This window comes from Schistocerca cancellata, chromosome 2 (genome assembly GCF_023864275.1).
Source record: "Schistocerca cancellata isolate TAMUIC-IGC-003103 chromosome 2, iqSchCanc2.1, whole genome shotgun sequence".
Classification (NCBI taxonomy): domain Eukaryota; kingdom Metazoa; phylum Arthropoda; class Insecta; order Orthoptera; family Acrididae; genus Schistocerca; species Schistocerca cancellata.
This window is the reverse complement of record NC_064627.1, coordinates 1,108,357,332-1,108,501,510: the sequence shown is the minus strand read 5'-3', so window position 1 is coordinate 1,108,501,510 and position 144,179 is coordinate 1,108,357,332. Positions and strand designations below refer to the sequence as shown.

Sequence of the window (144,179 nt, the reverse complement as noted above, 5' to 3'; positions counted from 1 at the left end):
ACAGTGCTGACTCTTGACATGCAGACATGTAATGGGCCACAACAGAGCAAACCCACAACAGAGTCAGTCGAAGTTTTGAAGAATATTGGTAGGTAGGTCATCACAGAGTAGACCCACTGTAGTCCTGGTAGAGATTACGGTATTGGTGGGCCACCAGAGGCGCAGACGCACTGCAGTCCTTGTAGAAATAATGGTATTGGTGGGTCATCAAAGATGCAGACCCACTGTAGTCCATGTAGAGACGGCCAGCAGCCATCTGTTGCGACTGTGCATGTGCACATTCACCATTGAAGAGTTTTGCGGATAATAGAGCAAGTCCATAACCACCACTTGTGCACTCACAATTTTTTTTTTTTTAAATTTCCTTAGAACCAGCAATGCTGTTATCCAGTCCCTTGCTGAATTATCAACACATGTCCAAACCTTAACAGTCCCGACTTCTCACATATTGTCCATATCACTGAAGTTAAGCGCTGTCCGGCTGGGCTAGCCCTTGGATGGGTGGCCATCCGGTCTGCCGAGCGCTGTTCGCAAGCGGGGTGCACTCAGCCTTTGTGAGGCGAACTGAGGAGCTGCTTGATTGAGAAATAGCGGCTCCGGTCTCGGAAACTGATATACGGCCGGGAGAGCGGTGTGCCGACCACATGCCCCTCCATATCCGCATCCTGTGACGCCTGTGGGCTGAGGACAACATCTCGGCCAGTCGGTACCTTTGGGCCTTCCTGACCTGTGCGGGAAGAGTTTTAGTTTAGGTCATATCGTTCTGGCTGATCAGTGTATACACTGGTATACAACAATGAAGGACAGAAGTGTCTTTCACAGTGATTTGTCACTGCCTAGTAATGAAAACTTGGATCGTACACAGAAAGACCAGCTACACTATAGTACCGAAGGTAGCGGAAAGAATTGGGTAATGAAGTGAATAGAAATTACACTCCTAAAAGACGGGAATTACACTGAAGTCTCCACGATTTACTGAGATCACAAAAGGCGGCACAAGGTTCTTAATAGGATGATCACTAAGGACGATGATGCGTGCTCTGCAATGCGCTGCCATGCTGGCCGCAAAGTTGGTAAGAAGTTCTTGTTGTAGAGTTTTCCGTTCCATCACGAGGACCGTTGACAAGCGCTGGATGGTCGTTGGTGCATGCGGCCGTTTTGCGACACGTCTCCCCAATGCATCCCACACTTGCTCGATGGGATTTATTTATTTATTTATTTATTTATGCATTTATTTTACCTGGCAAGATTAGGGCCTTCAGGCCCTCTCTTACACCTAACCAGGCATACTCAGATTCAACAAATTTCAGTTTCTACAGAACATTAAGGACATATAACATGTTATACAGTATTAATGCTACAGAAAAAAATTAGAGATTATAAAATTAGTACAATGATAATTATAACAATCAAAAAATAATTATAACAATGAAGAATAATAATAATAGTAATGACTATGTATAAGTAAGTAAACATATTTTTTCTTTTATGAATGTCAGTCCTATTGCTAGTTGGGAATTTTCTCGTTAAATTCTTGCAGCTTGTGAGTTATTCTCATCAAGCAGAGACATAAGACGATAGAATGGGGTGAAAGAGATATAGAAGAGGTAGATAGGTTAGAGGAAGAGAAATAGAATGGTAAAATTTGAAGCTATGATGGAGAGGAGAAAGAAAAAGATGAGAGGGGCACGACAATGGTGGCTATACCGTCCCTAATATGTAAGTCTTGAGTTCCCTCTTGAATGTTAAGCGGTTCTGGATAAGACGCAGATCACAGGGGAGCGCGTTCCATAGTCGTATGGCTGAGATGGAGAATGACACAGAGAAAGATTTTGTGTTATGTAAAGGTACAGCCAAGATGCTAGACGTATCCGATCTGGTATTGCGGTTGTGGAATGATGATAGGTGTTTAATGTGAGAAGATAAGTATTGGGGGCACCAGTGGCTAAGAAATCGATGAAGTAAGCACATCGTGTGGAGATCGCGTGCCTTATGTGGGCGTATCCAACCTAGCTGGGAGTATGAAGGACTGATATGATCATACAACCGTATATTGCATACGTATCTAACGCAAGCATTCATCACTAGCTCGAGGCATCTCGAATTTTCACTATTTGTGCCATGTTGAACTACATCACAGTAGTAAAGATTAGGCAAGACTAGTGTTTGAACTAATTTAAGTCGGAGGAATTGGCAGATGAGTCCATTCGCCGAATACCGTCTCGTTCCGAGTGCTCTTCCACCTGCGCTGTTCGATGCTGCCGCGTGTTAACATAAAAAAACAGTCAGGGCTCAACACGTCCCGAAAAGACGCCCGTGGGGAAAAGGTACGGTGTCACAATAACGTCGACTAGTGAGCGTGCCGTGTTCAAAGATTTGGATGTCTGTATTTACGTACAACGCTATAACTTTTCGACCATCAAAACGATCACGTCGAAAAGTGATTGATCGTTTTGGTGGTCCAGGTGAAACAGAGTCGGAGAGGCTTTTTGTTGCATGCACACATTGATCTCCAAATCTTTGAAAAAGGTCCTGTCACTGGTCTACTCCCCATTTCTGTCTTTTCAGGGATGCACTGACTTCATCTTTGTGGTTGAAAATACGTGGCCGCATGGAACTGCGCAGGTGGAGGAACTCAGGGAACAAGAGGGTATTCAGCGAATGGACCGTCCTGAACCCGTTACCCCTACTTAAAACTCATCGAGGACGTTTAGGATACGTTGGGGATACGTACTGCAGCACTTCCACACGCACCAGCAGTTATCAACAGCGCTGGTGGAGGAATGGAAGATCTAGCACAAGAATGTCTTACCCACAGCAGGTTGCAGAACATGCGCTGCCGTACCGTGATGATCAAAAACCTTATTAAGAACCACGTCCCGCCCTTTGTGATGTCCAAGAACCACAATAAATGACTCTGACTTCAGTATGAAGATAGTCTCTGAATAGAAATGTCTTTTATGTTCGTCTCATTGCGTATTTCTTTCAGTTACATTCTCTATTATACTGCAGCAGTTCTTTCTATGTAGAGTTCAAATGTTGTAAGCAGGCTGTTTATGTTTTCTTATTGGCAACGCCACGTAGCGCTCTGTATGAAAATCACTGGCTGTGCTGTGTGCAGTCTGTGGTTAGTTTGCATTGTTGTCTGCCATTGTAGTGTTGGGCAGCTGGATGTGAACAGCGCGTAGCGTTGCGCAGTTGGAGGTGAGCCGCCAGCAGTGGGGAGAGAAACGGCGGAGTTTTGAAATTTGTAACACTGGATGTCATGAACTACTATATATATTATGACTATTAAGGTAAATACATTGTTTGTTCTCTATTAAAATCTTTCATTTGCTAACTATGTCTATCAGTAGTTAGTGCCTTCCGTAGTTTGAATCTTTTATTTAGCTGGCAGTAGTGGCGCTCGCTGTATTGCAGTAGTTCGAGTAACCAAGATTTTTGTGAGGTAAGCGATTTGTGATAGGTTAATGTCAGTCAGGGCCATTTATTTGTAGGGATTTTTGAAAGTCAGATTCCGTTGCTCTAAAAAAATATTGTGTGTCAGTTTAAGCACTGTCATGTATAATTTTTCTAAGCGGACGTTTCAATTTTATCGAGCTATGTTACTTGGCAGCCACACATCATGCGGAAGATAGTTTCTTCCTTAAGTTTTGCAATCCAGTGTGCATGAATAAATAAAATAAGGAGCTGGAAGAATATGTTGAAGCGGAACTTCATATTTACATTTCATTCACCTCGTTTCCACCTGTGATATCCGGTATACGGTGGATTTGGACAGAGTTCGCCTCAGCAAAGTATCTGTCCGCAGGCGCACATCTACTGCGTATGACGTGAGGAGAGATGACGAGCTGGCAGTTCTTATTTGGACAGCTGAGTAAACAGGTGGCTAACGATCCCTGCACCTCCTCGGGCGAGCACTGATTGGACAGCCGTCTGCCACAGGTGCTGCCCGGCTGCGGATAACGACGGCGGGCGGGAAGAGAACTGTCGCCGCCCCGTTATGTGCCGTGGGCGGCGCTAATGGCCGACACCGCTCGGCCGCGTCTGCCACACCTGCCGAACCAAAGGGAGCAGGCGGGTGCTGGAGCTCGCGAGAGGCGAAAAAAAGTGGAACAACTTTTGCCGCAAGACACCTCCCACGTGGTGTAGAGTCCTAGCTGAAGTCCTATAACATGCGAATAGTGTCAAGACTTGACACTTGACTTACACTTCTGAGGCCTCCACATTCATTGTGCTTATCACCAGTCTTCCGCCTTCTCAGTTTACATTACGCACTCTTTGTATACTGGTGAACGACGTCACGACCTCTACCAACAACGACACTAAACACCATCTTATGACACTGCAGACACTTGACACAATAAGGAAACAGAACAGGGCGTTGTAGGAGGAAGAATGAGTTGCTGTGAACAGTTCGGTAACAGGGTTGCTCTCATCAGAATCTACAGCAAACCAACACCGACAACGGTAGTTCGGGCATACATGCTGTTGTGGCGTATCAAGACAGCCACGCCACTCGGAAGTAGCCGAAATGCTCGCGTTACACACGCCGGCTGGCGTAAGGTCTGAAACAGGATACGTTATGAATGCTATAAAGAAAAGTACGTAGCTGCGGTAATACTTAACTTTAATCCATCATTGTGGTACATCGCTCTTGACGATACAAATGAGACTTTTTAAATACAAGCACTGTAAGGCTAATGGCGCCTTGCTAGGTCGTAGCCATGGACTTAGCTGAAGGCTATTCTAACTGTCTCTCGGCAAATGAGAGAAAGGCTTCGTACGTGTAGTCGCTAGCAAAGTCGTCCGTACAACTGAGACGAGTCCTAGTACGTCTCTCAAGACCTGCCGTGTGGTGGCGCTCGGTCTGCAATTACTGACAGTGGCGACACGCGGGTCCGACATGTACTAATGGACCGCGGCCGATTTAAAGCTACCACCTAGCAACTGTGGTGTCTGTCGGTGACACCACACATGCCGATGCCACTAGGCGAAGATGAAGAGATACAGAAAGTATATAAGGATACTGAACGGGTAATTTGGCACTTAAAGGGAGATGAAAATCTAATAACCATGGGGGACTGGAATGCGGCTATAGTGGAAGGAGCAGATGCAAAGGTTACGGGAGAATATGGGCTTGGTAATAGGAATGAGAGAGGGGAAAGATTGATTGAGTACTGCAACAAATTTCAGCTAGTAATAGCAAATACTCTATTCAAGGATCACAAGAGGAGGAAGTGTACTTGGAGAAGGCCTGGAGATACGGCAAGATTTCATTTAGCTTACCTCATAGTCAGGCAGAGATCTCGAAATCAGATACTGGATTGTAAGGCATACCCAGGAGCAGGTACAGACTCATATCACAATTTAGTAATGATGAAGAGTAGTCTGAAGTTTAAGAGATTAGTCACATAAAATCATTGCCCAAATAAGTGGGTTACGGAAGTACTAAGGAATGAGGAGATACGATTGAAGTTCTCTGAGGCTATAATACTGCGAACAAGAATATCTCAGTAGGCAATTCAGTTATAGAGGAATGGACATCTCTAAGAAAGGCAGTAAGAGAAGTTGGAGAGAAAAACGTAGGTACACGGAAGGTAACTTGGAAACAGCATGAGTAACAGAAGAAATACTTCAGTTATTGATGAAAGAAGGAAGAGCAAAAACGTACAGGGAATTTCATGAATACTGAAAGTCACTTAGGAATGAAATAAGTAGGGAGTGCAGGGTGCTAAGGCAAAAAGGCTGCTGGGAAAGTGAAGAAACCGGAAAGAAAATGATTGCCGGAAGAACTGACTCAGCGTATACAAAAAGAACCTTCGGTGATATTAAAAGGAATGGTGTCAACATTAAGAGTGCAATGGGAATGCCACTGTTAAATGCAGACGAGAGAGCGGGTATGTGGAAGGAGTACATTGACTGCCACTATGAGAGGAAAGGCTTCCCTGCTTACGACGTAGGATAAGAAAAAGGAGTCGATATAAATGGGATAGGGGATCCAGGATTATAATCTAAGAGAGCTTTGGAAGTCTTACGATCAAATAAGATAGAATGGATAGATAAAACTCCATCAAAATTTCTAAAATTATCGGAGGAAGTGGCAACAAATGACTATTCACGTTGGTGTGTAGAATGAATGGGTCTGGCGATATACCATCTGACTTTCGGAAAAAATCATCTTCAAAATTACGATGTCTGCAAGAGCTGACAAGTGCGAGAAATATCGCACTATCAGCTTAACAGTTCATGCGTCAAAGCTGCTAACAAGAATAAATGGCTCTGAGCACTATGGGACTTAACATCCGAGGTCATCAGTCCCCTAGAACTAAGAACTACTTAAACCTAACTAACCTAAGGACATCACACACATCCATGCCCGAGGCAGGATTCGAACCTGCGACCGAAGCGGTCGCGCGGCTCCAGGCTGAAGCGCTTAGAACCACTCGGCCACTCCGGCCGGCAACAAGAATAATAAACAGATGAATGGAAAAGAAAACTGAGGATGTATTAGTTGAGGATCAGTTTGGCCACAGGAAAGGCAAAGGGACCAGAGAAGTAATTCTGACGTTCCGGTTGATAATGGAAGTAAGTCTGAAGAACAATCAAGACACATTCATAGGATTTGTCGACCTGTAAAAAGCGTTCGAGAATGTAAAATGGTGCAAGATGTTCGAAATTCTGAGAAAAATATGGCTATGCTATAGGGAGAGACGGATAATGTACAACACGTACAAGAGCCAGGAGGGAATAATAAGAGTGGACGACCAAGAACGGAGTGCTCGCATTGAAAAGGGTGTAACGCAGGGATGTAGTCTTTCCCCATTACTGTTCACTCTGTACACCGAAGAAGCAATGATGGAAATAAAAGAAAGGTTCAGGAGTGGAATTAAATGATATCAATGATTCGATTCGCTGATGATATTTCTATTCTGAGTGAAACTGAAGAAGACTTACATGATCGGCTGAATGGAATGAGCAATGTAATGAGTACAGAATATGGATTGAGAGTAAGTCTAAGAAAGACGAAAGTAATGAGAAGTAGCAGAAATGAGGACAGCGAGAGACTTGACATCGGGTTTGTTGGTCAAGAAGCAGATAAAGTTAAAGAATTTTGCTACCTAGGCAGAAAAATACCCCTAACCTTCGGAGCAAGGAGGATATCGAAAGCAGACTAGCACTGGCAAAAAGTGCATTCCTGGCCAAGAGACGCCTAGTAATATCGAAGATCGGCGTTAATTTGAGGAAGAAATCACTGAGAATGCACTTTCGGAGAACAGCATTGTATGGTAGTGAAACATGGACAGCGGGAAAAACAGGAAAGAAGAGAAGCGTAGCATTTGAGAAGTTACTGAAGAAAATAGAAAAATTTGGTGTATTGATAACGAATGAGGAGGTTCTCCCGAGAATCGCTGATGAAAGGAATAAGGTTGAGAAGGAGAGGAATTCGTAATGAGCTGCATCAAATCATTTAGGAGACTGAAGACTCGAAGAAAAAAATGGTGAATACACTAGCTGATCAAAAATGTCCATCCACCTGTTAATGGACATCAATTTGTGGTAAGTTCGCCGTTAACATTCATGACGGCTTGAATTCTGCTGGGGGCACTTTGAGTAAGGTGACTGAGTGTCCGTGCAGGAATGGCTGCCTGTTCTTCCTCAAGAGCCGAAACCCTAGAAGGTAGTGATGTCGGATGCTGGGGTCTGGAGCGTTGTCGACTCGCTAACTCAGCCGTAAGGTGTTCCATTGCGTTCATTTTGGGACTCTGGGTGAGCCATTCCATTTCGGGAATGTTGTCCCCGAACCATAAATTGTAAGACATTTCCAGGGGCAGATGTGGACTCTGACCACAATCTATTGGTTATGAACTGTAGATTAAAACTGTAGATTAAAACTGAAGAAACTGCAAAAAGGTTGGAATTTAAGGAGATGTGACCTGGATAAACTGACTAAACCAGAGGTTGTACAGAGTTTTAAGAAGAGCATAAGGGAACAATTGACAGAAATGGGGGAAAGAAATACAGTAGAAGAAGAGTGGGTAGCTCTGAGGGATGAAGTAGTGAAGGCAGCAGTGGATCAAGTAGGTAAAAAGACGAGCGCTAGTAGAAATCCTTGGGTAACAGAAGAAAAGATTAGGAAATGAGACACTTAAAGTAGTAAAGGATTTTTGCTATTTGGGGAGCAAAATAACTGATGATGGTCGAAGTAGAGAGGATATAAAATGTAGACTGGCAATGGCAAGGAAAGCGTTTCTGAAGAAGAGAAATTTGCTAACAGCGAGTATAGATTTAAGTATCAGGAAGTCGTTTCTGAAAGTATTTGTATAAAGTGTAGCCATGTATAGGAGTGAAACATGGACGATAAATAGTTTGGACAAGAAGAGAATAGAAGCTTTCGAAATCTGGTGCTACAGAAGAATGCTGAAGATTAGATGGGTAGATCACATAACTAATGAGGAGGTATTGAATAGAATTGGGGAGAAGAGGAGTTTGTGGCACAACTTGACAAGAAGAAGGGACCGGTTGTTGGGGCATGTTCTGAGGCATCAAGGGATCACAAATTTAGCATTAGAGGGCAGCGTGGAGGGTAAAAATCGTAGAGCGAGACCAAGAGATGAATACACTAAGCAGATTCAGAAGGATGTAGGTTATAGTAGGTACTTGGAGATGAAGAAGCTTGCACAGGGTAGGGTAGCATGGAGAGCTGCATCAAACCAGTCTCAGGACTGAAGACCACAACAACAACAACAGTCCCCGAACCAGTGTCTCACAGGTGCAGGGTGTACAGTCATGTTGATACAGTCATCGTCTCCGAATTCCTCTACTGTACGCAGTACACAATGCTGTAAAATTTATTCATATCCCTCAGTTAGTGTTTTCTTGAGCACTGTAAAGGGACCACGAAACACACTCACATACCGTAACACCAGCTCCTCCATATTCAACTGTTGGCAGGCACGTTTCTTCACGCATTCGCCAAACTCAAAAATCCTTCCATCGGTTGCCTCAGGGTGTAACGTCGTTCATCACTACGAATCACTCGATTCCACTCGTGCATTGTTCAGTGGCGTCGCTCTTACACCATCTCAAACGTCGCTTACAGCTAACTACAGAAATGTGTGGTTTATGAGGAGCAGCTGGACCTCTGTACCCCATTGCTTTTAGCTCCATACACACAGCCACTACGTTAACTCGACTGCTGATAGCGCACTGGAGCTCAGAAATGCTTCCTTCCGCAGGCTTCATGTAATTTTTTAACAACCACACTCCACAACGCTCAACGGTCCCTGTCCACCATTACAGTACGAAGTAAATATTCCTGAATTCCAATCAAGAACAACTGCCAAGATGAGAAACATAGAAGCAGATATCCTCGGAGTAACGAAGCAGCTTAAATCACTTAATAAAGGCAAGGCCTCCGGTCGATATTCTATACCAGTGAGGTTCCTCTCAGAGTATGCTGATAAAATAGCTCGATATTTAGCAATTACATACAACCACTCCCTCACAGAAAGATACGTACCTAAAGACTGGAAAATGGCTCAAGTCACACCAATACCAAAAAAGGGAAGTATGAGTAATCCGCTGAATTACAGGCCTATGTCACTAACGTCGATTTGCAGTAGGGTTTTAGAACATATACCGTATTCGAACATTATGAAGTACCTCGAAGAAAACGATTTATTGACACATAGTCAGCACGGATTCAGAAAATATCGTTCTTGTGAAACACAACTAGCTCTTCATACTCATGAAGTAATAAGTGCTATCGACAGGGGATGTCAGATTAATTCCGTATTTTTAGATTTCCAGAAGGCTTTCGACACCGTTCCTCACAAGCGTCTTCTAACTAAACTGCGTGCCTACGGAGTATCGCCTCAGTTCTGCGACAGATTCATGATTTCCTGTCAGAAAGGTCACAGTTCGTAGTAATAGACGGAAAGTCATCGAGTAAAACACAGGTAATACACGGCGTTCCCGAAGGAAGTGAATACGCCCTCTATTATTCCCGATCTGTATTAACGACATAGGAGACAATCTGCGTAGCCGTCTTAGAATGTTTGCAGGTGACGCTCTCATTTACTGTCTTGTAAAGTCATCAGATGATCAAAACGACTTGCAAATTAATTTAGATAAGAAATCTGTATGGTGCGAAAAGTGGCAATTGACCCTGAATAAGGAAAAGTGTGAAGTTATTCACATGAGTACTAAAAGAAACCTGCTAAATTTTTATTACGCGACAAGTCTCACAAATCTGAGGGCTGTAAATTCAACTAAATACAATTACAAATAACCTAAATTGGAACGATCACATAGATAATATTGCGGGTAGAGCAAACCAAAGACTGCGATTCATTGGCAGAACACTTAGAAGGTGGAACAGGTCTACTTAAAGAGACTGCTTACACCACGCTTGTCCGCCCTATTCTGGAGTACTGCTGTGCAGTGTGGGATCCGCATCAGGTGGGTCTGACGGATGAAATCGAAAAAAAAAAGAAGGGCAGCTTGTTTTGTATTATCGCGAAATAGGGGAGAGAGTGTCACAGACATGATACGTCAATTGGAGTGGCAATCATTAAAACAAAGGCGTTTTTCGTTGTGACGGGACCTTCACATAAAATTAAAATCGCCAGTTTTCTTCTCCGATTGCGAAAATATTCTGTTGGCACCAACCTACATAGGGAGGAATGATCATCACGATAAAATAAGAGAAATCAGGGGTCGCACAGAAAAATTTAAGTGCTCGTTTTTCCCGCGCGCCGTTGGAGAGTGGAACGGTAGAGAGACAGCTTGAAGGTGGTTCATTGAACCCTCTGCCAGGCACTTTATTGTGAATAGCAGAGAAATCAAGTAGATGTAGATTTATACGTGAGATCTGCCGAATCGTGGCTTGGCTGTGGCTGATCCGGTTTCCACTTCGTAATCACATCACCAAGAGCTTTTTTAAAAAGTTGAAGTGCTCCTGTTGGACCTGTTATTCAGGTGACTCCCAGTGAGTAGCCCATGTCCGAATTCACTTAGCGCTCCTGACCGATCCATTCCGCTGGTACTGCTTCTCTACTGACATCACAATACTACCCGCCTTTTTTATGGCTCTCGTGACATCTAGTGGTTATTTCCAAATGAGGTAGGGATGTCTGGATACTTTTACGTGGAGGTAACCGGTTACTTTTGCTCGGAGACTGTATGTTCGAAGTTGCCAGAACTGACTAATACGAACAAATTCTTCCACATGACATGTATCCAATTTTCAATGGCTTCAGAGATTGTAACACCTCGGTTCAGTTTACAGTGATAAAAGCTATAAAAGAATAATGTGAAATTAAGACTAGAATTTTTAGATGGGAAAACAGTGTATGATCAGAGTTCGGTAATTGCAGATCAAAATTATAGTATGTCAGCAAGTAGTTTAACGTCTAAGTACAGCAAAGCCGCGGAAGCTCCGTCATGGAGAAGGCAGTGTCGTTAAACTCTTGTGATGAAAAACTTATAAAAAGGCCTGATGGTCATTATTGCCGCCTTTTTTCCTTGATTCTTTCGTTAAAGGGCGGGGAACCCGTGTCAGTCAGCGAGACAATAATTAGATTCGACTTTATCGTGTTAAGATTCACGATAAACTGTTAGAATATTACGGAGATTAAAAGTGATGTAGTGTACGATTCCTAACTGATGGTAGCAACGGAGTATTAAGGGGATTTTAGGACTTTAGTGCTAGATTGGAACTTTACGGACATACAGACGACAGAAACTCAAATTATCTGCTGATACGAGTGAATTCAGTGGTACTGGTATTCAGATATTAACGTGTGGACTTCTGAAAGTGTCGTGTGCCGTTAGTTTCGAATCTGGACGTAGAGCGCGTGCATATCGGCATTTGCAGTCTATTTACAGGGTGTTTCAAAAATGACCGGTATAGTTGAAACGGCAATAAAAACTAAACGAGCAGCGATAGAAATACACCGTTTGTTGCAATATGCTTGGGACAACAGTACATTTTCAGGCGGACAAACTTTCGAAATTACAGTAGTTACAATTTTCAACAACAGATGGCGCTGCAGTGATGTGAAAGACATAGAAGACAACGCAGTCTGTGGGTGCGCCATTCTGTACGTCGTCTTCCTGCTGTAAGCGTGTGCTGTTCACAACGTGCAAATGTGCTGTAGACAACATGGTTTATTCCTTAGAACAGAGGATTTTTCTGGTGTTGGAATTCCACCGCCTAGAACACAGTGTTGTTGCAACAAGACGAAGTTTTCAACGGAGGTTTAATGTAACCAAAGGACTGAAAAGCGATACAATAAAGGATCTGTTTGAAAAATTTCAACGGACTGGGAACGTGACGGATGAACGTGCCGGAAAGGTAGGGCGACAGCGTACGGCAACCACAGAGGGCAGCGCGCAGCTTGTGCAGCAGGTGATCCGACAGCGGCCTCGGGTTTCCGTTCGCCGTGTTGCAGCTGCGGTCCAAATGACGCCAACGTCCACGTATCGTCTCATGCGCCAGAGTTTACACCTCTATCCACACAAAATTCAAACGCGGCAACCCCTCAGCGCCGCTACCATTGCTGCACGAGAGACATTCGCTAACGATATAGTGCACAGGATTGATGACGGCGATATGCATGTGGACAGCATTTGGTTTACTGACGAAGCTTATTTTTACCTGGACGGCTTCGTCAATAAACAGAACTGGCGCATTTGGGGAACCGAAAAGCCCCATGTTGCAGTCCCATCGTCCCTACATCCTCAAAAAGTACTGGTCTGGGCCGCCATTTCTTCCAAAGGAATCATTGGCCCATTTTTCAGATCCTAAACGATTACTGCATCACGCTATCTGGACATTCTTTGGGAATTTGTGCCGGTACAAACTGCCTTAGACGACACTGCGAACACCTCGTGGTTTATGCAACATGGTGCCCGGCCACATCGCACGGCCGACGTCTTTAATTTCCTGAATGAATATTTCGATGATCGTGTGATTGCTTTGGGCTATCCAAAACATACAGGAGGCGGCGTGGATTGGCCTCCCTATTCGCCAGACATGAACCCCTGTGACTTCTTTCTGTGGGGACACTTGAAAGACCAGGTGTACCGCCAGAATCCAGAAACAGTTGAACAGCTGAAGCAGTCAGTACATCTCATCTGCATGTGAAGCCATTCCGCCAGACACGTTGTCAAAGGTTTCGGGTAATTTCATTCATAGACTACGCCATATTATTGCTACGCATGGTGGATATGTGGAAAATATCGTACTATAGAGTTTCCCAGACCGCAGCGCCATCTGTTATTGACAATTGTAACTACTGTAATGTCGAAAGTTTGTCTGCCTGAAAATGTACTGTTGTCCCAAGCATATTGCAACAAACGGTGTATTTCTATCGCTGCTCGTTTAGTTTTTATTACCGTTTCAAATACACCGGTCATTTTCGAAACACCCTGTAGGTTCCTCCAGGCTAGGAACCTTTTAAATAGACCATCATCCGTCACCATTTTAATCCTTGAATATAGAGTGAAAGTGAAATACAAGAGTATTGTACTTATTTCATTTACCTAGTACTAATCAGTGAATGTTTTACGGAACCAAAGCTATTCAGCAGTAAGTCAGCACCATGTAGCGGAAAGCGTAAGCATTAACTAACACGCTAACTGAAGTGAACGCTTACTTGTTTTACGGACTGCTTAATATGAACTTTTGTGACTCTTTGACATCCCCACTCCCTCCGAAAGGTGGCGCAGGCTGTCTTAATCATAAAAGGGGAGAGTCTTAGCCGGGCAAATTATTGATAAATAAAAGCGATATTTGCGAGACCAGCAGTAATAGCAAAACACAAGGCCCGCACCTCATCGGAGAGTCGTCGCTGTCACGTCGGGAAGTAAAGCCGGAAAACCTACCGACGATACGTATCTACGAGCAGAGCCGACACGGTAGCTAAGCGTATTCGGTCAGAGAGAGGGTTGGCCTCTGTAATAAAAAAACTGAGGAAAGGATCAACAATGAACTTGAACGGATGCTACGTGACGTCCGCAACGACCAATCATAACGATCAACAACGAACAAAATGAAAAAAAAAAAGCAGAAGTCGACGTGGAGTACCTAAAAAGGGAACCAAAAGAGAGTTGGGTATGCTTCAAGATACAGCTGTCACAGGGTTACCAACTTCCAAATAAAAAAGCCGGGAGGGGGGAGGATGGCGATAATACAGCCGATCATTTTATGTGAACCACAACGGCTTACTTTTTTACAAAAGCATGTCTCTCGCTTCGTCGGACCTTCTTATATAACTCATTCTTGGAGTCGATGTTATCATAGAACTGAGAAAAAAGTGAGATCTTTGTAGTTATAACTGACGATCGACAACTGCTTTATGCATTGCGCAGTCTATTTTCTTTATCAGTACATTGCATATATGATAGCAAAACTATCGTTTCCGCCGTTGTATTGCGGGCAGGGATAGCAAAGAAGTATTGGATAATTTTAAAAAGTTCTGAATACTCATCGACAGAACGATTTTTCATGAAAGCACACATAGAAAAAGTACAAAGAAGGGCAGCTCATTTTGTATTATCACGAAATAGCGGAGATAGTGCCACAGGCACGATATATGAATTGGAGTGGCAATCATTAAAACAAAGGCGTTTTTCGTTGAGACAGGATCTTCTCATGAAATTTCAATCACCAGTTTTCTCCTCCGATTGCGAAAACATTCTGTTAGCACCCACCTACATACGGAGAAATGATCATCACGATAAAATAAAAGTGTGCTCGCTTTTCTCGCGTGCTGTTCGAGAGTGGAACGGTAGAGAGACAGCTTGGAGGTGGTTCATTGAACCTCCTGCCAGGCACTTTATTGTGAATAGCAGAGTAATCACGTAGATGTAGATGTAGATGCAGAAGTGACAGTGAAGGGAAACAAGCGCTGAGACACAGATGCGAGCGACTGTGCCGGGACTTAACTCCAGTTCACTGCTAGTAGCGCCACGTCACCTTAACGCGTCTGCGCGTAGCGCACAAGTATTGCACCATAATTAAGTATAAAATTAAAAGTCAAAATTTCTTATTCAAACTTTGTCAACATATAATTTAATGTAATAACGTTTTAATTGTCAAGTCTTACAGCAATTAAATCAATAGTTTTCATAAAAATACCGTTTTAAGAAAAAAATAAGTGGCGCTAAATAATAAAGATAGAAAGCCAGAATTTGGTCATAATGTGCCAATGCACGTCAAAAACAAATCGTGCAAGTTTCAGAAGGGTAGAATAGAAATTATAGTCAGAATCCACATTTTTAAGAAAAATTGAGGGCGCTAAATATTAGACATAGAAATGTAAAAATTTGTATGATGCATCATTTCCACCTAAAAATAATAACTAATAGACCACGTTGAGCTACCTCTAATAGTTTTCGAGTAATTTAATGAAAACCAAATTTGTAATCAAAACACCCATTTGTGGTAGATTAAGTACCTGTAATTTTAATGCTAGAAAAATTTGGTTCCAGCACAAGAGAAAACGTATTAAGTTATAGAGCTATAACAAATTTTAGGACTGAAATATTTATAACAACCAGTACAACATCTATTAAAGTGACAGTTCAGAGGTAACGATCCACCATCAGTTCCACTGTACAAATTCTAGAAGGCAAATATTTTATTCAAGCGAGCTGAAACTTTTTCTGTGATTTCAACCAATTTACCTGATTGCAGGTAAAACTTAAGAATAATTTAAATTAACTCATAACTTTATTATTAAAAATAATGTGTCCGAGAAAGCAGTCGTGCAGGGACTGCCGCCGTGTGCATAACGCAGGTGACAGCCGGTGTTCCCTTGGCCGTCCGATGCAGCACATATACAGGGTGATTCAAAAAGAATACCACAACTTTAGGAATTTAAAACTCTGCAACGACAAAAGGCAGAGCTAAGCACTATCTGTCGGCGAATTAAGGGAGCTATAAAGTTTCATTTAGTTGTACATTTGTTCGCTTGAGGCGCTGTTGACTAGGCGTCTGCGTCAGTTGATGCTAAGATGGCGACCGCTCAACAGAAAGCTTTTTGTGTTATTCAGTACGGCAGAAGTGAATCGACGACAGTTGTTCAGCGTGCATTTCGAACGAAGTATGGTGTTAAACCTCCTGATACGTGGTGTATTAAATGTTGGTATAAACAGTTTACAGAGAATGGGTGTTTGTGCAAAGGGAAAAGTTCTGGACGGCCGAGAACGAGTGATGAAAATGTAGCACGCATCCAGCAAGTATTTGTTCGCAGCCCAGGAAAATCGACTCGCAGAGCTAGCAGAGAGCTGCAAATTCCACAATCAACTGTACGGAGAGTCCTACGAAAAAGGTTAGTTATGAAACCTTATCGTCTGAAATTGGTTCAAGCACTGTCTGCAGCTGATAAGATTAAAAGAATCGATTTCTGTGATTTTATCCTTGCTCAAATGGAAACAGACGAATCCTTCGTTTCAAAGGTTGTGTTTAGTGATGAAGCAACTTTCCACACTAACGGGAAAGTCAACCGTCACAACACACGTGACAGAGCACTTCATCACTGGCCTCCAAGAAGCCCTGATCTTACCCCCTGCGATTTTTTCTTATGGGGGTACGTTAAGGACATGGTGTTTCGGCCACCTCTCCCAGCCACCATTGATGATTTGAACGAGAAATAACAGCAGCTATCCAAACTGTTACGCCTGATATGCAACAGAGTGTGTGGAACGAGTTAGAGTATCGGGTTGATATTGCTCGAGTGTCTGGAGGGGGCCATATTGAACATCTCTGAACTTGTTTTTGAGTGAAAAAAACCTTTTTAAATACTCTTTGTAATGATGTATAACAGAAGGTTATATTATGTTTCTTTCATTAAATACACATTTATAAAGTTGTGGTATTCTTTTTGAATCACCCTGTATAAATACTGACCGAGAGGCAAGAGAAAAGTTTCACTTCACACTGAGCCACTGTAAGATCCGCGTCTGTCAAAAGCCGGATTGGGCTCTACCTCGGATGACGTCAGTGACAGACTGTGACGAAACGCGTATTTTCTGTGATAAATGATAGTGAACTCGCGAGGAGTGTACACCGTCCAGGATCGCTTGGATTTTCGCTAAAGGAACTGTTAGTTTGCGGTCCGTGATAATTATAAATCCGCGTGATAAGTTGTGACTACTATTTCCACTTTTGTGGCGAGCATTTATTTCGAACATTTATTTGAGTATTAGTAGTCAGGGCGAAAGACAATTTGGTAGGAACGTACTATAGAGGTCGCCTCTGAACTGATAACAGTGCTGTTTAGAATAGAGATATTTACTGTCAATTGAACATAGTGACTTTCAAAGTGCTGTGCGTCAGATACTTTACTAAATATGAGTATGAACTATAACTTTATACCTTCATTTATAATCACAGTCCTGATCCCGCTAAGTAGAAAGTGAATAGAAACATTCCTTTCAGTGAGCTTGACCAGAATGTGGACGTGCAGAGTGGAAATTATGGTCAGTATGTTATCCATCACTTTCTGGCTGACCGCAAAAATAATTGCCAGGCTCGCGAGAGAAAGACGGCGAACTACAAACACTAACTAGCTACATAAACTGACAACTAAAAGTTATAAACAATAAATTACACCCACCACCCCACAAAAGGTATCCTTTTGCCAGTGGATTTTCTAGGAAAAGCCTAATTGTAAAGGGGTCGTTGTTTTCAGACATCAGTAAACTTTAAAAGCCTTGTACATTTTCAAAAATTTTTTTCAATTGCTGGCATAAGTGGCAGCAACCTTGTCTTACTACGAGGATCATTCCATAAGTCGTGACAACATCGGTATACCCTGCGATAATGTGACAATATGTGAATTCCTCGATCTGCATTGAACCGGTAAGGCAGAGCCTGAATGCCAACATAAAATAGGGTCAATTGAAGGATTGGAATGAAACACAGACATTGAAACTCTGTGTAAATTTACTGTGCATAAGTACAAATAGAATAAAAATGAGTCCAAATTAACTACTGTCTTTCAAAGTAATCGTCCCCAGCGCATCCACACAGCGTTGCAAACGATGGGGAAGGCGCTGAATGGCCAACGTTACCGACCGATCGCCGTGTTTTCATCAGCCTACAGGCGTCACCGGATGCCGATCTGGAGGGGCATGTGGTCAGCACACTCTGTCGTCAGTTTTCTTGACCAGAGCCACTACATCTCAATCAAATAGCTCCTCAGTTGGCCTCACAAGATGAAGCTCACCCGACCTGGCAACAGCACTTGGCAAATCCGGACGGTGACCCAACCAAGTGCTAACCAAGCCCGTCAGCACTTAACTTCGGTGATATGACGCGAACCGGTGCTAATACCGTGGCAAGGACATTGACTGCCCCCGAACTCCGTGAGGATGTCCGCCCTGTTAGCAAAACGCCTCCCGCACTATGATTCCTTCAGTTGTGGAATGAATTCAAAGTCGCATGGACTGAAGCATGAGGAGTGGACACAATTCTTGATGACATCTGCAGTGTGGACTGAAGCCTTGTCATGGAATATGATTGCATTATTCAGCAGTGTCGGACTTTCTCGCCTTAGAGTACGTCGCAGATGATACAGCAGGAAGTTGCGGTATTATTGGGCATTGACGACGTGACCGTCCCCAACAGATCGACATCCAGACTACCAGGGCTGTTACACGCCAGAATGAGCATGACCTTTGTGGGTGATGGATTCTGTTCCAATTTGTGTCGTCGTGGTGAACCCGAATAACGCTGTTCTGGTGACTGGATCTTCAAATGTGGTTCATAGGCTCGTTCTCAGGTTTCATAAATCTCAATAATGCGATCGACCAATGCATTTTCTTCCCCTATAAAATCTTTTCAGGTAGATGCGGCCGGTCTCATATCGCGTCCACTCGAGAACTTACACTGGTGGCCAAAATTAAAGCTACAAACGGAAAGTTTGGAAGGTTACCTTTATTTGCTGTGAATGATGTAGTCAATCTCATATTGAGGCAATAATGCCCATTATTGCCGCGGAGCTGCTCGCGAGTCTTGGAAAGTGGTGGGTGGGTGGTGCCGTGGAGCAACCCGTCTCCCAAGTGCGCCCCAGATGTGATCTGTGGGATAAAAAATTCGAGCATACTTCCTTGATAAAAAATTTTACGGTGTGAAGTCAAGCGCCGGAACGCCAGTCGGAAACGAGAGAGCAGAGAGGGCTGTGAAGAAGACGTCAGCCAATCGCACGCTGACCGACCACTCTCCAGGACGACAACGCGACAGAAGCAGCCTCTATGTGAAGAGGACATAAGCGCCGCGCTGACTGGTCGCGGCCCACTTCTACAGCAGCATCAAGATTAGGCACTTCAAGACGAGAGACTTAGGAATTGTATATGCTGAAGAGATTTCTTATTTGTATGTCGCTCTTTGCTTGCGACACTTCCGTATTACTGTTAAAGTTAAGTACTGTAATCATTTCCTTTTCTAATAAAATTCATTAATATGATTTGTTTGAATGTTGTCTAGCGGTTTCCTAGACAACCCATATTTGATGAGTAGGCAGCATTCAACAAAAATTTCCACATCCGTCTTCAGATTGGTTGAAGCAATTCTACCATCATTATGTATTATATGGCATGAATAGCCTCTTCCTAAAATGTTTTCCCCCAGTTACTTCTTCAGTTTCTGAACACGTTGTGGGAAGCGGATCGTTCTAGTCCACCTGACATTGGCGTATTCATCGCTAAATGCAACAAAACTTCAGTGACAGATTATTTATAAGGCTCTGCACGCATTGTTCTTGTGCAAATAATTATATTTATTTATATTCCTTCGCGTAGGAATGGAAATTCATTCAGATAATTTGTCTAAATTTGTGTCTGCAGTTGTATTAAGGCATATTCGAAACGTTCTCTACAATCACGAGAGTCAGGATCAATGACGATGCCACAACCGAGGCCGTCTAGATATGTCGTACGCGGCTGTAGAGGAGCGAAGCTGATATTCAAGTTGCCTTGCCACTTTCATTTCTCCCACTTTATGCCCGGTTTCAATTTCAGTCCGGCAAACAACACGTGACATCACGGAACAACAACTTGGCGTAAATTCCGTCCGGACAGGCCTCGGAGGGCCTAAAGGTACTGACCGACAGTCGTGTCATCCTCAGCCGAAGGTGTCACTGGATGTCAACATGGGGTGACATGTGGTCAGCACATCACTTTCCCGGTCGTAACGACGTAGAATCCAAAAATCGGAAGTTTTACTCTGTTATGTAAATTGTGATCGTGGATTGAACTAGAGCATTCAGGACTGTGTTTAATCCGCATAAACCGGTTGATTTGGTATTCATAAGGCTCTTATAACAAAAAAAAAATACTCATCAAAAGTGTTAGGCAGCGGCAGGTGATTCACGTAATAGTTGAATTTCACAAATTTTACCTACTTCAATGAGCTTACGATTTATGTTTATAATATGACGTTTATCTTCTATGGGGTCGATTTGACTTTCTTTTGCGAGAGTTGAAACCCAGGTAACAGGTTCAGGATAGGAATGGATCAAACACTAACACGTGAATTATGTGAATTATCCTTTTAGCTCCTCTTCAAATAACAGAAGGAGGGCCCCGACACCAGAGCTCCAGAACACGCCCTTCGTCACCTTCTTCAGCGGCTGCCCAACACTCGACAAGTCGCTCGGTGATCCGGCTGGGTACACGCGTTGTCCATCCCAAATCTGGCCAACCAAACCCCGCCGTCGGGCACTGTTGCTCCAGCCCTTCTTTTTCCGTCACGTGCCGTTCACAACTCACTTCCCTCGCCGAGCCTCCACACCACAACCAGGAAAACCACGAGGAAGGTGACTGTGGACACCGGTGTCAGAGTTAGTTACACCAGCAAACCGAGCTGCCACGGCTCAACCATAGCTCTATTCATAATCCGATCAATTCGGCTCTTTTGTTTACTTTTTATTTTCTTGTAAACTACCATCCACAGACAATAATTTAAAGGAGTGGTCGCAAAACTTGTTTGCTCAAAGGAAATTCTGACATTTGGGAGACGCACTGAGGCGGATATGTACCGATCTTATTAGTTATTAGTGACCTACATAAATTAGTATGTTACGAGCCCCCAGTAGATAAGCTATAGAAAGGCTGAAATATGATGGCCGGATACCTGCAACTACTGATCGTAAAATTCGACGCCATTCGATACACTTTGTGTCAAGTGTTCTCTGTTTCATGTTACTGCCAAACAAAGCGATGCAAGTTTTGACAATGTAATTGCCTGGTGAAATGTTGTTGCGTTGCCCGTGTGGTTAGATGATTAATTAATTAATAACAGTAATTGTACTTATACTTAACACTTTCACGTCTTCGTTGATAAATGTTTTTCTCCCCGTGGTGTGGCGCGCGTTTTCCCCAATTACTTCATCTGCTTTTTCTCCTTTCCATCGTGGGTAACGGTCGAATTCAAACTCCCGAGGCTACTATTTTAGTACAATTACGTTTAGTAAATTAACGACAAATTGTGTGACATCTCATTTACTTAGAAATCTCTCCCGCCGAAGGGTCACACAAAATAATTGTATTCACAGCTTCTCGTTGCCCCTAGCTAGTAGGTAATACATTATACAGTAGTGCTTCCCTGGTAGCATAATAGAAAGGCAATTAAAGCTGAACGACCTGCCGCTCAATCTCGTATGCCGTTCACAGAGAATCATGTTGGGGACTGCACCACTATAGACTAAAAGTGGACATACACCATGTGGGCTTTCAACCTAAAAAATGACGAAATGAAGTGATACTGTTGCTCTCAACTATGTACCCACATACTCAGATTTGAAATATTAAAAATTTTGGCTGGTTTCGTTGTCTAGAGGCTGGAATACGTAGTTGCCGCATTACAAGCCAAATAGTGCTGAGTCTATAGTATACAATATGAATATACACATCAATCGAATTGGTCAAAGGTTCCTATCACTCGGCAATTGCGAATTTTGAACGTAATATAGACATTTATAAATGAACGATTACAGTTAAATAAAATCTGCAGGTTCTATCTTAACGAATTTAAATGATGAGTACAATAGTAGAAGTACTTTTGAGAATGCGGTATATTTCTGCAAAACACTTATTGGTGTTGATGATCCAGCAATTCAATAAAATATAAGCTGAATAACAGGGAAACAATAGATTCCTAGCAGATTAAAACTGTGTGCCGGACCGAGACTCGAACTCGGGACCTTTGCCTTTCGCGGGCAAGTGCTTGGGTGGCTCAGTTGGTAGAGCACTTGCCCGCGAAAGGCAAAGGTCCCGAGTTCGAGTCTAGGTCCGGCACACCGTTTTAATCTGCCAGGAAGTTTCATATCAGCGCACACTCCGCTACAGAGTGAAAATCTCATTCTGGAATAGATTCCTACTTCACGTAATTAGTTATGAACAACAAAACAGCTCGCGAGATATTCACTTCTAAACGCACACTACGTCTTCGCTTTAGAAGCCACGGAAATCTCACAAGTGCACAAGTCGGCACTCCAAAGCATTTCTATCTGCCGCGACCACGCGCAAACCGCTCCACACTCTCCAAGTCTCTCCTGCGACCGTGCGTCCGTCGCGCCGTCGCGTCCAGCATTTCCCGTGTCCTGTGCCATACTGTCGCTCGCGCCGCAGGATTCTGAACTTCCTCATGTCCTCTCCGGAAACGATGCTCCTCTCCACTTCCATACAGTCTCTCCACGTGTCCTTATTGCAACGATCGCTGTGATAGGCTAGAGCGATCCCTCCATGATTAGATTAGATTAGATTACATTAATACTAGTTCCATGGATCATGAATACGATATTTCGTAATGATGTGGAACGAGTCAAATTTTCCAATACATGACATAATTAAGTTAATTTAACAACATAGTTAAGTTAATATATCAACTTTTTATTTTTTTGTGTTTTTTTATTTTTTATTTTATGTTTTTATTTATATCTAAAAATTCCTCTATGGAGTGGAAGGAGTTGACATTCAGAAATTCTTTTAATTTCTTCTTAAATACTTGTTGGTTATCTGTCAGACTTTTGATACTATTTGGTAAGTGACCAAAGACTTTAGTGCCAGTATAATTCACTCCTTTCTGTGCCAAAGTTAGATTTAATCTTGAATAGTGAAGATCATCCTTTCTCCTAGTATTGTAGTTATGCACACTGCTATTACTTTTGAATTGGGTTTGGTTGTTAATAACAAATTTCATAAGAGAGTATATATACTGAGAAGCTACTATGAATATCCCTAGATCCTTAAATAAATGTCTGCAGGATGATCTTGGTTGGACTCCAGCTATTATTCTGATTACACGCTTTTGTGCAATAAATACTTTATTCCTCAGTGATGAATTACCCCAAAATATGATGCCATATGAAAGCAACGAGTGAAAATAGGCGTAGTAAGCTAATTTACTAAGATGTTTATCACCAAAATTTGCAATGACCCTTATTGCATAAGTAGCTGAACTCAAACGTTTCAGCAGATCATCAATGTGTTTCTTCCAATTTAATCTCTCATCAATGGACACACCTAAAAATTTTGAATATTCTACCTTAGCTATCTGCTTCTGATTAAGGTCTATATTTATTAATGGCGTCATACCATTCACTGTATGGAACTGTATGTACTGTGTCTTATCAAAATTCAGTGAGAGTCCGTTTACAAGGAACCACGTAGTAATTTTCTGAAAGACAGTATTGACAATTTCATCAGTTACTTCTTGTTTGTCAGGTGTGATTACTATACTTGTATCATCAGCAAAGAGAACTAACTTTGCCTCTTCATGAATATAGAATGGCAAGTCATTAATATATATTAAGAACAACAAAGGACCCAAGACTGACCCTTGTGGAACCCCATTCTTGATAGTTCCCCAGTTTGAGGAATGTGCTGATCTTTGCATGTTATGAGAACTACTTATTTCAACTTTCTGCACTCTTCCAGTTAGGTATGAATCAAACCATTTGTGCACTGTCCCACTCATGCCACATTACTTGAGCTTGTCTAGCAGAATTTCATGATTTACACAATCAAAAGCCTTTGAGAGATCACAAAAAATCCCAATGGGTGGTGTTCGGTTATTCAGATCATTCAAAATTTGATTGGTGAAAGCATATATGGCATTTTCTGTTGAAAAACCTTTCTGGAAACCAAACTGACATTTTGTTAGTACTTCATTTTTACAGATATGTGAAGCTACTCTTAAATACATTACTTTCTCAAAAATTTTGGATAAAGCTGTTAGAAGGGAGATTGGACGGTAATTGTTGACATCAGATCTATCCCCCTTTTTATGCAAAGGTATAACAATAGCATATTTCAGTCTATCAGGGAAAATGCCCTGTTCCAGAGAGCTATTACACAGATGGCTGAGAATCTTACTTATCTGTTGAGAACAAGCTTTTAGTATTTTGCTGGAAATGCCATCAATTCCATGTGAGTTTTTGCTTTTAAGCAAGTTTATTATTTTCCTTATTTCAGAGGGAGAAGTGGGTGAGATTTCAATTGTATCAAATTGCATAGGTATGTCTCCAAGTCAGTGCACACTCACAAAAATATTGAAACACATTCGAAATGCTGGATTTACATTTAAATAACTTGAAATTAAATAAATATTCGTATGACTAGACCATAAACACGCTCTAACACACATTATTAAATACATAAACAAATTAAATAAACATACATCGGAGGAATAGAACAGAAGTATGCCAGTAGCTTAATGTCTCTGTGCTTTCTAAAACACAGTAAATATTTACCGATTTCTTCATGAATAGTGTATTTCGGATATAAACAAAAACATAGATGAATAAATATATTTATAAGCATGCTGGTACTGTTTTTTCGTGTAACTGTTCAGTACCTATGGCCTGACGCGATTAATAGTAAACGGCCACTTTGACCTTCAGTAACACATGTACTATTCAAGTTACATGCCTGTAATTCATACCAATTTAGGTTTTCACTAATAGCTTTCTAAAGACACGTCGATCGACAAAATCGGATGAACCGTTTAGATTTAGGAAATTCGTTGGTGGGCGTTACTTGTATAACTTAATGTCAGATATTAAACTTTAATAAAGATATTGAAAATCTGATTACAACATCAGAATCGTCGTGCAAATAATGATAATGTACGTGTTTCTTTTTGAGGTACTGGCTACTATTAATTTCTATAGAAACTGTGAAATGTCTGCCATGATGGTTTCACAAAGTCCGCCATCTTTGGCACTCACGGAATGTCTCCTTCGTCGACACAGCATCACCAAGGAATTCCCAGCCACGCGCTCCCTGGACCCTGGCTGACGTTCAGCACCACGTGGCCGCCGACGAGCCGCGGCCCGCCGAGGGGTCCCAGTGCAGCCACGCCAACTCCGAACTTACAATATCTCCAGGGCGCCACAACTCGCCCGTTACCTCACAACCATTTTCAAAACAAACTGTCCAATATTAGTCTGTACTTCATTGTGTGATGTCCCAAACCATTAACGCGAAGAGTTGCCAGAGATAATTAATGGACATCGTGATGGAATGTAAAAAACAAAAGTGAATTTGCTGTATTTGCGGTTACGTGTTGAATTATATGCGTACCGAAACATCAAGTGAGTTTCTCTGATCATCACCAGGTTCTTCTTCAATAATCTGTTCGCTGTTACAACTTTGTGTTAGAAGCAATGCAAAGCTCAAGAAGTATTTTCATCCTGACGGTTACTTGGGTCAATTAAACAAAAAGAAAAATACCCACGAATCCATAAGTACTGCAGTATGTAGGACGACTACGTTCGTAACGGTAGTGTTGACTGTTTATATAATATGACTGAGTGCACTATTTGGTGCATTTTTGTGTTTGACTATGGAATTTATAATAATATTTGACAAAAGTGACAAATTCATCATTTTTATTACTTCACACCATTGATTTTATATCATTTAATACGGTAAATGTTTTCTGAACCTGATTGTAGTCCTTCGACTGAAACTGGTTGTTCAGTGAAGAACGATTATCAGTAGCTCTTGGCGGTAAAACATTATGTTTTTCAAACTGTGGAGAGTGCTGGATTTATGTCTTTTTTGATTACGATAATACATTAACTATGATGTTCATTGTAGCGTAGCTGTAATCATACTTTATTTTTCATTGTTAGACCCATTGCTGCTTATACTATTTTGGTGAACATTATAGCTGAGGTGTTCGCGCACTTGGCAACTGAAACAGCTGTTTATTGTTTGAGACGACAAGTGAAGCAAGTCCGCACCACATGCTGTGTTTCAAAGTTTTGTGATTACATTATACCAAATAACAGTTACTATCGACAGAGACAACTGTTCAGAAGAAAATAATGATAAATCATTGTGGTTCAAAACGTACTGTGAAATATAGGTCACATTTCTATCACTTATACCATTTGCATTCATGGATTGACAACAACATATTGTGTTTTGAAACGCTGGAAGAATGTGATCGTACCGTATATTCCAACAGCTGCACTGGACAAAACTGGAACATAAAAATGGCACTTGCTTTGAAGGAAATAACACAAGAACCTTGTGTGAAAACGAAATTCATAGACCATAAATTTCTTGTGTCAGGGCGTTCGTACCTACCAAATGATGTCGTCTTTAGCTTGATAGAAGCTAAGAGTAGAAGAGGAACCCGTATTTACTCGCCAGTTGACTGGATCACCATTGTGAAAGAATGCAAGAAGAAAAATCCGTTTGAAATATTTCAAATGGTGCCTACAGACCTTTTATCCATAAAGCAATTGGAAGCAGCATTGTAAACTGGAAGAAAACAGTTTATGGTCAAAAAGTGAAATGACTGGACGTTCAGTATGAAAAGGGATGGGCATATTCGCTAAAATACAGAAACAACATCGATCCTTGCATACAGTTCCATCAAATCAATTTGGTCAAGAAAGGTAAACGAAGAGCAGCACGCCAGCTACCAGAACGAGACAGTCTCTACAAGCAGCGACGTGCAGTTATGGACGCAAAGAAGAAGAAGGATATGTTGGATCTGCTGGGATCTGCTGCCTTTTATTCCTCCCATTCAGGCTTTGTAAAAGAGGACGGGCGGTGATCTGCGGCAGACCTGACAAACACAAAAATTAGAAGAAAACTGTTGCATACCTGTAGTGCCCCCCCTATGAACCATAGACCTTGCCGTTGGTGGGGAGGCTTGCGTGCCTCAGCGATACAGATAGCCGTACCGTAGGTACAACCACAACGGAGGGGTATCTGTTGAGAGGCCAGACAAACGTGTGGTTCCTGATGAGGAGCAGCAGCCTTTTCAGTAGTTGCAAGGGCAACAGTCTGGATGATTGACTGATCTGGCCTTGTAACAATAACCAAAACGGCCTTGCTGTGCTGGTACTGCGAACGGCTGAAAGCAAGGGGAAACTACGGCCGTTATTTTTCCTGAGGGCATGCAGCTTTACTGTATGATTAAATGATGATGGCGTCCTCTTGGGTAAAATATTCCGGAGGTAAAATAGTCCCCCATTCGGATCTCCGGGCGGGGACTACTCAAGAGGATGTAGTTATCAGGAGAAAGAAAACTGGCGTTCTACGGATCGGAGCGTGGAATGTCAGATCCCTTAATCGGGCAGGTAGGTTAGAAAATTTAAAAAGGGAAATGGATAGGTTAAAGTTAGATATAGTGGGAATTAGTGAAGTTCGGTGGCAGGAGGAACAAGACTTCTGGTCAGGTGACTACAGGGTTGTAAACACAAAATCAAATAGGGGTAATGCAGGAGTAGGTTTAATAATGAATAGGAAAATAGGAATGCGGGTAAGCTACTACAAACAGCATAGTGAACGCATTATTGTGGCCAAGATAGATACGAAGCCCACACCTACTACAGTAGTACAAGTTTATATGCCAACTAGCTCTTCAGATGACGAAGAAATTGAAGAAATGTATGATGAAATAAAAGAAATTATTCAGATAGTGAAGGGAGACGAAAATTTGATAGTCATGGGTGACTGGAATTCGAGTGTAGGAAAAGGGAGAGAAGGAAACGTAGTAGGTGATTATGGATTGGGGGTAAGAAATGAAAGAGGAAGCCGGCTGGTAGAATTTTGCACAGAGCACAACTTAATCATAGCCAACACTTGGTTTAAGAATCTTGATAGAAGGTTGTATACATGGAAGAACCCTGGAGATACTAAAAGGTATCAGATAGATTATATAATGGTAAGACAGAGATTTAGGAACCAGGTTTTAAATTGTAAGACATTTCCAGGGGCAGATGTGGACTCTGACCACAATCTATTGGTTGTGACCTGTAGATTAAAACTGAAGAAACTGCAAAAAGGTGGGAATTTAAGGAGATGGGACCTGGATAAACTGAAAGAACCAGAGGTTGTACACAGTTTCAAGGAGAGCATAAGGGAACAATTGACAGGAATGGGGGAAAGAAATACAGTAGAAGAAGAATGGTTAACTCTGAGGGATGAAGTAGTGAAGGCAGCAGAGGATCAAGTAGGTAAAAAGACGAGGGCTAGTAGAAATCCTTGGGTAACAGAAGAAATATTGAATTTAATTGATGAAAGGAGAAAATATAAAAATGCAGTAAATGAAGCAGGCAAAAAGGAATACAAACGTCTCAAAAATGATATCGACAGGAAGTGCAGAATGGCTAAGCAGGGATGGCTAGAGGACAAATGTAAGGATGTAGAGCCTTGTCTCACTAGGGGTAAGATAGATACTGCCTACAGGAAAATTAAAGAGACCTTTGGAGAGAAGAGAACCACTTGTATGAATATCAAGAGCTCAGATGGAAACCCAGTTCTAAGCAAAGAAGGGAAGGCAGAAAGGTGGAAGGAGTATATAGAGGGTCTATACAAGGGCGATGTACTTGAGGACAATATTATGGAAATGGAAGAGGATGTAGATGAAGATGAAAGGGGAGATACGATACTGCGTGAAGAGTTTGACAGAGCACTGAAAGACCTGAGTCGAAACAAGGCCCCCGGAGTAGACAACATTCCATTGGAACTACTGACGGCCTTGGGAGAGCCAGTCCTGACAAAACTCTACCATCTGGTGAGCAAGATGTATGAAACAGGCGAAATACCCTCAGACTTCAAGAAGAATATAATAATTCCAATCCCAAAGAAAGCAGGTGTTGACAGATGTGAAAATTACCGAACAATCCGTTTAATAAGCCACAGCTGCAAAATACTAACACGAATACTTTGCAGACGAATGGAAAAACTAGTAGAAGCCGACCTCGGGGAAGATCAGTCTGGATTCCGTAGAAATTTTGGAACACGTGAGGCAATACTGACCTTACGACTTATCTTAGAAGAAAGATTAAGGAGAGGCAAACCTACGTTTCTAGCATTTGTAGACTTAGAAACAGCTTTTGACAATGTTGACTGGAATACTCTCTTTCAAATTCTAAAGGTGGCAGGGGTAAAATACAGGGAGCGAAAGGCTATTTACAATTTGTACAGAAACCAGATGGCAGTTATAAGAGTCGAGGGACATAAAAGGGAAGCAGTGGTTGGGAAGGGAGTAAGACAGGGTTGTAGCCTCTCCCCGATGTTATTCAATCTGTATATTGAGCAAGCAGTAAAGGAAACAAAAGAAAAATTCGGAGTAGGCATTAAAATCCATGGAGAAGAAATAAAAACTTTGAGGTTCGCTGATGACATTGTAATTCTGTCAGAGACAGCAAAGGACTTGGAAGAGCAGTTGAACGGAATGGATGGTGTCTTGAAGGGAGGATATAAGATGAACATCAACAAAAGCAAAACGAGGATAATGGAATGTAGTCAAATTAAGTCGGGTGATGTTGAGGGTATTAGATAAGGAAATGAGACACTTAAAGTAGTAAAGGAGTTTTGCTATTTGGGGAGCAAAATAACTGATGATGGTCGAAGTAGAGAGGATATAAAATGTAGACTGGCAATGGCAAGGAAAGCGTTTCTGAAGAACAGAAATTTGTTAACATCGAGTATAGATTTAAGTGTTAGGAAGTCATTTGTGAAAGTATTTGTATGGAGTGTAGCCATGTATGGAAGTGAAACCTGGACAGTAAATAGTTTGGACAAGAAGAGAATAGAAGCTTTCGAAATGTGGTGCTACAGAAGAATGCTGAAGATTAGATGGGTAGATCACATAACTAATGAGGAAGAATTGAATAGGATTGGGGAGAAGAGAAGTTTGTGGCACAACTTGACTAGAAGAAGGGATCGGTTGATAGGACATGTTCTGAGGCATCAAGGGATCACCAATTTAGTATTGGAGGGCAGTGTGGAGGGTAAAAATCGTAGGGGGAGACCAAGAGATGAATACACTAAGCAGATTCAGAAGGATGTAGGTTGCAGTAGGTACTGGGAGATGAAGAAGCTTGCACAGGATAGAGTAGCATGGAGAGCTGCATCAAACCAGTCTCAGGACTGAAGACCACAACAACAACAACCTGTAGTGCCCAGTTCTCGTTATACTCATGAATGGGTAATCGCTGACGCTACAAATCAGTAACCACCTAACACTATAATCATCAAAAATCACCATCAACGATATTAATATTAAGTCAGAAAAGTTAAAGCCTGTAGCTGAGATTATGTCACGAAAGTTAAAGTTTCCGCCATAAGACCAACGGTAGAACTTATAAGTTGGTCACGTAATCTCCAGATTTCAAAAATACGACAAAAATAGTAAATGAGATCCCAATCAAAATGTGTATATATGTTAGTAATCAGTGTGATAAACACTAAGACACAGCGTATTCAGAATATTTAATTCCCAAAAATTCATGGGACGCTTAGTCATCGAGCGCACTTCAAGGGCCTGCCAGCTAGATCCATCCTCTGGCACGCGTATGCGAATAAGTTCAAACTTAGAAAATGTTTCACTTCCGGTGATTTAGGAGATCTATCGCGTCATTCATTACCCGTCCGTCACTACAACGAGAACTGGGGACTATAGGGACGCAACAGTTTCTTTTTTATTTTTGTGTGCGCCCATAATTTTGTTGCACATTGCAATATAGGTAATGAATCTGTTAAGATTGCAGTCGTTGACATACTGATGGCGCCCTACCATCTACAACACTCTCTTAGATGTTGACACGGAGTAAAATACGAGTGCTGATGTTGGTAAGCTAACTGATGTTTTGTATAGTCAGTTTTTCGTGTTGGACGTTTCGACTTTGCTTTGACAGGCGTCCAAGTTGTTCCTGAACAAGTATTGTTAACTACATGTACTTTTCATGTTGATCTAACGACATAGTCAAGTATGACTACAGCGGGCACGGGATTATGGAGACTGACCTTGGACCAATAAAACACATCGTGTCGTCCGATGAATCATGTTTCCTGTTACTCTAGGTTGATGGTAGTGTCGGTATACGCCGTCATCAAGGTGAATGTGTGCTCGAAACAAGCTCCGATTCGAAGACGAAGGTGAATGGGTCAGTGTATGCTATGGTGGCCATTCACCCGAGGTTCCGTGGGTAGTAAACGAAGGCATTGTGATAGCTAAGACCTATGTGAACATTATTGCACACCAAATGCACCTCAGCAGGCTTGGCATATTCACCGAAAGCGCTGACATGTTCCATAAGAATAGCTGTCCACGTCACGAGGCGAGAATCGTGCTCCAACGGTTTTAGGAGCACGATAGTCAATTCACGTTGATGTATTGGCAACCGAAATTTGTCTGATCTGAACCAATGGAACCCGCCTGGGACGCTGTCGGGCGCTAGTTGCACGTCCACACACCACCAAACCGTAATTTACGGAGTTGTGCGACTTTTGAATGGACATGTGGAGCCCCGCATTTCCGGAAACCTGGCAACGACTTGCCAAATCTACGCAACGCAAAATCGCTGCTACACTGCGTTCCAGAGGTAGACCAACTCACCGTTGGCATATGGTCCTAAGTTTTGGTTCATCGGCGTATTTTCTCCTGTACGGTGGCACTCAGCCGGAAGTTAGTTTGTTCTAATCTTAATGGTGGAGGAAATCTGGCACCTCGGTGTCGTGCAAGCAGTTCAGAATCACTACACTTCGAACCAATAGCCTGAACAACATTCTCACAGTGTCTCATGGAATGACACCATGTGATACTGTTGATGGTGGTCCTTCAATCTGATGGGGACGTTGTGCTCGGTAGACTCTTGTTGCTATTCAGGAGGAGTAGGCTACGAGCTGGAACCGGTTTTCATCTGTCCACACTTTACTTCATCGCAGTTTTAAAGTTCAAAACCAAGGGGATAATGCAACACATTTTTTCTTAAAGCAGGATTACAACACACCATAGTATTTCCCATTCTTTTGGCTACGAAACCCTATTTTTCAACATAATAATCATTCAGTTCGACGCCCTGGCGCCACCTTACTGAAAGGGTCTGTAAATCTCCATGGTACCATTTTGCTGGTCGAAGTCAGATCCAACGTCTTTATGCATAAATAACCTCCACCTCATCCATCCACACGTACTGCTTCCCGCGAAGTGTATTCTAACTGGGCCAGACAGATAGAGGGTGTTTCAAAAATGACCGGTATATTTGAAACAGCCATAAAAACTAAACGAGCAGCGATAGAAATACACCGTTTGTCGCAATGTGTTTGGGACAATAGTACATTTTCAGGCGGACAAACTTTCGAAATTACAGTAGTTACAATTTTCAACAACAGATGGCGCTGCAAGTGATGTGAAAGATATAGAAGACAACGCAGTCTGTGGGTGCGCCATTCTGTACGTCGTCTTTCTGCTGTAAGCGTGTGCTGTTCACAACATGCAAGTGTGCTGTAGACAACAGGGTTTATTCCTTAGAACAGAGGATTTTTCTGGTGTTGGAATTCCACTGCCTAGAACACAGTGTTGTTGCAACAAGACGAAGTTTTCAACGGAGGTTTAATGTAACCAAAGGACCGAAAAGCGATACAATAAAGGATCTGTTTGAAAAATTTCAATGGACTGGGAACGTGACGGATGAACGTGCTGGAAAGGTAGGGCGACCGCGTACGGCAACCACAGATGGCAACGCGCAGCTAGTGCAGCAGGTGATCCGACAGCGGCCTCGGGTTTCCGTTCGCCGTGTTGCAGCTGCGGTCCAAATGACGCCAACGTCCACGTATCGTCTCATGCGCCAGAGTTTACACCTCTATCCGTACAAAATTCAAACGCGGCAACCCCTCAGCGCCGCTACCATTGCTGCACGAGAGACATTCGCTAACGATATAGTGCACAGGATTGATGACGGCGATATGCATGTGGGCAGCATTTGGTTTACTTACGAAGCTTATTTTTACTTGGATGGCCTCGTCAATAAATAGAACTGGCGCATACGGGGAACTGAAAAGTACTGGTCTGGGCCGCCATTTCTTCCAAAGGAATCATTGGCCCATTTTTCAGATCCGAAACGATTACTGCATCACGCTATCTGGACATTCTTCGTGAATTTGTGGCGCTACAAACTGCCTTAGACGACACTGCGAATACCTCGTGGTTTATGCAAGATGGTGCCCGGCCACATCGCACGGCCGACGTTTTTAATTTCCTGAATGAATATTTCGATGATCGTGTGATTGCTTTGGGCTATCCGAAACATACAGGAGGCGGCGTGGATTGGCCTCCCTATTCGCCAGACATGAACCCCTGTAACTTCTTTCTGTGGGGACACTTGAAAGGCCAGGTGTACCGCCAGAATCCAGAAACAATTGAACAGCTGAAGCAGTACATCTCATCTGCATGTGAAGCCATTCCGCCAGACACGTTGTCAAAGGTTTCGGGTAATTTCATTCAGAGACTACGCCATATTATTGCTACGCATGGTGGATATGTGGAAAATATCGTACTATAGAGTTTGCCAGACCGCAGCGCCATCTGTTGTTGACAATTGTAACTACTGTAATTTCGAAAGTTTGTCTGCCTGAAAATGTACTGTTGTCCCAAGCATATTGCAACAAACGGTGTATTTCTATCGTTGCTCGTTTAGTTTTTATTGCCGTTTCAAATATCCTGGTCATTTTTGAAACACCCTGTAGAAGGTGTGTAGGGTGGATAAGCAAGAACAATCCAACGAAGTTTTGTGAGCTTCTCTCGGGTGAGCAGACTTATGTGAGGCCTTGCGTTGTCGTGGAGGAGGAGAAGTTCATTTGCATCAGCCTATCAGCTCGAATGAGAGTGTCTGCTTGTTCCAACACTGTAGGGTCCACAGATGTGTGCAGGCAGCCGGCACGTGAGAGATCAGATAGGTTCGTGCGACGATGATGAGAGACGTCTCTCCCAGCGAATTACATTGCTCTTCTTCGCTGCCAGGTATCTGTCGATATTCTGTAAGCGTTTATGTACATCTGCGATGCTCTGGGTTTCCTCCAAAAGAAACTCAGTGACAGCTTGCGGCTGGGCGGGGCCGGCCGTCCGTGTTGTTGTTAACGCGACCGTTCAGTCCACCTACCTGGATAGGCGTCTTACCGATGTCCCTTCACTCTGTGGTAGCAGATACGTGCTAGGCAGCGTTGATGAAACTGTAAGTAGGCTGTTTATGTTTTCTTATTGGCAACGTTACCGAGCGCTCTGTACGAAAATCACTGGCTGTCCTGTGTGCAGTCTGTGGCTAGTTTGCATTGTTGTCTACCATTGTAGTGTTGGGCAGCTGGATGTGAACAGCGCGTAGCTGAAAGTCAGTTCTTGAAAGTTCATGATTAAAAAATCAGGCCTTCGGATATTCAGTCTGCTTGCAGAAAAGCGTTTAAAACTGATTAACTGTTTTTTATTTATATTGAAACATATGAAAGGGTATGAACATCAAGAGCTCAGATGGAAACCCAGTTCTAAGCAAAGAAGGGAAAGCAGAAAGGTGGAAGGAGTATATAGAGGGTCTATACAAGGGCGATGCACTTGAGGACAATATTATGGAAATGGAAATGGAAGAGGATGTAGATGAAGATGAAATGGGAGATACGATACTGCGTGAAGAGTTTGACAGAGCACTGAAAGACCTGAGTCGAAACAAGGCCCCCGGAGTAGACAACATTCCATTGGAACTACTGACGGCCTTTGGAGAGCCAGTCCTGACAAAACCCTACCATCTGGTGAGCAAGATGTATGAAACAGGCGAAGTACCCTCAGACTTCAAGAAGAATATAATAATTCCAATCCCAAAGAATGCAGGTGTTGACAGATGTGAAAATTACCGAACAATCAGTTTAATAAGCCACAGCTGCAAAGTACTAACACGAATTCTTTACAGACGAATGGAAATACTGGTAGAAGCCGACCTCGGGGAAGATCAGTTTGGATTCCGTAGAAATACTGGAACACGTGAGGCAATACTGACCTTACGAGTTATCTTAGAAGAAAGATTAAGGAAAGGCAAACCTACGTTTCTTGCATTTGTAGACTTAGAGAAAGCTTTTGACAATGTTGACTGGAATACTCTCTTTCAAATTCTAAAGGTGGCGGGGGTAAAATACAGGGAGCGAATGGCTATTTATAATTTGTACAGAAACCAGATGGCAGTTATAAGAGTCGAGGGACATGAAAGGGAAGCAGTGGTTGGGAAGGGAGTAAGACAGGGTTGTAGCCTCTCCCCGATGTTATTCAATCTCTATATTGAGCAAGCAGTAAATGAAACAAAAGAAAAATTTGGAGTAGGTATTAAAATCCATGGAGAAGAAATAAAAACCTTGATTTTTGCCGATGACATTGTAATTCTGTCAGAGACAGCAAAGGACTTGGAAGAGCAGTTGAACGGAATGGATGGTGTCTTGAAGGGAGGATATAAGATGAACATCAACAAAAGCAAAACGAGGATAATGGAATGTAGTCGAATTAAGTCGGGTGATGTTGAGGGTATTAGATTAGGAAATGAGACACTTAAAGTAGTAAAGGAGTTTTGCTATTTGGGGAGCAAAATAACTGATGATGGTCGAAGTAGAAAGGATATAAAATGTTGACTGGCAATGGCAAGGAAAGCGTTTCTGAACAAGAGAAATTTGTTAACATCGAGTATAGATTTAAGTGTCAGGAAGTCATTTCTGAAAGTATTTGTATGGAGTGTAGCCATGTATGGAAGTGAAACATGGACGGTAAATAGTGTGGACAAGAAGAGAATAGGAACTTTTGAAATGTGGTGCTACAGAAGAATGCTGAAGATTAGATGGGTAGATCACATAACTAATGAGGAAGTATTGAATAGGATTGGGGAGAAGAGAAGTTTGTGGCACAACTTGACCAGAAGAAGGGATCGGTTGGTAGGACATGTTCTGAGGCATCAAGGGATCACCAATTTAGTATTGGAGGGCAGCGTGGAGGGTAAAAATCATAGGGGGAGACCAAGAGATGAATACACTAAGCAGATTCAGGATGTAGGTTGCAGTAGGTACTGGGAGATGAAGAAGCTTGCACAGGATAGAGTAGCATGGAGAGCTGCATCAAACCAGTCTCAGGACTGAAGACCACAACAACAACAACACATGAAAGGGTTATTAAGTCCGTATTTAATATGATGAAAGTTATCATTGAAAGTTCACTGTCTGTATAATAAAAATTCACTCGAAAAAGCAGCCAGAATTTGAGCAGGTCCGACCCGACTAATTTTCACGATCCACCACTCACAGACCAATAACTATTCGAGTTAAACATTCAGTCGTTTCAGTGGTCTTCTTCGTAAGAAGTGCTCTCCAACATACTCCGTACAGAGCACGAAACACGCCACCAGAGTTGTTAGCACGACCAGAAAGTTCACACGCTCATATCTCTCAAACTACTTTACTTAGAAAGATCAAGCTTTCATTAAAATGTTCGTAACTCCAGTCGCTTCATTCTCGATATGTTCGAACCGAAATTAGCTCACTATTTCCACCTCTTCCAGAGTATTTTTAAGGAGCGATCTAACATCGTGTTATCCGTAGACCGGCTAGCAAGCGACTCCCTCGAGGTACTCTCCTCTCTGCCCACTCCTCCATTAGTACGGGAACTGCTTAATTCTGATTGGCTGTTGGTCTAAACGACCAATCAGAACGTTCCTTCCTGATCATTTTCGCGGCAAATCTTGGCTTATCCAATCACTAATTTGATAGTAATTAATGTCAGCAAAGGCGGCCGGTGTGGCCGAGCGGTTATAGCCGCTTCAGTCTGGAACCGCGCGACAGCTACGGTCGCAGTTTCGAATCGGACCTCGGGCATGGGTGTGTGTGATGTCCTTAGGTTGGTTAGGTTTAAGTAGTTCTAAGTTCTTGGGGGCTGATGACCTCAGATTTTATGTCCCATAGTGCTCAGAGCCATTTGAACCAATGTCAGCTAAACTTCAATTTCTTGTACTATGTTTAATCAAAATAAGCAAAGTGCGAAATATTCCTCAAATTCATAAATAAACTTATTCCGGCCCTAACTTCCATTCTGGCTCGTTTTATACAAAAGCATGCTCACACAGACATACGTCACCTGAATCGTGGTTGCAACATAACTTTCCCACGGTTCGTTTGTACAAAGTTTTACGTAAAATGAAATATTAAATTTTAACGTATGTCCCACATACACTCTCTCAATCATTCTCACTCACTCACACAACAAAATGTAATCAAATAATAATTTTGACCGATTTTTGTAGTACATAACGCAAAGTGACGAAAGTTTTAAAAAGAAAATTCAAATTAATTGATTTTTCTGCACTGACAACTTTGTAATGGCTTCAAATGATAATGAAAGTCAATCTGTTATTGTTCATAACTTGGTTTGAAAAAAAAAGCGTAGGTTTTAGGACTTTTAGGTAATTCTCTTTATCTCCGGAACCATAATAAATAAAAATCTGAAATTTTGAGATCATTCCATTAATAACAAAAGGCTGTGTACCAAATCTGAACAAAGTCGGACAATAACTAAAATGGATTATTTAGATTCGTAGAGGGTATGAATCTTCGTATTGACTGAATGTTACGCTATGCAGTTCTCACGGCAGGCAGCGTCAGCTGTGCTGCGTACAGAGCGAGAAAAAAACGTAGTCATCCTGCTGCTACTGTACTAGACGGATGCGAGCCGTACTGCAGCGAATGTTACCTCGTAATAACTTACTGCGTTACAAGTTCTCTGCTTGGTACGCATCTCTGTTACAGACGACATTTTGAGGGCAACATACAGCGCCTCCACCAATTGGAACTTCACGAATCTGTAGGGGCTGAAGAGGGAATATTCCACAGTGTCCCGCAACAAAGTCTGCATTTCAATCGAAACTGGTTGAGAAATGTAAAATGTGTCCATCTATTTATTGAACACCTCTGCAATATCCTTGGTAAATTTCGAGAAATACGATAGTTAGTGATGTTTCAGTTGGTATGCATTTCGAAAGACTGTATATGAGCGGTGGAAAAAGGGGTGTTGAAACACCTCACGTACAATTAATAACAAATAACATGGAAAGTGAATTTTACAATGTAATTATGGTATTAAAAATGAAATATTTTACGTCATCACAGCTCCAAATACTCGCGCTATATTCCTCTGATAGATATTATTTTCTGTTTCAGATCGTAGTTGCAGATTAAAGGATATCGGTTCGATAATGTCCTTTCTCGCTGCACGGTGCAAAGTATTTCGAGCAACATGGAGGCAAGTGTAGCCTTCATCGGTCGCGAGGTGTTCATCGGCCGCTTCTTCTTCTGAAGTCTACGAGAAACGGTGCAGATGCGTATCAAGCTGGGCGACGACTGCCCGCCCGTGGGCGAGGGAGGGGAGAAGGTGGATGACACCAGGGTGGCCAACGCTGTAGGCACCAACGCTGCTAGCGACACCGTAGCGCCCAAAGGGCGTCGTGCGGGATCCTGCAAAAGGTAAGTTGGCAGCACTGCTCCTTGTGCCTATTAGACAGATGCGCGAGCGACGAACGGCCAGGGTTACAAACATCGGCTGCTTGAGACACTGGCACCTCAAACAGTTTGCTTTGAAACAGCTGTGGTGAGGAGGTCTCAAAGTACAGCAATTAATATTACCCATTTTACGACTCTAAGGAGAGGCAAAGTTATCTCCTAATGAATCCACCTGTTAGGACACCAGAGATGTTGGCAGCTGTCTCAGAAAGCAGAAAAACTGTGCTCAGATTAATACCAGAGGCTCTCACTCATTATGCTTTGCAATATGGTAATAAAAGAAAGAATGGTGTCATGAATCTACGATCTGAACAACTATCAACGATGTTTCTTTACAATATCAAACAGACAAATCTTCTTTTTCTTCTAATGTGTATCCTCTAATGGATGTTTAAGATTAAATGCTCCACAGGCACTCTATTTCTCTGAGACAGATATCATCTACTGAATATCATGCAGTCTCGTCCACTGCGTAATGTTTCACAGCCAAGACTACTTGTTACTAAACCTTCTGTCTTTCACAGTCAGCGGCAAGAATCGGTTCTTTGTTTCGCGTGATGTATAAGATATTGTTTATAACGACCAAACAAACTAAAATGTTTAAATAAGAAGAATGACAATGCATTACATTCATATTGTTACATTTTCTTCATCAGCCCTCTCTATTGACCACACATAAGCTCATTTATGGTACGGAGTCTTTCATTTGATCGACTGTAGAAAGTTATTTATTTATGTTATTGTTGCTTAAAGTTTGTTAAGACAAAAAATAACTTTATGAGCCACCTAAATTTAAAACTCTAAATGAAGAAGATAAATCAAATTAAGATAAAATAATCTAATAATGAAATTAGCATTACATAATTACCTAAAGGTGCTGTTTTGTTTAACTTCTTTAGGCATTTTTTTATTTTATTGATTATAAGAATGAGAGGTGCGCCAAGCAGTTTAGACTCAACGCAAATTACACAGGAAATGAAATTTAAGGACTGAAATAAGAAAAAGATGCGTTTTTACTTCTACTCTTCACTTATAATGAAATCGTTTCAGCACTGGCCAGGTAATATTGGACTAACATTTATGTAGAGGCAAAATATTTAAACTTGAAAACAAAACACAAATATTACTAATACTGTCGAAAGGTCTAAGCTATTGCTATAGCTCAAACTTGTTTGCAATTGGCACTCATTTATGGAATAACGACTAACATTAATTTATGTGACTCAAATCAGTGAGGTTAGAATAGTTATTAATGAACGTGAACGTCTTTTTTTTTAAGGAAACATGGACAGAAAGCGAGTACAGACCTTTCATCGACTTTTAATTTCTAACGAAAAGTGCAACGGTGTAATGGGACGGACCACATATCTAAGGACATGGCAAATTTAATGCCACGTGCTATGATTGCAGTCAAAAATGATGAAAGGGTGGACACAGGAGTGGAAACTCGGCTGGTCGAAGGTTTAAAAAGACAAACTAAGCCTTTGTGAATAAGTAGGCAGTTTGTGGCCCGACAGACTTCGCTGACGGTTTGGCAACAGCCAAAAGCGCAGATCTTCCTGAGGTGGAAGTCAGCGGTCCAGCCAGCCTTTCACACCTAAGAAGTACTCAGAGCCCAGCAAAAAACTGAAACACTGAATCAAAGCCCCACACCATTACAGAGCCTCCACCAGCTTGAACAGTCCCCTGCTGACACGCAGGGTTCACGGAATCACGATGTTGTCTCCATACCCATACACGTCCATCAGCTCGATACAATTTGAAATGAGACTCGTCCGTCCAGGCAACATGTTTCCAGTCTCCAACAGTCGAATGTCAGTGTTGACGGGCCCAGGCGAAGCGTAAAGCTTTGTGTTAAGCTGTCATCAAGGGTACACGAGACGGCCTTTCGTTGAATGGTTCCAACGCTGACACTTGTTGAGGGCCCAGCATTGAAATCTGCAGCCGTTTGCGGAAGGGTTGCACTTCTGTCACGTTCAACGATTCTGTTCAGTCGTCGTTCTTGCAGGATCTTTTTCCGGCCGTCGCGATGTTGGAGATTTTTATGTTTTAACGGATTCCTGATATTCACTGCACGCTGGTGAAATTGTCGTACGGGAAAATCGTCACTTCATCGCTACCTCGGAGATGCTGTATCCCGTCGCTCGTGCACCACGTTCAGACTCACTTAAATCTTGATAACCTGTGAGGTAGGAGCGGCAATCCATCTAACAACTGCGCGAGACACTTGGATTGAGGAGACACTTGGATTGAGGAGTTCCTAGATAACAGGGCGCAGCATGTCATTCTAAATGGAGAGAACTCTTCCGAAGTAAGAGTGGTTTCAGGTGTGCCGCAGGGGAGTGTCATAGGACCGTTGCTATTCACAATATACATAAATGACCTGGTGGATGACATCGGAAGTTCACTGAGGCTTTTTGCAGATGATGCTGTGGTGTATCGAGAGGTTGTAACAATGCAAAATTGTACTGAAATGCAGGAGGATCTGCAGCGAATTGACGCATGGTGCAGGGAATGGCAATTGAATCTCAATGTAGATAAGTGTAATGTGCTGCGAATACACAGAAAGATAGATCCTTTATCATTTAGCTACAAAATAGCAGGTCAGCAACTGGAAGCAGTTAATACCATAAATTATCTGGGAGTACGCATTAGGAGTGATTTAAAATGGAATGATCATATAATGTTGATCGTCGGTAAAGCAGATGCCAGACTGAGATTCATTGGAAGAATCCTAAGGAAATGCAATCCGAAAACAAAGGAAGTAGGTTACAGTACGCTTGTTCGCCCACTGCTTGAATACTGCTCAGCAGTGTGGGATCCGTACCAGATAGGGTTGATAGAAGATATAGAGAAGATCCAACGGAGAGCAGCGCGCTTCGTTACAGGATCATTTAGTAATCGCGAAAGCGTTACGGAGATGATAGATAAACTCCAGTGGAAGACTCTGCAGGAGAGACGCTCAGTAGCTCGGTACGGGCTTTTGTCAAAGTTTCGAGAACATACCTTCACCGAAGAGTCAAGCAGTATATTGCTCCCTCCTACGTATATCTCGCGAAGAGACCATGAGGATAAAATCAGAGAGATTAGAGCCCACACAGAGGCATACCGACAATCCTTCTTTCCACGAACAATACGAAACTGGAATAGAAGGGAGAACCGATAGAGGTACTCAAGGTACCCTCCGCCACACACCGTCAGGTGGCTTGCGGAGTATGGATGTAGATGTAGATGTAGATGTAGATGTTATGTTATATAGAAGTTGTCGGCCGCAGCGCCGTATTGTGCCTATTTACATATCTCTTTATTTGAATAAGCAAGCCTATACCAGTTTTTTAGGCGCTTCAGTGTAGTAACAAAGTAGTTGAATAATAAATGTGGAAGCATCCAAAAAATAATGCACTCGTTCATTCGAAATATACTGACGTTCCAAAACCATACGACTACCATAATATGGTAAAGGAACTATGCCTATATTTCAGAATTGAATGCAGTGTCTATCGCTCCTCTCGACCAGTCACAACAAAGGATCTTATCTACCATAAGATCCTTTGTTGTGACTGGTCGAGAAGCGCCATATAATTTCGATTTGCAAAACTGTCCACTTGATAATTTAATTATTTATTGTCTGTGAAATTAGAGTCTCTTCTACATTCAAATATACTGAGTGAAGAAGAGAATCTGTGACTGCTATTTTAGAGATTAACAGAAAAATTGTAGGGAAGGATGTGAAGGAAATAATGCATTATATGTTAGTATTGCTATGGCACTTCTTGAAAATAGTGCCAGCAAGTGCGAGAAATACCGCAGAATCAGCTTAACATCTCATGCATCCAAGTAGCTGACAAGAATAATAGGCAGAAGAATGAAAAGAAAACTGAGGATCTATTAGATGACGGATCAGTTTGGTTTTAGGAAAGGTAAAGGCACCAGGGTATTCTCTCGTCCCTGCTGTTCAACCAACACATCGAAGAGGCGATGACAGAAATAAAAGAAAGAATCAAGAGTTAAAATTCAAGGTAAAAGCGCATTAATGTTAAGAATTGCTGACGAGATTCCTACCCTTCGTCATAGCGAAGAAAAATTACGGGATCTGCTGAATGGAATTAACAGTCCAATGAGTACAGAATACGGATTGAGAATAAATCGGGAAGACGGGAGTAATGAGAAGTAGCAGAAATGAGAACAGCGACAAACTAAACATCATCACCAGTGATCACGAAGTAGATGGTGTTAAGGAATTCCGCTTCCTAGTCAGCAAAATAACCCATTACGGAGGGAGCAAGGAAGACTAGCACTGACAAAGAGGGCCTTACTGGCGACAGGAAGTCAGCTAGTATCAAACACAGGTCTTAACTTACGGAATAAGTTTCTGAGCATTTACATCCGGAGCACAGAATTATATGCTAGGTTGCAAGTGCTATTCCGAGTTTGAATGGTTGGCACAGTAGACGACTTCGTGTCGGGTCGTATCAAACCAGTCAGAAGACTGATGACAGATACAAAAAAAACCTTCTCGATAAATATAGTTAAATATTATTCGTGGGATGGTTCTGCCTCATGGGCTGCAACTGGGAGTAGCGGGTGTTCATACAGGATAAATAGCAGCTAACTGCAGCTGCTGGCTGGCTTTCGCCGCTGGTTACCACGCTGCTGCAGCAGACAGCAGCAGGCGGCAGACAGCAGATGTATTGGTTTCCGGCGGCGCCGCGGCGTGCAAATTGTCACCCGAGATGGGCGGGTCTGCTAGCCGTGTGTCAACAGGTGCGTCACACGTGGCCAGACGTTCAGCAGGCCGCTGACCGTGGCTTCCACTCAGCCGGCACACACAACGACTTCTGATGTAGCTGGGTCTACGGTAGGCTATGCACGAAGGTATCTCAAAAAGTAATTTCCACGTTATTGCGGCAGGTCAAGTAATTTTCGTTGTATCTTCCTTCGCTGGCGCCATTGTCCCGCATCTTTGCGCAGGGTCGACACGGTTAAATCGTATTTGGCATGGTTAATTTTTAAGGAGTGGCCGGATGCACTTTCCGCCGTCACCCCATATCCCCCAGGACAGAATTAGTGTACCCCAACTGTCAGTGTCTAGTGTAAACCATGAAATAGTGCGAACGTGTTTCAAATGACTGCAAGGCGTGTAACTGAAGTGGGACGTGGGGACCAGTCCGATATTCACCTAGTGGGATGTGGAAAACCGCCTAAAAACCACATTAAGGCTGGCCGGCACACCGGTCCTCGTCGTTAATCCGCCGGGCGGATTTGACCCCGGGGCCAGCGCCCCTTCCCGAGTCCAGGAAGCGTGCATTAGCGCTCTCGACTATGCTGGCGGGTTAAGTAATTTTCGTTGTATGCTGGACAACATTTGAAAGTGACACAGGCACATTACACTGCTTTTCAATCTAGTCGTCAAGTCCCTGTAAAAGACGATCGCAGCGTTATACCGGCAGTTCAATTCCTCGACGTTAGAAGTCTGCTTCGTGGCCACGAAGTCATCGAGAACCGCTGTGTAAACGTCCTTACCGTCGGAAAATCTGCGACTGCTGCGAATCAGTTCCTCTACGACCTGGACATTGTCATCTATTAGAACTATATATTAATACCTTCAGCTGTTGACGGGCGTTGATATATATCAACGTGGATAGGTAAAAATGTGTCCCCCGACCGGTACCCGAACCTGGGATCTCCAGCTTACATGGCAGACGCTCTATCCATCTGAGCGGCACAGAGGGCACAGAGGATAGTGCGACTGCAGGAACTATCTCGCTCACGCCTTCTGCGAGACCCATATTCTCACCTTATTTGTCCACACACTACGTTCGTAGTGTCCCTACCCAACACACTCATTACTCGTGGAAGACATTCTTACCAAGTCCCTTAAGAGTCCAGGTAACATGTGTGCATCCGCACAGAAGAAGAAAGTCATGGCCGGTATTACCAGAACTATATATTTATATGGATATGGTGTCTGTTCTTTCAGATGTGTCCGAAAGAACAGACATCATATCCATGTAAATACATTGTCATCTACGGTCGATGCAAATGGCCTTCCTTCCCGATCAGCACCGCCCACGTCTGTGCGGCCTTGGTCGCGTTATTGGCGCAACTGGAAGTGACAATGCATTTGGTCCACATACTGGCGGAATTTCAGGATGAATCTCTGTGCAATTTAGATGTTTCGTCCGCAAGAATCGTACTGTCCTGCGTACTTCAACTTTGGCGTTCGTTTCCACCTGCCGCGTCGTTCCCCATGTGTAGCTCATCGACCATCTTCTGATAAGATGTCAACAACAATATAACCTTGCAGCAGCTGAAAAGAAAACTGTTAATCCCTAGCAACAAGAACTGACAGAAACGTATGATAAATACATGAATAAATATCCTCAGAAGAATAGAAACACACTGTATCGTAAAAAAAGGAAAGTCACTCTTATTCCAGCAACGGCCTTGTCTGTGAGGACGGAGGAGCGGACAGACCTTCAGGTGACTCTCTTGCCCATAAGGAGGGAATCTGTCCCCTAAAAGGCGAAAGAATCTGGAATGAGCATCAGTATGAGAATGCAGAAGGTAATGGAAACCACTACATCAAAGACACTTAGTGTGTATCCACAGCACATGTGGCCTGTAATGGAGGAAGTGTCGTGATAGTCTCTCAATTGGCAAAAAGTTTCCGGACTAATCTCTCATTCGGATCTCCGGGAGGGGTTGGTGACCATTAAAAAAACACTGAGTGACCAACGAAAGGATAAAGTTCTACGAATTGGGCGTGGTATGTCTGAAGCTTGAACTTAGAAAATTTGAAAAGGGAAATGCTAAGGCTCAGTCTAGGTATAGTGGGGGTCGATGATGTGAAACGGGAAGAAGACTAGGGTTCCTGGTCAGATGAGTATAGGGTAATATCAACATCCACTGAAAATAGTGCAACGGAGTAGGCTTCGTTTGAATAAGAAGGTAAGATAGAGAGGGTGTACTGTGAACAGTTCAGTGATAGTGTTGTACTCTTCAGAGTGGACTGAAAACCAACACCGACAACGATAGTTTGGGCATACATGCGACGTCTCTAGCAGAATATGAAGAAACAGAAGATATGGGAGGATATTCAGAGCGTAATTCATGACGTAAAGGGAGATGAAAATCTAACAATCATGAAGGATTATAATGCGGTTGTACGGGAAGGAATAGAAGGAAGGGATGCGTGAGTGTGGAGGGTGAAAACTGTAGTGGAAGACAGAGATTGGAATAAATCCGACAAATAAGGACGTAGGGTGCACGTGCTACGATGGGAAGATGCCCAGAGGAGAGGAATGCGTTGTGGACCGCACCAAACCAGTCAGAGGGCTGTGGCTCTAAAAACAAAGAAAGGAAAAACGACGCCCAAGACATGACTGATCCACATCACTGCTGAACCCGTGCTTGAGACGTGCATTGGTACCTGGCATCTCTTTGCGACGGTTGTCAGGAGTCAGACAAATCCGGCTCTCGTCGGTATCATCGACCCATGTTCCATTCCAAAAAATGCCGTTTCTTCGCGCGGATTCTGCTTTCATCCGTAATGGACGCCGAGAGGCAAATTGATTGCGTGCAGACGGTTCTGTACTGTTTGTGCCTTTGTAGCTATGAAGGGGATACAGGAAGTAAGTTATACAAGTCATCAAACGTCAAGATCATTCCGCAAAAAGAGCAGAATACACTCCTGGAAATTGAAATAAGAACACCGTGAATTCATTGTCCCAGGAAGGGGAAACTTCATTGACACATTCCTGGGGTCAGATACATCACATGATCACACTGACAGAACCACAGGCACATAAACACAGGTAACAGAGCATGCACAATGTCGGCACTAGTAAAGTGTATATCCACCTTTCGCAGCAATGCAGGCTGCTATTCTCCCATGGAGACGAACGTAGAGATGCTGGATGTAGTCCTGTGGAACGGCTTTCCATGCCATTTCCACCTGGCGCCTCAGTTGGACCAGCGTTCGTGCTGGACGTGCAGACCGCGTGAGACGACGCTTCATCCAGTCCCAAACATGCGCAATGGGGGACAGATCCGGAGATCTTGCTGGCCAGGGTAGTTGACTTACACCTTCTAGAGCACGTTGGGTGGCACGGGATACATGCGGACGTGCATTGTCCTGTTGGAACAGCAAGTTCCCTTGCCGGTCTAGGAATGGTAGAACGATGGGTTCGATGACGGTTTGGATGTACCGTGCACTATTCAGTGTCCCCTCGACGATCACCAGTGGTGTACGGCCAGTGTAGGAGATCGCTCCCCACACCATGATGCCGGGTGTTGGCCCTGTGTGCCTCGGTCGTATGCAGTCCTGATTGTGGCGCTCACCTGCACGGCGCCAAACACGCATACGACCATCATTGGCACCAAGGCAGAAGCGACTCTCATCGCTGAAGACGACACGTCTCCATTCGTCCCTCCATTCACGCCTGTCGCGACACCACTGGAGGCGGGCTGCACGATGTTGGGGCGTGAGCGGAAGACGGCCTAACGGTGTGCGGGACCGTAGCCCAGCTTCATGGAGACGGTTGCGAATGGTCCTCGCCGATACCCCAGGAGCAACAGTGTCCCTAATTTGCTGGGAAGTGGCGGTGGGGTCCCCTACGGCACTGCGTAGGATCCTACGGTCTTGGCGTGCATCCGTGCGTCGCTGCGGTCCGGTCCCAGGTCGACGGGCACGTGCACCTTCCGCCGACCACTGGCGACAACATCGATGTACTGTGGAGACCTCACGCCCTACGTGTTGAGCAATTCGGCGGTACGTCCACCCGCCCTCCCGCATGCCCACTATACGCCCTCGCTCAAAGTCCGTCAACTGCACATACGGTTCACGTCCACGCTGTCGCGGCATGCTACCAGTGTTAAAGACTGCGATGGAGCTCCGTATGCCACGGCAAACTGGCTGACACTGACGGCGGCGGTGCACAAATGCTGCGCAGCTAGCGCCATTCGACGGACAACACCGCGGTTCCTGGTGTGTCCGCTGTGCCGTGCGTGTGATCATTGCTTGTACAGCCCTCTCGCAGTGTCCGGAGCAAGTATGGTGGGTCTGACACACCGGTGTCAATGTGTTCTTTTTTCCATTTCCAGGAGTGTATAATGCGGTTGTACGGGAAGGAATAGAAGGAAGGGAGACGTGAGGGTGGAGGGTAAAACCTGTAGTGGAAGACAGAGATTGGAATATATGCAACAAATAAGGACGTAGGGTGCACGTGCTACGATGAGAAGATGCCCAGAGGAGAGGAATGCGTTGTGGACCGCACCAAACCAGTCAGAAGGCTGATGGCTCTAAAAACAAAGAAAGGAAAAACGACGCCCAAGACATGACTGATCCACATCACTGCTGAACCCGTGCTTGAGACGTGCATTGGTACCTGGCATCTCTTTGCGACGGTTGTCAGGAGTGAGACAAATCCGGCTCTCGTCGGTATCATCGACCCATGTTCCATTCCAAAAAATGCAATTTCTTCGCGCGGATTCTGCTTTCATCGGTAATGGACGCCGAGAGGCAAATTGATTGCGTGCAGACGGTTCTGTACTGTTTGTGCCTTTGTAGCTATGATGGGGATACATGAAGTAAGTTATACAAGTCATCAAACGTCAAGATCATTCCGCAAAAAGAGCAGAATATTATCAGTATAGAGTTTCTTGCAACACTATTCTGCTGCGGTACCGATAACGGATGCATATCACAAGGGAACATCCCCATCGCGCCCCCCTCAGATTTAGTTATAAGTTGGCACGATGGATAGGCCTTGAAAAACTGAACACAGATCAATCGAGAAAACAGGAAGAAGTTGTGTGGAACTATGAAAAAATAAGCAAAATATACAAACTGGGTCGTCCATGCGTAAGATACGCAATATTAAGGGCAGTGTGAGGTGAGGAGCAGTGTGGTCCGGTGGTTAGCGTGAACAGCTGCGGAACGAGAGGTCCTTGGTTCAAATCTCCCCTCCACTGAAAATTTTGCTTTCTTTATTTTCGCAAAGTTATGATCTGTTCGTTCGTTCATTGACGTCTCTGTTCACTGTAATAAGTTTAGTGTCTGTGTTTTGCGACCGCACCGCATAACCATGTGATTAGTTGACGAAAGGACGTGCCTCTCCAGTGGGAACCGAAAACATTTGATCGCAAGGTCATAGGTCAACCGATTCCTCCACAGGAAAACACGTCTGATATTTTGTATACGACACTGGTGACAGCATGTGCGTCACGTGACAGGAATATGTTGTCGACCCACCTAACTAGTACACTTGGCGAATGGGTGAAAAGTTTCTTCTACCTTGCCCGATTTAGGTTTTCTTGTGGATGTAATAATCACTCCAAAAAAAGTGATGAAAACATAAGAGTTTTTCACATAAACTGAAAATAAAAAGTTAAAATTTTCGGTAGAGGGAAGATTTGAACCAAGGACCTCTCGTTCTGCAGTTGTTAAGACTAACCATGGGACCACAGAGCTCCTCACCTCACATTGCCCTTAATATTGCCTATCTTACGCATGGACGACCCAGTTTGTATATTTTGTTTATTTTTTCATAGTTCCACACAACTTCTTCCTGTTTTCTCGATCGATCTGTGTTCAGTTTTTCAAGGCCTATCCACTGTGTCAACTTATAACTGAATCTGAGGGGGGTGCGATGGGGATGTTCCCTTGTCAGCGTTGCGAGTGAAATAGCGTGGCAACTGCAAACATACTCAAAAGCTGAGGTATACCGGACAGTACAATTCCTGTAGGAAAAATTGCACACAGAGTCGCCTTGAAATTCTGGCGGTTTATTGACCAAATGGAACGTCGCTTCCAACCGTAGTGAAGTGGTACCAACAATTTGACCAAGGCCATTCACACCGCCACAGCCGACTATACACTCACCGAGTGACTACCGCGGGGTTGCTCAGCACATGTGCTTCTTAATATGCAGTGGCCATTCCATCGTCTAAGGTCGTTTGCAGTATTGGAAATTGTGCTCACCCTGGGTTGTGCGATCACTGCCATATGCACACGAAGGTGCAAGCTTTATAGCCAGAGAGAACAACAGGAGTGGAAAATTAAGCTATGGTATTGTCTTCCTGCATGATAATATAACACTACACACGGCGCGTAGAACGCAAGCCTTGCCTCAACGTTTTCGATGGGATGTTTGGAAGCATCCGAGATACTGTCCACACCTTGCACCATGCGATTTCTACTTTTCGGTAAGCTGAAATAATATCTGCGGGAAAGAGAAACTTCAGTGATGAAGACGTTCACATAGCGGTTCCCGAATGGGTCCTTTATCAAGGGCAGTTTCTATCAAGACACAAGGATATCACTGATATGAGGTGCTAGTGGGCATTAACTGAAATCAATGGGAAATCTGAAAAGTTGTGCCACACTGGGATTCGAACCCGGGAATCGGCTTACTAGACAGATGTGCTGACCACTGCGCCATCTGGACACAGTGGTCGTCGCGACTGCACGGACTACCCCACCTAGCACACCTCCCACCAGACCCAAATTCTAAGGTTATCCACACGCCACAGATGTAGTGTCCCTTGTCCATTATCTTCATTACTCGTTGCAGTTCGCCGATTCCCGTAAGAGTTTGAGTCTACACTGAAGACATCACTGGCTGTCCTGACCTTAATTATGCATCGTTTTAGATCAATAGGGAAATTTGAAAATATTTGCTGGACAGTGAGGCATGCTAGTGTAGATTGTGCAGTTGCGAAGACCACTGTACCCGGATGCGACGGTGGTCAGCACATCTGTCTAGTAAGGATTTGAATCCTGGTCCGGTACAACAGCTTTCCCCATTGATTTAAATCAATGCCCATTAGAAGCTAACGTCAGTCATATATTTGTGTCTTGATTCATGATCGCTGCAGAATCAAAATGTGTCTATTCTTCCGGACATGTACGAAAGAAATGACATAGTAATTCTGTCATCGAGGAACTGAACGGTTGGTAGAATATTCTGATCTTTTTTTTTTTTTTTTTTTTTTTTTTTTTTTTTTTTTTTTGCAAAGATTTGGTGTCTATGTTGAAAAATAGTGTCATCTATCTGTGTCAGTTTGAAGTCTAGTGTGACAGTCAGCAAAGGTTACTTGGCCAGCCACAATAAAGCGTAAGTTTTTGAAATCCGCTCATACCTCCAAAAGCGCTGTGCGGAGTTGTATTGCATTCTCCTCGGGGTACCAATCACCCATAATTCGTAGCTAGCGCTCTCCAACCGGCGTTGTAACCGTGGGAGTCAGTTCTTCAATGATTTATGACTCACGATAGCGACTGAATGTTCAAATGAAGTCTGTGGGCTGCACTTAATTCGGTGGAAAAGTGACAGTACTGGCGATCCTTGTTGAAAGTTAGGAATGATCCTTCGATGCATGCTGACAAACTGGACAACGTACGCAAGTCGCGATGTTTCGTTCACAACCGGAGGCAGGTTCCACTCTACTGAACTACTGGATTGCTAGTTTACATTTTCGTCCATTACTCAGGGTTCTGAACGTAGTGATTTCCTTATCCGTAATTTACTGATTACATTGCTGTCGCCAGTGAAAGTGAGGAAGAGTTGCAGGACCTGTTGAATGGATGAACAGTTATTTGAGCACACACTGTGGACTGAGAGTAAACGGAAGGAAGACGAAAGTAATAAGAAGAAGCATAAATGAGATTAATCATAAACTTACCATCAATATTAGCGCAAATAAAGTAGACGGAGTTATGGAAGCAAAGTAAGGCGTGGTGGACAAAGCAAGGAGGACATAAAAATCAGATTAACAGACGGAAACACGGCGTCCCCGACCAAGAGAAAATGGTTCAAATGGCTGTGAGCACCATGGGACTTAACATCTATGGTCATCAGTCCCCTAAAACTTAGAACTACTTAAACCTAACTAACCTAAGGACATCACACAACACCCAGCCATCACGAGACAGAGAATGACCAAGAGAAGTCGTATGTGCAAACCACTGTTGTGAGTGATCCTTTGTGCTGCGAAAACGAGTAATTTTAACATTTTTGTAAAACAATGGCAGTCAGTTAGCAGCTAAAATTTTGACACTAAATTTCTTTCGGTTTATTATTCATGTGCACTTATAATCTAGGGGCGCCGGCACGGTAGCTCCGCGTGTTCCGTCAGAGGGCTCGCTTTCCTCTGTAATATATATATATATACGAGGGCGGTTCAGTTTTTGTGGCAGTTTGAAATGTGTGCTGCAATAGAAAACCCCGCCAAATGTGAAGTGCGTGCTGTCATAAGGTTTTTTACAGCCAAAGGATATTCTGCAGAAGCTATTCATCGTGAGCTTTGTGCCGTGTAGGGACCAAGAGTTATGAGTGAAGGAGTTGTCCGTGAATGGGTACGTTTATTTAAAAGTGGACGAGAAAACGTTCATGATGAAGAGAGGAATGGTAGACCATCATTGGTGACTGAAGAACTCGTTCAGACAGTTGATGCAAAAGTTCATGAAAATCGACGTTTCTCAATGTCGGAGTTGTCTACTGGTTTTCCACAGATTTCTAAGACTCTCTTGTACGAGACAGTGACAGCAAGATTGGGTTACCGTAAGTTCTGTGCACGATGGGTGCCCAAAATTCTTACCGACCACCACAAAACTCAAAGAATGGCCTCTGCATTAGACTTTCTGTCACGTTATGAGGACGAAGGAGAACCATTGTTAAACAGAATCGTGACCGGTGACGAAACCTGGATTAAGTACGTGAACCCTGAGACAAAAGAACAATCAAAGATGTGGGCCCATTCAAATTCGCCTACCAAACCAAGGAAAGCCTCGCAAGATTTTTCTGCCAGAAAACTGATGGCAACGGTGTTTTGGGATGCCAAAGGGGTGTTGTTGGTTGAATTCATGGAACGTGGTACGACCATTAATCAAGACGTGTACTGTGAAACAATAAAAAAGTTACGACGGGCTATACAGAACAAACGCCGTGGTATGCTGACTTCCGGTATCGTTTTTTTGCACGATAACGTCCGTCCTCACTCTGCTCGCAGAACAACGGCCCTTCTTGAGTCCTTCAAGTGGGACGTTATCAACCATCCACCTTACAGCCCAGACCTGGCGCCAAGTGATTATCACCTCTTCATGCATTTGAAGAAATGGCTCGGGTCACAGCGGTTTGATGACGACGAAGAGCTCAAAGATGCGGTCACAGGCTGGCTCCAGGCACAAGCGGGTGATTTTTATGCAGAAGGAATTTCAAAGCTTGTGAAGAGATACGATAAGTGCCTCAATCGCTATGGAGACTATGTAGAAAAATAGCGCAAAGATGTAGTTGTAAGATGTATATATTAAAATATTTTTATTTAACTTGGTGTATTTTTTTAAATCAACCGGAGGTTACTTTCTGAACGGCCCTCGTATATAAGGCTCACCGGCCATTTGACCATCTTCTTCTTCTGTACGGATGCACAAACAGTGCCCGAACTCTTACGGGAATCGGCAACAAGCCGTGAGTAATGAGTATAATGGGCAGGGGCACTACTAATATAGTGCGGGACAATAAGTTGAGAATGTGGGTCTCACTGGAGGCGTGCCAGAGATAAGTCACTGCAGTCGCGCTATCCTCTGTGTCCTCGGTGGCTCAGATGGATAGAGCGTCTGCCATGTAAGCAGGGGAACCCGGGTTCGAGTCCCCGTTGGCTTATATCTACACCTGTATGCAGCTAAGGGTATTCATTCGATTGTTAACAAATAAAATGACATAAAAGGAGGTAGCGTCTTTGATTAGTAATCAAAGCGTCCTTTTGTCCCAGGTTCGAACCCCGACACCACATAAATTTTGAGTAAAAATTATCAACAAAGGCGACTTAGTACGTCCGTCATAAGAAGTCACCGTAACTTAGTCAACGGCATTTAAAAGAGGGCAGAGGAGCGGACTGAGACCCAGGGCAGTCTCTTGGGATTTGGGTGGGAAACTGCCCCTAAAGAGGAAGAATCAGAAATGATCAACGGCATGAGGATGCAGAAGGCAATGGAAACCACTGCATTAAAGACATGTACCTACAGGACATGTGACCAGTAATTGAAAAAGTGTCATGATGATCTCTCCATTGGCAAAACATTCCGAACAAAAGCCCCACTTGGATCGCCGGGAGCGGACTGCCTAGGGTCAGGTGACCAAGCGGAAAAAATTGAATGAGACGAAAGGATAACGCTCTACGAGTCGAGGCATGGAATGTCAGGAGTTTGAAAGTGGTGAGGAAGCTAGAAAATTTGAAAAGGGAAATGCTAAGGCTCAATTTAAATATAGTGGGAGGCCAACGAAGTGACGTGGAAAGAGGACGAGGATTACTACGAAGATGAGAATAGGATAATATTAACAACAGCAGAAAATGGTATAACGGGTGTAGGATTCGTTACGACAGGGAATGTATGGCGGAGAGTGAGTTATTGTAAACAGTTCAGTGACAGAGTCGTTCTCATCAGAACAGACAGTAAACCAACACCACAACAATAGTTCAGGTATATGTGCTGACGTCGCAAGCCGAAGGTGAAGAGATAAAGAAAGTATATGAGGACATTCAACGGGTAGTTTAGTACATAAAGGGAGATGAAATATAATAACCATTAGGGCGTGGAATGTGCTTGTCGGTGAAGGAGTGGAAGAAAGGCTTACGGGAGAATAAGGGGCTGGTAATAGGAATGAGAAGGGTGAACGAGTAAATGAGTTCTGCAGTAAATTTCAGCTATTAAGAACGAAAATCTGTTCAAGAATCACCAGAGGAGACGGTATTTTTGGAAAAGGGTAATCAGAGATTCCGAAATCAGATACTGGAATGTAAGGCGGACCGAGTAGCGGGTAGATAAGAATTTAGTAGTGATGAAGAGTAGATTGATTTTTAAGAGACTTGTCAGGAAGAATCAGTGCGCAAAGAAGTAAGAATCGGAAGTACTACGGAATGTAGACAGAGGCTTGAAGTTCTCTGAGGCAGTAGAGAGTGCGATAAGTGGGTGATTTAGGTGAAAAGGAGTGGATATCTCTGAATAGGTCAATCACAGAATAAACGTAGGTACAAAGTAGGTAACTGCAAAGAAACCATGGGTAACAAAAGAAACACTTCAGTTTATAGCTGAAAGAAGGAAGTATAAGACTGTACAGGGAAGTTCAGAAATATTAACTTCAGAAATACAAGTGACATAGGAATGAAACATGTAGGAGGTGCAGGAATGCTAAGGCGAAATGGCTGCAGGAAAAACGTGAAGAAATCGGAAATGAAATGATTGTCGGAAAGACTGACTCAGCATATGGGAACGTCAAAATGGTTGAAATGGCTCTGAGCGCAGTGGGACTTAACATCTGAGGTCATCAGTCCCCTAGAATTTAGAACTACTTAAACCTAACTAAGGACATCAAACACATCCATGCCCGAGGCAGGATTCTAAAATGCGACCGTAGCGGTCGCGCGGTTCCAGACTGAAGCGCCTAGAAACGCTCGGCCACTCTGGCCGTCCTAGAAATGTCACAACAATTTATACGGAGGTGAGAGCGTATAAGTGAAAAGAGTTAATTGAAGGCCTCTATGAGGGGGAAGACTTGTATGATGGCATGATCTAACAAGAAACACGAGTCGATATAGAAGAGATAAGGTATACAACGTTAGAACCAGAATTTAAAACAGTTTTGGAAGACTTACAGTAAGATCGAATAAGGCAGAAGGGATGGATAACATTCCATTAGAGTTTCAAGAATCATTGAGGTAAGTGGCAAGAAAACCATTACTGAAGTTCATGTGTAGAATGTATGTGTCTGGCGACATACTACCTGACTTCCGCCAGCCGCGGTAGCCGAGCGGTGTAGGCGCTTCAGTCTGGAACTGCGCGACCACTATGGTCGCAGGTTCGAATCCTGCCTCGGGCATGGATGTGTGTGATGTCCTTAGGTTAGTTAGGTTTAAGTAGTTCTAAGTTCTAGGGGACTGATGACCTCAGGTGTTAAGTCCCACAGTGCTCAGAACCACTTTTTTGGTAGGACGTCTGTTAAGACATCACGAAGTATCTTCCATGATAGTAGAAGGAGCGGCAGAGTGTAAAAACTTTAGAGGAAGGCAGAGAGCTGAATACATCCAGCAAACAACTGAGGACGTAGTTGGCAAGTGCTGTTCTGCGATGAAGAGGTTGGCACAGAAGAGGAACTCGTGGAGGGCCGCATCAAGCCGGTCAGAAGGCCGATGACTCGAAAAAAAAAAGTGTTCCTGTGTGAAAAATTTCGCGTTAAGTTTCAACATGTCGAACTGAACCATTCCCTTGTCTGTCCGAACGTCCATTGACTTCACTTACCTTCGCTAAGTTCGCGCGGACGCCAGATGTAATGATCCTGCATTCATTGCCAGCAGCATTACTTCCTGTCGAGTTTGCAACCAATCATTGACAGGTCGTCTCTGCACCTTGTAAGTTAGTATCTTCTTACCAGTATTCTTACGCCGTATTACATGGCTGCGACTAGTACACCATTGCTCACTGTGTCGTAACCCGACGTGGGTTGCAACATACTTAGAAACTCACGCTCATGTCGGACGTGTCATGGGATTTAAGGTCATCTGTTTCTTGGTACACGAGCGGCTGAGTAATGGAGTGAAACGGCGGCAGGGTCAAGCTGAGGTCGTTTACGTCTCTATGGCTGGAGACAGCATAGAAAGCCTCGGATGTTAGGTAATAAGGTAGATGTGGCGATGATAGGAAAATGAGACTTTGGGTTGACTTACTAGTAAGCATTTTTTTTTTTTTTGCTTCTTCACGTGTTTGCAATGAACACGCAGAAGAGCATAGACTCTAGTTTATAGCTGTACTAAGTATAAAACATAGAGGCTTACTAGAGTCTCCAATAAATTACCAGAACAAAAGACCATCTTGGACTATAACTTTATTAAGATTAGGGTTTATACAGGAATGTACGGTACTGCAAACCACGAACCTTGGAAGCACCAGATTCTGTTACTATAATCGAACCGTTAAGTTCATGTACTTGACGGAATGGATGAGACATACAGACATAGGTATATGTAGACAAATGTGCAGTTGAAACCAAGGGCCTCTGCGTAGGCAACTGGGACTATTTGCTTACAGATGGGAAGTGACTGCGCCGTTTTTTTTACCTACAGCTCGCCATCAGCCGTTTCTTAATGCGTATGAGCTCTTAATGGACTAACGGAAGCGGCTTGAACTTTACGCCTCTACCTAAGTTACAAGTCTTGCATTTAATAATCATACTCAGATGATTTTTCTTTTTTTCTGTTCAGTCCTTCCCGATTTCGGTCATTACACCTCCCACAACGCGAGAAGATTTGTCCCCAAATCTTAGACACTAATTTTACGGTTCTTTTTTATACAAGTTACATTTGTGTGCACATATACACTGATCAGGCAGAACATTAGGACCACTTGCTTAATAGTCGGTATGTCCACCTTTGGCATGGATGACAGCGCCGACACGTCGAAAGTAATGAGGTCTTGATAGGTCACTGGAGGGAGTGTGCACGACATCTGCTCACAGAAATCACCTAATTCCGGGGAGGACGGCTATCTCTGACGCCACGTTGAATCACGTCCCAGATACGTCCCATTGGGTTCAGATCTGGCGAGTTGGGGGACCAGCACATCAATTGGAACTCGACATTGCGTTTCTCGAACCACTCCATTACACTCCTGGCTTTGTGGAGTGGCGCATTTTCTTGATAAAAAATGCCACCGCCCGCGGGAAACACGATCGTCACGAAGGGGTGTATGTGCTTTGCAACCAGTGTACGATACTTCTTGGCCGTCATGGTGCCTTGCACTGCACCCATGGATGCCCACGTAAATGTTCCTCAGAGCATAATGGAGCTGCCACCAACTTGTCTCCGTTCCGCAGTACATGTGTAAAGGAGCTGGTCTCGTGGGAAGGGGACGGATTCGCGTCCTGCCATCGGCATGATGAAGAAGACATCGGGATTCAAGAGACCATACAACGCTCTGCACCGACGTCCAGCACCGCTGGTGACGCCCATTCCAGTCGTTGTTGCCGATGTCGTGGTGTTAACATTATTGGCACATGCATGGGTCTTCGGTTGGGCCCTTTGTTAGGAGTGTTCGGTGTATTTGTAAGTAGGCTATGGTAAGTAGGCTATGTAAGCAGGCTGTTTATGTTTTCTTATTGGCAACGTTACATAGCGCTCTGTATGAAAATCACTGGCTGTGCTGTGTGCAGTCTGTGGCTAGTTTGCATTGTTGTCTGCCATTGTAGTGTTGGGCAGCGGCAGCTGGATGTGAACAGCGCGTAGCGTTGCGCAGTTGGAGGTGAGCCGCCAGCAGTGGTGGATGTAGGGAGAGAGATGGCGGAGTTTTGAAATTTCTAAGACTGGATGTAATGAACTGCTATATATACAGGGTGATTCAAAAAGAATACCACAACTTTATAAATGTGTATTTAATGAAAGAAACGTAATATAACCTTCTGTTATACGTCATTACAAAGAGTATTGAAAAAGGTTTTTTTTCACTCAAAAACAAGTTCAGAGATGTTCAATATGGCCCCCTCCAGACACTCGAGCAATATCAACCCGATACTCCAACTCGTTACACACTCTCTGTAGCATATCAGGCGTAACAGTTTGAATAGCTGCTGTTATTTCTCGTTTCAAATCATCAATGGTGGCTGGGAGAGGTGGCCGAAACACCATATCCTTAACATACCCCCATAAGAAAAAATCGCAGGGGGTAAGATCAGGGCTTCTTGGAGGCCAGTGATGAAGTGCTCTGTCACGGGCTGCCTGGCGGCCGATCCATCGCCTCGGGTAGTTGACGTTCAGGTAGTAACGGACAGATAAGTGCCAATGTGGTGGCGCTCCATCCTGCTGAAATATGAATTGTTGTGCTTCTTGTTCGAGCTGAGGGAACAGCCAATTCTCCAACATCTCCAGATACTGTAGTCCAGTTACAGTAGCCATCTTAGCATCAAGTGACGCTGACGCCTAGTCAACAGCGCCTCAAGCGAACAAATGTACAACTAAATGAAACTTTATAGCTGCCTTAAGTCGCCGACAGATAGTGCTTAGCTCTGCCTTTTGTCGTTGCAGAGTTTTAAATTCCTAAAGTTGTGGTATTCTTTTTGAATCACCCTGTATTATGGCTTTTGATGACCATTAAGGTAAACACACTGTTTGTTCTCTATTAAAATCTTTCATTTGCTAACTATGCCTATCAGTAGTTAGTGCCTTCCGTAGTTTGAATCTTTTATTTAGCTGGCAGTAGTGGCGCTCGCCGTATTGCAGTAGTTCGAGTAACGAAGATTTTTGTGAGGTAAGTGATTTGTGAAAGGTATAGGTTAATGTTAGTCAGGGCCATTCTTTTGTAGGAATTTTTGAAAGTCAGATTGTGTTGCGCTAAAAAATATTGTGTGTCACTTTAAGCTCAGTCCTGTACAATTTTTCTAAGGGGACGTTTCATATCGTGTGTTCAGACACACTTGTACTCTGACCAGCATTAACGTCTGGTGTTAGTTTCGCCACAGTTCGCCGCCAGTCCTGTTTTACCAGTCCGCCCAGCCTACAACGTCCACATCTGCAATGACTGGCGCCCGCCCAACCTGACGCCTTCCCCATTCTACACACGGACAGCACGCTCAATAATCCAACGCGCACCCTGCGTTCATATGACGAGCACTCATTCCTCGCAAGGTGACGCTGCTGTCGCCTGGACACGTTTATAACGACAGTAGGTGGTTGGTCGTAATATTCTGGCTGATCAGTATACAGGGTGTTTCAAAAATGACCGGTATATTTCAAACGGCAATAAAAACTAAACGAGCAGCGATAGAAATACACCGTTTGTTGCAATATGCTTGGGACAACAGTACATTTTCAGGCGGACAAACATTCGAAATTACGGTAGTTACAATTTTCAACAACAGATGGCGCTGCAAGTGATGTGAAAGATATGGAAGACAACGCAGTCTGTGGGTGCGCCATTCTGTAAGTCGTCTTTCTGCTGTAAGCGTGTGCTGTTCACAACGTGCAAGTGTGCTGTTGACAACATGGTTTATTCCTTAGAACAGAGGATTTTTCTGGTGTTGGAATTCCACCGCCTAGAACACAGTGTTGTTGCAACAAGACGAAGTTTTCAACGGAGGTTTAATGTAACCAAAGGACCGAAAAGCGATACAATAAAGGATCTGTTTGAAAAATTTCAACGGACTGGGAACGTGACGGATGAACGTGCTGGAAAGGTAGGGCGACCGCGTACGGCAACCACAGAGGGCAACGTGCAGCTAGTGCAGCAGGTGATCCAACAGCGGCCTCGGGTTTCCGTTCGCCGTGTTGCAGCTGCGGTCCAAATGACGCCAACGTCCACGTATCGTCTCATGCGCCAGAGTTTACACCTCTATCCATACAAAATTCAAACGCGGCAACCCCTCAGCGCCGCTACCATTGCTGCACGAGAGACATTCGCTAACGATATAGTGCACAGGATTGATGACGGCGATATGCATTTGGGCAGCATTTGGTTTACTGACGAAGCTTATTTTTACCTGGACGGCTTCGTCAATAAACAGAACTGGCGCATATGGGGAACCGAAAAGCCCCATGTTGCAGTCCCATCGTCCCTGCATCCTCAAAAAGTACTGGTCTGGGCCGCCATTTCTTCCAAAGGAATCATTGGCCCATTTTTCAGATCCGAAACGATTACTGCATCACGCTATCTGGACATTCTTCGTGAATTTGTGGCGGTACAAACTGCCTTAGACGACACTGCGAACACCTCGTGGTTTATGCAAGATGGTGCCCGGCCACACCGCACGGCCGACGTCTTTAATTTCCTGAATGAATATTTCGATAATCGTGTGATTGCTTTGGGCTATCCGAAACATACAGGAGGCGGCGTCGATTCGCCTCCCTATTCGCCAGACATGAACCCCTGTGACTTCTTTCTGTGGGACCGAGCGAGGTGGCGCAGTGGTTAGACACTGGACTCGCATTCGGGAGGACGACGGTTCAATCCCGCGTCCGGCCATCCTTATTTAGGTTTTCCGTGAATTCCCTAAGTCACTCCAGGCCAATGCCGGGATGGTTCCTTTGAAAGGGCACGGCCGACTTCCTTCCCCATCCTTCCTTAATCCGATGAGAACGATGACCACGCTGTCTGGTCTCCTTCCCCAAACCAACCAACAACAAATTCTTTCTGTGGGGTCACTTGAAAGACCAGGTGTACCGCCAGAATCCAGAAACAATTGAACAGCTGAAGCAGTACATCTCATCTGCATGTGAAGCCATTCCGCCAGACACGTTGTCAAAGGTTTCGGGTAATTTCATTCAGAGACTACGCCATATTATTGCTACGCATGGTGGATATGTGGAAAACATCGTACTATAGAGTTTCCCAGACCGCAGCGCCATCTGTTGTTGAAAATTGTAACTACTGTAATTTCGAAAGTTTCTCTGTCTGAAAATGTACTGTTGTCCCAAGCATATTGCAACAAACGGTGTATTTCTATCGCTGCTCGTTTAGTTTTTATTTCCGTTTCAAATATACCGGTCATTTTTGAAACACCCTGTACATACATACAAGCAAATACAGGCACTTGGGTTTCTTTTTTCTTTTAACATATGACCCTACTTACAAATATTTTTAGATTGATACAATTAATATGTCAGTGTTACACCAATATTTAAAATAAGTAATCACCTCTTCCCCATCCTTCACCTGCGATACTGCGTATCCAGTGACGAAACACTGGTGTTAGGAATAGATTCACTTGTGGTGTGCACATATCATAAGATTTTCCCACGAGCTGGACCACAATTCGCATGCACGCGGTGGTAACACTTCTTTCTTCTTCCCACTCCAGATGCTGCGTCCGAGATGTCTAATCACACCATTATGGTTACGAGAATGGTGGTGGTGGTTACCAACGCATAGACGGAAATACAGATTTTCCAAGCGAAGTCTCAGCCTTTGCTATTATTTAATCTTATTTTCTAACCCATTCACATGCTGCCCTGTCCCTCCTGCTTGCTGCTGCTGCCACGTTTAGTATAATAGAGGCAAAGTGCCCGGGGGTGTGTCTGTCTCTGAGGACCGACCTGACATAATCCTTTTGTGTACGTAAGACACTCCTAATCAGCTTGGAATTTTGACTTTTTTCCCTTTATATTACAGAATACACTAACTAGAGTTTGTCACAACCTCACAAATCTGAACGAACGCCGTTAATCTGTTCGCATGTACTGCTACGAACTTCTTATTCGTTAACTACAGTACTGCATTTGATCCTGGAGTTCTTACGACACTAGGAAGTCCTCTCCACAGGCGGACTGTCCTCTTCTCACACTTTCCTCATGTAACAATACCTTGTCTCCTGCTTTGAATTCCTTGGGGTTATTCTTCTCTTTACAATCCTTATTAAAACTATTGGCCATACATTTGGTGCACCCCTTCCTTTAGTTTCACAATTGACACGTTTGACAGTTCACATTGGAGAGTGACGCGATGGCCTGGTACTACTTCGAGATCACCCTGAGAGCCACCTATGTGGTCTATCAAAAGGGCGAATAATGGTTTCAATGGCGAATTAATTTTTCCTGCGCCGATCTCACTGCATAGAACTATCCTTGCTGTCGCTGAACGGTACAGGGACGAATAGACTGATATTAACGACGTCTAATGGTTGACAGAATGTCGTGACTTTGCCCTTCTCGTGCAGCGAAACAGTCAATCGCTCGCCCACCGTGTGACTATCGCGGTCCCGGGAGACAGCGTCGGAGGCTAATGGAGAATGCCTGTCCGCCGTGTATTCACCAAGGTCGGTGAAGACTCACGGACCTTTTGCCTCATCGATCCCAACAGGTGGACTGTCTGCAGCGACGCAGGGGCAAGGTCTGTGTCTGCTTCTGCTCACTCCTGCTGTAACTGTGTCATCTAGGCTTTAACTCTCCCCTCCATTGCGATATTAGTAGTAGATTAAAATTTCAAGTAGCAAAGCGTACAGTATTGAGTCGTGATGTTTGTGGCATATCCAGATTTCGGTCACTGTGATGCCATTCTCAGTACTAAAAAATATGTGATGAACAAGTTACAATAAGTAAAATGTATGTTTTATTGAATGTACAGTCGCTTGAAGTCAGTCATAAAATAAATACATGTAAACGCAAGTTAAAGCATTAAAACACTTGCATATGCACATATTCCGAAATGGACTATTCATGTCAGATGACGCCACTGTTTATGAATCCCCAAACACCTGGTTTCAATGTACGCTATACCAATCTAAAGCGTCCTTCTTGCATGTATGATGCATTGACAACATTCATTAACTTTATTTCATCCTCAAAATTCGTATTTTTGTCACATTTTTTATTATTGAAGACATTTTAAAAACTTATGTACGTAAAACAAAAAAAGTGGTTGTCACTAAAAGCTGGGACTGGTGTTCTGTAATTGTACGTGGTGGTAACTGCGTGGACCAGTCAGTGGCGTCAGTTACTGCTGCATATTTTGCAAATCTACGTAATTTAAAAAATACAAAACATCTTGTTAAAATTCCTAAGTTATTAAAATTTTATTAAGACCGTGGTATACACCAAGTACACTTAAAGAAATCGGATTAGGCGAGAATGGTGCTAAAATTCGTTGTACCGTCCGCAGCATATCGTAAGGGTAGGAATCCTACTGCTTTAAAATGTCCTCTCTTCTAAATTTCCTATATAAATTCTTTATAATGTACCTAGTTTGGTGTTAAAACAGTCGTAAGCCATAAATAGTTTTCCTTTTCTCCATTTAGTAGGGTTTGTCAGCGGGAAAAGGTTAACAATTATGTGTAAAGTTTGTTGCAAGTCGCTAAGTGTTCTCATTCTCAAATATAGATTAATAAAGTCTGATAAGTCACGTCTTACGGGCCATGCTTCTTTTTCACCCCACCCCCACCCACACTAGTTCTAACACCACGGCGATTGTCGCCTGATAGTAAGGTTCAAGTGTACAAAGTTAGGTAGATCGGTCCACTGGTTTGGGAGATGTGGAATACACACACAAACACACACACACACACACACACACACACACACAAACACACACACACATACATACATTTTTGTAATATCCATGGAATTTAAAAATATTCCGTTCATACACTATTGCTCAGTATTGCTTATTTGTTTGACCTTCAGGCTCTGCCCAAATCCACTTGGTCGTACGATGAGGCTGTGTAATTGTGTGCCAGCAAGCCACCTCAGTAACAATAGGTAGGAGATTGTCTTGCTGACACATTTATGTCGGACGCCAAAGGAATTTCTGTTGATCCATTATGGAAGATGAATTTGGTGAATACAACATGGATAATGAAGGTTACTTAACTTTATGAGAATATTTTTGCGTCGAATGGATTTCCCCATTCCTAGCCGTGATGGTCGAAGTGGGGATTCGCTTCAGGTAATCTAACAAATATTTATCACAATTTATGAATTGCTTAATGCCTAGACAATGAGTACTTTGAACCTGGTGTATACTCCTCTCTTAACTACGATATAAAGACAAGTCGTTACATAACGTTGTTACCAATACCCTTTCGACCAATTTACTTCAGATTTTTACATGGTACTCGTATGGACGTTCGAAAATACATAGGTAAAATATTTGTAATATATATATTTTTACGATATTCTGATAAACATTTGGACGGAAATAGATACATATTTTTAACATACTTAAATATATGTCTGATATATAAAGAGGATAGTTGTTGGCAAAAATCTCGAAAAGTTCTTCATTGATTTACTTCAGATTTTTATATGGTACTCTAACGAACATTCGGACAGACACAGGCCACATTTTGTATAATTTGTATGGTATATAAATATAAGTATGTAACAGATAAAAGGGAAACGTAGTTAGCAAGAATTTCAAAAAGTTCTTGACCAATTTACCTGAAATTTTTACACGATATCCTAGTACACAGTCCGACTGCAACAGGCTACATATTTTTGACATATACAAATACAGTCTAATATATAAAGAGAGTACATTGTAAGCAAAAATCTCGAAAAGTTCTTGTCCGATTTATTTAAGATTTTTACACAATACGCTAGTAAACACCCAGACGATTATAGGCTATATTTTTTTTTCAGCGCCGATGTACAGGAAGAAAATGTTGTACTGTGATAATGTGGGGTTTCGTTTCCTTTCTCTTAGTCAGTTTTAACTACGATAGCAGGAGATGTAAGTAACTACACAAATTATTTCTCCCATATACATAATCTTTCTCATTACATGTAATTTTAAACAAAAATGGTGTACACAACAATGTATTGTTTCATTTATTCCTCACTGTCGGTTTTACAGAAAACAGGAAAGTTTTATTCGTGGCTTATCGGCTTATACACTACTGGCCATTAAAATTGCTACACCAAGAAGAAATGCAAATGATAAACGGGTAGTCATTGAACAAATATACTAGAACTGACATGTGATTACATTTTCACGCAATTTAGGTGTATAGATCCTGAGAAATCAGTACCCAGAACAACCACCTCCAGCCGTAATAACGGCCTTGATACGCCTGGGCATTGAGTCAAACAGAGCCTGGATGTCGAGTACAGGTACAGCTGCCCATGCAGCTTCAACACGATACCACAGTTCATCAAGAGTAGTGACTGGCGTATTGTGACGAGACAGTTGCTCGGCCATCATTGACCAGACGTTCTCATTTGGTGAGAGATCTGGAGAATGTGCTGGCTAGGGCAGCAGTCGAACATTTTCTGTATCCAGAAAGGCCCACACAGGACCTGCAACATGCGGTCGTGCGTTATCCTGCTGAAATGTAGGGTTTCGTAGGGATCGAATTAAGGGTAGAGCCACGGGTCGTAACACATCTGAAATGTTACGTCCACTGTTCAAAGTGCCGTCAATGCGAACAAGGCGTGACCCAGACGTGTAACCAATGGCACCTCATACCATCACGTCGGGTGATACGCCAGTATGGCGATGACGAATACACGCTTCCAATGTGCGTTCACTGCGATGTCGCCAAACACGGATGCGACCATCATGATGCTGTAAACAGAACCTGGATTCATCCGAAAAAATGACGTTTTGCCATTCGTGCACCCAGGTTCATCGTTGAGTACACCATCACAGGCGCTGCTGTCTGTGATGCAGCGTCAAGGGTAACCCCAGCCATGGTCTCCGAGATGATAGTCCACACTACTGCAAACGTCGTCGAACTGTTCGTGCAGATGGTTGTTGTTTTGCAAACGTCCGCATCTGTTGACTCAGGGATCGAGACGTGGCTGCACGATCCGTTACAGCCATGCGGATAAATGGTTCAAATGGCTCTGAGCACTATGGGACTTAACATCTGTGGTCATCAGTCCCCTAGAACTCAGAACTACTTAAACCTAACTAACATAAGGACATCACACACATCCATGCCCGAGGCAGGATTCGAACATGCGACCGTAGCAGTCGCGCGGTTCCGGACTGAGCGCCTAGAACCGCTAGACCACCGCGGCCGGCAACATGCGGATAAGATGCCTGTCATTTCGACTGCTAGTGATACGAGGCCGTTGGGATCCAGCACGGCGATCCGTATTACTGAACCCACCGATTCCATATTATGCTAACAGTCATTGGACCTCGATCAACGCGAGCAGCAATGTCGCGATACAATAAACCGCAATCGCTTTAGGCTACAATCCGACCTTGATCAAAGTCGGAAACGTGATGGTACGCATTTCTCCTCCTTACACGAGGCGTCACAACAACGTTTCACCAGGCAACGCCGGTCAATTGCTGTTTGTGTATAAGAAATCGGTTGGAAACTTTCCTCATGTCAGCACGTTGTAGGTGTCGCCACCGGCGCAAACCTTGTGTGAATGCTCTGAAAAGCTAATCATTTGCAAATCACAGGACCTTCTTCCTGTCGGTTAAATTTCGCGTCTGTAGCACGTCATCTTTGTGGTGTTGCAATTTCAATGGCCAGTAGTGTAATTATAACACTATTATGGAATCTGTATCGTTCGAATCTTTGTGGTTCTACCTATTCGCAGATTAAAAATTTGCGAAATATACTGTCAATGAAGCTACTACCCTCTCAAATCCAATAGCTGGAGAGGTCTCTCTCATATCCCACATACCAATGGTCCCAGCTGATTTACATATTTAAGTGATGTCATTTCGCAGCCAAACTTTCGTCGTCGACGAGGAATGAAAGACCTAATATAATTCCAAAGAGGGCAGATTTTGGGGCCCGATTAGCTGAAGGATCAGTAACCAAGACAGGCAACATACTGAATGTTCAAGAGCAACTGTTTCAACAGCCGTGGCAGCCTACACAAAACATGGAAAGGCATCATCGGCTAAACGAAACAGTGGGCGCAAATCTAAACTAAATGACAGAGATCGCCGTACGCTAACCCGAATTGTGTCAAAACAACACAAAATACGGCTGCTAAAGTGAGTGCAGAGCTCAATAGCCATCTTCGAGACCCAATATCTATCGAAACTGTCCACCGAGAACTCCATAAAGCGAATATTCGAGGACGAGCTGCTATACCGAAACCATTAGTGACGACATCCAACGCAAATAAGCCGAAACATGGTGTCAGGAGCATAAATCCTATACGCTGATGACTGGAAACATCTCATATGGTCAGACGAGTCAACGTTTTCGTTATTTCCAACGTCGGGCCGGGTTTACGCCTGGAGAATGTCAAAATAAGCCTACAATCCTGATTACTTGATCCCAATTGTTAAGCTTGGAGGTGGAAGTGTGATGGTGTCGGCAGCGATATCATGGTATTCTGCTGCTCCCATCACTACTCTCAAAAGGCCGTGTTATAGGCAAAGATTATGTGAACATTTTAGGTGATGTTGTTCCCTAACACTGATGCAATATTTCAGCACGATAAGGCACGTATTCACACAGCCAGGACAGTACAATCGTGTTATGAGGAGTATGCAACTGAACTGCAGCGTCTTCCCTGGCCAGCACAGACTTGATTGAACATTATCGATCTGGGCGCTACAGTCTGGAGCCGAGCGACCGCTACGGTCGCAGGTTCGAATCCTGCCTCGGGCATGGATGTGTGTGCTGTCCTTAGGTTAGTTAGGTTTAATTAGTTCTAAGTTCTAGGCGACTAATGACCTCAGAAGTTGAGTCGCATAGTGCTCAGAGCCATTTGAACATTATCGAACCCTTCTGGGTGGTATTGGAGCAGATTTCCGCCTCCCTCGCCACTACAGGAGTTAGAAGAGGTTCTGATTAAAGAGTGGCATAACATTCCACTGGAGATTATACTATCATTATATGCCAGTCTTCCAAAAAGAATGGCGGCTGCATTACAGGTAAATGGGGGTGCAACCCCATATTAATAAACCATTCTCAAGTAAGTACAGGTGTTCACATTATTTTATCTACGCCTTGTAGATTAAAATCCCGTACACATACAGGATGGTCCATTGATCGTGACCGGGCCAAATATCTCACGAAATAAGCGTCAACCAAAAAAATACAAAGAACGAAACTTATCTAGCTTGAAGGGGAAAACCAGATGGCGTTATGGTTGGTCCGCTAGATGGCGCTGCCATAGGTCAAACGGGTATCAACTGCGTTATATTACAAAAACAGCATATTAATTAAACATAGCGGGATGAAAAGATGAGACTTAAAGTTGAGATTAAAAGTTTTGGGAGAAAAAAAACCTTTAATGTTTTGCCATTGACGTTGTGTTGTTAGAGACGGAAAAGGACTTACATCAGTTGAACGAAACTGATAGTATCGTGAAACGACGTTGTAAGATGAACATCAATGAAAGTAAAACCAGGGTAATGGAATGTAGTTGAAATAAATCATATAAACCTGGGGGGCAGGGGGGGGGGTGTTAGGTTAGGTAATGAGGCACTGGAAGTAGTAGACGAATTTTGTTATCAGCCGCCGATGTAACGAGTATATAAATGGAGACCAGGAATAGCAATAAAAATAACACCGAATACTAATGCAAAAATTGGGAACTTTTCTTCTGGTAGTGTTATATGATGCATAGACTTCCATGAAAGTCAATGTAAGTGATAAATAATACAGACAAAGACAGAAGCCTTTGAAACATCAAGCTGCAGAAGAAGGATGAAGATTAAGTGGGTGCACTAGGTAAGTCATAAAGACAGACCGAAACTAATTTGACAGGGCACATCCTGAGGCATCAAAGAATATTTAGCTTTGTAATGAAGGACAGTGTGTGAGGGAAAAACTGTGAACGGGGACAGGGGTCTTACTACATTAAGCAGGTTTAATTTTATGCAGAGATGAAGAGGCTTGTACATTACAAGCTAACGTAACGAGCTGCTGCAAACCAGACTTCGGTATGAAATCAATAACCACAACAACAACAACAACAACAACAGAAACGATAAAAATAACATCTGGGGAGCGAGTAGCTGTTTCAGATGCGTTTGATAATTCCTGACTGCATGTTTAAATGCATGCAAGCTCTCGATAGCACACAAAAAGTTAAGGAATTTAGTGGGTACCTTTTCAATTACATATCGATTTCCTGTGGACCCTGTACGGAGACGAGCGTTCGCGAAATCTGGCAGACAAGCTATCTAGTGTTGTAACGCCAGAAATGCATATCCTCCTATTTCCATCTATTGTACTATAAATTTGTTTTCATTATTTTTGTTACCTGAATATATGACATTTCTGTGTCTTTACATATTGTAATTGTTTTACTATTTGTATGTATATATTTATGCATTTATGTCGATGTATAATTGGTTTGTTTCGTAAATATTATTTGTGTTTTTACGCTGGGTCTTGCCTAGGGAAAACTGCTATCGAACGATTACATCGATAGGTCGTGTGAAGAATCAAAGTGTGTAGGATCTTTGGTAGTGTTAACTCTGCCGCGTGGAGCGCGGGCAGTGGGAGTCTGGCTGGAGTAGCGAGTGGAGCAGGTGTGTTGTATGAAGCTCCCGCGAGTTGCCGCGCTTTCGGGGTTTGGCAGCATGTAATTGCGCTCGACTTGCGATGATAGCTTCTGACATGGTGTCGCGGACGGGAAGCATTAGCTGGCACACATCAAGAGCCCGTTTCGTCTGGTGACCGTGTCGAGAAGAAGGCGCGCCAACACCCAGCTTCTGCAACAGCGACGGCCGACAATGAGTGACTGTCGCCACCTCCTCGATCGACGGCTTCAAACCTTCAATCAACCAACAAGGAAGACTGGAAGCACGTAAAGTTTTAGAACTGTATGGCAGACCTCAGCTTTTCAAACTGTTCAAATCACAAAATTACAGCAACGTAGCATGAACCTTTGTTGCTCATTGTCCCAATTGCATTACCAAGCAGGGTCCCTTCCTTTTCGGGAATGAACCCGAGTGACACTGAAATTCAAACGCCAGCATTAAAGTAATATTCTGTTTCACTGCTTTAATTTCAAAGTTCAGTTAAAGTATTTATAGGTGGCTACAATATTTAGATTACACAAGCACAAATTAAGAGTGCGAGTTTTGTTACCATATTTTAGTTACCTGTGACTGCAGCTCAGCTTGGTACATACTAAATTTTACTATTGTTAATTGTTCAGAATCATTTAATTCAAGTTCAAAGTTAAATCCCCATTGTTGAGGTAGTCCAAGACTAACCGTATTTTACTGAATTTCGATGTGCTTCAGAGAGAAAGCTCACTATTAACTTCAGTCACTAAATTAACTTTCGATTTTCCGGTTTTATTAATTCTTTTGCTAAATTAAGTCAGAGTGTAGCGAAATTTATTACTTCTGACAAACTTTCAGTTTTCACACTACACTTGTCAACCCTCTGTTACCACGCTTCTAGTGCTAATTATATGTGTAATAATCTTTCTTTTTCAGTTACTATAGTAATTGTCTTTAGGACTGGCGACAGTAATTTCCCCCAAATCTCAAATATCTAATTACCGCTAGTTGATTGTTAACGTGACGGCCGCACATATCCTTTCTTTATTAACTATACCCCTTTTCAAAATTAATTTCCGCCAGTTTCATTTGCATTTTTCCTTTCATTTAGATGTAACCCTTTCCTCCCTCTTTACCGACAAATTAACTTCGGTGACGATTGCTTTTCGCAAATTTCCATTAGGTACATGCGGTTTAATTTTTCACTGTCATTAAGGTCGATAAGTGAGGGGCCAGTTTTTCTCGTCACCCTCGAACCGAGACAGCGTGACGTCACAGCTGTCTGTCTGCGTTCTGCGTCTGGTCGTGGGGGATGATGCGGCGTCTCGTGGCGCGCGCCTTTTAGTGAAGTAATAAAAGTCCCGATGGGCTCCCTGCAGCGAGTAATGACGCCAGCACTCTAGATGAAAGCCGCAGCTGCCCAGTAAATCGGCCATTCTTTACCATTCTCTCCGTTTTGTTGTTCCGAGAAACGCATCTCCACGACTGACAGGCTAGTTGTTTCACAATTCCAGGGAATCAAAGTGCCCAAGTACTACAGCTTCATTTTCACATTTTCACTAACCAGATTACTTGTACTTCACTAGGTTCGTCAAAAGCTAAAGTGGCTCTCAAAAAGTAGCAGAACATGTGTTGTGCTAAAATTATATTGAAGTCACTTCTGTTTTTGTAACTCTGAGATCGACTGCAACCACTCAGACCAGTTGTCTATCCATAACGGTGATGACTTTGCTGTTTAGCGTCCTCGCACATAAATCTTTCACGCATTTCTAGAAACGATTGTGAGTGATTGGAGTAGAAGTTTCAACTTCATCAAATGCTCTGGGAAACAACGTGGCCTTAGGATGCATTACATAACTTCTTCGGTTTTTGGCATGGGAGATGTGAACCTTTACAGAAATTTACCAAAATGAGGTCCTCAATGTTATACCTGTCGATTTCCCGTACATCCCGTACCAAGCTGTAGAAAATGACAGTTCAACATCCTTCGCAAAAGAAACATGGCCGCAGTTACCCTTCCCTTGCTGCACAACTTAATCACAGCCACAGTTTACCATTTGTCTGACGATCAGAAGACCTGTCTAGACCAAGTCCACGGCAGGGCGAATGTCGTAGACTCTGAAGGACACCGCCGTGCTATACCCTGGGTGCGTTCACGTATGGTTCACATAGGGACCCAAATGAATCAGTAGGAAAGAAGAAATACCAGTTTCTTCACTATAAGAGAAGAAAAGAGTGTGTAACTTCAACGTCGAATAGGTGGCACATTCCTAGACCCTGTGGCGTGCAATACAATGCAACATGCAGTACTGTAGTTTCGAAATATGCACCCTTTTGGCAATGCTTAATGTTGGATCTTGCCATAATTTGTTATGTGTGTCATGACTTGACTCGAATTTGCACCTGAAGATGCAGTTAAGAGTACTGTGAAATCGGTAGTGCCTAATAGTAAAAGGATTTTCCAGTGAAACCGAAAGTGTCTAAGAATAAAAGGATTTTACAGCTGAATCGGTTTTGTTTCTCAACGTCTTAGTTCAGTCCACGGCTATTAAGTCCGTTCTACGAACTAGTTTGCAATCTGATGGTGGTTTGTGAAGGTTTTTTACATTGACATCGCCAAATATTGCCCGTGGGTTAAACTTACCACCCCCCCCTCCCCCACACCAAAAATAAATTAGCCTCCAAAGCACATTCGGTTCAGCGTTTATTGTACCAGTTAGCATTAAGAAATAGAAGACATGAAAATAATACATCGGTTAATTTGCGTGATGAAATGTAAAGTTTTCAAAGAAGAAAGAAAGGTCTAAATATTACGCAAAGTTTCTTAAGGTCTTCTGCTTTCCATTTTAAGAAGTGACAATATTTTGACTTATTTTTGCAGATAGTACTACTGACGTGTACTTACCTTTTTAGGTATTAAATTTCTATAACTTAAAAAAAATTGGATAACGAGAGTTTGAGATTAGTTTCTCGTACTTCTTGGAAAATTTAGTTGTCGCGGTGCAGCGCAAATCACACAACTGAAAAACTGCAATTTTAGAATTTTGCCCCCTCTTGGATAGATTTCTGTTGACATCCACGAGTCTATTGTTTCAGTTCATAGGTCCTTTGTAAAATATATCCTAAAATTTTATGTAGTACAAATTATTTCTGATGAAACAAAACAGACATATTCGGCCACTAAATTATTTACTTATAGTGTGATGTACTCAGATCTTTCGAATTACAAGAATATACAAACTGCCATATACCAACAGTTCAGCACAGATTTCCAACATAATACAATACAAATTATAACAGTCATTAGGCGAATATCAAAGCTTTTTATGTAATATACACACTGAAGCCCCAACAAAACTGGTATAGGCATGCGTATTAAAATACAGAGATATGTAAAGAGGGAGAAGACGGCGTTGCTGTCAGCAACGCCTATATAAGGCAACAAGTGTGTGGCGCAGTTGTTAGATCGATTACAGCTGCTACAATGGCAGGTTATCAATATTTAACTGATAAGGGAATGGTCAGACTTGTCATGTCGAAACCTGTGTTGCTTTTTTGACCACTGTGAGTTAACATTGTAAGAAGTCTGTATGCAGAATTTTAGCTGCTGACATGAACTGGAAGTCTGTAAACAATTTGATGAAGTAAGACATTATTGTCGCATGGTTTCCGCGCTTATAACTGCCTCTTGTACAACCCTGACCTCTCTCGCTACGTTATACCAACGCCATCTAGGGACAAGGTGGCGTTAGCTACGCGCCGCTCTCTTCCCACAGCAGTGAGAGAGCTGATTCCCCCAGTGAAAGGGATCATATGATAATTAAACATTCGTTGACAAATATGGCTGATATGTTATCTACAACATTCTTTCCAAATAGCTATGAAATAGACACAAATAAATATACGGTTTAGAACACGTCCAAATTTCATTTCTTGTAATTACCTCAAAAATGCGAAATATTGATACAATGTTCAAAATATAGGTTTTTTGTGCACCAAGAACATACAAGCAAAGATGACATATGACAGCCCTGCGAATCACAGACGTTGTTAGATATCCGTAGACAAAAATTGGGCTGGCGTTAGGAATGAATCAGGCCTAGTATCAGTATATTTCGAGGAGTGCCACGCATATTTAATCAAATTCTGAAACCGTGGGGAGAAAAATTGATAATGTACTACTGATTGCAGCTTGAGAATATTGTCACGGTGATACACAGGAAATATCAGTGTTCTGCACACAATAATTTTCTCTATTAGTTTTCTGTAAAATGCCTTCCACTGACGGAAAAATTCTCTGTCCAAAGGTTGAATTACGTTCGTCGTGCCGGGTGGAATCTGAAGTATCTCTACTTCTTTGTCAGGGTGGGCCCGAAATACAGCGTTTAATGAATCAGACCTTTTATGACCTGACTTCGAATCTAGAAGGAGAAGAGATTTGTTCCCCCAGAACGGAAGAAAAGCATGACGCATGAAAAGTGTAACGTTTTCATTTCCCATTTTTGCAGACTTCGATGCGTCTACCACAAGATTGTTTGCGTAGAACATTGTTCTTTTGACACGTGGTCCAAAACGTCCAGTTGGTTCTTGAAGACACACATATAGGCTAGTTTAGGCAGCAATGAGCCATCCAGACTAATTATGGGCATTATAGTGTACACTCCTGGAAATTGAAATAAGAACACCGTGAATTCCTTGTCCCAGGAAGGGGAAACTTTATTGACACATTCCTGGGGTCAGATACATCACATGATCACACTGACAGAACCACAGGCACATCGACACAGGCAACAGAGCATGCACAATGTCGGCACTAGTACAGTGTATATCCACCTTTCGCAGCAATGCAGGCTGCTATTCTCCCGTGGAGACGATCGTAGAGATGCTGGATGTAGTCCTGTGGAACGGCTTGCCATGCCATTTCCACCTGGCGCCTCAGTTGGACCAGCGCTCGTGCTGGACGTGCAGACCCCGTGAGACGACGCTTCATCCAGTCCCAAACATGCTCAATGGGGGACAGATCCGGACATCTTGCTGGCCAGGGTAGTTGACTTACACCTTCTAGAGCACGTTGGGTGGCACGGGATACATGCGGACGTGCATTGTCCTGTTGGAACAGCAAGTTCCCTTGCCGCTCTAGGAATGGTAGAACGATGGGTTCGATGACGGTTTGGATGTACCGTGCACTATTCAGTGTCCCCTCGACGATCACCAGTGGTGTACGGCCAGTGTAGGAGATCGCTCCCCACACCATGATGCCGGGTGTTGGCCCTGTGTGCCTCGGTCGTATGCAGTCCTGATTGTGGCGCTCGCCTGCACGGCGCCAAACACGCATACGACCATCATTGGCACCAAGGCAGAAGCGACTCTCATCGCTGAAGACGACACGTCTCCATTCGTCCCTCCATTCACGCCTGTCGCGACACCACTGGAGGTGGGCTGCACGATGTTGGGGCGTGAGCGGAAGACGGCCTAACGGTGTGCGGGACCGTAGCCCAGCTTCATGGAGACGGTTGCGAATGGTCCTCGCCGATACCCCAGGAGCAACAGTGTCTCTAATTTGCTGGGAAGTGGCGGTGCGGTCCCCTACGGCACTGCGTAGCATCCTACGGTCTTGGCGTGCATCCGTGCGTCGCTGCGGTCCGGTCCCAGGTCGACGGGCACGTGCACCTTCCGCCGACCACTGGCGACAACATCGATGTACTGTGGAGACCTCACGCCCCACGTGTTGAGCAATTCGGCGGTACGTCCACCCGGCCTCCCGCATGCCCACTATACGCCCTCGCTCAAAGTCCGTCAACTGCACGTACGGTTCACGTCCACGCTGTCGCGGCATGCTACCAGTGTTAAAGACTGCGATGGAGCTCCGTATGCCACGGCAAACTGGCTGACACTGACGGTGGCGGTGCACAAATGCTGCGCAGCTGGCGCCATTCGACGGCCAACACCGCGGTTCCTGGTGTGTCCGCTGTGCTGTGCGTGTGATCATTGCTTGTACAGCCCTCTCGCAGTGTCCGGAGCAAGTATGGTGGGTCTGACACACCGGTGTCAATGTGTTCTTTTTTCCATTTCCAGGAGTGTATGAATGGGTTAGTGCAGACGTGGACTGCGCAATCGCCTCAATATGTTTTTCCCCTTTGAATGTCAGTGTTGTGTTACTTCATTTTCCGACCTGTTTCTCGATACAAATTTTATTACTTTTTATTGCCACAATTTTATGTGATCTTTTGAAGCGACTAATCCAAGTTTGAGAAGCTGTAAATTCTTTAGCGCCTATCGCGTTGGCAATCTCTAACGCCCAATCACGCAAAGTTGTATCGCTGACATTAAATGACTGTTGTCTGGCATCGGTAAATAGCTCAAAAAGTCGCGCATTTATCTCCGTCGCAATTTCCAGTCGACTCTTACGTCGTCCACCGACTTCCTTTTTCCATCTATACAATTCACGTTCAGAACGGACAAACCGATGCTTATTTTGAACAGTACTTACACATAGGCGTTTCTTACCACTTTCGTTCGACCAATACGTCACCGCTTTTTCTTTGTCTGATAAGGTAATTGTAGTTGCTGGTGTTACTTTCGGATGGTACGTGGCACTATCACTCGAAGAGTCTTCATGAGTGCAACTTTCGTCGGTGTCTTCGCCGTCTGTAGATTCACAGTCTGCAATATCGAGTGTTTCAGTTGTTTCTAGCAACATGTCTGCGCCATTTACATGCTCGTCTAGAAGTTTAACAACCATGTCGCAAACACTTAGTCTTCACGCGTGTTTTCTGTTGATTGCTTCATTTGGCGTCTGTGGCATATCTCCATGGCAAGCAGCAAAACATTTACAGGGTTCACCATCACCTGTGAGGGGAGATTGAATGTTCACCGTAAAGTGGCTTGCGGAGTATAGATGAACATGTACAGAACATCTTTCACATCTCTAACCTGTTTCAGGACGGTACGTTTCGAAATACGTACCAGAAATTAAAAGGACGTGGATGCCACAGAAACGAATATTCGTTTCCCCTTTGCACCAAAACCGTGCAGCGATATTCCTCTTTAGTGAACGCCGCGATAAGACGGCCGCACCTGCCGACCATGCGCACAACGCTCGCGACTCGCCATTTCCAGGGGTGGCCAACCGTCACTGCAAGCGCCAAGCAGGAAACACAGCCATGTTCGTGATTTTTTTCAGGTGTCTTCCAGTTCATGTCAGCAGCTACAATTCTGCATACGGACCTTTTGCACAGTTAAATAACAGTGCTAAAAAAAGCAATACATGTTTCGGCATGACAAGTCTGAACATTCCCTTGTGAGTTCAACACAGTGTTACAGTCGGCGCACGAGTGATGGGACTCATCGTCTCCGAGGCAGCAATGAAGTGGGGATTTTCCCGTACGACTAGCAGTCTTCCTTTGAAGAGGAATGCCCTTTTTGTCAGAGCTAGTCTGCTTTTTATGTCCTCCTTGCTCCGTCCGTCATGGGTTATTTTGCTGCCTAGACAGCAGAATTCCTTAACATCATCTACTTCTTGATCACCAGTGATCATGTTTAGTTTGTCACAGTTCTCATTTCTGCTACTTCTCGTTACTTTAGTCTTCTCGATTTATTCTCAATCCATATTCTGTACTCATTAAACTGTTCATTCCACATAAGAGATCCCGTAATTTTTCTTCACTATCACTGAGGGTAGCAATGTCGTCAGCGAATCTTAACATTGGTGTTGTAACGGAACTGAAATGGTGGTGGGCTGACAGTAATTTGGAGCCCGCGCGTCTGAAACGGGTGCGCTTGTGTGAGACTGCCAGGGAGTGCACCCTGATGCCATCTATTGGCGAAACTGGGAATTAGCGCTGTCAGACAATGCACTAAGCTCTCAGAGTCAAATGTATTCTTTTTCTTGGTAATTATAAGTTATTACTGTATAATTTAATGTTGTAAAACGCTAGTAGTAAATTATTATGACTGGTATGGACTCCAGGGTAGTAAATATAAATATTCTTAAATACTAAATGATTTCGGTAAAAAGGTGGTAGGGGAACGCCCCCACTCTTGGTGATACGAGTGTAGCTAGAGGTACCTGGAGACACAGGGACTGAACAATGGAATAGCCTGGGGAGTGTTGATGTGATCGGACGTGCGTAACTGTGCTCACGCAAAAGTGATTGTGCAACAGCGAAGAGGCGAATATCGTCGCCGTTTGTGGAGTAGAACGCGACGAATGGTTGTCGAAGCCGCCTCTATGCCACTGGGGCTGATTGTAAGAGTTCCTGCGCCCAGAATTTATGGCGGACGTGCAGTAGCTTATACGAGTGCTACAGCTCGTAGTTCCAGCCACCATTAAGGGCATGAGGCGTGAAGAGCTGCGTTAGCCACGTGCATCTCACCACCAGCACCGACACGTCTACCCAAGGCAAGACTGCTTGCAATTGTTAAGTCGAACTTTGTATACATGTAAAAGGAGAATACCAGTTTTCTTTTATGCAAGTGCAGAGGACAGAATATAGTAATGAGTAAAATTACGACGCATGTTGTTCATTGTAAAGTGTAGTAACCTCAAACATAGTATAGTGAAATCAGACTGAGGCCACCATCGCCTCTTTCATTTACAATTCTTTTGGTTGTAGAATTCTTTAGCGTATAAGAATGTTGAAAAGAGCAATGGTCACACCAGAATGAGTCGCCTATTTACAGTTACTTAAATTTTTCTGAGCAACCTTTCAAGTAAAGTCACTTAACTAATTCTGTATCAATGGTCCAAAGAGTAATATCCAAAATCATTAAATAAGTTGAAGGATAGAATTTTGTTAACCGAAGTTGCATAAACTGTCTTGGTAGTAATTACCAAGCCAACTCACAGAAATTGAGAGAGTATTTGCTTTGTAGAATCATCTAGAATGATCAGAAATCGTAATATTCAGAATTAAGTTTAAATTCAACTCAAGCCATTTCACTTTGAAACGAGCCAAAAATTGATTTATTCTTTTGCTCCTTCAGAGCTGGCAACCGTAGTTATAAGTATTTTCAGGAGGATTCGACGGTAAGTCTGCTGCTCTCGTCGTGCTGATAGGATTATCCACTGCTGCTAGCAGTGGTGATTGTATACATAAGCTCACTACCAAGTTAAGTGGGTCAGGTAGGCAGTGTTACCGTGTGAACTGTAGGGCACTGTAGGCCATGGATCGAACCCGTTCAATCATCACAGCTCTTAGGGAAATAGTCCGGTTAGGAGTGTACTATTCATTAGGTAAATACTGGCGAGTAACGGTCAAAAATGTATACGCAAGTGAATTTAGCAAGGTCCACGTAGCACCTAGTTAATGTGGTGCAATGGCGAGGGTAGGAGTGGAGTAAAAGTGAGCTGAGCTTGTGGCAGCTGTGCTGGACTCAAATATTAACTACGTGAATTCACTACTGCCTCTTACCATTGGGACTGAGCTATTTACAGTCAAAATACGTAGCAGTAAGCGCAAAGGCGTGACAGCTACAAGTCCGTATTGGTTTTATACATACGGAATTGGGAAGTGGGTCATTCCGTCAGTGGAGGGGGTTAAAACAACCGAGTCAGTGGAGAACATACCCCATTTACTGATGGAAAGATTCAGCGGTTCGGTCGCATGTGGCGACCGTGACAGGACTAACCAAGTTTGTAGAATAATGGCTGCAATAAAAGTGTTTTATATAAACTTGTAGTTTCAAGAAAATTTAAAATTTAAAATTCTGTTGTAGACAAATATACCACAGTTGGTAAGTTCAAGACGACAACCTGCAAAGCAGCAAAAGAAAGTCCAATAGTAGGAGTTAAACAAGTAATACTTGGTTTAATAAACATTTCTATTAGGCACGAAATACAGCAGCATAAGATGGAGTCGAATAGTAACAAGCAAGACGAAAACATTACAAGGTCAGACCCAGAATTAGGGACCATAGATACTGTTGTAGGGTTGGAAAATCTTATAGATGAATCCACACCCATAAGACAGGAGGAACGGGAAGTGAAACCAAAGGTAGTGAAAAGTGAACCCAATGTATCTGTGGTTGCAAGTCACAAGGGAGAGGATATGGAATTAACAAGTTTGTTAAATAGGATGATGGCGCAAATTCAAGAAGGGAATGCTAGTTTGAAAGCAGAAATGGCTAGTCATATATCCCAATTGGATGAAAACCTATCTGGTACAATAAAAGCCAATTTAGATATTTTGAATACGCAAAGCCAACGTATCACAGAGGTAAACAAATCAGTAAATAGCATTAGGGCTGAAATAACAAATGTTCAGAGAAAAGTCACAGAAACAGAGAAAAGATTTGATACCGAAATTCAGAGAATAGAGAAATCAGTGGAACCTTTGGTTAGTGAAAAATTAGAACCGATAATTGAAAGTAAATTACAGGTGATAGTACCAGTTCTAAAGAAAGAGATTGTTAAAGAGACGGCAGCTGATATTGAAACACTGCGCAATACCATGTTGAGTTTTGATGCATGTGTGCAGGAGCTGCGTAATGAGATAAAATTATTAAGTCAGCAAGTTCAGAATCAGATGTTTCTTAACTGTAGTGGTATCCCATTGGTAATGCAAAAAGCGGAAATACTGAGTAGGGAGGAAAAATACGATCCTCAAAAGAAACAAGGTGGATGGCATCCAATGGATTTTATAAAAAATTGTGAACGTGTCTTACCAACAGACATGTCGGATAAAGAAAAAATTAATTTAGTAATAGACGCTTTAGCAGGTCATGCTAAACGTTGGGGATTGAATTTGGATATCGACAATTTGAAGTTTACAGACTTCAAAGAAAAGTTCCTTGAGGAATTCTGGAGCACACAACAGAGAGATAGGTTGTGGAGAGAATTCGTTGTCGCCAGAATGCCAGAACATGGGCGTGGGCTCATGAAAGAATACTGTGAAGGATGGTTCAAGCGTTTGGAGTATCCTAAAGATCGTAGATCAGAATCGGAGATAGTGTGGGAGTTGTGGAAAAAGCTACCTGACGATTCAAAGCGTTATGTAGGAGGCACTCATCGAACATTCGATGAATTTTTAGAAAAAATGGAGAATGAAGATAGGTGGCGTGAAACTAGAGAGTTTCGAGGTTTCAGAAATCAGAATGGAATAGTAAAAGGTGGTAGGAATGAACCGCAAATTAACATGATGAGAGGAAGAGGTCAAGAAGGTAACTCTCAGCGAGGGAGAGAACACTATCAGGGAAACAGGATGCATTATCAAAATCAGGAAAACTAAATACCGCGCAGGTCAAGGGCCTAACGCGCGCGGAAAGAAAGAAATGGCCCAAATATAGGGAAGATCGGAGTAGGCAGTACTATAGTAGGATAGTGCGTCGTTCGCCTGAAGAGCAGTTACATAAACGAAACTTTGCGAAGTATAATGCAGGGATACAAACAGAGGAGAGAGAGCAGGGAGGAATTATTAAGGTAAATGAAGTAGGAAAAGAATATCGGTCGGATGTGAAGGCTCACGTGAATGAAATAAGTACAATTCGCGGTCAGAGTGACGAATTGATGAAGGAAGAGTTAGAGAAGGCGTTGTTTGTCGGTAGGGATGGCAACTGTGCAGAGAGGCAGGGGCAAGGGAGGAGTGATGTGACTTATGGTAAAAGGTTCGTACGAATAGTCGACGAATCGCATCGAGAAGTAATTAAAGAGGAAAGGGTGGATAAGAAAAAGGGGCATAGTGCAGAGACGCATGCCGATTCAGAAATTGCCTCGTATGCAGAATATATACATCAGCTCAAAAGCCAGCCAGCACAATTAGAAAGATCTTCCACTCAAGTGATTAATTTGGACCCGAATATGACAGTGTTAGAGAGCCATACCGATTATGATGTGTACCTAGTGACAGCAAGAGTACATGACTGTGATGAAGATTCTTTTAAAGAAATTAGAGAAAGTGTATCTAACCAAGAGAAAGAGTGTTGTGATCCCTGTAGTACTGAAGCAAATGAATTGAGTGAGACTGGAATTCCATTAGTAGGGGAAAATAATGAAAGTAAGAGTGGCGAATGCACTATCCAACAAAGGGAAAGTATTGAAATGGATTATAATTTGCGAGAATTATTTGAACCCGAAGAAGGTCATATTTCTAAGGAGGAGGAATTATCGTCAGAATCATCAGAAAGCATTCAGGGAGAAAAAGAAATAGAGGAAGTTTCCGATTCCGCAACCGAGAGTTCAGGCATGACAGATTCGAATGAGAACGCGATGGCATTAAAGAGCCTAGACGAAGGACTATTGGAAAAAGTGGTGAAAGAATTTAGGATGAAAAGGAGAAAGAAACCTCCGGATGGAATGGTCAGTATAAAAACCGGAAAAATAATATGGCAAGACTTGGCGGTGGAAAAGGATTTATTATGGGAAGATAAAGAAAGTATGAAAGAGGACAATAGGATGCAAACAATCCTACCTATTAATGTATGTGGGTACGATTTATATGTATTGTTGGATACGGGTGCTCAAATAAGTGCTATTTCGCACGCATTTTTTGAGATGATTAAAGAGCAACGAGGAGTAGTCATGATGCCAGTAACAGGTGTTAAAGTGATAGGGGCGACAGGGAAATGTAGTAAACCTGTTAAACATCAAGTGATGATGAAATTTAAGATAAAAAACAAGCTATTTTCTAATGCATTTTTAGTAGTTCCAGAGCTCAGTGCCGAGATCATTTTAGGCATTGACTGGTTAATAAAACAAAAAGTAATTATAGATTGTGACAAAGGGATAATAGTTTGTAAAGTTGATAGTGCGGTATTAGAAATACCATTTGAATCATCTAGAGTAATGGAAGAGAACCAGCTGAGATGGGTAGAATTTAGAGATGATCATGATTCAGGAATAGGTCAAAAATTCGATTGGTTTCTGGTGAGGCAGATAGTTGAAGATGGAAATAAGGAGACACTCCTTCGAAATGTAGTGGATAAAACGGAAGGACTATCTGATGCCCAAAGGGAGGATCTATGGCAAATTCTGAAAGAAAATCAGGAGGTATTTTCGGACAAACCGGGACGAGTGATAAATTATGAGTACTGCATGGAGGTAGAGGAGCATGAACCTTTCTTTAAACCACCATATAATGTACCCTTGTCTAAGAAAGAAGCAGTTCAAAAAGAAATAGATAAAATGGTTTCATGTGGGGTCATTGAACGGAGTTCTAGCCCATATAATAACCCACTGGTGATAGTAGGTAAGAAGGATGGAAGTGTACGAATAGTGATAGATGCTCGTACTCTGAATAAAGTAGTGAAGAGGGAGTTGGATCGTCCAGAGAACATAGATAATTTATTGCAGAAGTTTAATGGTGTAAAGTACATGACTAGTTTAGACCTAACGGCAGGATACTGGCAAATCCCATTAAGTGAGGAGTCTAGGAAGTACACGGCATTTTTATTCAATGGCAAATGCTACCATTACACAATGGTACCTTTTGGCCTAAATACTTCCGTTTCAGTGTTCATTCGGGCTTTAGACAAAACTTTAGGGAGTGAACTTAGTTCGCTAATCACGGTTTATGTAGATGATTTGTTAATTGCTACAAGGACATGGGAAGAGCACATGGAGTTATGCGACAGGGTGTTCAAAGCTTTAATTAAAGGAGGAATGACCCTGAACCTGAAAAAATGCGAGTTTGTGAAGAAAGAAATAAAGTTTTTAGGTCACATAGTAACACCAGAGGGAATTGAAAAGGATCCCAACAAAGTCAAAGCAATAAGAAATTGTCCGGCTCCCAAGAATAAAAAACAACTAAAGTCGTTTATAGGACTTTGTTCCTTTTATCGTAAGTATGTGGATGATCAAGTGTTCAATAGCGCACATCTGAACAACCTACTTAAGAAGAACAGTGTGTATATATGGACTGAGGAATGTGAAACAGCATTCAACCGGCTAAAAGACAATTTGGCTAAAAACATAAAGTTATGGCACCCTGACCTGTGTGAACCATTCCACATGGCAACAGATAGTTCAGATTATGGATTGGGAGTATCCATATTTCAGGAGGTAATGATAGATCGGGAAAAAACTCATAGACAAATAGCATTTGCGAGTAGAACCATGTCTAAGTACGAAAGAAACTATACAGTTTCAGAGAAGGAGGCTTTAGCTATAGTATGGGGTTTTAGGAAATTTCAACTTTTCTTATGGGGACATAAGACTGTGGTCCATACAGACCACAAAGCTTTAATATTTTTGAAGGACTGCAGATTGTTACATAACAGGTTAACCAGATGGGCGCTGTTTTTACAACAATTTGACATAGAGATCAAGTATGTTAAAGGGAAAGAACATGCAGTACCGGATGCTTTGTCGAGATTACCGGAAGGAGGTGAGACACTAGAAAGTGTAAAGAATAGGGAAGATGTTTTTGAGGTGAATTACTTCAAAAAAGCGGAAGGAAGAGAAAAAAATAGGGAAATATGTCGGAATATGCGAAGATATCAAAGTGATGATGATGCACTCAAGTCGGTAAAGGTCAAGTTTGACAATCCAGACGCAACTAACATAAGGGCTTCATATAAAATACATAAAGGTGTACTGTATCTTCAAAGATTAAATAATCCAGGGAAGTGGAGAGTATGTTGGCCGGAACAACACACTGAAGTGCTGATAGATTATGTTCACTTGGCATATGGCCATTGTGGTGCACGGAAGTGTACCGATAAGTTAGATGAATGCATTACCTTTAACAACATGGCACGAAGGGCAGCACAGAGGATAAGATCTTATGATCTATGCCAAAAGGCGAAAGTAACAAATGCAACTAATCAAGGGCCCATGCAATCAATAAAACCTGATGAAGTATTAGAAATAGTAGCAGTAGATATCTTTGGACCATTACCGAAAACCATGGGGAGTTTTGTGTACATAATTGTAGCAGTTGAACTTTTCTCAAAGTAAATAAAGCTTTATCCCTTGAGAAAAGCTACTGCCAGAGCTGTGTATGATAAAATGGTGTGTGATTATTTTGTGAAAGTAGGGAAGCCAAAGAGAATACTATCAGATAATGGTGTTCAGTTTTGCTCAAAAATGTGGAAGGATGGGATAACTGAGAAACAGGTAGAAGTGGTACATATCTCAGCTTATCACCCATCAAGCAATCCAGCAGAAAGATATATGCGTGAGATAGGTCGGTTATTTAGGACGTACTGCCATAGTAACCACAAGAAGTGGGGCATGTATGTGAGTGAATTCGAAGAAATCATGAATTAATTAACAAACGAGAGCACTGGATTTACTCCAGAAGAAATCCTGAAAAAGAAAAGAAGTAAAAGTCTAGTAGAAGACCTACTAGAATTTCCAAATAGAGTTGAATTAGATTATGATAGTAAAAAGAACTTAGTAAAAGACAAGATGAGAAAACAAGCAGATGCGAGAATTCGTCGTCACGACGAAAAAGTAAGGAATCCCAAATTCAAAATAGGTGATCTCGTTCTTGTAAAAACACATGAAAAGTCAAGTGAAATTAATAACGAGATCAGCAAATTTAAAAATATATATAATGGACCATTTAAAATAGTGTCCACCCCCAATGTGAATGCTTATTATTTAGAGTACCCATTAACAGGCAAACGCCTGGGAGTAAGAAACATAGTGGATCTCAAAAGGTATGAACCACGAATTCTACCAGATTGAAAATAAATATATAAATAAATATTAAAGTAAGCCAATATGTAAATAGTTGTGTTTCTTTTGTTCTATGTGAAAGGTAAATGCTCACTAAAATATATTGCAGTATTCTAATGAAACTTCTAGTTTAAGTAGAGACTAAACGGACTGGGAAAGACTGAGCTTCTAAGAAAGCCTTAATAGATGTGTAAATAAGTGTTGTGGAAGAGGTAGAAAAGTGAGGAGGTAAAGTGAAAAGGACGGGCTACAAAGTAATAGGCGCATAATGTGTGTTTTACTTGCCTGAGATAAAAGAAGTGTATTTAAAAATTTGTAAAAAAAAAAGATGTTTAAAGTGTACTGTGATTAGAAGTAAGAAAATTGGAAAGAATATATGTAAATCATTTATGTAATGTTTAGCAGGAAAGAGAGAAAGAATTGGTGTTTCATTTTAAATATGTAATATAAGTATCTAGGTGTATCAGTAAGAAAGGGAAGACCCTTGGTAAAAAGCTTATCGAACATTTCAGATTCATTATAGGAGAGACTTCTTATTGAATTATCACTGTAAGATACTTCAATAAGAAGTGGGGCATGTGTAACGGAACTGAAATGATGGTGGGCTGACAGTAATTTGGAGCCCGCGCATCTAAAACGGGCGCGCTTGTGTGAGACTGCCAGGGAGTGCACCCTGATGCCATCTATTGGCGAAACTGGGAATTAGCGCTGTCAGACAATGCACTAAGCTCTCAGAGTCAAATGTATTCTTTTTCTTGGTAATTATAAGTTATTACTGTATAATTTAATGTTGTAAAACGCTAGTAGTAAATTATTATGACTGGTATGGACTCCAGGGTAGTAAATATAAATATTCTTAAATACTAAATGATTTCGGTAAAAAGGTGGTAGGGGAACGCCCCCACTCTTGGTGATACGAGCATAGCTAGAGGTACCTGGAGACACAGGGACTGAACAATGGAATGGCCTGGGGAGTGTTGATGTGATCGGACGTGCGTAACTGTGCTCACGCAAAAGTGATTGTGCAACAGCGAAGAGGCGAATATCGTCGCCGTTTGTGGAGTAGAACGCGACGAATGGTTGTCGAAGCCGCCTCTATGCCACTGGGGCTGATTGTAAGAGTTCCTGCGCCCAGAATTTATGGCGGACGTGCAGTAGCTTATACGAGTGCTACAGCTCGTAGTTCCAGCCACCATTAAGGGCATGAGGCGTGAAGAGCTGCGTTAGCCACGTGCATCTCACCACCAGCACCGACACGTCTACCCAAGGCAAGACTGCTTGCAATTGTTAAGTCGAACTTTGTATACATGTAAAAGGAGAATACCAGTTTTCTTTTATGCAAGTGCAGAGGACAGAATATAGTAACGAGTAAAATTACGACGCATGTTGTTCATTGTAAAGTGTAGTAACCTCAAACATAGTATAGTGAAATCAGACTGAGGCCACCATCGCCTCTTTCATTTACAATTCTTTTGGTTGTAGAATACTTTAGCGTATAAGAATGTTGAAAAGAGCAATGGTCACACCAGAATGAGTCGCCTATTTACAGTTACTTAAATTTTTCTGAGCAACCTTTCAAGTAAAGTCACTTAACTAATTCTGTATCAATGGTCCAAAGAGTAATATCCAAAATCATTAAATAAGTTGAAGGATAGAATTTTGTTAACCGAAGTTGCATAAACTGTCTTGATAGTAATTACCAAGCCAACTCACAGAAATTGAGAGAGTATTTGCTTTGTAGAATCATCTAGAATGATCAGAAATAGTAATATTCAGAATTAAGTTTAAATTCAACTCAAGCCATTTCACTTTGAAACGAGTCAAAAATTGATTTATTCTTTTGCTCCTTCAGAGCTGACGACCGTAGTTATAAGTATTTTCAGGAGGATTCGACGGTAAGTCTGCTGCTCTCGTCGTGCTGATAGGATTATCCACTGCTGCTAGCAGTGGTGATTGTATACATAAGCTCACTACCAAGTTAAGTGGGTCAGGTAAGCAGTGTTACTGTGTGAACTGTAGGGCACTGTAGGCCGTGGATCGAACCCGTTCAATCATCACAGCTCTTAGGGAAATAGTCCGGTTAGGAGTGTACTATTCATTAGGTAAATACTGGCGAGTAACGGTCAAAAATGTATACGCAAGTGAATTTAGCAAGTTCCACGTAGCACCTAGTTAATGTGGTGCAATGGCGAGGGTAGGAGTGGAGTAAAAGTGAGCTGAGCTTGTGGCAGCTGTGCTGGACTCAAATATTAACTACGTGAATTCACTACTGCCTCTTACCATTGGGACTGAGCTATTTACAGTCAAAATACGTAGCAGTAAGCGCAAGGGATTGACAGCTACAAGTCCGTATTGGTTTTATACATACGGAATTGGGAAGTGGTTCATTCCGTCAGTGGAGGGGGTTAAAACAACCGAGTCAGTGGAGAACATACCCCATTTACTGATGGAAAGATTCAGCGGTTCGGTCGCAGTGTACTTTCAACTTGAATTCTAATCCATCCCTTGACTCTTTCTTTTATTTCTGACATCGCCTCTTCGATGTGTTGATTGAACAGCAGGGGCGAAAGTCTACTCTGCTGCCTTTACTTTTGCGAAAACCAAACTGATCGTCATCTAACAGACCTTCAGATATCTTTTCATTATTCTGTATGTTATTCTTGTCAGATACTTGGATGCATGGGATGTTAAGCTGATACTGCAATGATTCTCCCACTCATCGGCATTCTTTTCAAGAACTGCCGCAGCAGTACTAACATGTACAGAGTGTTTCAAAAATGACCGGTATATTTGAAACGGCAATAAAAACTAAATGAGCAGCGATAGAAATACACCGTTTGTTGCAATATGCTTGGGACAAAAGTACATTTTCAGGCAGACAAACTTTCGAAATTACAGTAGTTACAATTTTCAACAACAGATGGCGCTGCGGTCTGGGAAACTCTATAGTACGATATTTTCCACATATCCACCATGCGTAGCAATAATATGGCGTAGTCTCTGAATGAAATTACCCGAAACCTTTGACAACGTGTCTGGCGGAATGGCTTCACATGCAGATGAGATGTACTGCTTCAGCTGTTCAATTGTTTCTGGATTCTGGCGGTACACCTGGTCTTTCAAGTGTCCCCACAGAAAGAAGTCACAGGGGTTCATGCTTGGCGAATAGGGAGACCAATCCACACCGCCTCCTGTATGTTTCGGATAGCCCTAAGCAATCACACGATCATCGAAATATTCATTCAGGAAATTAAAGACGTCGGCCGTGCGATGTGGCCGGGCACCATCTTGCATAAACCACGAGGTGTTCGCAGTGTCGTCTAAGGCAGTTTGTACCGCCACAAATTCACGAAGAATGTCCAGGTAGCGTGATGCAGTAATCGTTTCGGATCTGAAAAATGGGCCAATGATACCTTTGGAAGAAATGGCGGCCCAGACCAGTACTTTTTGAGGATGCAGGGACGATGGGACTGCAACATGGGGCTTTTCGGTTCCCCATATGCGCCAGTTCTGTTTATTGACGAAGCCGTCCAGGTAAAAATAAGCTTCGTCAGTAAACCAAATGCTGCTCACATGCATATCGCCGTCATCAATCCTGTGCACTATATCGTTAGCGAATGTCTCTCGTGCAGCAATGGTAGCAGCGCTGAGGGGTTGCCGCGTTTGAATTTTGTATGGATAGAGGTGTAAACTCTGGCGCATGAGACGATACGTGGACGTTGGCGTCATTTGGACCGCAGCTGCAACACGGCGAACGGAAACCCGAGGCCGCTGTCGGATCACCTGCTACACTAGCTGCGCGTTGCCCTCTGTGGTTGCCGTACGCGGTCGCCCTACCTTTCCAGCACGTTCATCCGTCACGTTCCCAGTCCGTTGAAATTTTTCAAACAGATCCTTTATTGTATCGCTTTTCGGTCCTTTGGTTACATTAAACCTCCGTTGAAAACTTCGTCTTGTTGCAACAACACTGTGCTCTAGGCGGTGGAATTCCAACACCAGAAAAATCCTCTGTTCTAAGGAATAAACCATGTTGTCCACAGCACACTTGCACGTTGTGAACAGCACACGCTTACAGCAGAAAGACGACGTACAGAATGGCGCACCCACAGACTGCGTTGTCTTCTATATCTTTCACATCACTTGCAGCGCCATCTGTTGTTGAAAATTGTAACTACTGTAATTTCGAAAGTTTGTCCGCCTGAAAATGTACTGTTGTCCCAAGCATATTGCAACAAACGGTCTACTTCTGTCACTGCTCGTTTAGTTTTTATTGCCGTTTCAAATATACCAGTCATTTTTGAAACACCGTGTAAATACAGTGTTTGCTTCACATCCGTCCCTTCAATTTTTCTGTTAATCGGTAATACGTTAGTCACAGATCCTCCTCTGCACTCGATAGTTTTGCCATGTACCAGAGACTCTAATTTCACAGGTAATAAATAATTAAATTATGAAGTACGAAGATGTGCAAAGCTAAATTATGTGGCGTGCCAACCTACAGTACCTACCATAAAGATCATTTGTTGTGACTGGTAGAAAAGCGCCATAGGCACTGTATTCAATTCTGAACTATGTTTGGGCCTAGTTCCTTTACAATATTATGAAAGTCGAATGGTTTTGGAACGTCAGTATATTTCGAGTGACCGAGTGCGTTATTTTCTGGATCATTTCACGTTTATTATTCATCTACAATGGTACTACACTGAAGCGACAAAGAAACTGGTAAGGTACGCGTATTCAAATGCGCAGATATGTAAACAGGCAGAACACGACGCTGTAGACTTCAACACCTTTATCAGACAAGTGTCTGGCGCAGTTGTTAGATCGGTTACCGCTGCTACAACCGCAGTTTATCAAGATTTAGGTGAGTCTGAACGTGGTGTTATATTCGGCGCACGAGCGATGCGACACAGCATTTCAGAGATAGCGATGAAGTGGGGGTTTTCCCGTACGACCATTTCACAAGTGTACCGTGAATATCAGGAAACCCGTAAAACATCAAATCTCCAACATCGCTCATCATCATCATCATCATCATCATTTAAGACTGATTATGCCTCTCAGCGTTCAGTCTGGAGCATAGCCCCCCTTATACAGTTCCTCCATGATCCCCCTATTCAGTGCTAACATTGGTGCCTCTTCTGATGTTAAACCTATTACTTCAAAATCATTCTTAACCGAATCCAGGTACCTTCTCCTCGGTCTGCCCCGACTCCTCCTACCCTCTACTGCTGAATCCATGAGTCTCTTGGGTAACCTTGCTTCTCCCATGCGTGTAACATGACCCCACCATCTAAGCCTGTTCGCCCTGACTGCTACATCTATTGTGTTCATTCCCAGTTTTTCTTTGATTTCCTCATTATGGACACCCTCCTGCCATTGTTCCCATCTACTAGTACCTGCAATCAGCCTAGCTACTTTCATATTCGTAACCTCAACCTTGTTGATAAGGTAACCTGAATCCACCCAGCTTTCGCTCCCATACAACAAAGTTGGTCGAAAGATTGAACGGTGCACAGATAACTTAGTCTTGGTACTGACTTCCTTCTTGCAGAAGAGAGTAGATCGCAGCTGAGCGCTCACTGCATTAGCTTTGCTACACCTCGCTTCCAGTTCTTTCACTATGTTGCCATCCTGTGAGAATATGCATCCTAAGTACTTGAAACCGTCCACCTGTTCTAACTTTGTTCCTCCTATTTGGCACTCAATCCGTTTATATTTCTTTCCCACTGACATTAGTTTCGTTTTGGAGATGCTAATCTTCATACCATAGTCCTTACATTTCTGATCTAGCTCTGAAATATTACTTTGCAAACTTTCAATCGAATCTGCCATCACAACTAAGTCATCCGCATATGCAAGACTGCTTATTTTGTGTTCACATATCTTAATCACAAAATAAGCAGTCTTGCATATGCGGATGACTTAGTTGTGATGGCAGATTCGATTGAAAGTTTGCAAAGTAATATTTCTGAGCTAGATCAGAAATGTAAGGACTATGGTATGAAGATCGCTGAGGCCAGAAAAATATCCTGCTTGAACGGGACCAACGACGACTGGAGAGAATCCTTCATAGTGACTGAAGTGCAGTCCTTCCGCAAATTGCTGCAGATGTCAGTGCTGGGCCATCAACAACTGTCAGCGTGCGAACCATTCAACGAAACATTATCGATATGGCCTTTCGGAGCCGAAAGCTCACTCGCGTACCCGTGATGACTGCACGACTCAAAGGTTTAGGCGTCGCCTGGGCCTGTCAACACCGACATATACTATTGGAGACTGGAAACATGTTGCCTGGTGGAACGAGTCTCGTTCCAAATTGTATCGGGTGGATGGACGTGTATGAGTTTGGAGACAATCTCATAAAAACCATGGACCCTGCATGTCAGCAGGGGACTGTTCAAGCTGGTGGAGGCTCTGTAATGGTGTGGGACGTGTGCAGTTGGAGTGATACGGGCCCTTTGATAGGTATAGATACGACTCTGAGAGGTGACACGTACTTAAGGGGCTCCGGAACGCCCCATACTTGCAATGTTAAAATAACGCTTCTAAATTACATCTTTCCTCACAAAGTATTTGAGGTAGGAAGTTGAACTTTTTACAGATTATTTATTGGAATATGGGCTACAACTTAACACAGGGATTTTACAAAATTTTAGTTCAGTTATTAAAGATGATTTTTTTTCAATTGTAATGAAAATTCACAACATTTTTTTGCAATTTTTTATTTATATATTCAAAAATATACAGTTTTTTGGAAAAAGGCTGTGTTAAATTACGCAGAAGGTACTGTGTAACATTTACTGAAAGTTTGAAACAAATATGTTTGGAAGATCCTTAGAAAACATGTAATTAGTATGAGAAAATAAAAGTTTTGGGAATCGAGCGACAAAGATTGGATTAACCTTTTAGTGCATTCCAGGTCCATAGGATGGATTATTTTCATCCTCTGCAAACTCCTCCTCCAGCTTCCTCTTGTTCCTCCTCCTGTTTACTCTTGCTTGTATTTCTAGATTCTTTACAGCCCTGTCTGCAGCCCGCAGGCGTTCCTTGTCTAAAGCAAGCATCGCTCGTACCATGTTAGAACCTATCTTCATTCCCATATTTCTAAATACCTTGCACCTTATAATGTTGCCATCATTGAAAGTCGCAACAGCATCATACACACCAAAGTGAAGTGTTTCTATTCCAACAAATACAGTCTTGGGGATTCTCGACCATATAACACTATTTACACTTTCATTGGGGTTTTGAGATTTTCCATGAATACACTTTTTCAACAGTTAAGGTGCTGTTAAGTCTCTGAAAATAGGTTAGCCACAACACATACTTTATCTCACATCACTAAAATGTACCTGATGAACACGGACGTTAATAATAACACCATTTGACAGCAGTTTAACAGCGCCACAGACGGTCACGCCCATGTAGAACACATTTCAAAAAAAATTTAAAAATAGTTGTAGTCTTCGGAATTGAATAAATTATATATCTATTAAAAGGTAATAGTCTGCAGATTCAGAAAACGCAAAAAAGTAAAAATTGAACTTTTCATGATTTTGAGCCTTTCCGGAGCCCCTTAAGCATGCTTTCAGATCACCTGCATCCATTCATGTCTGTTGTGCATTCCGACGCACCAGGGCAATTCCAGCAGGATAACGTGATACCCCACACGTTCAGAATTGCTACAGAGTGGCTCCAGGAACACGCGTCTGAGTTCAAACACATCCGCTGCCCACCAATCTCCCCAGACATAAACATTATTGAGCAAATCTCGGATGCCTTGCAACGTGCTGTTCAGAAGAGATCTCCACCACCTCGTACTCTTACGGATTTATGAACAGCCGTGCAGGATTCATGGTGTTAATTCCCTCCAACACTACTTCAGATATTAGTCGAGTCCATGCCTAGTCACGTTGCGGTACTTCTGCGTGCTCGCAGAGGCCCTACACGATATTAGGCAAGTGTACCAATTTTTTTGGTTCTTCAGTGTAACTCCACTCATCACTGCCTGAAAATCTTCATAAGGGTTCTTATGGCCATGTGAAGGACTTGTTGATACAACATACGCAATTGTCTGTTGGTCAGGTATAAGACGGTGATGAAGATTTGCCCGACTTGCGAAAAGTGTCAGCACGTCTCCATTGCAAGTTCGCGCTCGATTCATAGTCGTCCAAAGTGCCTGAGGCTCATCAAATACGAAGGCTTTCTCCTGGAAGAAGGGCAGTTTTAAGCCGTGTGGAGGACAATTTTGCCGTCAGCAGCGTAGCCATTAATCACTGAAATTGACTTTACTTTCATCAAGTGTCCTGGATGTGGCAGCAGTGGGATGTCATGACGGTAATCTTCCTGATACACAGAGAATGTAGCATACAGTACTGGAAGGCCATGTTTATCAACAATCTCTCGATATTCACGTAGTAGCACACTCTTTTGTGTGATGCTAGAAGGTGGACTGTGACTCAACATAGGTAGCCAGTGTGTGGGAGAAGATCGTATTGACTCACTAACAACTCGCAGGGATTAGTTTGAAATGTGGTAGGTGATTTCTCAAGTTTTTTTTTTATTTAATTTGAGGAAGATTCAATATTTGCAGCCTGATAAGGGAGTAGAATCCAACAGTGATGTTCTGTTTAAGGGGCTCCGGAAAGGCTCAAAATCATGAGAAGTTCAATTTTTACTTTTTTGCGTTTTCTGAATCTGTAGACTATTACCATTTAATAGATACATAATTTATTCAATTCCGAAGACTACAACTATTTTTAAATTTTTTTTTGAAATGTGTTCTACATGGGCGTGACCCACTGTGGCGCTGTTAAACTGCTGTCAAATGGTGTTATTATTAACGTCCGTGTTCATCAGGTACATTTTAGTGATGTGAGATAAAGTATGTGTTGTGGCTAACCTGTGATGGTTCAATATATATCGCTGGTGTGATTGTCGATTGTTTCATGTTTATTTACTCTGTCGTTATCTCGAAAATATTCGTAATTAACTGACAGTGTAATTGACAAAATACAGAACTATTATGGAATGGCTATTAGGCAAAATACACAAAGTGTCGACGAAATGAAGAAGGCTGTTTGGGCTCTTTTTTTTCATACTTCTTCAACCGATGAAAATCCCCAACATAGCTTGTGTCCCAAAGAAGAAGACAGTTGGTGTAAATATAACAAAGGATTGCTAACTGGTGAAGTGTACACTCATAAGCATAGTCTGCCTCATGCAATAATGGAGGTGATAAAACCTATTTTCAGAGACTTAGCAGCACCTGAACTGTTGAAAAAGTGTATTCACGGAAAAACTCAAAACCCCAATGAAAGTGTAAATAGTGTTATATGGTCGAGAATCCCCAAGACTGTATTTGTTGGAATAGAAACACTTCACTTTGGTGTGTATCATGCTGTTGCGACTTTCAATGATGGCAACATTGTAAGGTACAAGGTATTTAGAAATATGGGAATGAAGATAGGTTCTAACATGGTACGAGCGATGCTTGCTTTAGACAAGGAACGCCTTCGGGCTGCAGACAGGGCTGTAAAGAGTCTAGAAATACGAGCAAGAGTAAACAGGAGGAGGAACAAGAGGAAGCTGGAGGAGGAGTTTGCAGAGGATGAAGATAATCCATCCTATGGACCTGGAATGCACTAAAAAGTTAATCCAATCTTTGTCGCTCGATTCCCAAAACTTTTATTTTCTCATACTAATTACATGTTTTCTAAGGATCTTCCAAACATATTTGTTTCAAACTTTCAGTAAATGTTACAGTACCTTCTGCATAATTTAACACAGCCTTTTTCCAAAAAACTGTATATTTTTGAATATATAAATAAAAAATTGCAAAAAAATGTTGTGAATTTTCATTACAATTGAAAAAAAATCATCTTTAATAACTGAACTAAAATTTTGTAAAATCCCTGTGTTAAGTTGTAGCCCATATTCCAATAAATAATCTGTAAAAAGTTCAACTTCCTACCTCAAATACTTTGTGAGGAAAGATGTAATTTAGAAGCGTTATTTTAACATTGCAAGTATAGGGCGTTCCGGAGCCCCTTAACATCTATCGGATCGCAGTGAATTTACATACTGAGCTGTTCCTAGCTTCATTTCCTTTCGTTTAATACGGTGCTGGAGTCTCATGTTGTCTGAGTGCTTTCTCTTTACGTGCGAAGGCACAGAGCACGTTGGGTTTGGGACAGGCAGGGCATTGAAAACAGCGTAAAAGCGGCATTTTACTTTCAGACAAAGCCAGAAACTCAGGTGTTTGTTTCGACGGAAGTCGGGAAGCCGGGGACACTGAGAGGTGTAGCAGACCGTTGTGCTCTTTACAACTGGGGCCTGACCAGCGACCGAACTGAGGACGGGAGGTGACTCTAGCAGCAAGAGAGTAGTGCTTTCTCGCGTTTTGCAAAAGAGCCTTCTGAAGATAAGCATTTTTCGGTTTTCAAATGGAACTCGATTTCTCGAAAATACTGGCCTAGCCTTGTGAGCAGCTCTATAAGTTCAGAAGACCTGTGATCCAAGGATACAGTTGCTGGGTCTGAAAACACGCTATTCGTAAATTTGTCAGTGACATAACAGAAATGTAGGTGTAGAAGTCCATTGTGTAATGTGACTGGCATTTTCCAGCGTACTGTCTTGGCAGCATTTTGTGTACTTGAAGGCGGCCGTGTATGCATTTTTCCATTATTGTCAGGCATGTAACGTTTGGCGGAAAGAAATAGTCAGGTTAAGATTCTGTAAATATAATAAAAAAAGTCAGTGGTCGGATGCGAAGGAGAGTGGATGGAAGTCAGTGGCTGGATGCAAAAAGAGCGGATAAGGGTCCATGGCCACACCCGTTAGTGAGTGCATCTTTTGCGGTCATTCGGAGATGTGGAACTGTGTGAATTGTGATACGAGGTGCATTCAAGTTCTAAGGCCTCCGATTTTTTTTTCTCCGGACTGGAAAGAGATAGAAACATGCGCATTGTTTTAAAATGAGGCCACGTTCATTGTCAACATGTCCAAGAGATGGCAGCACCGTACGGTAGATGGAATTTTACCGCCAGCGGCGAGAATGAGAACTGTTTTAAATACTTAAAATGGCGACGTTTTCCTTACTTGAACAGCATGCAATCATTCGTTTTCTGAATTTGCGTGGTGTGAAACCAATTGAAATTCATCGACAGTTGAAGGAGACATCTGGTGATGGAGTTATGGATGTGTCGAAAGTGTGTTCGTGGGTGCGACAATTTAATGAAGGCAGAACATCGTGTGACAACAAACCGAAACAACCTTGGGCTCGCACAAGCCGGTCTGACGACATGATCGAGAAAGTGGAGAGAATTGTTTTGGGGGATCGCCGAATGACTTGAACAGATCGCCTCCAGAGTTGGCATTTCTGTGGGTTCTGTGCATACAATCCTGCATGACAACCTGAAAATGCGAAAAGTGTCATCCAGGTGGGTGCCACGAATGCTCACGGACGACCACATGGCTGCCCGTGTGGCATGTTGCCATGCAATGTTGACACGCAACGACAGCATGAATGGGACTTTCTTTTCGTCAGTTGTGACAATGGATGAGACGTGGATGCCATTTTTCAATCCAGAAACAAAGCGCCAGTCAGCTCAATGGAAGCACACAGATTCACCGCCACGAAAAAAATTTCGGGTAACCGCCAGTGCTGAAAAAAGTGATGGTGTCCATGTTCTGGGACAGCGAGGGCGTAATCCTTACCCATTGCGTTCCAAAGGGCATTACGGTAACAGGTGAATCCTACGAAAATGTTTTGAAGAACAAATTCCTTCCTGCACTGCAACAAAAACGTCCGGGAAGGGCTGTGCGTGTGCTGTTTCACCAAGACAACGCACCCGCACATCGAGCTAACGTTACGCAACAGTTTCTTCGTGATAACAACTTTGAAGTGATTCCTCATGCTCCCTACTCACCTGACCTGGCTCCTAGTGACTTTTGGCTTTTTCCAATAATGAAAGACACTCTCCGTGGCCGCACATTCACCAGCCGTGCTGCTATTGCCTCAGCGATTTTCCAGTGGTCAAAACAGACTCCTAAAGAAGCCTTCGCCGCTGCCATGGAATCATGGCGTCAGCGTTGTGAAAAATGTGTACGTCTGCAGGGCGATTACGTCGAGAAGTAACGCCAGTTTCATCGATTTCGGGTGAGTAGTTAATTAGAAAAAAAAATCGGAGGCCTTAGAACTTGAATGCACCTCGTATATCAGCCATGTACAGTTGGAACAGGGAGGATATGCATCTTAGCAGACCAGCGGGGTCCATATTTGTACGACGTGTGACACTTGACCTCTACTGCAGAACCATTTGCACGGCAGTGGGGCCCTGTGCGGCTATCACAGAATAATTACTGTGAGAATGATTAGCAGCACTGGCATGACAAGAGATTTTCTTCCTCTGCATTTGCGAAAATCAGTACGATCAACTGTTTCAGATTCAGGGATGCTGTGGTGAATGTCTGGCCGACAGTCAATGATATTCATTGGAGCTGACAAGATTCGAGGGTAAATTTGAGTCCACCATTAGCATCAGTAGGGCATTTTGTTGTTGGTTTGAATAACGCTACAAATCAACATATCTTTCGGAGTTTGCATGAATATTTTGTAAAGCATTTCACAGTCCTTTTATAATCTTTGTTAATAATTATGCTTTTATCGAGTAATTTTTTTCTTATTAGTAGGGAGATAGTTTCTGTTAAACACCTACCACTCATATTAAATAATTGATCTGTGCAAACCTCCGCTTTAGAATCTATAGCTAGGATCTTTAATAATTTGCATTATCCATTAAAGCTGTGCACACTGATTTGTAGCTTAACTCTTAAAAGTGCATCTGGCTCAGAATTAGTTTTCTGGGTCAGGGTAACATTACACAAGCAGGGAGTTTCTCAAGTTGTGTACTACATCCGTATTTTTCAAATATGAACTGCTCACTGCTTACACTGTTGTTGCGAACACCAATTTCTGGAAATTATCCATCACTTACCATCTGATATTTTTACTTGCATTCTTTCCTTGTGTGGTTGAAGTTTCCTTATTTAGTTCCAAATCGCCATCTGCAGGATCACATATTAATTCTGATTCTTTTATAGAAAAATCTGCTGAAGCAGTTGAGGTATTTTGAATCGAAGCACGAGGTCAAAATACCTCGATTCCATGACTAGTCCTACTTAAAACACGTTGTAAGTACGATTAATCAATTAAAACATCGATAACTCCCAAAAAACTTTGGCAAATAAAATCCAACTTCTGTTACATAATCCTCTGACAAGACGAAATCTTTGATATAAATGACAGTAACGTTCTGGTTCAAATGGCTCTGAGCACTATGTGACTCAACTGCTGTGGTCATAAGTCCCCTAGAACTTAGAATTACTTAAACCTAACTAACCTAAGGACAGCACACAACACCCAGCCATCACGAGGCAGAGAAAATCCCTGACCCCGCCGGGAATCGAACCCGGGAACCCGGGCGTGGGAAGCGAGAACGCTACCGCACGACCACGAGATGCGGGCAGTAACGTTCTGTTTGGCCAACGGTCTTGCTGCAGTGGTAACTCCTGGCTTAGAGCGAAGTCTCCAGAACTGTATTATTCTGTGAATTACGCCGCTTATCGTCGTAAAGTATGTTTTCCACATCGGGCGACGTTTCGAGGTCCGTCTCATCATCTGAGGAACAGACGTCCAACGACTAGGCTCCTTTTAGATCTTTCACCATTATTCGTTCATTGTTGTCGTATAATCGTAATGGAACTACACAAATATCACACGAATCCATCAGAAACTGACCTTTTGTCAAAGCAGTTTTAGTTTGCAGCTTTCTTTGTTCTACGGTCACAGTCGACTGGAACTAGCGCACGAGGCTACAAACTTCCTGCAACACATTTTTAGAGATTATCAGATGAGCAGATAGAAACAAAGATCCGACAATAGTCTGTTTCCATGTTGCAAGTTGCTTCGTTGGTTAATTACGTGTTCTATAAGTTATGTTAACGATAAACGAAAGTCCAATATGTCTACTGAACATGTATGGAAAATGTGTTTAAAGAAAATAAAAGGTATATTTATATGGCAACACACTGGCCTTTGCTTTTTTTCTGTGTAGATGACTAATTGCCTTTATTGAAGAATTCCTCTATGGTATAGAAGTCGTTAAGGAAAAATATCTTTAATCTATATTTTTAAAAAACGTCTTCTGTCTGTCAGACATTGGCAGGTCTTATTCGTGCATATTTCATTTAAGGGTAATGCTAATCTTTTTTTTTCTAGTCTTGTACTTCTGGATATCTCCGTTTCTCTCTAGCACATGGATTATTACCAACAAATTTGATAAGCGAATAAATGTATTTAGAAGCTGTGGTTAATATTCCCAGCTGCTTAAAGAAAGCACTCCGTCTTCAGGCCACGAGTAGCCTATCGGGACCATCCGACCGCCGTGTCATCCTCTGTGGAGGATGAGGATAGGAGGGGCGTGGGTTCAGCACAATGATGGTATTCTTGACCGAAGCCGCTACTAGTCGGTCGAGTAGCTCCTCAATTGGCATCACGAGGCTGAGTGCACCCCGAAAAATGGCAACAGCGCAAGGCGGCTGGACGGTCACCCATCCAAGTGCCAGCCACGCCCGACAGCGCTTAACTTCGGTGATCTCACGGGAACCGGTGTATCCACTGCGGCAAGGCCGTTGCCAGCTGCTTAAAGAGATGTCTGCAAAATATGTGTTAGTGAACCCCACGAAAAATTCTAATTAGTTTTTTTTTCTTTTTGCAAAGAATACATTTTACGTAAGTGAGAAGTTGCTCCAGAATATCATCCCATAAGACACCAGTGAATGAAAATGTGCGGCGCACTATGACTTGTTGATTTCTATATCAATAAAATGCAATTATTCTTTTAGAAATAGACGAACCTAACCATTTTAGCCGGTCTTGTGAAAGTTTTCTCCCGTTTTCATCAATATGCACAACTAATAAATTAGAATTACCCTACTTATTATTTCTTGTTGGAATACTGGGTTAATGCTGACAGTACAAAAATGGATGACCAGTGCTTTTTGCAAAGTTTAAAGCTAGTTTATTTGTGGAAAACCAGTCAACAAATTTCACAAAAAGCGTTTGCTATTTTCTCTGTTGATACTTCTTTTCTCGGCTTCACAAGAATCCTTGTAACATTTGCCGACAGGACACATTGTGTCTACTGACTCAAATAAAGCGGTTGATCATCAGTATAAAGCAAGGGTAGTTCTGCGCCAAAGATTGAACCATATGGGACACCCTCTGTAAGAAAATCGATTCTCGTTTTTAACTCAAGCGTTATAGTTGATGATTCTTACGTAGTTAACTACAGAAACTTCTGTATATGGCAACCACTAAATTGGTTTCACAACCTGTATTTGCACAGTAGGTTACACTATACTTAGCAAAAAATATTTGAGTGTGCGGTGAATCACTTGTGGAGCTTCCATAACACCTATCATTAGGCCTTCCTTCACCTATTTGTAAACGAGATACTTGCTGTTCACCTTTCCTCCAAAAACTATTCTCAGATGGATGATAACAGCAAATACGTTGCCGCGATATGGCGTTAAATCCACACAACCGCACGAATGTTCAGTGGTCCACCTTTCGAAAATCCAATCAGATCTGATAGGAATATCTGGTTTTGTTTTCCTTGTAACACGTTTCTGTATATATGTTTCTGAATAAAACTTCACCTAGAAGTGTATGACAGAGAATCTGGAATGCTCTGTGCACTTTTCCTACGAGTTGCGCCATTACTAGTACTTAACGAGTTGGTCCAATGGTAGGACGCAAGACTCGAACTCAGGATGACTGCAGTTCAAATAGCTGCCGAACCATTAAGATTTAAATTTTCCGTGTTCTCTCTAAATGGCTTACGCAAATGCTGGCATTGGACCAATGAAGAGGACATCCCGTCCATATATACCTGTTTGAGGAGGGGTCGTGGGTCCCTAAGCTTTCTTCTTTTTATGTTGGCCATGTTAAACAACTTGGGACTGTTCATTTCCCAGAGTAGGCTGGGTATTAAGTGCGGATTATAATCACCATTCATGTATGACAGATTCCTTTTGGCAAAAAAAAAAAAAAAAAAAAGATTTAAATGGCTCTGAGCACTATGGGACTTAACATCTGAGGTCATCAGTCCCGTATAACTTAGATCTACTTAAATCTAACAAACCTAAGGACATCACACGCATCCATGCCCGAGGCAGGATTCGAACCTGCGACCGCAGCGGTCGCGCGGTTCCAGATTGTAGCGCCTAGAACCGCTCGGTCACCCCGGCCGGCCATCACTTGCAAATGACAATCACGTTTTCAACGTTTTTGGCGTCTGCAAGTTAGATATCTGAAATGAAAGAATAGGAATTGATGGCATGTTGATGGCCAGCTCAGAAGACATGCAGGACGGGACAAAAATGCAACTTGAATTCGACTTTTCAGTGGAATGGTCTTTCTTCTTACACGATTCTGGGAAATCTTGGAAATTCGCCATGCTTGCCCATCGTTTCACCAGTATTCTATGAGAAAAATTTCACTCCAGGCACTTTATGACCGTGTAATTATTTTCAAGAGGTTAGAATTCTGTTGTACACTTTTCACAAAAAAGTATATTTTTGGTTCAGCGTCTATAGACACTTTTTTTACGACCGTTACGGGTGCACAGTATCTGTCAAAACAATATTTCGATGTGTATGATAATTCATGAACCATCCTTTGGCTATATCGTTCGTAGAAGCCAAGTAAATCCAAGATACAGTTACTCTGAAATCTATGGCAATCTGATACTACATGACTCACGCATCGATTTCGTGATATCAGCAGCTTATCAGCAACAACGTAGGTCATAAATACATGTCATCTCGTGTACACACATTGGGCAACTCACTGCACACGTCCTGTGGATAGACACAAACTGTACTTCAGGTTTTTATTCATTCTAAAGTTAACACCACGTGATTTCCGCCTAATTTTATTGAGTCGGTAGTTCATAATACCGCACTTTTACACTGAAGCGCCAAAGAAACTGGTATAGGCATGCGTATTCAAATATAGAGATACGTAAACGATCAGAACACGGCGCTGGGGTCGGCAACGTCTATGTAAAACAACAGGTGTGTCGCATAGTTGTTAGATGGGTTACTCCTGGTACAATGGCAGGTTATCAAGATTTAAGTGAGTTTGAACGTGGCGTTATAGTCGGCACACGAGCGATGGGACACAACATTTCCGAGGTAGCAATGGAAAGGAGATTTTCTCGTACGACCATTTCACGAGTGTACCATGAATATCAGGAATCCGATAAAATATCCAATCTCTGCAACCGCTGCGGCCGGAAAAAAATCCTGCAAGAACGGGACCGACCATGACTGAAGAGAATTCGTTCAACGTGACTGAAGTGCAACCCTTCCGCAAATTGCTGCAGATTTCAGTGCTGGGCCATCAGTAAGCGTCGGGGTGCGAACCATTCAACGAAACCTCATAGATATGGCATTTCAGAGCCTTGCCTGGTCGGACGAGTTTCGTTTCAAATTGCGTCGATGTATCCTGGTATGGAGAGAACTTCATGAATCAATGGATCCTCCATCTCAGCAACGGACTGTTCAAGCTGATGGAGGTTCTGTAATGGTGTGGGGCGTGTGCAGCTGGAGTGATACGGGACCCATGATACGTCTAGATACGACTCTGACAGGTGACACGTACGTAAGCATCCCGTCTGATCATCTGCATCCATTCACGCCCATTGTGCATTCCGACGGACTAGGGCAATTCCAGCAGGACAATGCGACACCCCACTCGTCCACAATTGATACAGAGTGGCTCCAGGAACACTTTTCTGAGTTTAAACACTTATGCTGCCCACCAAACTCTCCACACATGAACATTATTGAGCATATCTGGCATGCCTTGCTACGTGCTGTTCAGAAGAGATCTCCACCCCCTGTTACTCTTGCGGGTGTATGGACAGCTCTGCAGGATTCATTGTGTCAGTTCCATCGAGCACTACTTCATACATTAGTCGTGTCGATGCCACGTCGTGTTGCGTCACTTCTGCATGCTCGCGGGGGCCCTACACGATATTAGGCAGATGCACCAGTTTCTTTGGCTCCTCAGTGTAGGTATGAGACATAGACGCCAGGTGCATAACAAAGGGTACTTCTCAATACATCGCGTATTGGCGTCTCTTCCCGTCCCGTTCACTTATGTAGTGATGGAAGAGTGCTTAGAAACCTCGGTGCGGTCGGTAATGGATGATCTTGTCCACACAATGCCTACCGGAGAGATAATAAGGTGGTTTTAATGTATTTCTAAATTCCTCACTTCATAGTATTTTCTGAAACCTTGTAAATTGATTTAGATGAAATATTTGTGGTAGATCTTGAGGTGTATGCCAACTGTGATTTTTCAGCTCCTTTCGGCGTACTTCATGACGAAATAGTTCACGCACGGATGAAACACCAGACGTGTTGGACACTGACTTCCGGCTATTCACCATTGGACTACACTGTGCAACGTAACTGGAGGATCACATTTTCGAAACTCCGTACTAGCTGTCTCCCATTACGACGCTTGTTGTTGTTGTTGTGGTCTTCAGTCCTGAGACTGGTTTGATGCAGCTCTCCATGCTACTCTATCCTGTGCAAGCTTCTTCATCTCCCAGTACCTACTGCAGCCTACATCCTTCTGAATCTGCTTAGTGTATTCATCTCTTGGTCTCCCTCTACGATTTTTATCCTCCATGCTGCCCTGCCCTCCATTACTAAATTGGTTATCCCTTGATGCCTCAGAACATGTCCTACCAACCGATCCCTTCTTCTTGTCAAGTTGTACCACAAACTCCTCTTCTCACCAATTCTATTCAATATCTCCTCATTAGTTATGTGATCTACCCATCTAATCTTCAGCATTCTTCTGTAGCACCACATTTCGAAAGCTTCTATTCTCTTCTTGTCCAAACTAGTTATCGTCCATGTCTCACTTCCATACATGGCTACACTCCATACAAATACTTTCACAAATGACTTCCTGACACTTAAATCTATACTCGATGTTAACAAATTTCTCTTCTTCAGAAACGCTTTCCTTGCCATTGCCAGTCTACATTTTATATCCTCTCTACTTCGACTATCATCAGTTATTTTGCTCCCCAAATAGCAAAACTCCTTTACTACTTTAAGTGTCTCATTTCCTAATCTAATTCCCTCAACATCACCCGACTTAATTCGACTACATTCCATTATCCTCGTTTTGCTTTTGTTGATGTTCATCTTATATCCTCCTTTCAAGACTGTCCATTCCGTTCAACTGCTCTTCCAGGTCCTTTGCTGTCTTTTACAGAATTACAATGTCATCGGCAAACCTCAAGGTTTTTATTTGTTCTCCATGGATTTCAATACCTACTCCGAATTTTTCTTTTGTTTCCTTTACTGCTTGCTCAATATACAGATTGAATAACATCGGGGAGAGGCTACAACCCTGTCTCACTCCCTTCCCAACCACTGCTTCCTTTTCATGTCCCTCGACTCTTATAACTGCCATCTGGTTTCTGTACAAATTGTAAATAGCCTTTCGCTCCCTGTATTTTACCCCTGCCACCTTTAGAATTTGAAAGAGAGTATTCCAGTCAACATTGTCAAAAGCTTTCTCTAAGTCTACAAATGCGAGAAACGTAGGTTTGCCTTTCCTTAATCTTTCTTCTAAGATAAGGCGTAAGGTCAGTATTGCCTCACGTGTTACGACGCTTAGGAGATTGCAATATAGGGCGTCTACAAAACCACTCCTTCCGTTGGCGAGGTGTTTCCCGAATATTTCGCTGCGTAAAACGATAGTTCACAGTGCCATGAGGAGCAGTTCGACGTTCTTGACGAATTTGGTCGCTGCTGCTACCTCCTAGGCGTTTAAACCCTATTCTAAGGATATGACAGGACCGCAACATCACTGGACGTGATCTCACCCCTTTGGAGTGCAGGGTGACGACAATTTTCAGTGTGCCATACAGGGTGAAACCACTAGGGACCGTTCAAAACTATTCGACGAGATCTGAACATGATCAAAAGTAGTAACGTGTTATTGTGCTCTTTTATCTCCCTTTTTTTTCACAGTCTCCTGTGCAGTGGCCACGGGAGCGTTCGACATAGACATAGGCGTGAATAGAATGGCAGCCGCTCTAAGACCACCTAAGTTCACAACACTCCTGGTGGCGTAGAGCAGAATTCTGGGGAAATTTGATGCCAATGTGAGATCATTAATCCACGTTACACCTCACACGGACTTCTGAGGTCTGATCTTTTTTTCGTATGTGTCGACATCTTGCTGTCTGAAACGTCGACGAGCCGGAGGGTGAAGTCACAGAGCACCACACCTGTGGACCACTACAGAGGATGGCTGTAGGCAGCTTTGAGCGAACTTTCAAACTTAAGCGTCTCAGGGAGAGACAGTTACGTGCTTTCGAAAAAGCGATCCTTTAATTTTGTTATGCGGAGTGTGCCGTTATCTGCTAATTGTTTTTCAGCAATTTCCTGTCGCTGCTCCGTGGGTCAAACAATTCTGTGACCTCTTCTGCTGCCTTTTCGCTTACGTTTAATATCCTGTTTGGCTTGGGTTGGACACACGTGTGCGGTGTTGCAGTATTCTAGGAAGGTATCACGTTTTGTTCACTGATTGCATTGACTCAGTCTCCTATGAAGTCTCACATCTGCTTCGACTTACCATTCAGCCTATGTGATCGTTCCATTTCATAACCCGATCAACTGTCATATCTACGAGGGCAGTTCAATAAGTAATGCAAAACATTTTTTTTCTGAAACAGGGGTTGTTTTATTCAGCATTGAAATACACCAGGTTATTCCCCAATCTTCTAGCTACACAACACTATTTTTCAACGTAATCTCTATTCAATGCTACGGCCTTACGCCACCTTGAAATGAATGCCTGTATGCCTGCACGGTACCATTCCACTGGTCGATGTCGGAGCCAACGCCGTACTGCATCAATAACTTCTTCATCATCCGCGCAGTGCCTCCCACGGATTGCGTCCTTCATTGGGCCAAACATATGGAAATCCGACGGTGCGAGATCGGGGCTGTAGGGTCCATGAGGAAGAACAGTCCACTGAAGTTTTGTGAGCTCCTCTCGGGTGCGAAGACTTGTGTGAGGTCTTACGTTGTCATGAAGAAGGAGAAGTTCGTTCAGATTTTTGTGCCTACGAACACGCTGAAGTCGTTTCTTCAATTTCTGAAGAGTAGCACAATACACTTCAGGGTTGATCGTTTGACCATGGGGAAGGACATCGAACAGAATAGCCCCTTCAGCGTCCCAGAAGACTGTAACCATGACTTTACCGGCTGAGGGTATGGCTTTAAACTTTTTCTTGGTAGGGGAGTGGATGTGGCGCCACTCCATTGATTGCCGTTTTGTTTCAGGTTCGAAGTGATGAACCCATGTTTCATCGCCTGTAACAATCTTTGACAAGAAATTGTCACCCTCAGCCACATGACGAGCAAGCAATTCCGCACAGATGGTTCTCCTTTGCTCTTTATGGTGTTCGGTTAGACAAAGAGGGACCCAGCGGGAACAAACCTTTGAATATCCCAACTGGTGAACAATTGTGACAGCACTATCAACAGAGATGTCAAGTTGAGCACTGAGTTGTTTGATGGTGATCCGTCGATCATCTCGAACGAGTGTGTTCGCACGCTCCGCCATTGCAGGAGCCACAGCTGTGTACGGCCGGCCCGCACGCGGGAGGTCAGACAGTCTTGCTTGACCTTGCGGCGATGATGACACACGCTTTGCCCAACGACTCACCGTGCTTTTGTCCACTGCCAGATCACCGTAGACATTCTGCAAGCGCCTATGAATATCTGAGATGCCCTGGTTTTCCGCCAAAAGAAACTCGATCACTGCCCGTTGTTTGCAACGCACATCCGTTACAGACGCCATTTTAACAGCTCCGTACAGCGCTGCCACCTCTCGGAAGTCAATGAAACTATACGAGACGAAGCGGGAATGTTTGAAAATATTCCACAAGAAATTTCCGGTTTTTTCAACCAAAATTGGCCGAGAAAAAAAATGTGTTGCATTACTTATTGAACTGCCCTCGTAGTTGTGAGTTAATTGCATGAGTTCTAACACACTGATGTCGAGCTCGTAGAACACTACGCTATTTCGTTTTGTGAAGAGCACGATTTCACATTTCTGAACATTTAACGGAGGTAGACGTCAAAAATTAAGAAAAAATCGACTTTGCAAAAATATGCCGGTTTTGTGGCTCACATCGTCCTGAATAGTTTGATGTATAAGACATATATATTTGATTATAAAGCACGTTATTTGGCCTTAAGTGTACCAACATGTAGCGCCACACCCCTTTATACCGCATTCTTCTGTCATACGTAAGTGAAGAATGTCATCACAGGAATTCTCTACGCCAGCCGCGGTGGTCTAGCGGTTCTGGCGCTGCAGTCCGGAACCGCGGGAATGCTACGGTCGCAGGTTCGAAACCTGCCTCGGGCATGGGTGTGTGTGATGTCCTTAGGTTAGTTAGGTTTAAGTAGTTCTAAGTTCTAGGGGACTTATGACCTAAGATGTTGAGTCACATAGTGCTCAGAGCCATTTGAACCATTTTTTTGAATTCTCTACCAACTGCTGTAATGAAAGCCGTCAAACCCATTCAGGGACCTCGCAAATGAAAACTTATTGAAGAAATGTCTTCATGGCGGTACCAAAAATCCAAACGGAAGGTTTAACCATTGTGTATAAGAAAGATTGCCAAAATCGATTTTTGTGGGGAGAAGTGCACTTGCTATTGGTGTTTATCATGCAGTTTCATGTTTTAATGATGGGTGAAAAGCGGGAAATATGTTTTAGAGAAAATGGGAATTTACCCCGGAGTGAACAACATCAAAGCTTTGTATGCGATAGACAGTAGTAGTGCACGCAGATAAATCATTTTTGGAAGTGATAAAATCAAGAAGAGTGCATCATATGAAAGAGTAAAGGAAGAAAACTGATTTATAAAATGGAAAAGAACTTGCTGATGGTGTTGGACGGTTCTAAAAGAATGCCAAATACAAGTAGAAACTTCAACGACCATTTTCGCAAAACACAAATTTCTGTACTTAGGTACATGTAACATCCAAAATAAATATCCTATTGCTTTCAAACTTGGAATGCTTATTAAATGCAAACTCCTTAATGCAAAACTCTAGAATTTTCCAAATCCAATCAAAACTGTGGAAAAAATGAGATAATTAACTATAAAATTTGAGTTTTTTCTAAACATGAAGTTTAAAATGTAACAGCTCATTCATTTCTCCACAAATTCAAAAATTCTGGAGTTGCATATACCTGTAAGCATGGTTTGTACGCTGTGCAAAATTCATAGAAGAATCTCTCTCACTTGTGAGGAAAAGTGTACCTATAGCAACAAATGCAGCAATAGTAAGTGAAAAAACGATGAAATTTCACATGTAAGAGAAAAAAATGTTGCTATGTTTTTGAACTTCCATTGCCATTGGTGTGAATCCTGCATCGCCAGCTGGTGTGGCCGAGCGGTTCTAGGCGCTTCAGTCTGGAACCGCGCGACCGCTACGGTCGCAGGTTCGAATCCTGCCTCTAGCATGGATGTGTGTGATGTTCTTAGGTTAGTTAGGTTTAAGTAGTTCTAAGTTCTAGGGGACGAATGACCTCAGATGTTAAGTCCCATAGTGCTCAGAGCCATTTGAACCATTTTTTTGAATCCTGCATCTTTCCTGGTCATTCTAACGAAGTTTTATGAATTTATTTGTAAAAGTATAGATAGTGGAAGTTAAAATGTCCTGTGGTGCCTCTCCTGCTCCAAGTAGGCCCCTTTGGCTTCCTACCCCCTTAAAAATGTTGGGAAATCTTTGAACCCCTTGCAAATCTTGCCAAGATCTGACAGAATATTACGGCAACTTTAATTGAATACTATTTCATTACGGATAATTACATCTGCGAAAAGGGTATCGTCAGGAGAGCCCCCGGGAAGTGTGACAGGAAGCTGCTATTCTCTATGTACAAAAATGATGCGACGTAGAGGGCAGCAGTTTGCTGCTGTTTGTTGATGACACTGAGGTGTACGGGGAGGTACCGTCTTTGAGTGAGGATACAATTTCTAGTTGGTGTGACGAATGGCAGGTTGCTCTAAATTGAGAAAAAATCAATTAGTGTAGGTAGGTAGGAAAGACAATTTCGTGATATTCGAATCCAGCTTAAGTAATATGCTGCTGGACACAACCATGTCGATTAAATATCTAGGCGTACCGTTGCAAAGCGATATGAAATGGAACTAGCTAGTAAGGACGGTAATGACGAAGACAAATAGTTGACTTCGGTTTACTGGAAGAATTTTGGGAAAGTATAGTCCATCTATGAAAGAGACCGCTTATAATACACTAGTGCGGTCCTTTTTTGAGTGCGGCTCGAATTTTCGGAATCCCCACCAGGTCGGATTAGACAAAGACGTACACTCCTGGAAATGGAAAAAAGAACACATTGACACTGGTGTCTCAGACCCACCATACTTGCTCCGGACACTGCGAGAGGGCTGTACAAGCAATGATCACACGCACGGCACAGCGGACACACCAGGAACCGCGGTGTTGGCCGTCGAATGGCGATAGCTGCGCAGCATTTGTGCACCGCCGCCGTCAGTGTCAGCCAGTTTGTCGTGGCATACGGAACTCCATCGCAGTCTTCAACACTGGTAGCATGCCGCGACAGCGTGGACGTGAACCGTATGTGCAATTGACGGACTTTGAGCGAGGGCGTATAGTGGGCATGCGGGAGGCCGGGTGGACGTACCGCCGAATTGCTCAACACATGGGGCGTGAGGTCTCCACACCGATATTGTCGCCAGTGGTCGGCGGAAGGTGCACATGCCCGTCGACCTGGGACCGGACCGCAGCGACGCACGGATGCACGCCAAGACCGTAGGATCCTACGCAGTGCCGTAGGGGACCGCACCGCCACTTCCCAGCAAATTAGGGACACTGTTGCTCCTGGGGTATCGGCGAGGACCATTCGCAACCGTCTCCATGAAGCTGGGCTACGGTCCCGCACACCGTTAGGCCGTCTTCCGCTCACGCCCCAACATCGTGCAGCCCGCCTCCAGTGGTGTCGCGACAGGCGTGAATGGAGGGACGAATGGAGACGTGTCGTCTTCAGCGATGAGAGTCGCTTCTGCCTTGGTGCCAATGATGGTCGTATACGTGTTTGGCGCCGTGCAGGTGAGCGCCACAATCAGGACTGCATACGACCGAGGCACACAGGGCCAACACCCGGCATCATGGTGTGGGGAGCGATCTCCTACACTGGCCGTACACCACTGGTGATCGTCGAGGGGACACTGAATAGTGCACGGTACATCCAAACCGTCATCGAACCCATCGTTCTACCATTCCTAGACCGGCAAGGGAACTTGCTGTTCCAACAGGTCAATGCACGTCCGCATGTATCCCGTGCCACCCAACGTGCTCTAGAAGGTGTAAGTCAACTACCCTGGCCAACAACATCTCCGGATCTGTCCCCCATTGAGCATGTTTGGGACTGGATGAAGCGTCGTCTCACGTGGTCTGCACGTCCAGCACGAACGCTGGTCCAACTGAGGCGCCAGGTGGAAATGGCATGGCAAGCCGTTCCACAGGACTACATCCAGCATCTCTACGATCGTCTCCATGGGAGAATAGCAGCCTGCATTGCTGCGAAAGGTGGATATACACTGTACTAGTGCCGACATTGTGCATGCTCTGTTGCCTGTGTCTATGTGCCTGTGGTTCTGTCAGTGTGATCATGTGATGTATCTGACCCCAGGAATGTGTCAATAAAGTTTCCCCTTCCTGGGACAATGAATTCACGGTGTTCTTATTTCAATTTCCAGGAGTGTAGAAGCAATTCACATGTGTGCTGCTACATTTGTTAACAGTATCTCCGATCAACACGTAAGTATTACGGAGGTTGTTTGTCAACTCAAATGGGAATCCGTGGAGGGAAGATGGCGTTCTTTTCATGAATCACTGTTGAAAAAACTTAGAGAACCGGCCGACTGCAGAACGATTCTGCTGCCACCAACGCAAATTTCACGTAAGGACCACTAAGGTAAGAGAAATTAGTGCTCTTACAGTGACATATGAGGGTGCATCTTTTAACTACTCCTTTGGGGGAGAGGTGGTGTGACGCCACCCCACGGTTTGCCATTTTGTTTCTAGTTCAGAGTGATGAACCCACGTTTGGCCACCAGCCACACATCCATGCCCGAGGCAGGATTCGAACCTGCGACCGTACCAGTCGCGTGGTTCCAGACTGTAGCGCCTAGAACTGCTCGGCCACTGCAGCCGGCCGCTCGAATAGTAGTCACTACCTACCACGATAAACACTAGAAAATTGAAAAGCATTTTCCGCCATTGCAAAGGCAGTTTCCTGACAGACTTAAATAGTATGTTTTCGACCGACTTGCATTCAATGCCGTTCTGTCCTTTCTGGGATTTGTTTTTTGGCAAAGTATGCTAACAGTGACACATGTAGTTTCGGTCCTAAGCCCATCCTCAGGCACCAGAATATTTTTCTCATGTAGTTTCGGTCCTAAGCCCATCCTCAGGCACCAGAATATTTTTCTTTTCAAGTACGAGAGGAACAGCAATCTCTCGCTGCCTTCGTGAGGTACTGCTAGATGTTCTTGGTCCTTACTATGCGTGCAGTCTGCATTATTTTGTGTGTGTGTGTGTGTGTGTGTGTGTGTGTGTGTGTGTGTGTGTGCGTGTGCGCGTGTGTATGTGTTTTTCACCCGGAACGCCCCAGTGAACAGGAGGATCCGCAAATAATGAACCTAAATAATTTGCGAAACGAGTTTTCGTTTATAATAAAGTTTCATTCCGTGACGATCTTTATATGCATTTGCCCTGACTACTTGCTTAATCACACTTAATTCCTCTATCTCTTCATCAGGGGTATGCGGCAGTTTTAGCATTCTGTTAAACTTAGCTCGTTGATTTTCTCTGTGAATGGAAGAGGAAGGGAAATGACTATCGCTGCTAAAGGGTACTGCCCGCCGTGCACTACCCTGTGGTATGCAGAGTATGTATTTAAATATAGGAAGTCTGGACTTAATACTTATATTGCGTGCTAGAAATACAGCGTGTTTCCGTAAGAACGTGCAAAAATGTAACCGGCCATACAGAAGGCTCCACTGAACAATTTGACGTAGGGAACCTTGAGTCGGAGAGGCCGGCTTCAGGAGATATCCAAGCAAACTTGTCTACCGCTATGTCTAGCATTACTGTTTTCCAGCTTATTTATAACTAACATGCCCACAAGTTCTGTGATGTATTTTTACGTCTACATACTTTATTTTCTGCAACGAAACGAGAAGGATGAGCTTGATTACTGGGAATCATGACAGGGGTTTTGGTTACCTTACTTGTTCATAAGGTGGCTCTGTTGTATCGTTTTTACATTGTCCAATGACAGAACGTGATATGAATCAACGACAGGCCTAGCAAAATCCAGCAACCACTCTTCGCACAGGTTATTCTAAGAGTTACGAATAGAAGTTACTGTTAACGTTAAGTGTTTCCAAAACACACACACACACACACACACACACACACACACACAGACACACACACACACACACACACACACACACACAGAGAGAGAGAGAGAGAGAGAGAGAGAGAAGTAATTCTACTGAGTATGGCTCAAGGAAGTATAATTAGCACCATTATTGGTTAACCCAGTGATGTCGATGCCGTAATTAGCGCAGTGGACTGATATGCCTGGTAGAGATGGGGGATCCGCTCTTGAACTGATTCATAGAGTTGAATCTTTCAAAGGAGTGAGCAATCAGTGATTCAAAAAAAAAAGAACGGTAGCTCCAAACGTTTCCCATGGCAGAGAGAGAGAGAGAGAGAGAGAGAGATGGAGCGTATCAGCAGCGCCTCTGCTGGTCACAGCACAGTGCATGCCACACAACACAGCCAGCGCCGGCCTATGCCCTGCTTCTACCTTGGCTGCCTGCATTGTGCAGTGCCCCATTGGATTTTGTGTTTCACATATGCCATGCCGTCTCTGTACATCGTCTGCCGCGTGCAGTGTCTGGCGCAGCTTAACTTCGCATCGCACTCTGTCGGCGATCGTTTCAGTCGCACGTCCTGCCCTGTGGGCAGTTGATGCGAGCAACAGGACAGAGAGCCACCTAGCGGATAACATAGGAACTACTTGCAACAACCTGCTCGCAAGGGAACGGACGATTTGTCTCGGAGCGGGTGAGTGGTGGCCGTTCACCGCTCCCCCCACCCTCGGAACTCGCCCGCTCAACGCTCACCACACCGTTCTCGACTCTAGCCAGAGCGTTGAGCAAAGCAACTCAGGTGTCACTCTGGTCTCTGCGGTCTTAGCTCACGCAGTAATACAGCTCGCGGCTCGACCTGCTCGACTCAGTGCTTCTGAATCGGAGTTCGTCTCTACTGGATATTGTTCTTCGTAGTAATACCGCTATGTATATTACATTATTATGTTATGTATACATCATTTGTTTTTATTTTATTTTTATTTGTTTAAACTGATCAGATTAGGTTCCTGACGACTCCTCTTACTATAGGATTTTTATTATTGACACTCGAATTTACGCTTTAATTACGAGCGAACCGATAAACGTATCGCAAAATGTGATACACGAATATTTTCCTTGTTTTATTCTGCGTAAGGCTATATGCAGCACTTTCGTTTTACAGTCAAATTTATATTTTTTTTCTTATTCTGGTACGGATTTTGCAATTTTAGGCGTCTTCGGAAGGAAACGTTCACTTTAAAAATATATGGCTTGCGATGTATTTGTATGAGGTTAGTGAAATTTTGATACATTATAGCCAAATATATTGTTAATGTAAATCTCAAGTTACAACATTTTCCGATCACCCAAAAAACCACGATGGTGCAAAATAAATCAATAATCAAAAACTTTGTCATATCGTGGAAATTTCAATAAACAATACAAAATTCTTACTCATTATCTGTGTTACTTCAAAATAGGATCAAATAAGATCAAAATACAGGTATAGTACTGGAATAAACCAAGTTTAAAGGGCAATGTGCCTTCCATTTATTTTCTATTGTAAATGAGTGGTGAGTCATGAAAAAGAGCTAATTCATTTCAGGGAGTGAACAGTTCTGATTCGATCTCTGAACAGAACAGTTCTGCCCATCTCTAATGCCTGGGCGAAGGTTCAAATCTGCGCCCGACCACCCAGATCTAGGTTTACCGTCATTTCCCCAAATCACTCCTGGAAAATGCCAGTATCCTTTAAAAGGGCACGGCCGATTTCCTACCCCATCACTGAATCATTCGGAGTTGTTTCCATCTCGGATGGCGTGGATTTCGACGAGACGTAAAACCCCCCATGTTCCTTCCTTAACATTAACAATGTGTATATTGCCGATATAATGGGTAGTATTAGTAGTGACACCAGACTTTGGCAGATGTTTCCGTTGTATATGAGGAAGCTTCATACGATATTTCGTCGAGATTTCGTTGAGTATTACTCTATTTATCACAGACGAAAAAGAAAATCACCATGCGGTGCATTACAATTGCACGTTATTGGTTGGTTGCTTCGCTACAGCTAGATTATATTTCGGAAATATTCAGTTTTAGAGTATCTGGAAACAGCGATCTTGTAAACATATAAAATTACTGAAAAAAAACAGTCTATATCGTGATGGTTATTTTATTTAAAATGACACTTTTCGGCCTAGTCTTAGGCCATCTTCAGAATAGCACTGTGAAAGACAGAAAACGAGCTAGTTACATAAAGAAGTCAGTGACTTAAAATAAAGTAATTTATACAAATTAAAATCGAAGAGTCGTTACTCATCAGCTGCAGTTGACGATGTTCAGAACAGTCAGTAGAACTAAGTTGCAGAATCTGCTGATGTTGGCTAGGCAACATTGCGTTGTATAGAACTGGTGGCCGGCCGGTGTGGCCGTGCGGTTAAAGGCGCTTCAGTCTGGAACCGCGTGACCGCTACGGTCGCAGGTTCGAATCCTGCCTCGGGCATGGATGTGTGTGATGTCCTTAGGTTAGTTAGGTTTAATTAGTTCTAAGTTCTAGGCGACTGATGACCTCAGACGTTCAGTCGCATAGTGCTCAGAGCCCTTTGCACCATTTTGAAGATCTGGTGAGGGCGTGTTTGTGCTGTATGAAGCCAATGTCAGCGAGTGGGGAATCACGTGAAGATACAGCTTATCTAAAGGTGAATAATTATAAACAGAAGTGCCTATAAATTTCGTATTACTCAGAACACAGTGTAATTACTGAATAATTATCATAATTGATAATTATTTTACATAAATCCATTTGTTTATTCTATACACACAATCTATTGGTCCGCATCTCGTGGTCGTGCGGTAGCGTTCTCGCTTCCCACGCCTGGGTTCCCGGGTTCGATTCCCGGCGGGGTCAGGAATTTTCTCTGCCTCGTGATGACTGGGTGTTGTGTGCTGTCCCTAGGTTACTTAGGTTTAAGTAGTTCTAAGTTCTAGGGGACTGATGACCATAGATGTTAAGTCCCATAGTGCTCAAAGCCATTTGAACCAATCTATTGATTAAATAGCCGATGCTGTAGATATTTCATGCTAGTTAAATAAACTCCCCCTAAGGTCCAAAGTAACTGGTACACCTGCCTAATATAGAGTAGGGCCCCTGCGAGAGCACGCAGATGTGCCGCAACACAACCTGGCATGGACTCGACTAATGTCTGAAGTAGTGCTGCAAGGAACTGACACCATGAATCCTACAGAGCTTGCCATAAATCCGTGAACTTACGAGGGGGTTGAGATCACTTCATAACAGCACGTTGCAAGGCATCCGCGATACGCTGAATAATGTTCACGTCTGGGGAGTTTGGTGACCAGAGGAAGCGTTTAAACCCAGAAGTGTTGTGTAGCCACTCTGTAGCAGTTCTGGACGTGTGGGGTGTCGAGTTGTCGTGCTGGAATTTCCCAAGTCCGTTGGAATGCACCATGGACACGAATGGCTGTATGATCAGATAGGATGCCTATGAACATGTCACCTGTCAGAGTCGTATGTAGACGTATCAGGGGTCACGCATAACTCCAACTACTCACGCCCCACACACTACAGAGCCTACACCAGCTTCAACAGTCCCCTGGTGACATGCAGCGTCAATGAATTCATGAAGTTGCCTCTATACTCGTACACGTTCATCCGGTCGATACAAGTTGAAACGAGACTCTTACGACCAGTTAACACGTTTCCAGTCATCAACAGTCCAATGCCGGTTCAAAAATGGTTCAAATGGCTCTGAGCACTACGGGGCTTAAGATCTGAGGTCATCAGTCCTCTAGAACTTAGAACTACTTTAACCTAACTAAGGACATCACACACATCCATGCTCGAGGCAGGATTCGAACCTGCGACAGTAGCAGTCGCGCGGTTCCAGACTGAAGCGCCTTGAACAGCTCGGCCACCACGCCCGGCCCCAATGTCGGTGTTGACGGACCCAGGAAAGACGTAAAGCTTTGTGTCGTGCAGTCGTCAACGATATACGAGTGGGCCTTCGGGTCCGAAAGCCCATATCGATAATGTTTAGCTGAATGGTTCCAACGCTGACACTTGTTGATGGCCCAGCATTGAAATCTGCGGAAATTTGCAAAAGGGCTGCAATTCTGTCATGCTGAACGATTCTCTTCAGTCGTCGTTGATCCAGTTCTTGCAGGATCTTTTTCCGGTCGCAGTGACGTCGGAGATTTGATGTTTTATCGGATTCCTGATATTCACACTACAGTCGTGAAATAGTCGAATGGGAAAACCCCACTTCGTCGCTACCTCGGAGATGTTGCGTCCCATCGTTCGTGCACCGTCTGTAACACCACGTTCAAACTCACTTAAATCTTGATAACCTGCCATTTTAGCAGCAGTAATCGTTTTAACAACTGTGCCAGATACTTGTTGTGTTCTATAGGCGTTACCGACAACACTGCCGTATTCTGCTCGTTTACATATCTCTGTATTTGAATGCGCATGCATATACCAGTTCCAGTGTATTTCCATCAGATGGTACTACAGGAAATAGGAGAAATAATTTTTAGACAGTCTCATTACAGTTATGCACTATTTTTAATGATCTGTTCTGTTCTTTTTTTATAATTATTCACTTTTAGACAAATAGTACTTTCAAGTGATACGTAATTTTTGTAATTCGTTCCTCATTTGAGTCATACAGCACAAACACGCCCTCACGAGATATACACTCCTGGAAGTTGAAATAAGAACATCGTGAATTCATTGTCCCAGGAAGGGGAAACTTTATTGACACATTCCTGGGGTCAGATACATCACATGATCACACTGACAGAACCACAGGCACATAGACACAGGCAACAGAGCATGCACAATGTCGGCACTAGTACAGTGTATATCCAACTTTCGCAGCAATGCAGGCTGCTATTCTCCCATGGAGACGATCGTAGAGATGCTGGATGTAGTCCTGTGGAACGGCTTGCCATGCCATTTCCACCTGGCGCCTCAGTTGGACCAGCGTTCGTGCTGGACGTGCAGACCGCGTGAGACGACGCTTCATCCAGTCGCAAACATGCTCAATGGGGGACAGATCCGGAGATCTTGCTGGCCAGGGTAGTTGACTTACACCTTCTAGAGCACGTTGGGTGGCACGGGATACATGCGGACGTGCATTGTCCTGTTGGAACAGCAAGTTCCCTTGCCGGTCTAGGAATGGTAGAACGATGGGTTCGATGACGGTTTGGATGTACCGTGCACTATTCAGTGTCCCCTCGACGATCACCAGTGGTGTACGGCCTGTGTAGGAGATCGCTCCCCACAACATGATGCCGGGTGTTGGCCCTGTGTGCCTCGGTCGTATGCAGTCCTGATTGTGGCGCTCACCTGCACGGCGCCAAACACGCATACGACCATCATTGGCACCAAGGCAGAAGCGACTCTCATCGCTGAAGACGACACGTTTCCATTCGTCCCTCCATTCACGCCTGTCGCGACACCACTGGAGGCGGGCTGCACGATGTTGGGGCGTGAGCGGAAGACGGCCTAACGGTGTGCGGGACCGTAGCCCAGCTTCATGGAGACGGTTGCGAATGGTCCTCGCCGATACCCCAGGAGCAACAGTGTCCCTAATTTGCTGGGAAGTGGCGGTGCGGTCCCCTACGGCACTGCGTAGGATCCTACGGTCTTGGCGTGCATCCGTGCGTCGCTGCGGTCCGGTCCCAGGTCGACGGGCACGTGCACCTTCCGCCGACCACTGGCGACAACTTCGATGTACTGTGGAGACCTCACGCCCCACGTGTTGAGCAATTCGGCGGTACGTCCACCCGGCCTCCCGCATGCCCACTATACGCCCTCGCTCAAAGTCCGTCAACTGCACATACGGTTCACGTCCACGCTGTCGCGGCATGCTACCAGTATTAAAGACTGCGATGGAGCTCCGTATGCCACGGCAAACTCGCTGACACTGACGGCGGTGGTGCACAAATGCTGCGCAGCTAGCGCCATTCGACGGCCAACACCGCGGTTCCTGGTGTGTCCGCTGTGCCGTGCGTGTGATTATTGCTTGTACAGCCCTCTCGCAGTGTCCGGAGCAAGTATGGTGGGTCTGACACACCGGTGTCAGTGTGTTCTTTTTTCCATTTCCAGGAGTGTATATAACGCAATGCTGCCTAATCAACAGCAGTAGTTTCAGCGGTTGAGCCTGAGTGTTCTGGACATCGAATGTTGATGGGTAATGACAATTCCATTTTAATATGCATAAATTACTTTTTTAAGTCACTGTTGTAACTAGTGGTTTTTCTATCTTTCACAGTGACATTCCGAAGATGGCCTAAGACTACGCTGAAACCGACCACTTCAAATAAAATGATCATCGCGATCTAGACTGTTATTTTTTTCACTAATTTTAGTATTCAGTTTGTTTATTAATATTATCGTGTTAGTTTTCTAGATATTAAGCTATGTGTCAGATACTGTGTCAGTTCAATGAAAATGTAAACTGTTTCGCCGGCGGTGTTTTTGTATTTATATGGAATGTAGTAATCTGTAATCAAGGCCGTGCTGCAGCACAATGAATTTCGGTTCCACTGTGTCGCCCGGATCAAAACCGATTTGCCGCCGTATGGTATAGACAGAATCACAATTACTCGAGATTCAATCACAGGGATTGGTAACTGGATATTTCCGCTGTATTCGGGGCGATCTGCAACCAGCTTTGAAGTCAAAGCGGGTACAAATCGTTCGTGTATTAATACTCTAATGCGCTTGAGTTGCCACCACGCAACTGGCTATACGGCAGAGTTGCCTGTAAACGTGTACATAATTTCAGGACGTCATAAATTTGCCGCAGAGAAATCATTAGAGCTCGGAATAATTTTCATAAATTGCTTATTTCATTTATCACGGCTTTCGTAATGTGACAAGTAACCAACTCTTAGGACGAAGGATGAATTGCGCATCTTTTATAAAAAGTGACGTTAATGACTGGGGAGGACCGTAGAGCTCGTTTGCTCACGAGCTGAAAATATTTTCTCACCGTGACTGCTTATCTGACAGGGTGCAAGTAAAATTACATCTCAATTAGACTAAAGACAGACCTCAATAAAACATTAGCCTCGCGTAAAGACTGACAACGACATGTAGAGAAATGAAAAGTTGTAGCGATGATGTTAGAATTACTTGGTGGCACGACATCAAGGTCCTTAGCTCTCATATTAGAGACGAATGTGGTTAAGTGTTATAAAATCTAGACGAAAAGGGTCAAATACAGGGCGTCTTAGTTACACATATAATAACATAAAATTAATAACTTGAGACGTAACTGACATATTTATTGCGGTTTACTTAGACAACTGTGGTAACTCAAAATGTTTTCTTGTGTTTGCTTGCGGCAGTTGGTACCCCGTGCTCATGCGTGTAACTGCTTTTTCACTAAACGTGCGTCAGTAGCCATGTGGACCCAACGGCAAAAGGTGTTCCGAGTGATTTCTCTCGCGGAGTCTAAGGCAGCACGTCGCTGTCGGTATGAATGTGGACTGCGACCAACTGCCGATGTTCCCACTTACGTAACAATTAAGAAATGGGAAAGGCTGCTTCCAGAAACTGGACGTTTGCTTTCGATGTCGGGCCACTACACCGAGCAAAAAAATGGTTCAAATGGCTCTGAGCACTATGCGACTTAACTTCTGAGGTCATCAGTCGCCTAGAACTTAGAACTAATTAAACCTAACTAAACTAAGGACATCACACACATCCATGCCCGAGGCAGGATTCGAACCTGCGACCGTAGCGGCCGCTCGGTTCCAGACTGAAGCGCCTAGAACCGCACGGCCACTCCGGCCGGCTACGCCAAGCACTCAGTTCCAAAGGCTACTGTTGAATTAATGCAAATGTTCAAATGTGTGTGGATACTTACGGGCCCAAACTGCTGAGGTCATCGGTTCGTAAGCCTGCACACTACTTAACATAACTTAAAGTAACTTACGCTAAGGACAACACACACACACACATCCATGCCCGAAGGAGGACTCGAACTCCGACGGGGGGAGGCGCACGGACCGTGTCAAGACGCCTCAGACCGCGCTGAATTAATCCATAAGTGCTTCCAGGGGACACCTTGTGAGCCAATCCGATAAGCAAGTAGGCAGTTACAGTTAACTCGTTCGACGGTACACAAATTTGAACATAAAACTTCCTGGCAGATTAAAACTGTGTGCCCGACCGAGACTCGAACTCGGGACCTTTGCCTTTCGCGGGCAAGTGCTCTACCATCTGAGCTACCGAAGGACGACTCACGCCCGGTACTCACAGCTTTACTTCTGCCAGTACCTCGTCTCCTACCTTCCAAACTTTACAGAAGCCCTCCTGCGAACCTTGCAGATCTAGCACTCCTGAAAGAAAGGATATTGCGGAGACATGGCTTAGCCACAGCCTGGGGGATGTTTCCAGAATGAGATTTTCACTCTGCAGCGGAGTGTGCGCTGATATGAAACTTCCTGGCAGATTAAAACTGTGTGCCCGACCGAGACTCGAACTCGGGACCTTTGCTTTTCGCGGGCAAGTGCTCTACCATCTGAGCTACCGAAGCACGACTCACGCCCGGTAGTCACAGCTTTGGAAGGTAGGAGACGAGGTACTGGCAGAAGTAAAGCTGTGAGTACCGGGCGTGAGTCGTGCTTCGGTAGCCTTTAGCCTTTAGGCGTACAATCTGCAACTTCATCACAAAATCAAGCCAGCCTACGACCAGGAAGAACCTGGAATGACAATATACTGACTGCAGGAACAGCGTGACCTTCGAGTGCTATTGTACTGTACACTAAGGTGACGAAAAGTCATGGAATACCTCCTAATAACATGTAGGACCTCTTTCGCCCAGCGTAGTGCAGCATCTCGACGTGTCTAGGACTCAGCAAGTCGTTGGAAGTGCCGTGCAAAACTATTGAGCCGTGCTGTCTCCATAGCCGCCCGTAATTGCGAAAGTGTTGCCGGTGCAGAATTTTCTGCGCCAACTGACCTCATGATTATGTCCCATAAATGTTCGATAGAATACATGTCGGGCGATTTGGATGACCAAAGCATTCTTTCGAACTATCCAGAATGTTCTTCAAACAAATCGCGAACAACTGTAGCCCCGTTACATGACGCATCGTCATCCATAAAAGTTCCATTATTGTTTGGAACGATGAAGTCCTCGAATGGCTGCACTTCGTTTTCAAGCAGATGAACATAACCATTGGGTCAGTTGGACCAGACGACCCAGTCCATTCCATGTAAACACAGTCTACCCCATTATGGAGCCGCCACCAGCTTCGACAGTTCCTTGTTGACAACTTGGGTCCGTGGCTTCATGGGGTCTGCGCCACACACGAGTTGTACCATCAGCACTTACCAAATGAATTAGGGAATCGTCTGACCAGGCAACGACTTGTCAGTCAGCTAGGGTCCAACCGAAATGGCGATGTCGTGCTGTTAGTAAAGGTACTAGCGTCAGTCGTCTGCCGCCATAGCCCGTTAACGTCATTTTCGCCGCATTGTCTTACCGGATACGTACGTCCCACATTGATTTCTGTTGTTATTTCACGCAGTGTCGCTTGTCTGTTAGCACTGACAATTCTACGTTAACGCCGCTGCTCCCTGTCGTTAAGTGAAGGCCATCGGCCACCTCATCGTTCGCGGTGAGAGGGAATGCCTGAAATTTGCTATTCGCTGTACACTCTTGACATTGTGGGCCTCGGAATATTGAACCGTCTAACGATTTCCTAGATGGAATATCCAATGCGTCTAGCTCCAGCTACAATTCCGTGCTGAATGTCTCTTAATTCCGTCGTGCGGCCATAATCACGTTGGAAACCTTTTCACATGAATCACCTCAGTACCAATGACAGTTCCACCAATGCACAGCCCTTTTACATCTTCTGTAAACGATCATGTAGCTATCCCAAGACTTGAGGCACATCAGTACATTTGAAGCGTTGCAGCGCAGTGGGGCCGGTTGCGACGGTATTTGCGACACACGTTTGACTTTCGTCTGTCCTGCAATTCTGCCCGGCGCAGTGGATGTACAAAATCAAGCTTCACAGAAACCTTGTCGCATCTGTTTGAGAATAGTCGAATTTTCAGATGTGCTGTAGACAGAGGCAGTCTACTCATCGGAATAGAGAATGTCAGCGGTAAGTACTCACTGTTATCAGCTGTGGAGTCCTTAACTGTAGACTGTGTTTCAGATGGGTCATCTCCCTGTAGGTTGTGGACTTGGAACTGCCACTGTGCTCCAAGAGTTCGTTCCCGGATAGTGTCTTGGATAGGGAAAGTGAATTAGATTGGAATTCGCAGCCGACACCACGCCGATTTGGTTGTAGTTCATTACGGACGCAACTAAGTAGCCTCTGGGGGTCAGCGCTGATGGTGCTTGTCGTCGCCGCGCGTGAGGTGTTTGAATAGGACGCAGTGACCAAAGATGGAACCTGGTGGTTGCTGCATTAATGCATTAAACTTCCTCAAAACTCCTAACCACAGGGGTGGCCAAGAAGTGCTTATACACTGTCCAATGACATTAACGTGACCACCACCTATATTCGACGTCAACGTGAGGTAACCACGTACAGACGGCAGGTCGAGCGCTAGCAGTGGAGGGTACGCCGGAAGTAGCGGAGTCGTTGTCGGATTGAGAAAACGGAGTCCGAAAAAGGCATGATCATTGACTCTCGGGCCAAGGGAGGAATCATCTCCGAAACAGCTACGTTTTTAAACTGTTGCCAACCCAAAGTGGCGCCGAGGCAGTTGTGGACCATACATGAAAGGGTGAACAACGGCTGCGGTGATGTGTATGGGCTAACAGACGTCCAACTATTCAACAGCCGACTGTCCACATCAAGCAATGGGCTCCCAACATTCTCAACGACCATTCAGAGAAGGTGGCTGTGTGTGGTCGTCTGCAGTAGGTGCCTGGTGCGTGAACCCATGCTGACTGCTGTTCGTTGTCCACGAAGGCTTGAATATACACGCCAGTATCGCAACTTGATGTCCACTAACTGTCGACGTGTGCCCTTTCCAGATGAACCACATTCTGTGCTCCATAGGACTGAAACCAAACACCCTGCAACAGTCGTCGGAAGGATCCAGGTCGGAGGAGGGAGCATTATGGTCAGGGGAATGTTTTATTGGCGTTCCCTGGGTCATTTCGTCATTTGGGAAGGCGCAATGGATCAACGCAAGCATGTATCTATCCTTGGGGGACCATATACACCCCTATAAGCAGTTTGGTTTTATGTAAGTCTGCAGGCTTCGTGGCGTTGCCACTGAAGTTAAAATCTTTTGGGTTACTGGGCCGCGTCATATTTCTACTAAAACGATCGACGTTTCGACCCCTCTGCTGGGATCCTCGTCAGGATCTTCTGGTGACCACTACTGCTATAACACTGTCGGAGACCAGTGTCGCGTCCTCTTATAAAGGAGAGTTTTCTCGCGTTCGTGCTGGAGAAGTAATAGTGTTGGTTAAAATTCATATGGCTACCATTGGTGGACCGTAGTCATAGGTTAATATTCCCGCTCTGATGAAGAAGAAGGGACGTTGTTGGCTAATCTCCTGTGGATACCATTGGCGGCCCATCGACATTGGATAAAAAGGAAGTATTCCACACTTACATTGCAGAAGGGTTATTGGTTGAAATTCCTGCTACTGCTCTTGGTTGGTCGTCATCATTGGCTAGATCCGAAACGGACAGAGCAAGAGAGGGGGAAAGTTTACCCGAAATAGTATTGTCCGCTGAGGTATTTAGACATTTTTCTTTAGTTAAAACAAAATACAAGATTTTTCCCGAGGGAAAACGGATGCACCTGATTGCCTCCACAACGCAGACGTCTATCAAGTGACATGTGACTGCGGCGAAGTGTATATAGGCGAAACGGGAAGAACTGTTAAAGAACTCATTAAGGAACACGAACGGGCACATGCGGCTAAAACAAAGTGCAAAATCGGCAGTAGCGGTACATCATGCCAACTGTGGCTCTAACATAGATTTTAGCAACGTACGTGTACTGTCTAAGGAAACAAACATTCAGATAAGAAAGGTCCCAGAAGCGGTTGAAATTTCCAAGAATTCATGTAATTTCAATTGAGAGGACGGCTATAGGCTTCCGGCATCGTGGCTCCCCGCCTCAATGAATACGCGGTCGCGGTGTGCGAGCCACATAAACAACGCGCTGCAAGGCACCTCGGCGGACAATACTATTTTGGGTAAACAGTCCCCCTCTCTTGGTCTGTCCGTTTCGAATCTAGCCAATGGTGACGACCAACCAATAGCAGTAGCGGGAATTTCAACCAATAACCCTTCTGCAGTGTGTTGTTGTTGAGGTCTTCAGTCCTGAGACTGGTTTGATGCAGCTCTCCATGCTACTCTATCCTGTGCAAGCTTCTTCATCTCCCAGTACCTACTGCAACCTACATCTTTCTGAATCTGTTTAGTGTATTCATCTCTTGGTCTCCCCCTACGATTTTTACCCTCCACGCTGCCCTCCAATTGGTGATCCCTTGATGCCTCAGAACATGTCCTACCAACCGATCCCTTCTTCTGGTCAAGTTGTGCCACAAACTTCTCTTCTCCCCAATCATATTCAATACTTCCTCAATAGTTATGTGATCTACCCATCTAATCTTCAGCATTCTTCTGTAGCATCACATTTCGAAAGCTTCTATTCTCTTCTTGTCCAAACTATTTACCGTCCATGTTTCGCTTCCATACATGGCTACACTCCATACAAATACTTTCAGAAATGACTTCCTGACACTTAAATCTATACTCGATGTTAACAAATTTCTCTTCTTCAGAAACGCTTTCCTTGCCATTGCCAGTCTACATTTTATATCCTCTCTACTTCGACCATCATCAGTTATTTTGCTCCCCAAATAGCAAAACTCCTTTACTACTTTAAGTGTCTCATTTCCTAATCTAATACCCTCAACATCATCCGACTTAATTCGACTACATTCCATTATCCTCGTTTTGCTTTTGTTGATGTTCATCTTATATCCTCCCTTCAAGACACTATCCATTCCGTTCAACTGCTCTTCCAAGTCCTTTGCTGTCTCTGACAGAATTACAATGTCATCGGCGAACCTCAACGTTTTTATTTCTTCTCCATGGATTTTAATACCAACTCCGAATTTTTCTTTTGTTCCTTTACTGCTTGCTCAATATACAGATTGAATAGCATCGGGGAGAGGCTACAACCCTCTCTTACTCCCTTCCCAACCACTGCAGTGTAAGTGTGACATAATGCCTTTCTATCCAGTGTCGATGGGCCGCCAACGGTATCCACAGGAGATTAGCCAACACCGCCCCTTCTTCTGCATCAGAGCGGGAATATTAGCCTACGACTATGGCCCACCAATGGTAGCCATATGAATTTTAACCAACACTATTACTTCTCCAGCACGAACGCGAGAAAACTCTCCTTTATAAGAGGACGCGACACTCGTCTCGGACAGTGTTACAGCACAGTGGACACCAGAAGATCCTGACGAGGATCCCAGCAGAGGGGTCGAAACGTCGATCATTTTAGTAGAAATATGACGCGGCCTAATAACCCGGAACATTTTAACTTCAGTTTGTTTGTACTCGTTACGATGGCATCTATCAGCAGGACAGTGCAACGTGTCACGCAGCTCGCACTGTAGGTGCGTGGTTGGGAGAGCACCAGGATGCATTTACCGTTCTCTCGTGAACGCCAGACTCCCCGTATTTGAACCCAGTGGAGAATCTGTGGTCCCACCTCGATCGGGCTGTTTGCGCCATCCGCCTTGAGTCGAGAAATCTAGCGCAGCTGGCCAAGGCGCTGGAGTCGGCGGGGCTCCAGATCTTTACCGGTGTCTGTAACGCCGGAAATGCATATCCTCCTAATTCCATCTATTGTACTATAAATTCGTTTTCCTTATTTCTGTTCCCTCAAGATATGACATTTCTGTCTCTTTATATATTGTAATTGTTTTACTGTTTGTATATATATATATTTATGCATTTACGTTTGTTTGTTTTGTGAATATTATTTGTATTTATACGCTGGGTCTGGCCTAGGGAAAACTATGCTATCGAACGGATACCTCGATAGGTCGTGCGAAGAATCAAAGTGTGTAGGATCTTTGGTTGTGTTAACTCTGTCCCGTGGAGCGCGGGCAGAAGAGAGACTCTGGCTGGAGTAGCGAGTGGAGCAGGTGTGTTGTGTGAAGCTCCCGCGAATTGCCGCGCTTTCGGGGTTTGGCAGCATGTAATTGCGCTCGACTTGCGATGATAGTTTCTGACATGGTGTCGCGCACGGGAAGCATTAGCTGGCGCACATCAAGAGCCCGTTTCGTCTGGTGACCGTGTCGAGAAGAAGGCGCGCCAACATCCAGCTTCTGCAACAGCGACGGCCGACAATGAGTGACTGTCGCCACCTCTTCGATCGACGGCTTCAAACCTTCAATCAACCAACAAGGAAGACTGGACGCACGTAAAGTTTTAGAACTGTATGGCAGACCACAGCTTTTAAAATTGTTCCATTTGCCTCGCAAAATTACAGCAACTTAGCATGAACCTTTGTTGCTCATTGTCCCAGTTGCATTACCAAGCAGGGTCCCTTCCTTTTCCGGAATGAACCCAAGTGTCGTTGAAATTCAAACGCCCGCATCATTTTATTTCACTGCTTTAATTTCAAAGTTCAGTTAAAGTATTCATAGGTGGCTACAATATTTAGATTACACTAGCACAAATTAAGAGTGCGAGTTTTGTGACAGTATTTTAGCTTACCTGTGACTGCAGCTCAGCTTGGTACGTACTAATTTTACTACTGTTAATTGTTCAGAATCATTTGATTCAAGTTCAAAGTAAAATCTCTTATTTCTAAATTGCGTAGATTCAAGTAGCTTTTGAAATGATTGTTGAGGTAGTCCAAGACTAACCGTATTTTACTGAATTTCGATGTGTTTCAAAAAGAAAGCTCACTATTAACTTCAGTCACTAAATTAACTTTCGATTTTCCGGTTTTATTAATTCTTTTGCTAAATTAAGTCAGAGTGTATCGAAATTTATTACTTCTGACAAACTTTCAGTTTTCACACTACACTTGTCAACCTTCAGTTGCCACGCTTCTAGTGCTAATTATATGTGTAATAATCTTTCTTTTTCAGTTACTATAGTAATTGTCCTTAGGACTGGCGACCGTAATTTCCCCCAAATCTCAAATATCTAACTACCGCTAGTTGATTGTTAACGTAACGGCCCGCACATTTACTTTCTTTATTAACTTTACCCCTATTTCAAAATTACTTTCCACCAGTTTCAGTAGCACTTTTCCTTTCATTTAGATGTAACCCTTTCCTCCCTCTTTACCGACAAATTAACCTCGGTGACGATTGCTTTTCCCAAATTTCCATTAGGTACGCGCGGTTTAATTTTTCACTGTCATTAAGGTCGCTAAGTAAGGGGGAGGTTACATGTCTTCCAGAACCTCACCGACTCTCTTCCTGCAAGTCTCGGAGCGGTCCGCACTGCAAAAGGCGGCTACTTCGACTTTTGACAGGTGGTCACATTAAGTCACATAAAGATTTCAGCCTTTAATTTAAAAATTACTTCTTGTTCTTATTAATTATATGATAGACCTTGTATAGTATAGGATGTTGTCTTGGGGTTTTGAACATTAAGTAGGGCTCCACGTGGAAGTTATTTTACTAGGTGCTGTTGTAAAGTCTTCTATTTTAACATTCCACTTAAACCTTGAGCTAGGAGGGTGTTGTTTGAAATTATGTCCTCCTGCACATGCTAGTAAGTTTATCAAATATTATTTGTCTGTTCACTCTGAGGCTGGAGTATGTTAGTAAGATAAGAGCTAATTTTATTGCGTGAGTAGAAGCAATTTAATCGCCACAAGCATGAAAGTTTAGTGAATCCCAAGGTTATAAGCTTTATTCGTGGCCGAATAGTGATGTGATTTATTTTTTAGATGAGGTGCACATAACATTTTTTGAGAGGTTACGAATCAGCCTAAGTATTGGCTGCTTATATTGCGTGGAGGAACGTAACATTTTCAAGCAGCAACGGAAGCAACTTAATATACTGCACGTAAACTGACCATTGTCCGCAGTTGTGGCATAAGACTATTGAAATGTTGATTTTCAGAAATTACTTTATTTTTAATTAATAACTGTTGTGCAGTCATTCTGTACCTTATTTACCCAGTCCTCTCTCGCACTATCAAACAGTGGTTCAGCCTGCAATTTTCCACAATGAAATCAATTTTTCCCGATATTTTGGTACTGCCGGTGTGTTGCTGGCACACAGAACCATCGTCAGCCGCTGTGGCCGAGCGATTGTAGGCGCTTCATTCTGGAACCGCGCAACTGCTACGGTCGCAGGTTCGAATCCTGCCTCGGGCATGGATCTCTGTCATCTCCTTAGGTTAGTTTAAGTAGTTCTAAGTTCTAGGGGACTGATGACCTCATGTTAAGTCCTATAATGCTCAGAGCCATCTGGACCATTTGAACACAGGACCATCGGATTGTGAGGTCAAAATAATTTTTTATATCCGCCAAGCATATTCTTTACGAAAGTCGCAAGATGACTTAAATCACTGAAGAAAGAGGCCTTTTAGTTCAAACTGGCTTTGCAGCTATCCTACCAAGGAGGAAGACCTTATTTTCGCAGGGTGTCCGAGTGGTGTCGCTGCAGAATGGCCAACCTAAGAGCTAGGGAGTCAGCCCCACTCCACCACCTACAACGCCGCAGGAGGATTCAGCGCAGCCTCCACAGTAAATTTGGCTGCAGGAGGCACTCCGCCAAGGCAAGCAAAGCAACGGAGACACTCTGCAACCCTTCTTTGAAGCACCTCCTCGCTGGTGGCCTCCTTTTTCCAGATCTCTCGTAGGAACTAGCACGGACGCTGTCACTTTCTTTGCTTATAATATAGTCAGTCGCGTTTAGAATCATATCGGAAAGATTCCGGTTGCATCGCAACAGGATGCAAATGGACACTGCGATGGTCGAATTATGAATGCACGTTGTCTATTTTGCGAGCGTACTGCGCACCACATGCCGATAACATTTGTGTAACAGCTGCCGCAAGTGGTACCCTTTCTTTTCGAATCTCGTTTCTCTTATTGTCAACAATATCTCTCATACTCCTCTCAAGGTAATATCCTACAGTTTTACTATTTATGACTCTGTATGGGCTGGACAGTATTTTATTCACCTTTGACAAATTTCTCTTATTCATTCTTATTCGCATGGATGGCTAGTAATAAGATGAGTGTTTGTGCCCGTTTCTCTGTCGTTTATTTTACAGTACTTTATCACCTGCTGTAGGGTCGACGTCTGAAGCTGTCACGGTCAAGGAGACAGACACTTAGGTAGGAGAAGTTAGGACAGAGTGTCCGATACGCACCATTTAATATGATTACCTAACTGAATTCATTCTACTGAGACTCTTCATTAAATATGCATTTATGTTGTAGTAACCTAAGTCCAATATCTAAAAACGTGAGGTCCTGGAACATGAAAGCTACAAACCTACCGATACTGTGACTGGATTTTACAACACTATAGAAAGCCCAGTCACACACATAAGCTACAGTGTGTCAGTTCGTAAATGGTGGATGGAAAGAAAGCGACAACTCAAGAAAAATGTGCTAAAAGACTGTAAGGTATACAATGAAGACACAAAGAATATGGAGCACCTGCCTCATATCGTGTAGGGCCCCAGCGAGCACGCAGAAATGCCGCAACACTTCGTGGCGTTGACTCAACTAATATCTGAAGTAGTGCTGGGAGGAGCTGACACCATGAATCCTGCATAGCTGTCCATAAATCCGTAAGATTACGAGAGAGGGGGGGGGGGGGGGGGGAATGGAGATCTCTTCTGAACAGCACATTGCAAGGCGTCCCAGATACGCTCAATAATGTTCGTGTCTGGGGAGTTTGGTGACCAGCAGAAATGTTCCTGAAGCCACAATGTATCAATTCTGGACGTGTGGGGTGTCGCATTGTTCTGCTGGAATTGTTCAAGTCCTCTGGATGCACAATGGACATGAATGGACGCAGGATGCTTGCGTACGTGCCACCGGTCAGAGTAGTATCTAGACGCATCAGGGGTCACATATCACTCCAACTGCACGCGACCCACTCCATTACAGAGCCTCCACCAGCTTGAACAGTCCCCTGCTGACATGCAGGATCCATGGATTCATGAGGTTGACTCCATACCCGTACACGTCCATCCTCTGGATACAAATTGAGACGAGACTCGTCTGACCAGGCAACATGTTTCCAGTTGGCCGGCCGGAGAGGCCGTGCGGTTCTGGGCGCTACAGTCTGGAGCTGCGTGACCGGTACGGTCGCAGGTTCGAATCCTGCCTCGGTCACGGATGTGTGTGATGTCCTTAGGTTAGTTAGGTTTAAGTAGTTCTAAGTTCTAGGGGACTGATGACCACAGCAGTTAAGTCCCATAGTGCTCAGGGCCATTTTTTTCCAGTCATCAACAGTCCAATGTCGGTGTTTACGGGCAAGGCGTAAAGCCTGGTGTCGTGCAGTCATCAAGGACACATGAGTGGATCTTTGGCTCCGAAACCAATATCGGTGATGTTTCGTTGAATGGTTAGCAGCTGACACTTGTTGATGGCCCAGCGTTGAATCTGCTGCAGTTTGTGGGAGGGTTGGACTTCCGTCGCGTTGAACGTTTCTCTTCAGTCGTCGTTCTTGCAGGATCTTTTTCCGGCTGTAGCGATGTCGGAGATTATATGTTTTACTGTATTCCTGATATTCACGGTACGCTCGTGAAATTGTTGTACGGGAAAATCATCAGTTCATCGCTACCTCGGAGATGCTGTGTCCCATCGTTCGTGCGCCGACTATAGCACTCATTCAAACTCACATAAATCTTGATAACCTGACATTGTAGCAGCAGCAACTGATCTAACAAATGCGCGATATACTTGTCGTCTTACATAGGCGTTGCCGACGGCAGCGCCGTATTCTGCCTATTTCCATATCTCTGTGTTTAAATACGCATGTCCATACCATTTTCGTTGTCGCATCAGTGCACATGCGTCTAGATGATGGCTAAATAAAACACACATGTGGATGATGGCTGATCGCTAAACAGAGAAGCATGCACCAGCTACTCTGCAACACATTCAGACATCCAACCTAATATGCAGTGTAGATGTCTGGACAGTTCATAGCATTTTTAAACTGGCGCCAGAGTCGTCTCCACTTCAGCTGAAACAGAGGTCAAAGTATAACAAACAACTAGTTAAAAATGTGTTTTATCGAAAGCCACAGACATTTGAGTCCTCTCGTTAACTCACGAAGCCGTGACTTGGAGGACTGTGAGGTATACGAAGGCGACTCCGTGTCAGCTAATTTCTGTGACGAAAGGACGCAGCTTATTTTCCTACACTTCCAGCCACTCTGCCTCCCAATGATGATTTCTGACGCAACAGAGAGGAAATGGGTCTTACGGCCACAGCACATGTTTCTACAGTGTGACTCTGACGAGCTTGTGTACTTCACAAAACGTAAAAGTATAATATCTATCTTTTACTGTTATCTTAATGAGTCGCATCTAGTGAGCCTGAGACGGTCCTTCCGTTTCATTCTACGAGCTTCTGTGGCAGCACGGGATATCCCAATGGCGGTCGCCGCCAGAATTGACTCTTTCTTCCGGAAATTATTCGACGTACTGCTCCATTTATTTATTTTATTAAGCGCATAGCTAATAGAATGTATTTTAAAAGTACATAAATTAAGCATATATATGCTTGTACTCTGAGAGACCCATTTTTAAAATATGGTGTTTCAATCTTCGATCGCTATTCTTTATTTTCAATTACCGGTTTCGGGCTAGCTGCCCATCTTCAGATCATATATTGTAGTTACAGAGTAACTTGTCCGTACAGAACACTCGGTTCGCTGTCATAAGTAAAGTAAGTTTCAATTTATTAAAACCTTATATCGCAGTTTTTAAGAGTAACCTGATTGGTAACCGTAACTCTGTAACTACAATATATGATCCGAAGATGGGCAGCTAGCCCGAAACCGGTAATTGAAAATAAAGAATAGCGATCTAAGACTGAAACACCATATTTTATTTAATGAACGATCGCGGAATTCCCATTGAGACAATCATGTCTAGTTTTGATAGACCCATTTTTCATCATAGTTCGATAGCCAAAGACTCCATCAGTTAATTGCTGCGGTGTTGCACGTACAAAGACTATCCACGTACCTATGAAGTTTCTTTTTCGGCGGTCGTGTAAAATAGGCTCCAGAGTTTGTTCCTGTGTTCCACAGTCGCATTGGTCTTTCCTCACTTGTGGCTGTCGTTTTGGTCGCACCGCGACCAAAACGTGTTACGATTGACGGAGCTCGATTTTTTTTGGTTGGTCCGCACCCGGGAGTTGGATGGCTGGATCTGTGTTGTTTAATTTCCTATGACCATGAGAGGGTGTCCACTGATTTCTCGATTTATCTCTTACGTTATAGCTTTCTGGGACGAACTGGCTAGTATTTACCCAGAAGAGTTCTCTAGATTTTAATCGATCGCTGGTAATTTGTTCAATGTTTCATGAATTGGTACGTCTCTCAGTCTTCTGAGTTTCATCCATTCATACATTGCTGCTTGTTGTCGGCGGAGATCTGAATAGGCAATATTGGCTAGTACCGAGAGCTACGGTGTTTGTGTGTATTTAAAAGTTGCAGTTACCATCTTCATCACCCCGTTTGGATGGATATCTATTTTGTTGACACGGCTACTTCTCCCCCAAACAGGAGACCAGTATTCGACTACAGTTACACTCATTTTCTCGGAAACGTTTATTGGCTTACCTTACAATAGAGTCGAAATGCTGGTTTTAGAATTTATAAGTAAAGCATTTCATACAATGAAGCGGTAACATACCCAGAAGAACTTTAATCATCATACTTTCCCATCACTTGAGAAGAAAAAAATCTACTTTCCCTTTACCAACTCTCACTCTTTCTTGCGCCATTCACATTCACCTCTTGCTCGTCACCCCTTTTCCTCTAGCTCACTCTCTTTTCCGCTGCTATGCATTCACTGTTCACTCATCTTTGCCGCAGTCTCACCCCCCCGCTCCCCAACTATTGTCCATTTACATCTTCAACACCATCACTACTCCTTCATTTGTCTTCCATGTGAAATCAATGCACAGTAATATTAACAATGAACACATATGAGGCATCGAGAAGAAGAGAACGTTTCTAAATCAAAGAAAACACTAGCGGTATAGTTGGTAAAAATACGTGAAACACACGGGGAAAACACTGAAAAAAAAGGAACAAAAGATAGTCCATTGGGAAAGGAGACGTCGATTTTGGTCCGATGACGGCAAAAAGAAAAATTCGGAGTAGGTATTAAAATCCATGGAGAAGCAATAAAAACTTTGAGGTTCGCCGATGACATTGTAATTCTGTCGGAGACAGCAAAGGACTTAGAAGAGCAGTTGAACGGAATGGATGGTGTCTTGAAGGGAGGATATAAGATGAATATCAACGAAAGCAAAACGAGGATAATGGAATGTAGTCGAATTAAGTCGGGTGATGTTGAGGGTATTAGATTAGGAAATGAGACACTTAAAGTAGTAAAGGAGTTTTGCTATTTGGGGAGCAAAATAACTGATGATGGTCGAAGTAGATAGGATATAAAATGTAGACTGGCAACGGCAAGGAAAGCGTTTCTGAAGAAGAGAAATTTGTTAACATCGAGTATAGATTTAAGTGTCAGGAAGTCATTTCTGAAAGTATTTGTATGGAGTGTAGCCATGTATGGAAGTGAAACATGGACGGTAAATAGTTTGGACAAGAAGAGAATAGAAGCTTTCGAAATGTGGTGCTACAGAAGAATGCTGAAGATTAGATGGGTGGATCACATAAGTAATGAGGAAGTATTGAATAGGATTGGGAAGAAGAGAAGTTTGTGGCACAACTTGACCAGAAGAAGGGATCGGTTGATAGGACATGTTCTGAGGCATCAAGCGATCACCAATTTAGTATTGGAGGGCAGCGTGGAGGGTAAAAATCGTAGAGGAAGACCAAGAGATGAATACACTAAGCAGATTCAGAAGGATGTAGGTTGCAGTAGGTACTGGGAGATGAAGAAGCTTGCACAGGATAGAGTAGCATGGAGAGCTGCATCAAACCAGTCTCGGGACTGGAGACCACAACAACAACGACGGCAAATGCTACCTTGGGGACAGTAAGTGTACTGATAATTGATGGACGTTGTCCGCCAACAGAGAGCGTAGTGGCATAGTTACCAGAGCGCCTTCTGTGTTTACCTTACAAAGGGAATGCTCGCAGCCAGACGGCTCAGTCCGGTGCAAAAAAGTGAAGCAAGCAGGCAGTCATGCCACGGAGACGCACTCGTGCTTCCTACAGCCAACTCAGCGAGTTTGAAGGGGGTAAAATTGTGGCCCTCCGAGTGGCGGGATGTGGAGAACAGCCACAGAAGTTAGTCGTGCTGCGATTCTGGTATTAGTGATCACATGAATATCTCACAACCGTAGACAATGTTCTGGAGATCCACGCAGCACAGACGCCCGCCAACATTGTCGTATTGTAAGGGCAGCAATGGCATATCGTACAGCTGCCGCAGCACAGATAAGAGACCGTGAGTCCAGACGTGTCAACATGAATTGCTGCGAACCTGTTATTAGCAGCGGTACTGCACAGCTAGACTGGTGCCGTCAGAGGCTCACTTGAAATGGCGCGCCGTGGTCTTCAGCGAGTAAAGCAGATTCTGCCTGCATGCAAGTGAGGGTCGTTTGCGTGTACGACATAGACCTGGTGAGTGCTGTCTCGTAGAGTGCATTCCTCCAAGACACACTGGCTCCATTCCAGGCCTTACGGTCTGGGGTGGGAAGTGCAGAATGTTGTTACAACCCGTTCTTTCGCCGTTTTCGCAACAAGAAACTGGTGTGAACCTTCCTGGCAGATTAAAACTGTGTGCCGGTCCGAGTCTCGAACACGGGACCTTTGCCTTCTCTTTCTGGAAACATCCCCCAGGCTGTGGCTAAGCCAAGTCTCCGCAATATCCTTTCTTCCAAGAGTGCTAGCTCTGCAAGATTCACAGGAGAGCTTCTGTGAAGTTTGGAAGGTAGAAGACGAGGCACTGGCAGAACTGAAGCTGTGAGGACGGGTCGTGAGTCGTGATTGGGTAGCTCAGGTGGTAGAGCACTTGCCCGCGAAAGGCAAAGGCCCGAGTTCGAGTCTCGGTCCGGCACACAGTTTTAATCTGCCAGGAAGTTTCATATCAGCGCACACTCCGCTGCAGAGTGAAAATCTCATTCAAGAAACTGATGTGTTGTTTCAAAAGAATAATACTAGCCCATGCACTGCCCGTGAAACTCAACGTGCTCTGCGAGACATGGTGCATCTTTCCTGGCCAGCACGATCCCCGGACTTGTCTCCAGTCGAGCACGTGTGGGATATGATAGTACGAGAAGTGACTTGCGCGACTCCTTAGCCAAGACCTCCTACAGAAGTACGTGAACAGGTCGAGCAGGCATACCCCAGTACAGTATTCGCCACCTGTAAGATCGACTGGATTTCAGATTCAGTGCCAGCATTTCCACCACTTACTAACATGGGTGTTTCAGTATGGGTCGATACCTGGTATCTCACAACAGGTTGTGCTATCGATCTGCGCGTGTAATCATTTCATGTACTCCACATGCACTGTTACAGCAATAAATCTTGAGTGAATTGGCAATCTCTAATATGGTGTACTAATGTTTCCCCTGGTACTGTACATTTAGCTAGAATGATGTTAGCAGCAGCGGTGCTACATCGTGTTATGTTTCATTTCAAGAAATGGATAGTTCTGCAAGGTAATATGGGATTAGGCCAGAATCAACAGTGTGGTGGCAGAGGAATCTACATCTGCAACTACATCTACATCTACATGCAGGAGAAATGTTGAATGGTCTTAACTGGTAGATACTCGAAAAAAAAGTTTAGAAAATATCGAGATCTTTTTTTCAACGCTGGAACTACGAGTACAGCAGTAATCCACTTTTTGTCACGTAGAGATCGTGCAGACAAAATCAGGCAAATGGTAGCTAGCGGAGACAAGAACAAGCAGTCATTCCTTCCTCGAACAGAACGGGAATAAACCTTACTATGCAGTAGAACAAAAAATGCCTTCTGCCATGACATTTTACGCTGATTAGCAGAGGTTTAGGTATATACGCAATGGTTCAAGTGGCTCTGAGCACTATGGGACTTAACTTCTGAGGTCATCAGTTCCCTAGAACTTAGAACTACTTAAACCTAACTAACCAAAGGACATCACACACATCCATGCCCGAGGCAGGATTCGAACCTGCGACCGTAGCGGTCGCGCGGTTCCAGACTGTAGCGCCTAGAACCGCTCGGCCACTCCAGCCGGCTAAATACACAATCTTGTATGGTGTATGTAAAGTAAATGAATGTTACTTTTGTTATAAACTGCAGCACTTACTGGTCGTTAAGTGCACATAACAGTTGTCCATCCTTCAAAGATAAATAAGGTCCGAGAAATATATATAAAACCTACTGCAATCTGCCTGTTCTCAGTTATAGTTCTTCAGACACCGATACTTAAATTGTGTAGCGGAACATTTTAATACCTGAAGTATGTTTTGTATTGCCTACTGGTTAACTTTCTCCTTATTAACACCAATCTGAATCCTCCCAACAAATTTAATTTTTGCCTGTTCATCAATATAAACACCAAAACTTACTTATTCATATGTGAAGTTACTGTACTTCGTTGTGGTGATCTCGTAATACCATGGTATCACGAAACACGTAAACAGAATGGCGATCAGCTGCCCTCTTGAAGATCCCGATGCCAGTTACCTCCTGTGACCTGAAAAGTATTTACTGATGCAAAGAGTGGTTTGTTTCTGGGCGTCTACTATGAAAAAAAGTCGTTTTTATTCAAAAAGCTGATTGGATTAGGTAGGAGAATACTTAGTTTAATTGCACCAGCATAACACTTTTGTACTAGATCAGGAAGTGCACTTCTGCTATCTTACAAAATTGGTACTCCACTTAATTAAATTTATGAAAGGTACGAATCTGAAATAAAGATATCAAATTTTATTAACTTTAGAATTATTCACTATCAGGAATAACACAGGCCAATCAGATTTAGATTATTTAACATACACGCTGGCCTCAACAAAGTCATTCAAGACGAATTCTTTAAAATACGTTTGGAAAGCATAACATGTGGAAGACCTATTTGGTGAATGAAATACAAAAGTTGTTGACCCGAATTAAATCCAGTTCATAAACAGACAGGAAACTGCCCCAGTAAACTGAATCACCGAAGCCACTCTACCCTAGCATTCGATGTCTGACACAAATATCGACAAGCCGACATGGAATAGTCGCACGAGAGGAGCTTCATATTTCGGTGAAACACTTTGCAGATACAAATTCATTGCTGCTTTCATATATATAAATCTCTCTCTCTCTCTCTTTCTCATCATGTAAACAAGGTGTTCGGAAATTCCCGTTTCTGACTTCTAGGACTTGTAATACTCGTATTTTGAATAGGAATCCGTGTACGGAAATGTGCCATTTCCGTGCTACAGGCGTTTGAAGCCATGTTTGCTGAGTACGTATGGTATAGGGTACTCACAGATGATGACATTTGATGTATGGCCTACCTTTCTGACCCGGTTTGAGCCCCATTCAAGTAGCTGAGAGTGTTAGAGCAAAGTGGTTGTGTACACGTTTGCGGAATACACCAACACGACCCTTCTGAATGACGAAGCTCACAGTAATGGAAGAGCTGCTCGTCGCCTTTGTCAAGATCGTTCTCCCCAACGTCCGACTCCCTCACGACATATCAATTAGTTATAAAAGTCCAAAATGAGATTTTCACTCTGCAGCGGAGTGTGCGCTGATATGAAACTTGTCAGTTGTAAAAGTAGTCGCATTACCAACACGTTTTCAGTTGGTTGTAGCACGGAAACGGTTCGTTTCCAGACATGGGTTCCAAGCCAAAACATTATCTAGTCACTCCCATTTTGCAAGTTCTAGATGTTTGTAACGGGAATTTCCGAACATCCTGTATATACAGCCACTTTCAAGAGCACACCATTTCATATCGTAAGAAAGTAAACAGTTTTCTACACAGCCACGAGCAGAGTAGAATGAAGACACACTTGGTTCTCCTTTGGAATTTGTAAAATCGTGCCTAACGTCAGCGTGCCTTCACCCCTCATTGGATGATAATCACGTGGAAAAAAACTTCCACAGAGAAACTACCACAGCAGAAGCAGCAGCAAAAGTTTATGAATTGGTTCAGAGACAACAGCAAACGTTACTCATGAATAGTCGACATGTAATGAACTGACACTATAGAAGATGGCAAATATACAACTATAATGTCTACATATACATCTAAATGGATACGCTGCAAATCACACTTGAGTGTCTGACAGAGGGTTCATCAAATCACCTTCACATATTTCTCTATTATTCCACTCTCGAACAGCGCGCAGGAAAAACCAACACCTGTGTCTTTCCGTACGAGCTCTGATTTCCCTATTTTACTACGATGATCATTTCTCACTATGTAGGTCAGCGTCGACAAAATATTCTCACACTTGGAGGAGAAAGTTGGTGACTGGAATTTCGTGAGAAGATTCCTCCGCAACGAAAAAGCGTTCGTTTTAATGGTGTCCAGCCCAATTCAAGTAACATGTCCGTGATACTCTCTCCCCTATTTCACGACAATACAAAACGTGCTGCTCTTCGACGGCCTGTGTAGCCAAAGCGGATCTAGGCGCTTCAGTCCGGAACCGCTTGCCTGCTAGGGTCGCAGGTTTGAATCCTGCCTCGGGCATGGATGTGTGTGATGTCCTTAGGTTAGTTAGGTTTAAGTAGTTCTAATCCTATGGGACTGATGACCTGAGATGTTAAGTTCCATAGTGCTTAGAGCCTCGATGCTCTTCACTGAAGTTTCTCGTGTACTCCACTAATCCTATCTGGTAAGGATCCCAGACCGCCCAGCTGTACTCCAAAAGGGAAGGGACAAGCGTAGTGTAAACAGTCTCTTTAGTAGTTCTGTTACATTTTCTGAATGTTCTGCCAATAAAATGCAGTCTTTAGTTTTCCTTCCTCACAACATTTTCTGTGTGTTCTTTCCAATTTCAGTTGTTCGTAACTGTAATTCCTAGGTATTTAATTCAATTTACGGCCTTGAGATTAAACTGATTTATTGCGTAATCGAAGTTTAATGGATTCCTTTTAGCACTCGAATGAATGACCTCAACCATTTCACTATTTGGGGTCAATTTCCAATTTTCGATTCATTCAGATATCTTTCCTATATCGATTTGTTATTTGTTTTGATCTTCTGTTGAGTGTACTAGATGATAAATGACAGTCTAAGACGGCTGCTAGGATTGTCTCCTAAATCGTCCTCAAATAGAGCTGTTTGGAATTAATTTCAAAATAAAGGGAATAAATATTTATTCTGTGCAACGAGAGTGTATCAGTTGTCACCTTCATATCTTCAGCAGAATGGAAGATGAAAGAATAAATGTTTGCGTGGTCTTTCCACAGATATCTCTACAATGTGACTGCACCTACAGAAGGGCTATTTTTATCTTAGAGGCACATTAGCCACTCCATCTCAGAAAGTTTCATAGTTGATGGGTTACTGTCAATTTGATCAGGAGTATTTGGACACCCCTATGTAATGTGGAATTGAGCTCTAGATGTCACCAGAGGTAGACGCGCCAGTATCAAAGGAGTCAGTCCAGAAGCAGTCCCACCAAAATGGTCAGTCAAGAGAGCTCAGTAATTTCGAGTGGGAACTAGTCATTGGATGTTTTCTGAGTAATAAATTGTAACCTCCCCCTCACTTATCGACCTTAATGACAGTGAAAAATTAAACCGCGTGTACCTAATGGAAATTTGGGAAAAGCAATCGTCACCGAGGTTAATTTTCCGGTAAAGAGGGAGGAAAGGGTTACATCTAAATGAAAGGAAAAATGCTAATGAAACTGGTGGAAATTAATTTTGAAATAGGGGTAAAGTTAATAAAGAAAGTAAATGTGCGGCCGTTACGTTAACAATCAACTAGCGGTAATTAGATATTTGAAATCTGGGGGAAATTACGGTTGCCAGTCCTAAGGACAGTTACTATAGTAACTGAAGAAGAAAGATTATTACACATATAATTAGCACTAGAAGCGTGGCAACTGAAGGTTGACAAGTGTAGTGTGAAAACTGAAAGTTTGTCAGAAGTAATAAATTTCGCTACACTCTGACTTAATTTAGCAAAATAATTAATAAAACCGGAAAATCGAAAGTTAATTTAGTGACTGAAGTTAATAGTGAGCTTTCTTTCTGAAGCACATCTAAATTCAGTAAAATACGGTTAGTCTTGGACTGACTCAAAAATCATTTCAAAAGCTACCTGAATCTACGCAGTTTAGAAATAAGAGATTTAACTTTGAACTTGAATTAAATGATTCTGACCAATTAACAATAGTAAAATTTAGTACGTACCAAGCTGAGCTGCAGTCACAGGTAAGCTAAAATACGGTAACAAAACTCGCACTCTTAATTCGTGCTTGTGTAATCTAAATATTGCAGCCAGCTGTGAATACTTTAACTGAACTTTGAAATTAAAGCAGTGAAATGCTATAATATTACTTTAATGCTGGCGTTCGAATTTCAACGACACTCGGGTTCATTCCGGAAAAGGAAGGGACCCTGCTTGGTAATGCAATTGGGACAATGAGCAACAAAGGTTCATGCTAAGTTGCTGTAATTTTGTGATGCAACAATTTTAAAAGTTTGAAAAGCAGAGGTCTGCCATACAGTTCTAAAACTTTACGTGCTTCCAGTCTTCCTTGTTGGTTGACTGAAGGTTTGAAGCCGTCGATCGAGGAGGTGGCGACAGTCACTCATTGTCGGCCGTCGCTGTTGCAGAAGCTGGAGGTTGGCGCGCCTTCTTCTCGACACGGTCACCAGACGAAACGGGCTCTTGATGTGCGCCAGATAATGCTTCCCGTCCGCGACACCATGTCAGAAACTATCATCGCAAGTCGAGCGCAATTACCTGCTGCCAAACCCCGAAAGCGCGGCAACTCGCGGGAGCTTCACACAACACACCTGCTCCACTCGCCACTCCAGCCAGACTCCCTCTGCCCGCGCTCGACGCGACAGAGCTAACTCTACCAAAGATCCTACACACTTTGATTCTTCACACGACCTATCGATGTAATCGTTCGGTAGCAGTTTTCCCTAGGCAAGATCCAGCGTAAAAATACAAATAATATTTACGAAACAAACCAATTATACATCGACATAAATGCATAAATATACACATACAAATAGTAAAACAATTACAATATGTAAAGACACAGAAATGTCATGTAATCAGGTAACAAAAATAAGGAAAACAAATTTCTAGTACAATAGATGGAAATAGGAGGATATGCATTTCCGGCGTTACAAAATCCTTCTAAAGCTGCTGCTGGTGAAGCAGTTGCGGACCGGGATCGCGACGGAAGAAGCACAGCTAAACTGAGAACAAGCAGACCTCATGTACCGATGAACACAAACCAGAGAGTGGTTGCGAACAATCGCACGAAATCAGGGAAGGAATCGCTCGTTAGTTCCAGACGGGTACTAGTAGTCCAGTAGCATAGCGTCCGGAGAGAGTTAAAAAGAAAGGGCTTGAAAAGGAAGAGTAGTTCCATGTAAGCCACACTGCTAAGTGGCGCTTGAGATGGTGTAAAGAGAGAAGCCACTGTCAGCCGCGTGCGGCTCGCGTTGATGCCGCTATAGCTTGGCGTCTTGTGATAGCGATAGTGGCGTGTCGTTTTCTTAGTGCGTTCACTGGCGCCACTACGTTTGCTCGCTCTGTCTGTCCGTGAGCGGCAGAAGCAGCGCTTATCGACAGAGCGTACTGTGGTACCATCTTTGGAGAGGCCTCTAGTATTTCCGGGTCGTGGTGTGTCGAGCGAGTTGAGTTGGGACGGAGCAGCAGTGAGGCGCGGACAGCCAGTACTCGCCCGACCGCTGGCGACACACGTGCACTGCCCGACGGAAGGATGTGGCTGCGAAAGTGCACGGCCACGTCAAGGACCGGATTCAGCGAGTTTTAGTTGAATGGACCGTGATAGTCGAGCAGTGCAACGTTCACCTGTGTGTGTGCTGTAACGCCGGAAATGCATATCCTCCTATTTCCATCTATTGTAATATAAATTTGTTTTCCTTATTTTTGTTGCCTGAATATATAACATTTCTGTGTCTTCGTATATTGTAATTGTTTTACTATTTGTATATATATATTTATGCATTTATGTCGATGTATAATTGGTTTGTTTCGTAAATATTATTTGTATTTTTACGCTGGGTCTTGCCTGGGGAAAACTGCTATCGGACGATTACATCGATAGGTCGTGTGAAGAATCAAAGTGTGTAGGATCTTTGGTAGTGTTAACTCTGCCGCGTGGAGTGCGGGCTGAGCAGAGAGAGTCTGGCTGGAGTAGCGAGTGGAGCAGGTGTGTTGTGTGAAGCTCCCGCGAGTTGCCGCGCTTTCGGGGTTTGGCAGCATGTAATTGCGCTCGACTCGCGATGATAGTTTCTGACATGGTGTCGCGGAGGGGGAAGCATTAGCTGGCGCACATCAAGAGCCCGTTTCGCCTGGTGACCGTGTCGAGAAGAAGGCGCGCCAACATCCAGCTTCTGCAACAGCGACGGCCGACAATGAGTGACTGTCGCCACCTCCTCGATCGACGGCTTCAAACCTTCAATCAACCAACAAGGAAGACGGGAAGCACGTAAAGTTTTAGAACTGTATGGCAGACCTCAGCTTTTCAAACTGTACCATTTTCGTAACTATAGCTTTTCAAACTTTTAAAATTGTTGCATCACAAAATTACAGCAACTTAGCATGAACGTTTGTTGCTCATTGTCCCAAGCAGGGTCCCTTCCTTTTCCGAAATGAACCCGAGTGTCGTTGAAATTCAAACGCCAGCATTAAAGTAATAATATAGCTTTCACTGCTTTAATTTCAAAGTTCAGTTAAGGTATTCATAGCTGGCTACGATATTTAGATTACACAAGCACAAATCAAGAGTGCGAGTTTTGTTACCATATTTTAGCTTACCTGTGACTGCAGCTCAGCTTGGTACGTACTAAATTTTACTAT

The 144,179-nt window shown here is 43.4% G+C and overlaps 1 pseudogene; it reads right to left on the bottom strand.

Moving 5' to 3' along the window:
- Positions 1-99,958: 99,958 nt before the first annotated feature.
- Positions 99,959-100,075, bottom strand: LOC126163475 (5S ribosomal RNA; annotated as a pseudogene).
- Between the last annotated feature and the right edge of the window lie 44,104 nt (positions 100,076-144,179).